Source organism: Vanellus vanellus, assembly GCF_965231255.1.
Source record: "Vanellus vanellus genome assembly, chromosome: 6".
In the NCBI taxonomy this organism is placed as follows: domain Eukaryota; kingdom Metazoa; phylum Chordata; class Aves; order Charadriiformes; family Charadriidae; genus Vanellus; species Vanellus vanellus.
In genome coordinates, this window is record NC_138911.1 from 66,511,448 (window position 1) to 66,626,752 (window position 115,305).

The 115,305-nt window shown below is 41.5% G+C and overlaps 6 protein-coding genes across 13 annotated transcripts; 4 read left to right on the plus strand and 2 right to left on the minus strand.

Moving 5' to 3' along the window:
• Positions 1-14,337: 14,337 nt before the first annotated feature.
• CPSF2 (cleavage and polyadenylation specific factor 2) lies at positions 14,338-26,649 on the minus strand. The gene is made up of 14 exons (XM_082485926.1): positions 26,492-26,649; positions 24,824-24,983; positions 24,627-24,732; positions 23,352-23,481; positions 22,912-23,027; positions 22,178-22,365; positions 21,464-21,754; positions 20,301-20,401; positions 19,759-19,959; positions 18,950-19,102; positions 18,124-18,349; positions 15,939-16,238; positions 14,825-14,959; positions 14,338-14,727 (listed from the first exon to the last, which is right to left on the minus strand). The coding sequence occupies exons 1-14, from the start codon at positions 26,638-26,640 to the stop codon at positions 14,635-14,637; spliced, it is 2,349 nt and encodes a 782-aa protein (XP_082342052.1). The 5' UTR covers positions 26,641-26,649; the 3' UTR covers positions 14,338-14,634.
• An 807-nt stretch (positions 26,650-27,456) lies between these two features.
• Positions 27,457-29,655, plus strand: NDUFB1 (NADH:ubiquinone oxidoreductase subunit B1). 4 transcript variants are annotated; one of them, XM_082485378.1, is made up of 3 exons: positions 27,457-27,519; positions 28,355-28,496; positions 29,332-29,654. In XM_082485378.1, the coding sequence occupies exons 2-3, from the start codon at positions 28,357-28,359 to the stop codon at positions 29,366-29,368; spliced, it is 177 nt and encodes a 58-aa protein (XP_082341504.1). In that variant the 5' UTR covers positions 27,457-27,519; positions 28,355-28,356; the 3' UTR covers positions 29,369-29,654. The 4 variants fall into 4 exon arrangements, with proteins under 4 accessions (XP_082341504.1, XP_082341503.1, XP_082341501.1 ...); XM_082485377.1 differs by having other exon boundaries at positions 27,467-27,519; positions 28,352-28,496; positions 29,332-29,655; XM_082485375.1 differs by having other exon boundaries at positions 27,473-27,529; positions 28,352-28,496; positions 29,332-29,653.
• A 182-nt stretch (positions 29,656-29,837) lies between these two features.
• Positions 29,838-37,429, minus strand: LOC309673572 (interferon regulatory factor 9-like). Of its 3 annotated transcripts, XR_014269325.1 has the most exons (11): positions 37,415-37,429; positions 36,583-36,764; positions 36,229-36,412; positions 35,762-35,871; positions 35,629-35,692; positions 35,436-35,510; positions 34,471-34,872; positions 33,460-33,647; positions 30,890-30,940; positions 30,047-30,265; positions 29,838-29,970 (listed from the first exon to the last, which is right to left on the minus strand). XR_014269325.1 is itself a non-coding variant. In XM_082485374.1 (9 exons), the coding sequence occupies exons 2-9, from the start codon at positions 36,751-36,753 to the stop codon at positions 33,564-33,566; spliced, it is 1,197 nt and encodes a 398-aa protein (XP_082341500.1). In that variant the 5' UTR covers positions 36,754-36,764; positions 37,415-37,429; the 3' UTR covers positions 33,467-33,563. The 3 variants fall into 3 exon arrangements, 2 of the variants coding, with proteins under 2 accessions (XP_082341500.1, XP_082341499.1); XM_082485374.1 differs by lacking the exons at positions 29,838-29,970; positions 30,047-30,265; positions 30,890-30,940 and adding an exon at positions 33,814-33,929 and having other exon boundaries at positions 33,467-33,647; positions 35,762-35,862; XM_082485373.1 differs by lacking the exons at positions 29,838-29,970; positions 30,047-30,265; positions 30,890-30,940 and adding an exon at positions 33,814-33,929 and having other exon boundaries at positions 33,467-33,647.
• A 9,548-nt stretch (positions 37,430-46,977) lies between these two features.
• Positions 46,978-47,910, plus strand: LOC309673910 (fibronectin type III domain-containing protein 11-like; the record flags this gene model as incomplete). Its single annotated transcript, XM_082485792.1, has 1 exon — positions 46,978-47,910. One exon carries the CDS (start codon positions 46,978-46,980, stop codon positions 47,908-47,910), a length of 933 nt encoding a protein of 310 aa, XP_082341918.1.
• A 1,281-nt stretch (positions 47,911-49,191) lies between these two features.
• On the plus strand, positions 49,192-66,374 carry ATXN3 (ataxin 3). The gene is made up of 11 exons (XM_082484806.1): positions 49,192-49,232; positions 52,751-52,915; positions 53,451-53,495; positions 54,758-54,843; positions 55,256-55,322; positions 57,650-57,737; positions 57,990-58,122; positions 59,226-59,401; positions 59,830-59,953; positions 60,701-60,789; positions 61,467-66,374. The coding sequence occupies exons 1-11, from the start codon at positions 49,209-49,211 to the stop codon at positions 61,559-61,561; spliced, it is 1,092 nt and encodes a 363-aa protein (XP_082340932.1). The 5' UTR covers positions 49,192-49,208; the 3' UTR covers positions 61,562-66,374.
• Positions 66,375-68,542: 2,168 nt separating this feature from the next.
• On the plus strand, positions 68,543-102,340 carry TRIP11 (thyroid hormone receptor interactor 11). Of its 3 annotated transcripts, none has more exons than XM_082486005.1 (20): positions 68,543-68,940; positions 71,472-71,548; positions 72,679-72,789; positions 73,946-74,221; positions 75,068-75,136; positions 75,835-76,000; positions 78,691-79,056; positions 79,733-79,773; positions 80,782-80,988; positions 82,069-85,098; positions 88,119-88,259; positions 88,476-88,669; positions 90,224-90,387; positions 90,716-90,819; positions 91,168-91,267; positions 96,065-96,146; positions 96,938-97,052; positions 97,610-97,732; positions 98,738-98,885; positions 100,090-102,340. In XM_082486005.1, exons 1-20 carry the CDS (start codon positions 68,802-68,804, stop codon positions 100,296-100,298), a joined length of 5,862 nt encoding a protein of 1,953 aa, XP_082342131.1. In that variant the 5' UTR covers positions 68,543-68,801; the 3' UTR covers positions 100,299-102,340. The 3 variants fall into 3 exon arrangements, 2 of the variants coding, with proteins under 2 accessions (XP_082342131.1, XP_082342132.1); XM_082486006.1 differs by having other exon boundaries at positions 90,719-90,819; XR_014269358.1 differs by lacking the exons at positions 96,065-96,146; positions 96,938-97,052; positions 97,610-97,732; positions 98,738-98,885; positions 100,090-102,340 and adding an exon at positions 90,897-90,984 and having other exon boundaries at positions 91,168-91,196.
• The last annotated feature ends 12,965 nt before the right edge of the window (positions 102,341-115,305 follow it).

Genomic DNA, 115,305 nt, shown 5'->3' on the forward strand with positions numbered 1-115,305 from the left:
GGGGAAAGGGCTCATGTTGAGTTCTTAAGACTGTTCTTCATCTCCTCTGCATGTTTGGCTCCAGGCACGAGTGGCAGTGAGGTGTCTGCTCTGTCAGAGGCTCTCCCTTTCAACTTACACATCAAACCCAAGTTTAATTCCCTGCTGTGACAGGAGGAATCAGGGACAACAGTTGTACTCTAACCCTACCATAACTCATGCATCTGGGTCCCCAGTGAACAATTCCCGACATAATCACTGTAACGAGTTGTCATAACGTGCTCCATCAGAATGAATATCTGATTTTAAAGTCTTGTGGAAAGAAAAGTAAGTAAAGAAATTAAGCGAGAAAACAGTCCATTTACATGCTAAAAAGAAAATACGCTTGTATCCCGTCACTATAATCACTTTGATCAGGCTAATTTTCATTATACGATATTTTATCTGTGATCATTTTAAGCAGTTATATTTATTCTGCACTATCAAATTGCTGATTTGTGAAGGCCATTTACAAAGGCCATAACTACACCATTCAATACACTCTAAAAATCCAGAGTTTCTCCATACGCCCTACACTAATGCAGGAGTGCCTGTACCTCGCTTGGCACTTGAGTCAGGGCAGGTGAATATTAGGACAGTATATGTCAGAAGATTCGTGGAACTCCTGACATGCTGGGAAGATTTAAAGAGCAGCTAGAAATCACATCTTGTACAACAGCATCTCTTATTCATGCTTTATTTAAGTGAAAGTCAGTCAAGGAAGTAAAGTGTATGTGAAACTCTTCTACTAACTCTTACTTCCCCCATTTCTATCCAAACAAATTTAGTACATATCTCAGAAGGAACTTTGGAGCTGCAAGCATGTCCACATACATTTAGTAAAGTGAAAGAAAACCAAAGTAGATAAAAAACACCAAAACAAACAGAAACGCTCAGTCCAGGCCCTGTTTCTTGGCCTATCTGGCACTTAAAACCCCCTTTACACTTCCACCAACCCGAGGCCACATGAGCCCAGATCATATCCCAAGATAAAAATGAAGTTGAAGAGCTCCAGACTGCAAACGCTAGCTTAAACCGTTTGACACGTACTTCATCCCTGGCCTGCCAACATACAGTGCAGCAGCAGGCAGGCCCTTTCCGTCAATACAACCCACTTGTTTTATTGCTAACCCACCGAAGGTCTGCAGTCCCTGTCCAGTTTGCTGATGTCAAAGCTGACACTCACTCATGCATCTCAGTCACACCCAGCTTTAGTGTCACGGTGGCACATATTCAGTGACTGGCAGCTGACCACACCAGTATTCCCAGCAGCATGGACCATCACCAGCTGTTACCCATACGACTGCAGCCAACTAGTCTTAAAAGCAGTTACCTTGTACCCAAGTCAGAATTTGGACGCAGAACACACACCTCAGCAGAGGTTGGAAAATGCAGCCAAAAAGCTGGTAAATATTTGGCCAGAGGATCCAGCCCTGGCTTCCCAGGTTGGCTAGGCTGAAACATCAACTGCAGTAACAGAGACAAACATCTGTAAAGTCTCATCACATAATTCATCAGAGCACGTAGCTCTGATCAACAGGCAATACTCTACTAGACTCACAATAGCTGAAGCCTAAGCATACATGATACCAAAATGATGGGCTTGTGACCGTATCATGGTATCTAAATTTCTGTTACCTTGCCTGCAAAGTCTGACACCACCTCCCTGGCTAGGATGCCAATACAGGCAATATAGGATGCCCATATAGGCAGAAGGCTGGCAGTGGGCCTTGCCCCTCTCTTCTCCCCCTGACCAGGTGGGATTCTTTTGCTTTCTTCAGCAAACTGCTAGAACTGACATAACTGCTCTGCCATGAGGAAAGGTCAAGGAGGAACTTTGTTCAGGCTGGTGGTGTTCTGTCGCAGCCAGCACCACCTCACTTTGCAGTCTCCCTGGGACAGGCTCTGCCTTTCCAGCCGACAGATTAACACCTCCCACCCCACACAAACGCACTCTCTGCCCCATCCACCGCCCCAGGAAACCATCAGGCCTTTGGCCAACAGGTTTCACAGTAGCATAGCTGGAAAGGGTACAACGATAGCGAAGAGAAGCACCAGTGTCATGAAAGCCACAAGAGATGTGTAGCTCAGTGTATTCCGATGTTGAACAATACAGTAGGCAATGCAATTCTAAAACATCAGTAAGACGCACTGCAATACAAGCATAGGCACACAGAAATGCAAGTGGACCCCTTACATCTGAGGCTGTAAGTACCAGCTGAATTAAAAAAAAAAAAAAAAAAAAAAAGATCTTTCTCTGTCAGAAACCCCACATCTCCCAAAACTTCAGTGCTAACTCTCCACTTCCAGAGCTCTGTTCCAGCTGCTCACCCCAGCCAGCATCTCTCCACGTGCCTCCTCCAGAATGCACAGTGCAGCACTCAGCGCGACGAGAGGAGAGAGAAAGGTCAAAACTGACACCGTAAAGATGATTGTTCCACACACAGTTGCAGCAGACTGTTAGCGTCTGTTCCTGAACGACAAGTTTACCTGTTGCTTTGATGCTAGCTGGCTCATGCCTGCCTAACCATCCACCACCAACCCACCAGCAGTTTGCTTCCAAGAAATTCCACGTAATCTACTTGTCTGGCAAAAAAATCATACACCGCATAAGCCTTTTAAAAGTGTCCATAGCAAAGGGGATGTTTGATGAGGTCTGTACCATTGCTAATCAATCACTAACGGCCGACACCATTTTGGATGTTTACACAAGCCTGTAATTGAACCTCCCACTCACCGCATCAGTCTCAACTAGTCTCACCCCTGGAAAAGTCAAAATATTGAAATAATAGTAAAGTAGAATGGCACTAATAATTCAGCAGTCTTTGGCATGAAATTGGGGGAAATCCTCTTGTGATTTGCTTTGGATTTGTTTATCTGTTCTAGATTTAGGATATATTTTCCCCCCTGCATATTTCCATTTGGTTTAGCATCTATACCAAAACTGGGCTGCTATTGCTATGCAAATTGTTTCATTCAGATTTCTTTTTATAGCTGCTTTTGTTCCAAAGGCTTGCATAACTTGCTAAGGAACTCATGCTTTAAAACTCTACATACTGAAAACAAATTAGCATTTTTGCAGGAGGTTTCAAATATCTGTACAAAGGGGAGTTAAAAACGAAAACACATTAATTACCCTTTTAATTAGGGTATCAGAAGTGAGGCTTTTTAAGTTACTTGAAGATTGTAATGGAGGAGTTTGTTCAGACACAATGCAATTTCAAACACAAAAGTACCATGGGTTCTAATTATGTACTTTCCCCAAAAGAGACTTTATTTTGGGCACAGAGACACACACACACATCCTGCTTTTTCAAAGAAGCTTCTTTAGGACCACACTGTACCATCGACGTCCCGCTTTCCGGCCTGAGGCCAGCACTGGGCTGTGCGCCACAGTGCTGCATGTACCGCAGCACAGGGCCCGACACTGAGGAGATGAACATGGTTATGGTTAGAAGACATCGCACCCAGACACGGCATACGGACAAGTGAGTTGGGTTTGTCTAACAAAGGATTGGTCTTCACTAACATTAGCCACCCCAGTGCTTATTTCTAGGCAACTGCAGAGTTGGTATCACAACTGCCTTTTTTTTTTTTTCCTCTCATTATTTTTTTAAATCAATATGACTTGCTCTGGCAGTCATTTATATTGGGATTTCCTTTCAAACACAGGAAAAGCAGAGAGGAGGTGTTTGCACTGACATTCTTCAGTTACTTCCATCTGCCTGTAGCAAGAAAATGTACTTTTAATCTCTGCACTACAATGCCTTCTGCCATATTCTTTAACGATGCTTCTAGCTGTAACTAGCAAAGAGGATTCTGAAATGAGCTATTTCTACAGCTACTGGATATGATGAAAAGAACTCAAAAAATCTAGAACCTCCTTGATATTTTAGCATAGAGATTCCCCATTATCATGGAGATTCCCCGTTATCATTAGGAATGCAACGTTCCAAAGAGTGTTGGTTTTAACAGTACTGCATATCAAATTTCACCAGAAGTCGAGGAAAACAAGATGTATTTTTTCCTCGGTTGTTTTTCTAGGAGTAAAAGACTTTATGGTTCAAACACTGCATGACAGAGCCTTTATAACTTCTATAGATTCTGTGACTAGATTATTGGGATGTTTGGTCCATGAATTGCACTAGTTTAATCAGACAGCAAGAACAAGCAGCAACGCAGATGCAGACCACTTCCATTAGCCTAATATCCCATTTTTTGACTGAAGAATTCAAATAGAGAACATCTTTGCCTCATCCAGGCATCTGTACATCCCCGAAGAAGAGCAGCTCCTCTCTCAATGAACAGGCAATACGCCACAAGCGTTATGAGACAACCCCCAAGCTTTCTGAGCTACTGAGACTCTACACCCTAATTTAGGCTTGATTTCAGAACTGCCACTTCCACAAGCTGAAAAGCCTAGAAAAGTGGAAACAACAAAGCATTGCCAGTTGAGTAGAAGAGTTCACAGAAAAGACAAAAAGCAGAGCTGCTGAGCCTCCCAAAGGAACCATCCGTTGTATCCATGAGTGAACGGTGACTCCTAAGGGGAAGAAATATACAAAGAACCCAGGAGACCTGGTGCAGAAACCCAGCTGATACCAAGGGAAGATCTCAGGTTCTCATGTTCTGCACCACATCCTCCAGTTTCCATATGCAGCATGGGAACATTAGGTTCTTATTCACCTAAACCATGTAACTGGCGTTAGTATAAACAAGGAACTGCTCTTGCCCCCACACACTGTAGCAGACCAAAGAATGAAAGATTTGTACAGAACCAATGCAGAAAAGAGAAAAAGGCCCTGTGCTTGAGAAGATAGCTATGCTAAAGCAGAGTATTATAAACGTAAATCACAAATAGGGTGAAGCTGATGATCCAGAAAGTAATTCTTGGGCATATTCCACAGAAGTATAATTAGACAACCAAGCAGGAATCTGCCTGTCTTCACCACTTCCTTCTTTTCCCCCTTGTCTTCCCTGAAGCATACCATTTTGTCAGCATAGAGCGATGTCCAACCAGACTAGACGTTAAAGGTGCCTTGCTAGCTAAATCTCAGCTGCTTGCATAGAGCCATAAGCCAGTTACCAACTCCAGGGCTACAAATTTGCCAGGCAATGAAAAAAGAGACCTTGGAGTCAAAGCCAAGCAGTTGACTTGACAGTTTTCAAAATAACGTAAATAATGCTTTACTTCAGCAGTTGTTATCAGTCACACAGAAAAGCTCTGTGCAGTAAGAAGTGTGCCACAATGCTGACAGGAGAGAGGTTTTACACTTGTGCCCACATAAGCAGCAGACTTTCAAAGTGCAATACCCTGTTCAGAGGCTTCCACGCATCTGCTCTTTCAGTGCCACAACAGACAGAAGATATGGCAGAGTAGCTGCGATAAGAAATCAAGTACACATTTCGGAAATTAGTATTGTTTTAAACACAATTTTAGAAAGGTCAGGGAATTAAAGAAGAAAAGGTCAATATCATAATGAAAAGTCACTGAGTCCTAGGAAGATTTTTCAATATTTAAGAGCCCAACTATAAAAACTCCCTTTAATTCCAGATTTCATAGAATTATATTGCATATGATTGAACTATCTAATTAATTATTAAGCCACAGAACAGTATGATCAATACAACGAAACAGAAAGCAGAAGTCAATATCATTTAATCTGACAAGTTACACAAAGCTGTGTATTCAAAACCTCACAGACCAACGCTTTGACCAGTGACAGTGAATGGAGAGCCACATAAATTAGAAGTTTATGAATAGAGAAGAAATAAGAGTCTTGTAACTTCTTGCTGCCAGCTAGTATCAGCTGCTAAGGCATAAGTTGCCAAGAACACCCATGGTTTGCCTTCAGTGCTCTGCTCTGTTTGTATTATCAATCCCAAGGCTCGTTCTAGCTTCTCTTACCGTGAGACTCTGTACAAAATTTAGATTTGTAACCGTGGTGCCCATATCCCTGTCCTTAGCCATAGGCTAAACTATAAACCAAATAAGCCAAACCACCCAGCACAGACCATTTCATAAACCACTTGCAGCCATCAAACCTGCAGACCCTGCTGTGTGATCTGTGAATAACCCTAACTCTCTCTGATGCTGTTCATAATCCAAACCTAACCTTATCCTGGAGGAAAACATACACCATTCTTTTCTTCTGACACAATAGGCTTACAGAGAATGAAAGACCTGCCAGTAAAACTCTGCAGTTCCCCTCCCAGATCTTAAACTCATGCCTAATTCTATGGGGAACAGTTGACAAGACATCCGTAACCCTCTTGAGCAAAGCAGAACAACATCTCCCTAGAAAAGTCATCACAGTTTTAGTTATTTCTCCTTACCTTCCACATTATATAAAGATCTTTCTTCACTCCATCCATACCAACCCAAGAATACCAAGGCGAATCTCCTTCCCCAGTCTCAAGGAGACGGTTAGTTTCTTTAGGCAGCTCAACTTTAAAGAAAAAGCATTCCCCCCCCCGTAGCTAGAAGGGTTATTTTAGAACAATTTCAGAATTGTGAGAGGACACAGTCTGACAAGCCAAGCAAAATTCCATTCACAGATCAAAGAAATAACTGTATAATTTGGAAGCTATTTCTTTCTTATAAAACAATCAGCTGAATAGTCCTGCATAAGTAGGAGTAAAATTACCAGGAGTGTGAAGCACTCAAGTTCTGTACTCTTGGGCATATAACTATTGACTCTTGCATATACAGCTCACAAAATGCAGTCTTTAGCTGTTTTCGAGATCATGTACACATGCATTAGAAAAGTAAGATTCAATCTTGTATTAAAAAAAATAATAATGTAAATTACCCATTTCTGTACATCAGCTTAAAGGCACTCATTTTTATATATAAATAGCAGCAAGGCTACTAGTCAATCTTTCAACGCATTCCCTTGAACACACAGCTGAGGACTTCCTTCGCTATATATTCTAATACCTCAATCACCAATGCAGAGTCTTTTTTTATTTTCTTTTTTTTTAAGCTGTCTTACAGCAAGCTGTCCGCTATGACATAAAACTTGTGCACAGGCGAGATTAAGAAACACATCTTGACTGACCAAAGGCAATGCACAATATGCAGGAAATAAAGTCATTAACGTACAACGGCACGAACATCGTGACTTTATAGCTTATTCATAATAATTGTTAAAACAGTAAGAACAGGCTACACAGAATAAACAAACAGGTGCAGTTTTGCAGGATGAGGCTGTCATGCAGGTATATCACAGCTATTCAGTTCAGAAGGTATGGACTACATTCATGATTTCTATTTTTTCCAGTTTAACATTTCTTTTTCTTTTTCCTTCTCCATACAAGAACCAGAAGAATTTAACATAAGTTAAAATACCAAGAGTCCCCTCCTCCCAACCAATGGAGCGGTAGCCTATGGGCTACTCATATCACACTTTTAAAAGTCGAGAATTAATGAAAACAATGCCCAAAGTAATTAAAATCCTATTTCACACAAGAACAAAAGTAGTATTTTGACACTTCTGGAAGAGACATCAGAACTATGAAAAGTTCTGCTGAAGTTCTATGATAAACATGACGTTAACTATTCAGGTCATCAGTACACAGAAACACAAAAGCTGCACTGAAGAACTGTTGCCATTGTCTCCAAGAGGAAGCAGATTAGGATCATGGTTTGCAATACCAGGGTGTTTTTTGACTGCAACAGAAACTAAATTTAGACCCAGTTACATAAAAAATACTAATAGCCTTAACACTTTTAATCAGTGTAAGAGGTTTAGAGATACATAAATGATTTAAAGTCAGTTGACGAGTTTTATACTGCATTTGCAATATTGTGCATTAGTAAAATCAGGGAGATTATGAAAGAAATACTGAAGCATAATAAAATTACATAAAACACGAAAAGCAGGCTATACCAATTGATTCCAAACTTTGATACCAATAGAAATTTTACCAGAATACATCAAGAACATAACTTATCCATAGATTCCTGCAGCAGGGGAGCTAACCTGCCCAGGCGACGCAACGCAAGTACCTGGTAGGTTCAGAAACCAGGTTGGACTCTTTATAAATGCAGTATTAACTCGCGTGATGCTACAAAGGGCAAGAAATAAAACGCTTACTCTCTTCCTACTGTTGCACACTGCTGATCCGTGACTCGCACAGCAGCATGCAGCAATCTGGCAAGCTCTCAAATGCCAAGTCTGGCACAGTGACGGGCAATATGCTCTGCCAGCTGTGCCACTCCTCAAGAGCTGCAAAATGGAAAAAAAAAAAAAAAATAAAAAAAAAGAATTCCCTGATGTCTTTTAAGGCTAGTTCATTATTATAGCCTGCAGAGCACCTGCCAATAATTTATGAAGTATTGATCACATCACGCTCAGGTGTTTTTCTCCACAGCAGCTACACAAGTTCCCTGAAAACAACACAAGACAGAACAATATTATCCTAATAGAAATAATCACTTGGATAAGCTACAACTGTTGCCCTAGGCACGTGGTAAAACTGCAAAATAGGTGGCAGTGTTCCTGTATGTCCCATCTCCCACTTTTTGATGTGTAATCTACACCATGAAAACATTTTCAGGTTCACATCTTGAAGCATATGCAACAGCCCAGTTAGCTGAATGTGGGTAATCTTTTTTTTTTTCTTTTTTTCTTACTTGAATAGTTCATTGCACAATGTCATCAGAAAGTATTCCTTAAAAGCCTGGTTCTATCACTGCCTACTAGCAGATACAGAAATTAAACGGCTGACAGTCCTACTGAGTTTTAGTGATGACTAAGTTCTATCTATGTTCCATTTTTTTTCCTTCCAAGGCTCTTTCAAAATCCTCTTGTACAATTTTTCTATACAATTTCAGTATTACTGCAGATAAAGACATCTTACCTCCCCCCTTCTGAATTATTTCTGAGAAACACTGGTAGTAACAGCTGAGATGAACACGTATGAAAACGTATCCAGATGGATTTAAAAGAGAGAAAAAAAAAAAAAAAAAAAAAAAAGAGACTAACTTTTGAGCAATTACTGTAAAATATACCTTAAGGCAAGTATTATCACCAGTACCTGGTCAGTCACTTTTGAAGCCAATTCTTCTTTCTAAGAAAATATAGAGATCTGGAGAGGAAGCAGTAGTTTCTTCAGATTAGGTTAACTGCAACGGTTTTACATAAAACCGTGACTTTAAACAAACCCCAACAAAAGGCTCGCTTTCAGCTTCTAAGCTATTAATCATTTTTTCTTCACAGGAACTCATTCTCAGTGATCTCAGCTGGCTCACTCTAGATTAGAGTTCATGTTCCGATTCACACAGCTGCAAAGCGGTCCAGAAAGTGACTGTGCTCTGTGTCACAACATTATGGCTTATGCCACAACTGCTGAGACAACTAAACCAGACCCCTTGCAGACAAGGCAACCGAGTGAAGGGACAACTCTAAGAAGGTAGCCATGAAACCACCAGCTGGAGAAACCCATCACTCCAAGCGTCGTTGCTTACCAACTGTGTTGCTAAGAGTTCATTCTTCATAATTGACACCTAAATATTCCTATAAACTGATTAGCCACAAAGGAAAAAAAAAAGTAATTTTGGTTGTATCTAAAAAAATCCTTTAATACATTGGAGATGGAACAGTTACTTAGATGCAAAAGTTCTGACATTGTTACTTGACATTAAATATTATGCTTTATTTTCTACATCTTAAATACCAGCACGGGCACCATAGCCACTATGTGATGAACTCTTTCCATCGATTTCCCCATGTCATTTTCCCAAGTCAACTTTACAAAAACTGATACCAACCTTGGGCTGAATTGGACAGAAAGTTTGTGGTTTGGGTTTTTTTCTTTTTTAAGGGGAAATTTGCAATGATGGCAATTTTTTAGAACCGTTTGTCAAAAATACCTTTTAGAGAAGTTTTTAGCACTTCAGAAAAACTGCACGGAAAATGGGAAATATTTAAGAAAAGCCTACACAACTGAAATAATGTATTTGCTCGTTATCAAAATTTGTGAATACCAGATTGCAGTTACAAACTATACTTTTTGGCAGATGCTTAGCACATTATCATTCAGCTGTTGAACCCCAGATCCAGCTCGCATCACCTAAGAGGATTACGCAACAACACACAGGTTATTACTGCTTAAATACACCAAACTTGCATCTTCATAACGTTTTGAGTTTCTATGGATCCTTCTTTTCCAGGAAAACAGCTACACGGCTTATTGGAAGTCCTACTCAAAAATGCAGTCTTTTATGGTTTTACTTCCTGTCACAGTGGTAATATAAAACCTATCAAGGAGAGTAAACTTTAAAACCGCACTGCATGAAAAAAATCTAGTTCTCCCCTATCTTTATATCTCCCCTATTTATCAAACTTCCACACTCTACACATACGAAAACATACTTGTCAATTAATAGATATTTTAAATACTACTTCTATATTCCTGTTCTATCACTGTGAGCAAGCATTACTGAGCTGAAAGGAGTGATATACCATTGAACTGCAACCACTCTTCAGAATTTCTCTGCCAGAAACACTAAGACACCTTTTAGAACAAGGTATTAAGAATTCTACTAATGTAATTAATTTAGATCGATCCAAAACAACACGCTCTTTCATCCCTTGATTGACACTGGTCAAGCAGTGTGATGTACACCAACAGTTCACAACATACACTGCTTGTCATGCAGGGAGGGTGCAATTTAAGACCACCCAAAACATTCAATGAAATATTTGCCCTACCGGCAAACTTTGTGGAAGATGTTTTTCTACAAAAGCTTGTGTTATTACAACAGAAGCTTTCAACTTCACTGGAAGGAATAAAAGTACTCATTTTGAAGATGAATACTGCTCACATCAGCTTTGGCTAACTACCTGTTCCGTACTTGCAGGAAACAAGCCACGCAACGGACGCCCATTTGCAAAATAAAGCCAAGTAATGCAAATTTTGATCTTTGTGTCATATCTCTCTTCCGATCAGAGAGTCTCAGAGAAGGTAAGGCTTAAGACTGTTTAAAATATTTTTTTAAATAAATTTCAACAGGCAATTTTAAAGATTCTTTTGATCTAGTTTCATTATCCCATTTTGAAGTACCATCGGTTCCTTATAGTTTTCAGATCAAGACCTAAAATTTTGTTTACTGGATACATTTGACTGCAGGACTATCTTCCCCAGTGCCACCTCTCTAAAACTATGAAAACATCTGTAAAAGCCGTGAAACAGAATATTGTGCAGTGTTCAGATCCCTGAAGTAAGATTTCTTTTGCCAAAATCTCCGAAAATTTTAGTGGTTTAAGTGCTTTACCCAAGCAATGCACTCCCCTTTCCTAACTGAAATATTAATACCATGACATATTATCAAAGAAATCTTGATTCTGCACAATGTGTTTTAGGGTAACAACCCTCTAGAACAATTGTTTAGCTTGCAAGTGTGGTAGGGTGCCTCTTTGCTTGTTCAGTCCAAACGAATAGTGTTTAACCGCAATTAAAAGCTAGTACGGGCAGAGGAGAACTCCTACTTTTCCAGGCAAGTTTTGCCAGCAAATAGATCCTCAAACGCTCTCACGAGACTGTTACTCTGACTGAATGCAGGGCGTACCACCTTTCCATTGACAGCATATTTTGAGAAGTGGATAAGGTTAAGTCTAAATCTTGTTCAGGGAAGGAGAAGAAAGATTTTCAGCTTCACCTCACCTCCAGTACATGCCGTCAAAGTGAAATGATTAAAAATGAGACTGTCACCCACACAAAGTTATTTAACTCCAGGGTAAAGCTATGTTTAGACAATGGGAACAGCTTAACAATTATTTCTAAAATTACTTTTTTTATTGTTACAGAGTTCTGTTCAACATTCCCTTAATCTTTTGAAATATGTCTTCATGTTCTACTACATAGGCACAGGAAGAAGAGAACACAACAGCTAGGATTTACCCACAAATACTATAGACTTTGGGGATGGGGGAAGGCAAGTTTCTGCCTTTCCTATGTCTCCACACAGCCTTGGCTCTTCTTAGCTGGGGAACCTCAATTATCCAAGACCCTGGGAAGGAAATATTTTTAAATGGTTAGTAAGTACCAAAACTAGGTTTCACTTGAAGTTAATATTCTTGCCCTCAAGAGCAATAGAGCAAAGAGTAAGAAAAAGTACACCTTATCAAATTTTTACTGTTATTGAAGAAAACACAGAAGTCGCAACATACAGCTTACAGTCCATGGCAGCACTGACATTTTGTGGAGATAAGGGGAAGTTTCTATCTGAACAGAAAGATTCACAAGAACCAGATTAGTAACTCTGACAATTACACATAGCAGTTCAATAATTGTTTCAATTTTGCTTGTTCCACACTGCTTACAAGTAATGAATGCAGAGCGGAGGAGCACGTCTGCCCCCCAGTGCAGCAGCAGCCTGTGCTACATTTAGTATGGATGTCCTGTACCCCCCTTCAGCCCTCTCACCACCAAAATTGCTCACAAACCCAGTTTTCCCCAGCTGGGTGATGACTAATATCACCTTACCCATCAGCTTTCTAGGCGTGATTTCAAGCCACACTCATGCTGAATAGACTAAAAAAGAAAGTTCGCTGTTTTGCTCAAACTTGAGCCTTTTCCTTAGTGATAGCATTAACTGCAGTTCTCCTCTTTACCAGAACACGCAGGAACTTAATGACTGGTAACACTAAACTTTTGTTAAACTTAGATGAATTTGAATCAACAGGGTAAAAAAAAAAAAAAAAACAAAAAAAACACCCACTAAAAAAACTGACAGAAAGGCTTATGATCATACTGTCTTGTCTTTAACCCTTTCTTAAAAACAACACTATTTTTAATTTGATTTCCTAAGGGTTTTTTTCTTTATTAGTACATTCCATGCAGGCATATGTGATCTCTGCCCACCCTAAGCCCTCCAGTTAAAAGTCCTAAGGCAAATACGATTATGTACAAAGTAACTCTCTTTATAAAAGTTCATTAGTATTGCAACAATAATAATACAATAGTATTCACCAACAAGCATCCAGTAACATATAGATTTACACAGCATTCCTACAAAACAGCTACAAAACCAGAGCATTTCTATGAACTTCTCACTGTCAATATAATGGAAAATAAACATTTTTCTACACTGTTGGAAAAAAAAAAAAAAAAAGCATTGAGCCATTCAGTCATTCCTAGCCAAGATTTTTTGTGTAACAAAATACATTCTCACTCAGCATTAAATTTTCAAGTTTTTTACATTTTTAGTATACAGTTCTAGCAGGTGATTTGTTTTTATTATTTTTGGGTGGGTTTTAAATTATTATTTTAAACAGAATAAGTAGTCTGTAGGTCAGATAGTTTTCTATCTGTCAAGAATGAATTGCAAAGTAAATTATCTTTCCATTGATAGCCCACAGGGCTATTTTTTGCCACTTTTTCAAAAGGTTTTACTTAAGCATACATGCAGAGAGCACATATTACATTGCTGTTGGATGTGAAAACAAGCAAGCAACCCACTGCGGAAGCTGGTGGCTCACAAGTGGAGAGGGGAAAACAGGATTAAATAAACTCTCAAGAGGCCATTTGTTTGCATAAGTTCATTTCTGAGAAATTAAGGCGTCCAATTCCTAGCATCAGGAGCTACAGTAAGTCCCACTGTCAACTAGAATGAAAAATGGTATAGAACATGCAACTAGAATGAAACATGGCACAAATGCATTAAAAACATCACATGAACTCAGATTTCAAGATAAAGGATCTTCCTGAACTTGGCTCACAGCACTCTGAACATAGAGCAGTGCATGTATTAAAATCAGAACTCAGAAAGGATTTTATAGTTGGCAGAATTTTGCAAAAGCTAGAAGTTACAAATTCTATGAGTTTGTACAGAAGTTACTCTGAAGCACACAATTACTAGATTTTAAATTGCCTGAGAATATTATCCAGTCTTCTTAGAGTACCATTCCAAAGTAATTTTTTGATCCTGAAGATTAATACTTTATATAGAACATGAAATGCTGTTCTGGAACAAATCAGGAAGATGGAGCAGATACAATATTAAGATGCAGCTAGATTAACACTGGGGAAAGTTTAGGTAGTCTAGCTTTAAATGGGCTATTAAAAACGTACTTTAACTAACCTCCTTTGAAAAAAAAAAAAAAAAAAAAGAAAAAAAAAGAGACTCAAGACTGTCCTCTAAATTGAAGTTATTAAAAAAAAAGGCAAAGGAAAAAACAAACCAAAAACCACCACACAAAACTCAAAAAGAACAAAACCAAAAGAAACCCACAGTTTCCTATCTAATCTGACTTTAGAACAGAAGAATGACTTTTATATACTTTGTACTCTTTGGCAGGGCATCTATGAAACCAAAACATGTCCTGACAAATTGAACCTTTCCTGAGAAGGGTTCATAGTCATAAACTCATTTAAAATGTGTTATGTGGGAGACAGCAAGTCACAGCAGTTTGAAAGTCAACAATGTGGAATGTACCAACAGATTTATGAAGAATGACAGTAACAGTTATTTACATGTTCAGGGTAGTTAATTGTTCTTTATGCATTAGGTTTCCCCTGTATAAATTAGAAAACTACAAAAAGTCAAAATTGGGAGAAGTCCCCATTGTCTTTAAAAGTTCAAGTAAAAACATCTTTGCAGCACTTTCCTTAGACAATAGCGTATTGCTCGTACAAAAGGTCTCTTATCCTATAGAAGTCTTGACAGAGACAGCCTTCCAATCCAATGCGCCCTGTTTCAGTCTGAAACAAAAGACAAATTTATTATGTTTACACGAATGAGAAATTTAACTTTCATTTAGAATATTATTTACCAAAGAGTTTAAGACAGAACACTTACCCTGCGAACAGCCACCAGATTGTTGCACACAAGCACTCCTCCTACAAATTCAGCTTGTATACCTTCTCGCAAGAGAACTTGCTTGAAGTCAGACAGTCTTGGCTCATTCATAAACACAGACTGATGTCCAAGAACCTTTAAATAACACACACAATTTTAATATTTTTGCTACTTAATACCTTCCATTTTTCCAAAGATCTCATCATCATTGTGTTGGCAGTAGTGTGGCCTAGACTACTACACTCTTCTATAAATGAGAAGATTGGTTATATTTCTGTTCACCTGCAGCAAGACATTCCCAGGATAGGAAGTCCTGAGAAGTCATCTGACAAGTAAAGGAAAAATTTCCTTCTTTGCTGACATATTAATGACAAATGGAAATCTGCCATTGAAGATCCTTCTTCCAAGCCATGTTATGCCAGGGACAGAGCTACAGTAAGCTGTACTGCTGATCAGCACATACTTCTGTGACAGTTGCCATGAATCTGAACAGACTTTATCGAGTTGTTGCCACACTTACCTTGCACCCAGAACAGACTACATTTAGGACTGTGCAACAGTATCTTTAAAAGCAATTCTAAGATTAGAAGGCAGTGTAATCATTCAATGAAAAGATAATACCTACTCACATGCAAAGTATAAAGAGTAAAGATAAATTTATAGAAAATATTAATTTAATGAACTCTCAAATCATTACTATAGAAGCAGATGTATGAGTTTCAAAGATTTGTATCTCAAGTATATGAAGTATCTTCCACAGCATCAACGAAACAATAAAATCCAAGAGTGACTAAACGCCAACTAATTTACAAATCTGCAAGTACTAACTACAAATATGAAACGTGCTAATTAAAATCTTATATTCATAAATAGATGGCACTGTATGCTAGGCACTGTTAATGGATGCAAGAGATAATCCTTGCTGAAAAGCATAAAATCTGAACAAAGAACAGTACCAGGTTTAACAAAGAGAAACCCAAACACGAAAATCAAGTTTCAGTTACGCTTTCATTTGAGTAAGATCATGGTATCAACCTCTAAGCACTAGAAAACCACAAATGAATACAGAGCTCTTTTTTCAAAAAAGAAGTCCAGGTCAGCATAATTTCTGTACCTCATGAGGTGGCAGAGGTTCCAAAGTAGGAATGATCTCACTCTCTTCACACATCTCCTTGTCATCGTCACCAAAGAGGCTTTTCATGGCCTTCTGTTGTGCAATGACACTGGAGTCTGAGGAAGGCATATCCACTTGCATCTCTAAGTCTTCATCTTCCCTCAGCTCTCCCTCTTCCAAAATAACTCCGGTATCCACTTTCGAAACCCGCATGTCCAGAACACCATCTATCCAAGCCAACTCAGCATCCTTGGCTTTACAGAACTGAAGGGAGCTGACAAGAGAATCTTTTAACCTGACCTGAGTTGCACAAAAATAAAAGTACTATTAGTTCAATGGAAAAACACAGAGAGTTCTTACTTCAAGCTTTAAAAATTAACAGTTTTCCTGTCACTGTCTCTCCAGACAGGTTTGACTCATACTTTTTTGAAGAGGGAAAGGAGGGAATTGGTATCACTGTTCTATACTTTCAGAGCATAATTTGTATAACCTTCACGTCACCACTAAAAAGGCAGCAGAGATCAATACCTTTTTTGTCTTGGTTTAAATAAAAAAAAAGAATCTATACGACTGCAAACTTGAGTTAAGCTTACAGCGAGAGCAATCAATTCCTTTTAAAACACCAGAAACCTTTTTTGCAGCCAAGTAGTTCTTTAGTTGGCCTTAGTAACTTTAAGTAAAGTTTCTACAGATAAATTTAGGTTACTGAACAGCAGTTCTAAATTTCAACCCTCCAAAAGAATTATAATTAAGATTTTATTTTAAGAAGGGATGTTGTAAATATCAGATTTTAAAGTGACCAAAACATTACCTTACCCTGATTCCTCTGGTGCGCTATTCTGAAAGGCTGTTACCCACATGAGATTGCTCATGATCCCCACAGCGCAATCGAGGCTGTGACTGTACGAAGGATACTGCAGCTAATTATCCACCTGCACAGTCTACTCAAAGGCATTGGGATTCTGATGCCCCACCCACATCTACTATTTACTAATTCAATGTTTCCAGTGTACTTCATCTGTTCAGAAAGCTTCAAACAGGAAAAACAAACTAAAGCTATGCATAAGACTGAATTTCCCCCTTATATAAAGCTGAAATAAAATACGAAGCAACTACAATTTTATTCAGTTAAGTATTTTGTGAAAAATCACAATTGTGAAATTTCTTACACACTAGCAATCCTCACAGCTTAAAAAAAAAAAAAAGAACCAAAAAACCCAACAACCAACAAACCAAACACAGAAAACACCACTGTTTTAAGGCTGTCAGAACTGGATAATTCTGAATAACTGGAACTTTCCACTTCATGCAAGGCAACAGATTTTTCTCTGAAAAGAAGCAGAAGTATCTTTTTCCACAATTCTACTGATGTTTTTCTATTAACTTTAAAAGGACAGAAGGAATAAAGGACTAACGTCTAAAATGCATGTGAGAGACTTTCCTCTAAACAACTTCAAAAGTTTAATTGGTACCATACACAGTTGTCAAATACTTCACACAAATTATCCAAGTTTTCTTACTCAGAGCTTAACCATGAAAATTAAATGCAATATATTAACACAGTGCAACACACTGTCATAACCTCACTTTCCAAGAACCATCACATTAACTTTTTTTTGGAGGGGTAGGGATGTCATTTATTTAAAATTTATTTGCTCCTAACTTTACATGTTCATTCTTAGGTACTATTTAGATAGAAAGGAATTTTTTTCTCTTTGCTCTCTAAGGCTCCCCTTCAGATTCTGAAAAGAATCCTGAATTGCAAGTAGTGTACAGATTCCAAAAAGAATCCTTAATTGCAAGTAGTGTACAGATTCCAAAAAGAATCCTTAATTGCAAGTAGTGTACAGTGGTACTAAATATAGGCATTATAAATCTATTAAGACTTGAGTAAAATGAACTGATGTTCCCATGGACATGAACTTTGCCTTTTGCACTACAGCTAAAAACACACTGATTTCCTGTTTAAGCTTTTAAACACTCCTTATGAATAATAAGCACAAAGAGAATGCTTACCTAGAAGACAGAAAAACACTACCAATGTCTTAATCACACAAACCCAAGTGTACATGTAGGCAGTATCGTCCCTCCTCTCCCCAAGAACGAAGGGCCAAATTAGAGTCTGCCAATACAGCTCTACGACAGTTCACAGCAGTTACACAACTAACAAATTCCAGTGCCTTACCTGGTAAATGTGAGTTTCACTGGTTGCATCTACAGTTTCATGCAGTTTTGGCACGTAAACTTTAATATCTTTTCCACCAAAAGCTCTGCAACATTCTGCAAGGTCCTGACTGGCCTCAGGTGGTCCATGGATAATGACTAGTTGCCTTGGTTTCATTTGGTTAATAATTTTTTTAATTGAGTCCCCATCAGAGCGTCCTTCATAGTCAATGTACGTAACTCTGGCTCTAGTTTGAATTAAAAACCCAAGAATACTTTTTTTAGTTTAAAAGATTAAAGCTCTGAATGCTCCAAAATATTTCATTTAAAAATGAAAGATATTTTGAAATTATTCTACATCAGCAAAAGCTGTCAGCACAAGGTATATTATGGATCAGTAAAACACAGAATTGTCAAATATCAGCATGTGTCTGTATTTAACACTGTAAGTACCCTAAATTCACTTACAGTTATCTGAAACGTGAGATAAGCACATTTGAATAAGTTCTTCTTTTAACAAAATATATATACATTTGAGTACCTATGTTAATATACTATTGTATCATTTGTTCTTCCTCTTTCACTTGTCTCCATTAGACAAGAAACAAACTGTGAATTTCTTAAGAGTGGAGAACCATAGGACTCTGTACTGTGCTCCCAGAAAGACTAGTAAAAAACTAACTTAGCTTGGGGAAAAAAACAAAAAACAAACAAACAAAAAAAAAACCACAAAAAGCAAGCCCTTTCCTGCTTCCTTAATTCCAAGCTAGCCTTTTACGCAATTTGCACTGTACCCATGCCACCATTCTAGCAGAACTGACAAGAATAAGAACAACAAAGCCACTCACTTAATTTCCATGGATTCTGTTGCAGAAATACATTTGGTAGGAACGTCTGATAAATCCTGGTCCATAGGCTCTTCTCCGTTTGTCAAACCAGATTCTAATTTGCTTTTTTCTTCTTCCGTTGCTTGAAGTTCTGGAACTAGAAAATCCTCAGGTCTAAAGAATAAAAGGCATTTTGCTTTTAATAGTCTTAGAGTAAAACCAAAGCACTACATAATACAAAAACAAACAATGCTGACTATTACTACTGAGTTGTTATGGACAACAATTTTATTACACTTGCCTTAAATATCTCCATATTTGAAGAGAGCTCATTTGGAAAATATCGCCTTCCTATCTTAAAGAAGAACTCTGATATCTTGGGAAATACTAGCAAACTGAGGTTTTCTGGCACATATTCCTCATGCAAATAGGATAAGTACCACTAGATTTTTCTAGGATGAATAATGTTCTTTCCCCTCATTATAAATTTATCAAAATTATGCGTCATTGAAAGCAGAAAAAAAAGTCAGGTTAAAAAAAAAAAAATCTTCTATCTCATAATATAAAAGAAAAAAAACAAAAGCCTGGAATGGAAACACATCCTAAGAGGTGTGAACACAGGCCAATGATCAGCACTCTGCAGCTTCAATCCTATCATAAGCTTCCCGTGAGACTCAGCGCAGACTGTCCTAACTGTTCAAAGGTTACTGCGGTTGGAAGAGTATATAGCAGTGCTGCAAAAGAGACAAAGTTATTGTTTTTATTTTATTACTTCTATTTTTTAATTATTTCATAGCTATTACATGTTAGTATGCATTACCACCACATACTTTATAATCTCGCCATATTCATCCCATTTAATTCTTTCTTCAGGGGCTGGAAACATTGGATAAGATTTCTTTGCCTGTTTGAAGAAGCTTCCTTTCCGACTACCTTCACCTTTCATCATCAAATCATGTTTGGTCTTATGTACAGTTGGCTGATCAATATCCTCTTCAGCATCGCTCTCATCACTGGAATCGATATCTGCCCTGAAATGACATTCAAAAAAAAACTAGCACTTTTTTTCCTTCAGGTTTAATATTACATAAACACACCAACTGGAAAATAACAGTTGACATAAACTGCCCTTGACCTTGGTTAATGTTATGTATCATCTGAGAAAGCGCTCACAGTCAAATGACAGATGAAACAGGTCTATCATAACAGCAGATTAAAGACAATCATTCCTGATTCCCCAGTGCCCTCAGACAAGTCAGTCAAAACTATGGTTTTCATTTATCCCTGTAAATGGCTGAAGCAGCAGAATGATCACACAGACATCTCAACTCTGACCGTAATAGCGGAATGCAGGAACAGCCAATACACTTACTCTTTAGACTGTTCTAGCTTCTTAGCTGCTTCTTTCTTTAGTTTCTCCTTTTCTAGATATTCTTCAAGTTCTTTTCCTTCCAGCTTGACACGTTTTCTCAACTGCAGATAAAATTAATATTACTGTGAGTAGCTGACATGATTTTAATACTTTTCCTAAACACTGCTGACAAGAATATTTGTATTTAAGTACCAAGGGCCAAGCACAACTTGCATGTCACGTATAAGACAAAATTATGCAAACACGTGGCACCTTGGCATGCCAACATCATGACAACGTTATCAATTAGTAGTCTATTTTAATAGAAAAGCATTTCTAAAAGTATTAAAATCAATTAGCTTTACAAACATTTCTTAAAACATCTTCATGAAATATCTCTCCAATAAGTGAATGCAAATACTCTGAAATGAGCAGAGTCACTACCATCAAACCAGAAGAACCTGGCAAAATCAAGCTAGCAGCCAAAACAATGGTAACTTTTGTTTCTTGTTTTCTGAACATCAAATTTGAGTATAGGTCACTTTGAATAATACTGAATTCTAGTAATAGTCTAATACTGTAAGTCAGTGCTTCCGATCCAATCTAAAACTAAAATAAAGCTGCATCATCAGGACTGAATTGTCACTGTGATCCCATAAATTAACAATGTTTACTAGAGAGAAGTAGACACAGGTATATACATTGTTGAAAATACTGTGAAAGCATGAATAACCATTAATTGTGTTCTAATTACTAGCTTTCGCTTATCTTTCTAATTCTAGTGGGATATATTACACTAATCTGACTCGATCCTCCCCTCATCTCAAACCAGAGTATTTTCCAGCAAGAATAACCCATTCTATACTGTGATCTGTACGTTTTCTAACATAAACACAAAGGAAAATGTTGTCTAAAGATAAGTATTTAAAAGCAACGTCGTGCTTGTCTCTATGGAGTATTAATTTTGCCACACCACCAAAAAGTATTTTGTAGTTCCTAATAATAGATCTATTTTTATGTAAGTTTATCCACAATTGGTTAAATATGCAACATACTGATTTCAGATCTCCCTTTTCCACTAGAAGCGTTTTCAGCAGATCAAAAAGGAACAAAAGTGAACTTGGTTTCATGTTCCCCCAGATGGCCCACAATAAAAAACTTTGAGATACACAGACAACTCTTACCTCAATATCTATAACTTTTTCAGAAGGATTATCAATCAGGAATCGTGCTAATGTTCCAGGCGTAGTGCGGTAAGTTAAGATTATAGAGTTTTTGGAATCCTGGCACCATTGAATGAAAAGATCTCTAGAAAACCCACACTCCAAGTCAGGTTGACTGGCAAGGACAACTTTTGGACTAGGCACTCGAGCCAGATCAGACAGACTATGACATAAGGAGAGATGGCGGAACTGGAAAGGATTGTTTCTCTTGTCTTCAAAGCACCTCATCAACTTGTCACTCATCCATTCAACCTAAAATATGTAATAAGAAAAAGTTATTTATAAGAATACAAGTTCTACAATTATCTACGAACCTGACATGAAGTACAGGATGCAATATGCACGTGATTACATCAATGCTTCTCAGCAAGTGTAGAAATAATGCTGAATGTACACAACATAGAAAGAAGTACTTTAAGTCCTCTTTTTTAACAGCTATAAACTCTGCTAACAAGTCTTGTGATAAAACCAGAAATCAGTATCAAGAAACATGCCCATAGCCGTGACTGGACTCTGTGTTACTTAATCAAAAGATGTGAGACACAAACACACACTATGGAATAAGGACAACACCCAGTGTGTAGCCATTTTTTACTCTTAAAAAGAAAAACAAAATGCTTTTGCACACATGTTCCATTGCCCTCTTCATAACTGCATTTTAAAATCAAAACAAACCTGTGATTTAGAGAACTCCACTACATTGTAGCTGACATTATTCAAAAGTGCTAGAGAGTAGACTCCTAATCCCGCATCTTTTGTTCTCCAGATCTGATCGAGAAGTTGAGCAAGTTCCAGAACTCTGCCTGCTGTATCCACAGCTATTAATACGTTTCCATCACCTCGTAATGTCTCCAAAACATTAGCTAAGAAGAATTAAAAACAAACAAACAAAAAAAACTACTTACACTTTGAACCAAAATTAGAATCTTTATGGCTTGGTTTTTTGTTACATCACACTAGCAATCATAGTCAAAAGCAACTTGAACACAGAAATAAACAAAACTTCAAAAGAGATCCAAAACTGCATTTCCACCAAAATTAAAGGGAGCAGGAGTTTTCTTGGTAGCTCTGAAATCGTCACTGTTTTGATACTACTTTTCCTTTTTTTATTAAAAAACAACCAGTAAAATGGAGTTTAAAGAAAGATGTGCTGAGGAAGGTCATTTAAAAATCCCTTAAGAAGAGAGTAATTGATACTGGGTAAAATACACTATTTTCAAATATGGTTCATCGTTTTCATGGAAGTGTTTAACCCACAGGGTCAGTACCATCAGGAGACTAATTCAAAATTTTTTAAATTTTAATAAAGGTTCTTTGTTTGGATGCTGATGAATTTCTCACTGAAAAACAATTTACAGTGGCTAATAAGTCACATCACTGCTATTTTCAAGCCCAAACAGAATACATACTCAGTAGCTGTTCATCCCTTTGCTTCCTCCTGGGTTGTACGTAAGTAGCATTAAATGAATCTGTAATAAGCAATGAAGGCCTGCTCAACATTTCCAAGGAGCATCCATTCAGATGGCTGTGGAAAAAAGGCAAAATCTCACTTTTTTGTATTTCTGTTTTATGAGGAAAATAAGACAGCTAGCTTCCAGATGTTTGCATGTACAGAAATCAAACTACTCAGTAGCTGAACGTTTCCTGCTTCAAACTTACAAATAAATAAATCTGAGTGGAATGAAGAAACCCAGAGCTAATGCTTGTTTCAAATGGATTAATCTGAATGCAAGTGAAATTAGTGGTCATCTTAGAGCTGGAAAGGCACCGCTACTTCCATACGTGTTTAGCACACACTAGATGCACACCTAACATGTCTAAGAAATATATATTGCTGTGTTGAACTTACATCTCCCTCTTGTGGTTGAAATCAACTGCATAAACAATTTCTTCCTCTCCATCCTTGACAATCTTCCAAATTGTGCCTCCTATCATGTGGCCAGCTGGCAATGGTGTGATTGACAAACCATGTCCTTTGCCTACAAAAGTTTTCAGTATTTTAGGTACATTCTGTGCATTAAAATCCATTACTCTGAATAAAAGACAGTCATTTTAAACAACCAAATGGCAACTGGAGAAAAAAGTCAAATGAAGTATGAAAAATCAGTAACACATCTGTCCTTCCCATCTAACCAGTAACTTCAAACTTTTTTGCAATTCACTTCTATTTTGCCTCCAGAAAAAGCAACTAAAGCGAGGATCATTTCTTCCCTCCACCTCCCACTGGTTCTCAGAGGCACTGCAGAGCTGCTGTAATGGCTTTAGTAATAATTAAAACATACATTATCTTCTTAGATGTATCCGTCAAGTCTTGTCAAATCACTTCTATTAAATATGAAAAAAGTAGTGTGTTTTTAAAAAGTTGTTCACTAAAATTACTTATAAACTGTAAAAGTTGGCAGCAGAAACATAGCCTTGCTACAACTATCTTGAAAAAGGGTCAGCAGCCTTTCAAGGATGGCATCCCATTTCTATATTCCAAATTACAGGGTAAGTATTTTGGCAAGCAGCATTCAGGAACTGGGAGATGCTGCATCTTGGAGACAAGCTGCGGGTGGTCAGCTTATATGCGTCTTTGTTTACAAACAGGATTTCCATTTCATTCTGATCTTTAAATTCAAAAAGAGTGAAAAGCTGCTGATTCTCCGGATGCCACAGTTCCTAGCAATAAGCTATACTGAGCATCATTCAGAGACATTAATGGCCTCTTTATTAAATCATCCACATGCCGTAACTTAATCTCTGTAACTTATTCCTCCTCTAGAAAGCCTTCCTTTGCGTTACTGGTTACTGAAGAGTTCTGAGGTATCTACCACTAGACATGAGCAAATGCTTTTGAGACACAAGCAAATTCCAAGAAAAGTTACAAAAACTACAAAAGAGAAACAAATACCTAAATATACTTTAGCATGACCTCCTCTTCATTAAGTGGAAATTCTACCTGTTTCCACATATACAATTACTGAGGCACACATTCAGCGGATATAGACTGGGCTACTGAATGCAGCCTTGCAAAATGCACGTTTCAAAACTTACTCCCTTTAAAAAAAAAGGTTACTTTAACTCATAACGACTCTGTTGCCTTTCACTAAGTCATTTATTGAAAGTTTGGTGATGACTTTACCTTTCAAGTTCACAATCTGAGAAAACTTCAGCTGTTGTATCTTATCAAAGGCTGCATCTACATCATCCAATGTAAAGAGTGTGAAATCTTCAGTATTATGGCGGGACTGAAACAAATAACAAGTATCGAGCATTCAAGAACCTGAGCACTCTACCATATCAAAGACCTTGCGTATGAAAGTATCAACTTAAATATACCTGGTAGAGATCATACATAAACATCTGTCCCATTTTATATACAGGAATAGTTGCATAAATGGCACAGTTCAATCCCATTTTTCCAACTGCATATGGAAGAGCACCAAGGTGTAGAGGGTCAGGATGAGAAAGAAGAACAGCATCAACTTGGTGTACATGTCTGCAAAAAAAGGGACAACAGAAGTTGATGAAAAGAGTTCTGTATGGTATTATACGCTCCCTATTATGGCTCTTTTGAGAATATATACACAGTCTAAATGCCAAACAAGAAAACCTAAATCCTTCCAGGTTTAGAACAAAGTTTTAAAAATCATAATTAAAAGTAACAGATATTTCCAAACAGTCAAGTACTTAAAAATGCACGTGACCTCTGCAAACATAATTTCAAGGTCTGGAAGACACAAGTTTTACATTGTTCTTGATTAGAAAGACCTTAATATATACTGGGACACCAGTAGGTACATTAACTGAGAGGCCAAAAAAATTATCAGTGCAGATATGCTATAAATTGTTTATACATCTAAAAACCTAAAACAGACTACAACTTTTCCTCTGATGAGAAAGATCAAGTAACAGGACCAAAGACACAACAATCTTTAAAATGATAAGGATCAAATCAAAATATATTTCTTTAAAAACAGAAAAGGTCAAATGCCTCATTTAAGAATAGTGGCATATAAATTTTAGGGGGTCTATTCATTTTAGAAACAGAAATTTTTTTTCTTGCAAAGCATTCCATAAAATAAGAATACAGACTAAGAACTTACTACCCATCATAATTGAAAAACTTGAGGGCATAAAATACATGCAACAATTGAAAATACAAGCTGGGCTGAAAGTTTTTTGTTCCCTCACATAGTAACTGGGGCACACACATTCTTCTTGATGGCTGTTATAAAAAAGAGGATTTTTATCTAATTGCTTCTCAGATAAAACACTCGTAAAATTTTATAAACTATCCTTAGTTCATAATAATCCTCGGCTAAAAGACTTCAAACACTACAAGTGTGTCAATGTTAGAAAAGTGAATCTATAAAAACAGCATCACAAAGTTTAGTTTCTTTCAGGAATTTCCATATTTCAGTCCTAACCTTGTAATCAACACTTGCATCAGCAAAGCTCCTTGCTGCAAACCTGCAGAAGTTCAAGATTAAACTCTAGGCAAGTTTATTTCTTCACAGGGCTGGAATAACTAACAGAAGCTGTTTTCCTGACTGACAGTCCATTCAACTTGAAACAAGAGGCAAGAGTTGAACCACTTCATATTCAGCCTACATATGCCAAGGATTCTTCCATTTACAACTTAGTTAACCATTCTAAATTAGTTTAGAGCCAAGGTCAGTCTCCCACAAACTCTGCTTTGTGTCATGTTTATGAAAAAAAAAAAAAAAAAAAAAACAAAACATCCAAGCCAAAACAGAGAACACTTTGAGAATTACAGTTAATAGACGTCACCCATTAGACTCACAAGAAAGAACCCAAGTTTTTACCAGAAATCTTTCAGCAGCATAATTCTCTTCAGATAAAACACACTTCAAACAACAACAAAAAAGAACAACTTTGGATTTAACATCACCGTACACATACCATTGCAAGGTATTTTGAAAACTTTCAGAAAAGGACAAGACCTATTAAAAAACCCCACGACTTATGCACTGAACTACTTACTTCCTCAGAGAATCAATAATATCCATAGAAAAGTTTTCATCCCAGCCACAGTCCAAAAGAAAACGAAATTCATCTACTTGTAACAAATAGCAAAGGGCAGACTCCTCCTGCACCCCTGAGAGCGTAGTCAACTTGATAATCGATGTCATTTTCCTCTCCAAGTGTTTAATCTCCAAAACCACTAATCTAGATGGGGGAAGAAAAGGTTTCATTGACTAATCCAAAAGAACAGTCTATTTATTTCAATTTAAATTCATACATTTCTGAGAATATGCAGGATAAGAGTTGTGAATACTGCTCAATGCAGCTACTGGGTATCAATTAAGTCTCAGATATTAACTTTTGGTGGATGTAGGTCTTTCGTTATTAGAAAGAGGGGTTTTTAACAATAAAGCAAAAGGAATCACGCGGAGCGGCTCCACCGGGGCCGGCCGGGGACACCGGAACACGGCGCCACCGGGGCCGCGGCTCCTCAGGCCCGGCGGCTGCCCGGGGCGGGGCCGGGAGGGGGGGTAAGCCCAGCACCGGGCGGGCCGGGGGCAGCGCACAGAGCGCCCTGCCGGGCCCCGCTGCCGAGACAGCGGCCCGGCCGTGATGGGGGTGAGCCTCGCGGCCGGGCCGGGCCCGGCCCGGCCCCTTCCACTCCTCAGAGGAAGAGGAGGAAGGGAAAGGCGGGCTCGGCTCGGCGGGCCCGGCTCCCCGCGGGAAGGAGCGCGGCTTTCAGCAGCGAGTGCTGGGGCCGGCCCGCCGCGCTGCCCCCCGAGCCGCCGCCGCTACCTGCCTCAAGGCCTCCCTCAGGGCCTGCGGGGAGCGCGGCAGCCGCCGCCGCAGCCCGGTGCTGCGCCCTCCGCCATCTCGGGGGAGGCGGGGAGAAGGAGGAGGGAGGGTGAAAGGGCAACGGGCGGCACCACCGCCGGAGGCGGGGGGAGCGCCCTTCTCCCCCGCTCCCTGCGCGGCCGGTGGGCTCTCCCGGCCTGCTGGCGCCGCCCGCTGCCCTTGGTGTGGCCGCTGCGCGGGGCCTAGCGGCGGTGAGGAACGGTAACGGAGCGGCGGGGGCAGGGACGGGGGGGGCCTTTCCGCGGTACCGGCCTTCCCCGGGAGCGGTCCCTCAGCCCCGGTGCGCTGCGGGCACGGGCGGGTGCTCCGGCGGGCCCGGGGCAGCGTTTCTCCGCGCCCGGCGGAGCCGGCAGGGCCCCGTTGTGCGTCAGCGCCGTGAGCGCCGGCCTGAGCCCTGGGCAGCGGCCTGGGTGGCCGTGGGGCACCCGTGGGTGGCGTGGGGTGTCCCAGTGATACCCGTGGGTGACCCGTGGTGGCCGTGGGGCCACCTACAGGGGACATGAGATGTCCCTGTGAGCCCTGGAGCCCCCATGGGTGACATAGGGTGTCTGTAGGGCACCCACGGGTGATGCGAGGCAGCCTTGGATGACCCACGGGTCATATGGGGCAGCTGTAGGACACCCATGGGTGACATGGGGCATCCCTGGGCGACCTGTGGGTGACAAGGGGTGGCCACAGGTGACAAGTGGCTGCGAGGGACCCAGGGGCAGTATCATCAGAGTTACTTACGTGGGTAAATTACTCTGGAACACTCACATTGAGCTGTGTCACCAGGGGGGTCGTAGAAGAGATGTTGTACTTCTCTGCCAGCCTGGGTTCCCGGGGCCAGGAGTTGGTCAGGACAGATTTGAGAGCCACAGCACCCTGTGAGCTCATTGTGTCCCATGGAGGGGTCTGATGGCCCTCCGGGTTGTTAGGCTGCTGTGGGATCTGAGTGGGATTAGAGGCTGCAGCAGTTCCCGTGTAGAGATGTGTCAGGATTTATCAGATCCTAACTCTGCAGTGTCCCACTGTTCCTGCCAGCAGCCATGGTGAACTTCGCCCAAGCTGTGCGTGATCACTGGATCCACATCCTTGTTCCCTTGGGATTCGTGATTGGATGCTACTTGGACAGGCGGAATGATGAGAAGCTGTCGGCCTTCAGGAACAAGAGCCTGCTGTATCAGAGGTCAGGATGCTCAGCTGCTCAGCAAAGCACTTTGCGGCTCTCTAAGAGTCTTAAGTATTAAAAATTAGTGATGCTGTCAAAATATTAAAGGGAAGAAAGCCTTAAAACCTCCAGGCAGCGTAGACAAAGAGTTGAGGTCACCAGTGCCTCCCAAAAGCTGGGGCTTCAGGAGCTGCCCCCCTCGGGAGCAAGAGGGTCATTAACTGCCAATAAGCTCTGTGTCTGGGAGCCGTCATTTTGTCTCTCTGTAAAACTTCAGCAGGAAACACGGGGCTTGAATTTCAATTTTCAGCTTTTCGGTGGATTATAGCAAACTTCTGTCTTAAAACGACCACAGCACTTTTTAACTAAATACTTCTATAAATTTGTGTCATTTAAAAATAATAACCAAGTTTTTTGAAATTAATGTTTATGTCGGCAGCCACTGTATCTTCCCTGAGGGGTATGATTATAAACACTGACCCCTTTGGGCTCGCAGCTGACCTCTCAGGGAGGGTTTAGATGACAGCGTGTTGCCTCATCTGTGCTAGGTCTCCTAATTCTATATTAGCCCATAGGGTTAACAAAACAGTGGAAAAAAAATCACGCTGCACAGCATGGACTAATTAGTAGTAGGTAGTTAAGGTCTCAGTCCACTTGAAGCTTTGGAAATAAAAGAGGAAACTTCTCAGTATTGAAAGACTTTTAACTGACAATGATCGCAAGGAAAGTTAAATTTATGCATAACTCTAAAAATTAAGGTATTCTAGAGTAATTAATTACATTCATTAGTAATTATTCCTCAAAAAATATCCTAATTTTAGTCTCTCTCCTCCGTTTTTTCCTTTCCCTGCAGAGAGCTGAAGCCCGGTGAAGAAGTTACATGGAGATAAAGGCTGCTGCTGAGGCAGAAAATATTTTTGTTCAATTCGTCATCTTCTCTCAGACACTGGAGGAATGGGGTGGTGGGGTTTATCTCCAGAGAATATGTAAAGCTACAGGAAAGGACACCTGCAATTCGTCAGGGCTAGTTTAATTTCCAATCTTATTTTTCGGAAGATGTAATTACACGACCAGTAAGTGTCCAGAAATTCCATTAGTCCCTAAGCATTGAGAAACTCCTGTCCCCAGAAGTCGCGCTCTGGAGGGGGAGGAAGAGCTGTGTAATAAACACAAACTATGCAAAAATCACTGATGTTGTTCTTGATCTGTGGGTTTGGGGTTCGTGTGTGTGTGTGTGTAGCTAATCGACGAACCCGCCTTCAAAAGAACACTTCACACAGACCCAGAATGGAGCCAACAGTGGTTTCTGTCCCTGCGCCAGCACCTAGTGGAGGTCAGTGCTCCATCACGACAGCTTGTTCTGGTCACTTGCGTGATGCTGAGATGGCCAGCACTGCAGCTGCTTCTTGGAGCATCAGCAAAGACGCTGCTTGCTTTCGCGTTCCCTCAGGTAGGATGATTTCAGTATTTCATGTCTGTGATAAGCACCATCCTGTGGAGACACAAAGTAAAGCAGAGAGGAGCTTTTGCTTAATCTGGGCCTCAGGAGGCTTCTAACTGACCCTCACCCATGGAGGACGTGAAGGCCCCGGCAAAGGAGCTGGAGACAAAGAACAGCCAGCAGGTGGTGGGTCTCAGCACTGGGGGTAGGGACGGTCCAGGCTGCTGGGCTCCAGGAGCGTGCTGAAGCACCGGCGTCTGGCTTCCCTGGTAGCAGCCAGCAGGTGTTGTAACAGGACAGAGCTTCCACTGGGGAGCTGAAGGACCTGAAGGCAGTGGTGATGAGGCTGGAGAGGAGAACAGTCTGTGTTCAAAATTCAGTCCTGAGCTCCAACACCCCCTCCACCCCACCCAAGTAACCAGTGCTCCCCCTGCCCCCAAGCACCCACACTGGAGGCAGCAGCTGGCCCTCCACCTCAGTCAGCAGCTTCTGCACCATCACCTCCGGCAGCTTCTCCTGCACCAGCACCCCACATCGATCTGGGACAGCCCCACAACTGCCCCCCACGCAGTGGGGCAGAGCCCCCAACCCCTCCTGCTGTGGGTCAGCCCCCTCCCCGCATGGGACACCCCCTGCCAGGGGTCAGCTTCCTTCAGCCCCCCACTATGGGGCAGCCCCCCACAATACCTGAGGCTGAGGAGCTCCCCTGTCCATGGGCCAGGCCCCCACTATAGTGTGTGTCCCCCCCCAAACCCAATGGCTACGTGGCAGCCCCCCTGCTATGGGGCGGCATCCCTCATACTATGGGCCAGGCCCACCTCAAGGACCAACAGTATGATGGGCTCAGGCTCCCACAGGGTGATGCTTTTGGTGGTCACCATCAGGGGAACCCTGGGGAAGGAGCGGTGTCAGGGGGGCCCTCACAGCTGGCCTTCCACCACCAACCCCACAACTGGGGAGCAGAGCTCACCTGCAGGGGCGAGACCTCGGCAGGAGGGAGCTCCTCCAGCAGCTGCTACACCTGGAGGGGAAATGGGGGGAGACTTGGAGGTCCTGGGGGATGTTGGAGGGCTCCATGGGGCAGAGTTGTGGAGCAGAGGGGGCGCTGTGGTGCTGGACACCCCTGGGCCCATGTCCTGGTTTGAGGTAAAACAGAACCAGTTTTGTTCAGTAACTTTGCTTCTTAGCTGGGCTGCTTCTAACTCCTGAAATTAACAGCATATTGTGCACTGTTTGCTCTCAGAGTGATAAGACCTGATGTTTATAGCTGATGCCCAGGGGTGGTATGCGGAGAGGCTCGGGGTTAGACTCACTGCTCTAACACCCAAGGGCAGCCAGCTTTGTTATTTGCCCCGTTGGAGGGTCAGAAGCAGAAAAGCATAGTGGGGTCCCACCTGCAGGGAGGAGCGGACAGGACAGGTGACCCAAAACTGACCAACAGAGTATTCCATCCCATCTTCCTCATGCTCAGTATAAAAGCTGAGGGATCAAAGGCTCAGCTCTCTTCCTTCAATGGCCGACCTCTAAGGAGAACTCTGTTCGTCTGCATGTGATCCTGACCCTGAATGCAGATCTGGAATCCAGTTCCTGTCCACCACTGAGTCCAGTCTGGCACCAGTGCCAGTGCCAGCCGGTGACGTGATCATCATCCTGGGAGCTTCATATGGTTTTGTAGATATTTCATTACTTTCTTTTCATTTTATGATTAATATTTCATTCAAGTAGTTTAGTTCCTTCTCAGAAGTCTCTTTTTCCCTCCTCTGCCTCTCTTTGAAGAGGGGTGGGGGGAACATCTGTCAGTGCCATTTGGGGTGCCCCACAGCCCCAGTCACCAGTTGGGCCCAAACCACGACAGACTTATTGGCACCGAACGTGGGGCACGAGCCCAAACCATGACAGCCCATCACCCTGAAGAAGGGCTCAGGGACTAGCCCCAGCACTGCCACCAGCTGTGTCCTGAGGGGCAAGGAGGGGGGCTATGGGGCAATTCTGGGGGGCAGGTTTGGGGGGCTGTGGAGTGCTGTTGGGCAGTGTTGGAGGACTACGGGACATTTGGGGGGGGGGGTACATGATACTGTGGAGCAATTTTGGAGGCTATAGGGAACAGTAAGGCAGTATCAGGAAGATACAGTGTACTGTGAGCCAATTTTGGGGGGGCTATAGGGCACCGTGGGACAGTATCAGGGGGCTGTGGGGCCCTTTTGGGATGCTAAGGGCAATTTCAGGGGGCTAGGATGTTCTGTGGGACAGTTTGGCAGGACTATGGGGCAGTGTTGGGGGTCTATGGGGTACTTTTGGGTGGCTACGGGGCAGTTTGGAGGGGCTATGAGGTGCCGTGGGATCACTCACCGCGGGGGGCGGCTGAAGTCGATGTTTGGAGGGGGGCGCACCGTGGCCGTTGCAGCCGCCCCCAGATCTGCACTGCCTCCTCTGGGGCGGGGCAGGGGGGAGGAAACACATCCCCAAAACACCTTGTGAGGATCCACATCAGCCCCCAGACTCTCACACTCCTCCATAACCTCCTATATTCCCCCACAAGCGCCCCGCGGACCCGCGCCCGCTCCAGCTGCTGCAGCGCCGCCAGGTACAGTGCAGCGGGGGGCGGGGCCTCGCCGAGGGGGCGGAGCTTTCCATCCCCCTTGGCCAATCACGAGCTGGGGAAGAGACACGCGGGGGCGGGGCCACAGCAGCGTCTATAGAGCCCGTTAACCCCCAAACGCCACAAAATCCTGGAAAACGGCCTCAAATCCGGCACCTCCCAACTTTAAACGTATTAATTTATTAAAGTAACAGGCTTTAAGAGCCGCCTTTTGCCCTAAATCCACCCCAACAACTCCCGCCCCAAAACGCAACCCCCAAACTTCAAATTTGCTCAACTAAAATCAATAAGCTCAAGGCTTTAAAATCCCAAACCTGAAAACAGCCCAAATAATGTCTAACAATTACCGGTTACTAATTAACCCCGCCCACCAGCAGCTAATTAGGCCTCGCTGCCCCCTAATTGATGCCCGACCCCGCCCTGCCCCAGCAATTAACTCCACTCACCCCCCTACTCCCCCTTAAATAATTTAAACCACCGTTTCTCTCCACCAGCTCTCGGAGGCGGGAAGCTGCGGGGTCCCGGGGCGCTACTAGTCCGCTAATGCAGCGCAGTCAGTCAGCGCCAGCGCTGAGGGGTGCGCGGAACAACCCCTCCCGTCGCCGACCGCTTCCCTGAACCCGTGTGCCTCGCGCCTTGCTGTTTATATCCTCATCCGTCCCGCCCTCTGGCCAATAGGAGAGCTGCTCGCCTCAGCGCCACTGGCCAACCAGCGCCTAGCTGCTGGTGGTGAACCAGGGCGAGGGAAGGTGCAACCCCTATGGAAAGCTGCGACCAATCAACGCCTTCCTCTTTCCCCCGGGGGCAGCCGCGCGGCGCTGAGCCAATGGGAGGCCTTCCCGCTTTGTGCAGCCGCCGAATCAGAGGATGCTGTCGCTTTCCCACCCTTTCACTTCAGTGTGAGGGCGCGGTGGCAAGATGGCGGCTTCCCAGAGACTCACAGCGGTTGGGATGCAGCTTTATTGTCACCAGACACGCAGCCCCACGGAAATGGGTGAGGCCTGTGGGCGGTTGTGGGGCTGGAGGCACTGGGGGGGGGGGGGGCTCAGGCTTGTGTGAGGGGGGCGTAAGGGGGTCCCACGGCAGCAGGGGTGCCATTGAGGAGTTGCTGGGCGAAGGCTTGTTCGAGCTGGGGGAAAAGAGGGGGGCAGTGAGGGGCTGCACCACATCTGTGTTCCCCACAAATCTGTCCCCAATCTTGCCACACAGCCTTCCCCACATATACTCAGACTGTGCCCCACCCCCTGCCCCACAGATACCCCACATCCACCTCCCGCCCAACAGCTACCCCTCACCTGCACGACAAGGGTGCGATTGTGGGGGCCATCATGGGGGCCCAGCTCCTGCCCCACGGCCAGTGTCACCCAGTGTTCAGGGCGGGGGCCCAGCCCGGCATGGTGCCGCCCCACCTCTGGGGATGGGAAGGGGGAGCATCAGAGGGGCATGTGGGGCAGAGCCTATGGGGGAGCTATGGGGTACCTATGGGGCAGGTATGGGGTGCCTGTAGGGCAGGTACATGGCTGCTATGGAGCAGTTAGGGGGTACCTATGGAGCTGCTATGGGGCAGGTACAGGGCACTTATGCAGCAAATACAGGGCTGCTATAGGTTACCCACAGGGCAGAAAGGGGATATCTGCGGGGCAGGTATAGGGCACTTATGGCGTCAGTATGAGGTAGTTGTAGGGTATTTATGGGGCAGTTACGGAGCCACTATGGGGAACTTATGGGGTATCTATAATGCAGTTGCAGAGTACCTATGGAGCAATGATATGGCATTTATGGGGCATGTATGGAGCAGTTATGAGGCCGGTATGGGGCAGTTAGGGGGCACTTATGGAGCAGATACAGGACTGCTATGCGGCAGTTACAGGGTACCTATGGGGAACCTATGGAGCAGTTATGGGGTACCTGTGGGGCAGCTATAGGTCACTTATGGGTCTGTGGTCACTCACCCTCCCGGAAGCGCTGTGCGTCAAAGGCCTGCACCAGCTCCCCCTCCTGCAGGAGCCCTCCGTCTGCCGTAGGGCCAGCGTGTGGGGCACGACAGTGCACCCCCAGCCCCCCAGGCCGGCGCCGCAGGAAGAGCCCCCGCCGGGCGCTGGCCACCAGCAGCCCTGGCCGAAGCCCTGCCAGCAGCTGCCCCACAGTAGGGGGTGTCCCACCAGTCCCTGGCCCCACGGCTTGGGGGGGCAGCGCCTCCGGGGGGGGCAGCAGCAGCAGGCGGGGCAGTATCCCAGGGCGGGAGGTGGCCCCTGGGGGCGCGGGGGGGCCCAGCAGGTAGTCACCAGGGGGCAGCCAGCCCTGCCAGGCCAGCTCCCCCCCTAACCACAGCCGCAGGCCCAGGCATGACCCCCCTGTGGTGGGGAGGGAGGGGTTGGGGGGGGGCAGGGTGGGGACATGCCCCCTCAGCAGGGGACCTGCTCCCCCTCCCCCCCCCGTGGTGGTGGTGGTGGTGGTGGTGGTGGTGGTGGTGGTGCTCTGCTCACCTGGGGAGGGGTGTGGCTTGGGAGGGTTAGGGCGGGGTCACATTGGTGGAGCCAGGGATGGGGTGGGGTGGGGTCTGGGGGTGTGGCCAGGACTTTGGGGAGGAGCTAGTGTATAGCTGAGGGTGGGGCCACATGAGGGGCAGGGATGGGGGTGGAGCCACTGGGGCTGAGTGGGGCACAATGGGGGTGGAGTCAGGGCTGGGGGCGGGGCCAGGGCTGGGCAGGGCTGGGCAGGGTCACAGTAAGCACCTGTGCCAGGGCTGGGGGCAAAGCCATGATGGGGCCGGGAGTGGGGTCACAGTTGGGGCCATGGCCAGCACTAGGGTGGAGTCAGGGCTGGGGGTGGGGCCTGCATGAGGGCAGGGTCAGGTCTTGGGGACCAGCTGGTGATTGGGCAGGAGGTGGGGCTTAGCACCCAGGGTGGAGCTTACCCTGTGCTGGTGGGAGGGGCTCAGCGCTGTCCACCCTGATGCCCAATTTCAGAGGGGCTGGGGGCGGTGCTTCACCTGTAGGAACAGGGTCAGACACAGTGGCCCCACCCCCAGTTCCTCCCTCTACTGCCCCCAGCCCTCTAACCGTCCCCCTGTTGTCTTCCCCCACCCCCCAAGTCACCCCATCTCTCACAGGGTTCCTTGGCGTCCAGGCAGGGCTCCTCAGATGGCACCTCACTGGGGCTAGACAGTGGCTCCTGGGGGTGGGAGCAGCCATGGGTGGGCTGCTCCACACCCCCTATAACTGCCCCACCCCCCCCACTTACCGGGATGCCATGGGGCTGGGGGTCTCCACTATCCCGCTCTGTGGGGCTCAGTCCTGCCTCCTTCTGGGGCTGCCAGCCTCCGCGCTTCAGTGGCTGCCTGCCTGTGGGACCTGGACACTTGGGTCCCCTCCCCACACACACTGCCACCCAGATGTGGGTTCCCTCTCCCCTCCCCACCACCACCACCCTCCCAAGCCCAGGTCACCTGGTGCCCCCCAGATATTGGTCACCCCCTAGAATGTGGGACCACCCCCAAACCCAGTTCCCCGACACCTGATGCTCCCGACATACAGGTCACCACCAAACCCCAGGTCCATCCCCCACATACACATGGTGCCCCCTGGATATGCGTCCCTCTCACCCCTGTCCCCCCCACTTCCAGTGTTCCTTTCCCATTGGTTCCCCTGACATTTGGGTGCTCCTCCCCCCTCCCCCCCCCGGTCCATCCCCTGTCCATTTCCCCCCACCTGGCTTTTGGGGAGGTGGCAAGAGCTGATAGACTTTGTATGGCCGGGGCCCCTCCAGGCGGGAGCGCTCAGGCACCTCCTGTAACTCGGAGCTCTTGTTGAGGGCACAGCGCAGCCGTGTCTTGCAGCTGGCGGGGTCTGGCCGCACCCCAGGGCGGAGCCGCCCCTTGAACTCCGCCCATGCCTGTCACACCCACAGGGGGACATGTGATGACGACACACGACGGTGACAACACACGATGGCGATGATGCACAACAGCAACATGTGAAGGCAGATCACAGGGACAGAGGTGAGGGGATGGGGTCTCATCCCACCAACCCCTAGGTCCCACCCCAAGACCCTGCCCATGTCACCTGGCAGAGGGCGGTGCAGGCCCCGCCCCTGGCCCCGCCCTTGCCGGCATGCTGCCAGGGGATGCGGATGGCGGTGTGCTCGGCGTCATCCCACACCAGCCCAGGGAAGTGGCCACTCTCCACCTGCGCCACCAACCAGGGCCGCAGCTTCCGCCCGCTGCCCTGCGCCATCCTGGGGAATGCTGTCACCAGGGGACAGGGGGACATCAACGTCATGAGGACACCAGGTCTGTGGGGACTTGGGGACATGGTCTGTGGGGACATGGACCATGGGGACATGGACAGCAGGACCACAGGGACAGCAGGTCTGTGTGGACATGGTGACAGGGACGTTGGGACCATGGTGACTTGGTGACATCAACATCAGGACCATGGGAACACCAGGACCGTGGTGACAGGGACACTGAGACTGTGGGGACATGGGGACAGGGACACCAGGTCCACAGTGACATGGATACTGAGACCCACAGGGGTGTGGGGACAGGGACAGCAGGATCATGGGGACGTGGGGATTGGGGCTCCAGGCCTGTGGGGATGGGGACATTGGGACCATGGGCATATGGAGATGGGGACACTAGGTCTGTGAGAACATGGGGGCAAGGGACATGAACACCAGGACCTGGTGCTAGGGACACTAGGTCTGTGGGGATGTGGGGAAAAGGGACATGGACACCAGGTCTGTGAGGACATGGGGATGTGGATGTCAGGACCCTGGGGACATGGACACCAGGTCTGTGAGGACATGGGCCATGAGGACCTGGGGACATCGACAGCAGGACCGTGGGGACAGGGACCGTGGGGACCCGCAGGGATGGGGGCGCTTGCCACTCACCTCCGCGCCGCCGCTTCCGCGAAATCACGTGATGCCGCCCCGCCTTGTCTCCGCCTCCTTAAACCCCGCCCCCCCTCGCCCCGCCCCCAACGCGCACACACGGTAGGGAGGGGCCGTCCCCGCCTTTATTGCTCCCGCCCCCGCGGCGGGAGGCGTGGTAAGCGGCCTCTCACGCTCTAGCAGGCAGCTCAGGCGCAGTCCGTACTCCTTGCACTCTGGGCCGGCGCGGGGCGGCCTCCCGCCCAGCAGGGGGCGCACGGCGGCGGCGGGCAGCTTGGCCGGCGTGTAGAGGAGCGCCGGGTCCAGGCGGTGCTCGTTGATCAGCTGCACCAAGTACTTGGTGTAGCGCCCCCTGCCGGCTGGGAGGTCAGCCTGGCCGTTTTCTCTCTCCCCCTCGGGACCCCCAAATACCCCCCATGGACCTCATAGAGAGCCTTAAATGCCCCATAGGGACCCTAAACGCTCCTCAGAGACCCCCAGGTGCCCTGTGTGGATTCCAAATATTCCTCTAAGAATCCTTAAATACTGTGCACGGACCCCAGGGCCCCCCAAGTCCCCAACAAGGATCCCCAGGTATTCCCCTGGAGACTCCTAACTACCATGGGGTGCCCCACAGTGACCCCCAAGTGCCCCATGGTAGCAAAGTGCCCCATAGTGACCCCAAGCTGCCTCACAGGGACGAGCAACTGCCCCATAGTGACCCAGAGCAACCCTCAAGTGCCCCACAGAGGCTCACAGCTGCCCCACAGGGAGCAGCAACTGCCTCATAGAACCCCCCAGCTGCTCCCCCCAGTGCCCCCAAACCACCCCAGTGCCTTCCCTGCCCCCCCAAGACTCCCACGCAACAGGCCCCATAGCTGCTCTATGATGCACCTGGAGGAGGCGCTGGAGATGAGGAGCTCCCAGTCACACAGGTATAAGAGGCGTTTGCAGGCGTGGTGGCTGTGGAGGGACCCCCACAGGGGACAGATCCCTGCAGGGCAGTGCTGTGGCATTGTCAGCCCCAGGGGGACCCCTGCAGGGGGGAACCCCATCCAATAAGGACCCTCATAGAGTCCCTTCTGCCCAATAGGGACCCCGTAGAGACCTCCCCACACCCAATGGCCCCCCATAGAGACCTACAGCCACCCCATGAGGAACCCCAGGGACACCCAGCACCCAATAGCATTTCCAAAGCCTGATTTTTAGGGCCTCAAACCCTATTCTTAAGGCTCAAACCCTTCTTTTTTAGAGTCCAAGCTGCATTTTTAGTTTCCAAAGTCTCGTTTTCAGGCTCCCAAGTGGGACTTCTAGGATCCAGCCAGTCATTCTTAGGGTCCAAGCTGCATCTTGAGTGCCCAGACCCTTATTTTTAGGGTCCAAACCCCTCTTTTAGGTACCAAATCCCTCATTTTTAGAGACCAAAGCTTTGCTTCAAGGGTTGAACACCACCTTTTTAGCATCCAAACCCTCACTCTTATGGCCACGTTTAGGCTCCAAAGCCTCATTTTTGTGGCCCAAAAGCTCTGCTTCAGTTTGAAAAGTCTCCTTTTTAGAGTCCAAAGCCACATTTTTAGTTTCCAAAGTCTCGTTTTCAGGCTCCAAAGTGGCATTTTTAGGATCCAGCCAGTCATTCTTAGGGTCCAAGCTGCATCTTGAGTGCCCAAGCCCTCATTTTTAGGGTCCAGACCTCTCTTTTGGGTCCAAAATCCCTCAGTTTTAGAGGCCAAAGCTTTGCTTCTAGGGTTGAAAGCCACCTTTTTAGGTTGACAAGGGGACATTGCAGATAGGTCAGGTGTGGGAACCTGGCTTGTGCAGGTGCTTCTGATGTCACTTATAGAACAGTTCCTGATTGGACAGGTGCAGGAATCTGGCTTGTGCAGGTGTTTATGTCACTGCCATCTTCGTACCTGATAGGGCAGGTATGGGAACATGGCTTGGGTAGGTGCTTGTGATGTCACTAGTGGTGGGAATTTTGATTGAGCATTGATGGAACCTGGTCATGATGTCACACCTGGTGGTGTAGTTAATATGGCAGATGCGGGAATGAGGCTTATGCTGCTGGTTTGTTGTCACTGGTGGCTGTGTAGCTCATGTGGCAGGTGCAGGAACCTGGCTTGTGCAGGTGTTTATGTCACTGCTGGCTTTGTACCTCATAGGGCTGGTGTGGGAGCCTGGCTCATGCATGTGCCTGTGATGTCACAGGTGGCTGATGAGGTGATAGCGCAGGCATGGGAACCTGGCTTTTGCAAGCGCTTGTGGTGTCACTTATGGCACAGTTCCTGACCAGGCAGGCAAGGGAACCAGGCTTGCGGTCAAAAAATTAGAAGTCAAAATGGACTATTTGTTCAGAACTGCGCGAAGGCAACCATGTATCAAACCAGCAACAGTGGCAGACAAAACCAAGTGCAGCTCAAGCAAATATGAACCACATTGCAGACCTTGTCCCACAAAATCTGTTTTGTTGCATTTCCTAAAGGTGTTTTCATGTATTGAAAGTTAAATTCTTTCTTTGTGAATTGTCACTTTAGTAGCTGAGTGGCACTGAGGTATTCGTGGGAGACCTCGGAGAAATTCATTCCACAGGTCTGTGCTATGAATTCTTCACAGCTGAACATTTTTTAAAGAGAGAATTCTTCCCAAAGTGGCAGATTAATTTTTCAAAAGATAGAATCACAGATGCAAACTGCTTTGTGGTGGAATTGTTTTATTCTTCATAAACTGAGTTTTAAAAGAACAAACAAAAAAAGCAGCATATTGTAGACCTGTATGTTGCTTACATAGTCATCAGAGGTACAAGACTTTCTGAAGAACCACAAAAATGTTCAGAACGTGAATGTTCTTGAAAGCACTGAAGAATAAATAATTACAGCTAAATGTGGATCTCAAGGTGATTTTCTCTTTGTAGCACGGCTTATGTTTTGCACCCTAAATATTGGAGAGCAGCTAAGACTGGGCCTCGTGAAATTTCTCACTTGAAATAGGTTGGGTGACTGCCACCATTACTTCTGACAGTAAATGATGTTACATTTGATAACAGATAACAGCAACTGTTTTCTTGCTTCAGAAAGTATTTGACTGGTGAAGTACTTACTGTCAGTAAGAACTAGCTCCACTAGGATTTACATGGCATTCCCCATTTATTAAAATAGCTCAGGGCTACACACAGAGGTTTAAATTAAAGTAGTTCTCAAATAAATTACCGGAACCATTGCTTCAGTAACAATGTAGATCTTCCATCCACCAAGGTGTGCAGCTTAATGAATCATCTAGCTCAGGCTAGGTGATCGAATCGCCCTCATTCTTAATGTGTGGGGTTTTTTTTTTGGTGTGGCATAAAGCATCCCTTATTCCGTACAAAACAGAAGCCTCCAACAAGTCCACAGAACACACCTGTCATTCTCAGTTTTTTCCTAATTGATGTTTTCATTCTGCCTTTAAACATAAACTTTTGTCATCAAAGATGAACACCTGTGTATCAAAGTCTCACACAATTTTATAAAGCACTTGTTTTTAAATTGTCCATAGGCATTGTCCATGGCTCCTAGGCAGTGACAGGATCGGCTTGAAGCCAAGAGGAAGCTGCCAGAACAAGTCTAAACTAAGATCATTGTTGTTTTTCCAGGCACCACAACTTGACCCTTGGAGAAGGCGCTGAAGCCCAAGGGAAACAGAGCATTTCGATGATGAAGCTGGGAAAAACATGGAAGAGACCATTATCGGGAGGCATGGTGGGCCAGAGAAATCAAGAACCTGAAGAAAACATGCGCAGGAGACAAGAGAACATGCCTGACTCTCCAAGAACTGCCCATGAACACTGCATCAGGAAGTGTAGGAAAGTAATGGAAGATTGGCGAGGAGTAAACACGCTCAATTGACTCACACCTAGGGTGTCGGAAAACACGTATATCACACTAATTGTTGTTTAGTCTTGTGTACTCCACAAGTAGAACACCTGCGCTTAGATAACATAGGCCTGTGATGGACTCAGAGGCACCTGATGGAACATGCCTGAGATTCCTGCCCTGCTGTCAGAGAAGATCAAAGCACAGTGGAAGACTGTGCCTGCTGGGATCCCTGATACACAGGTGAGAACAGCAGGTTTGAACTTTTTCTCTCTCGCTAGCAAGGACTGTCTGGCTAACAAGGACTCTCTCTAGCAAGGGCTGAGCTCAGCAGTGCCTGTGTTCCTGCTTGCATGCCTCTGCCCGGGTACTGCTTCAGAGATTCCAAGGTTTGTGAGGTATCGAGATTAAATTTACTCTTTGCATTTCATCTGTGATTCTGTGGTGGTTCCTGCGTCCTGCCTGTGTTGGCTCACACAGGAAGAGTGCACGCTCTGACACTGAGGAGCGGGAGAAGCTGCATGGAAGCCACCCAGCCAGTCAGTCTCCCTGCACTCACAGTGGGGAAGGGCAGAAGCCCAGTGGCCATCAGCTGGCACATGGCAGTGGAAACCAGTTGGCCAAAGCAGCTCTGACAGGTCTGCACAGCGTCTCTTGCAGCAGGTGGAGAGGACCTGAGCCTTCCTTTGCTGGAGGAGGAGGAGGGAGCCTTCCTCCCATTTTCTGGGCATTAGCATAGTTTCTAAATATTGGTCAAACCAAGCCCCCAGTTCTTTCCTCCCAAAGCCAAAGAGAGACAAAGTGGAGCAGGAGGCTGCTGAAAGCAGAAGCACACAAGCTCTGTCTGAGTGCTGGGAACGTTGCAAGCCCCGGCCACTTACAGTCTGACATAAGCTGGAAGGTCAGAAGGCAAGGAGGCAGGAAGATTTTATCCCGTCTTTTGCAGCTGCCTTCATCCCTCCTTGGGAGTGGCGGCATACCAGCTGGTTGTTGCAGATCGATAAGTAAGCCGCTTTTCCCCAGCTCACTGAGACCACATCAAAGCGATGCCCTGGCTCCCAGCTGTACACACGCAGTGAATCCTGGATGCCACTCCGCAAGCAGCAGCCATCTGGGTTGAAGGGGACACACTGGGGAGGAAAGCAGGAGTAGCCTACTGTGAGGGATACTGTGCACGCCCCTGCTCCCAGACCTCACAGATGCTGTTTGCACTTTGTGCCTTTGATTTGTCCAGCCCTGTGGTGCCACAGTGAAGTTTGGGGTTCACCTCAGCCAGTGATCTTGGGCAGCACTGGGTTTTGGGGGCCTTCTGGCTTGACTGCGGCCAATGCTGTTTGGTTTTGTTGCTGAGCCTGGGGGTAGCCAGCACACAGTGTCCATCCATCAGCAAAGCCCCACGGCAGTGGGACGGGGATGGGGAGACCCTTGATGGGGCTGTGCTACAGCATCCAAGCTGGTTGTTCCACCTGGGATAACAGTGTCCATCCACGCTCTGCCAGCCCAGCCAGGGAAAATGCTGGGCTTGGCCACGGGCTGGCCCTAGTTGGGATGTGCCAGCACAGAGAGGCGAGGCATTGTTCCCAGCATCTCCAGTTGTTAAAATGAATTTGCACCTGGACTCTGACCTTTTGGAGTCTTGTTTCCACAAAACTCATGAAAACTGCTTACTCTTCCCAAATCCAGGCCAAGTCCCATGCGGGACAGGCCAAGCTAACGGCCCCAGCATTCCTGGTATTCTTCCCCAGCTGGGCTACATGTGCCACTCACCAGCTGTCCTCTTCGCTGGGATGGTGGGACACACACAAGCACTTCCTCCTGGTGTATCTGCCCCGGCTGCAGTTTCCTCCCAGGGACACCCGGGGGATGGTCCTGGCTCCTCTGTGGACCCTTCCAGCACAGTGGGGCAATGCCACCCGGATCTTCCGAAGAGATGCTCCCAAATGTTTTGGTGGAAGGGGTTGTGAGGACAGGGAGGAGCCTTTCCAGGAGTAGGAACAGCAAGATGATGGTGGCAATAGTGTTAGTCTTGAAATCTGCCCTCCTTAAAGAAAAATCTTGTCATCAGTGCAAAACTGAACTTTACAGGGATGGGGTTGGCAAAGATCATCTGGCCCTGCGTGCTCATCTTCGAGCTTTCTCCAGTCCCTGTGCTGGCCCCATGGCAGCTCCCAACCCCCACGGGGGATGCCTGGCCTGTGCCCTGCCTGGACGGGCCACACTCTTCCCCCCAGCACCCCTCCAGTGTCTGGGTGAGGCAGCAGCTCGGTGTCCTTTGCCCCGGGGGGCAGCCGAGGCCCTACTGCCTGTGGCCGGGCCCGGCTCTGTGGGGTAAGGAAATGTTGTTACTGCAGACTGAGGACTGTCAGGGCTGAGGTCAGCGTTTCCTTTAAAAAAAAAAAAAATATTTAAAACCCTGTTTTTTTAAAACAACGCTTCCTCAGCATTTCAGTGAACCTGCATTGGGAGAAACGGAGCAGCTGGGTGCCAGCACAGCTCTTCACCACGGCCACCGTGCAGAGTGCCACTAGCATGACCTCAAGGCTTCCCAGGATGGAGCCAGCTTTTATGCTCAGTGCTTCACTTGCTACACCTTGAGCTGAGGTACCATTTACCATTTTCTGCTGTCCTGCCTTAACTACTTTATCTTTCTCTGCAGACACCCTTGGCTCAAGGCCGTGTCCCCACAGTTTGCTGCTGAGGTCCAGGCTCTGCAGAGGGAAGAGAGCTCTAAACCAGCCCACAGTGAAGCAGCTCAGGTGAGCTCCTTGGCCTTGGAGCTAGGGCTCATAAAACGCTGAGGCCACTGCTCACTGAGCAGAGGTGAAACGTGCTGGAGGAGCAATGGGAATGTCTTGCACAGGGAAGCAAAGCTTTGGAAATCATATTTTGGATGCCCCAATGATCACAAACCCTGTGGTTCTCAGCATACAGTCCTTTTGTCAGCTTAGCACTCCCACAGCCCCATCACAACAGCTAGGGCATAAGATGGGAGTGAAATAAAATGTGCCTGTTAAAGTGTAAGCACAGAGCCTTCGGCCCCTCTGCTCTTATTCTCCAGCCTGATGGGTAACAACCCGGGGACAGAGCCTTACCATACCTTGAATTGTGTGACACCCAGCCCAGGATCACACCAACCCCTCAGCCTGTGCCCAGCACTGGGAGATGTATCACATTGTGACTACAGCAGCCAGGCATTGTGTGCTGGTGCGCTGTAAGCAACCTGCGCCACTGCTCTCGGTATAAAAACAGATGCTGCTAATTAAGCAGGTGGAGGAGAGCACAGCTGCAGTCCTCTTCCCACTCATGTAGCTGTCTGCCCTCAGGGCCAGCCTGGTGTCACTGAACCCACAGGCACCTCAGGTACCACCTTTCCCCAAGGACTGGAGGGCAAAGGGGAGGGCAGCTGAGCAGATTACAGAGATTTAGGGAGGGGAAGGTAAAAACAATTTTGGGGGCTACAACCCTGTAAACAATTGGGGTACATACCCACAAACCACTGCAAGGTGAAAAGCAGGGGCTCAGGGGAGATGTCAGTGGTTGCCAGGGGCTCAGTTCCCCCAGGCATGGCTGGGTGGTGGAAACCGATGGCAGGGAGAGGGAACAGCACTCACGTCTGCCCAAGTCACTGGAGCCTTGTCCCTGTGCGGTTTGTCCATGGCTCCTCAGGCCTGGGCAGTGGTGAGGGCAGGCAGGGACTCCTGGCACTGGCCCTGCACGCCACACTGTGTTACCATGGCTGGCCTAGGGCCAGTGGACAGAGCTCCCTGGGGCCTGGCGAGGTGGGTCGGGGCTCGGTGGGGCAGGGTAAGGCAGGCTGGAGGGCCAGGGCTTGTCCCCCAGCCCGGGGCAGCATGAGGAGGCCGTTGCCCTGGGATGAGGGGCTGGGTTTGAGCTACAGGGAAGGCATTGGGGTGGCTCCAGCTCCCCTGGGTGTCCCCTTTAATCCCCTCCAAGCCCTGGCCGGTGGAGCCCAGGGCCATGCAGCCCCCTGCTTGGACAAACAAAGCCTCCCAGGCTGCAAACACAGCAGCTACTGGGAAAACAGCCATTCCTGGCAAGAAAAAAAGGGATATAAAAACAGAAAGGGAAACAAGCACAATCACAGCTCTGTCTGTGGGCAAACAGGCTGCTCTGGAGAGTCACATTGCTCTGCAAGCAGGGTAATGTGCTCTCCCTGTTGCACTGCATATGGGGATGCCAAGAGCTGGCACTGCTTTGGCTTAGGGGTTGGTTTTTTTTGTGGAAAGAGAAAAATGAAAGGGAAACAGCTTGTTTTTTAACTTGACAGCTCCCTTGGAAAAAAAGACGCTGCAAATGAGTTACAGTATAAATTGCAGTGCAGCTAGGGGCCAGACATCTGAAAGGTTTGCAAATACTTGTAATTCCTACAAGGAAGTGTTATTAGTTCTGTTATGTATTTAGGGAAAATGAGGCTAAGAAAAATTGCTTTGTCAACTAGATACCACCATCTAGCATCTGCAAGACATGTAAGAATTAAAATATCCCAGTTAGATATTACAAGAACTTAAATAATTACATCCAGAAAATTACATTGATTGACGAAAGTTACCTGTTGCTACATCGTATCATCACAGTCTGACTGGGGTCACAAAATCTTACTTTCAGAATTCAATATTTATTTATTTTTCAAATCAAGTGTGTTCAGCCTGTGAAGGCCACATTCTCAATGTCAAGCTGGGTTCTCATTGCAATATCTCCTACAACAGGGACACAGGCATTTATTTAGCTGATTTCTGTTTATGATACATAAGCTGTGTGAGCCACAGGTACTTCAGCTGAAGCACTACAGAGAAACACCTTCCATCTTGGCTCAGCGGGCACCACCAACCAGCGCACAGCTTTGTCAGGCAATGAAACAGCTAAGACTAAGACAGAGAGCAGATATGGTGTTGCAAAGGTCCACTACCTAAACACCTTCTTCCCAGCAAACCATTACCTGTTCACAGATGCTTTACTTATGTTTCATCCTCTTAACGGTACTTTGTTTATGAAGTAGCAGAATTCTTCTGTAAGAAAGCAAGTAGACATTGTGGGTGGAGGTGATGATATCAGGTGATGATGACTGCCAATCTGCTCTCAAAGGTAGAGGTGCAAGGAAAACCACTCGCATTCCTCTTGAAAGCTGTTGTGAGGCACCACTCAGTGTATCGCATGGTTCTGCCTGCAGCTTAGCAGCTCACTTGGGGGGCTGAGGGTTAGTGCGAATTACCAAGGTGATTGTGTAGCTGTAGGAACTGGCTCAGAAGATGGGTCTCAAACCTCAACAGCCTGGCAGATTACAAAGAGAAAAATAGACTTCTCCAGCGATGTTGAAGAATGGAAAGAAATTGCTTACAGGAGTACAAAGACATCTAATTGGAATGAAACAGAAGATAATGTGACAGGGAGAAATTTTGGCAGAGTGTATCAGAGAATAATTCCTGACAGTGAATCTATTAAGCAGAGGTAAAACCTCTCAAGGGGAGGTAGCAGGAGACCAGTTGGTTGGAATATATAAAAGTAAGACTATAGGAAACATTAGAAACCATACAATTATAAAGGAAGATTCCTCTGGAACTACACCTATTCTAACAGTTCTTTCCCATCTATAAATTTGTAAGCTAAGCTTTATAACTAGGGGAGAAGAGGCATAGTCACGATTATACTCCCTCACAGCTACTTTACCTTTGGTTCTTAATGTTATTGTTGTTGTTTACCCAGCAACTGAGTTTTGGAATCATGGCTGTGATTTCGAATGAATTTGAAACCCATTCAGAGAGTACTGTGCACAACAGAGAAGATGACAATGTCAGCTGGGAGCAGTACTTGAAAAGGAGAAACCTTGTTCTGCAGTTCCTGCACTCCGACCTGAACCTCAACCACCTCCAGCACCATCGGAACAAAGTTGAGCTTTTGAAGAAGTGTTGCTTTTACTTGGAGATTGAGCCCAAACATGTGAACGTGGCAGACCACAACCACGAGATGCATCACATTGACATCTTGGAACTAATAGACCCCATCCAATGGGAGAGAATGAAGAAGGTGGGAAAACGTCAGACTGAAATCCAGCTGTCGCTTTTAACCGAGCTGTTAGAACAGCTGGAACAAGGCCGGGAGGAGCTGAGCTGTTGCATAGAGACCTGTGACATGATAACTTTCCTCTCTGAGTGGGACATGATTATGCAGAGACTGTCCAAGCTCTCCAAGTTTATGAAAACTCTCCTTCCCTTGCAAGTGCCAGGAAAGCTCTATGTCAAGTGCCGTTTGGTGTCACATGCAGATCTTGTGTCTATACTCCCCAACATTAAGCTTTCTCTCTGTACAAAGATGCCACTGATTTTTGATCGAAGAGAATCATTTGCATACAAGGACTGGGCCAAGCTCAAGTGGTCTAGTGAAAATCAAGAGTCACCCCTTGAACAATGTCAACTGCACATTAAGTTACTGACAAATGAGAATCAGGCAGAATTGGGATATGGTAGGCTTCAGCCAGTCAGCTCCAACACATGTGTAGTCCAGGACCTGCAGCCTGGCAGATCATACGAATTCACAATTAGAAGATCACACACTCGCACATTTGTCTTTGCAGACTGGCATGACAGCATTAGATTGAAGACAAAACCTGACGCTGTTGAAGATGCGGACAGCAGTGCTTGGGTACCAGAAGGATAAGGTGGCACCCAAGAACATTTTTCTCATTTTATCCATTTAAAAAAATGAATGAGAAAAATAAAACCTTATTTTTAAACATTTTGTGTAGAACTGAACTCATTCTGTTTTCAACAGCAGTTTTACAAGCGCCTTCCCAAGTCATTCCAGGTTAACAGTAACACATTCCGAATTTCTCACACAGAAAAACATCCTTAAGCAGCGTTTAGGACTCAACACTCATTTCCCACTGCCAGAACTCACAGGTGGGAGCAGCTAGAGGCGGGCAGTCTTGCAGGACACCTCGGATGCAAAGCATAGGAGATAGAAGCATCTTCCATCACCCAGTGCTTTCCATCCACCAAAAGATGCACAGGGCCAGCTTCTTGCAATGGTGTTGGTTTGGGATTTTTACCCCAAGTTATTTTTTTCCCCACATCCTTTCTCCAAAACACCTGAACTGAATCCTGAGCTCTTCAAATCACTCACCCTAACTTACCTCTGGTTCCTCTCACCCTCTGCAGCCTGTGCCTTCTTGGTACCTAAGGATGATTTCATGCTCACCCCTCTACAGTGCGTGAAAAGATTACTCTGATTGAAGAAACAACAACAAACCAACCACCCCCCTAAGCCCCCACAACAAACAGGGAACGTCCATACAACCAATATGTAGAAAACAATCTTTTCTGCCATGTACTACAGTTAATGGTCGTTTGCTTTTTTTACCATTTGGTTCAGTCCAAATATAGCTGTCCCCACACAGATTCTAGTCAAACCATCACATAAGCAGACCTTTTAGTTCTAAAAATTACTATTTAAATAAACTCAAATCATTCTTATGATCTTTATTCTGTATCACTACTCATCGTCCCTCCACAATCCCCAGAGTCGCCCAGCACAACACCCTTCCTTTTGCATCTCCAGCAATTCTGGACATTGAGCCATTGACCACTACCCCCTGGATGTGACCATCCAATCAATCCGTCATCCACCGAACGCTCCACCCACCAGATCCACACCTGTCCAATTCAGAGAGAAGGATGTTGAGGGGGACTGTGCCAAAGGCCTCAGAGAGGTCCAAACAGGCGACATCCGTAGCTCTGCCCTTGCCCACTGAGGTGACATCTTGAACGTTTTCAACCACCCGGGGTTCCTGTCCAGGTGCTGAACTGACCGTACCCCCGGCAGAGGGCAGCACGAACCAGGCTCAGGGCGCCGCAGAGCCCCGCGCGGATTGGCTGCAGAGGGCCATCCAACAAGGGGAGGTTTGATTGGTTGGAGAGGTCACGTGAGGCGGAGGCCCCTGGCCCTTCACAATAAACATGGAGTCGATCTTCCACGAGCGGGTGAGTGAGTAGTTAGTGGAGGTTGTGCTCCCAACCGGTATTGCGCTATCGGCTGATCGTCCGGGCCGGGGGCTCTCGGGGGTGGCGGGCGGGTCTACTGACCCCGGGGCAGCCCCGGCTGGGCCGCTTAGCTTGGGCCTGGCCTGGCCTGGCCCGGCCCGCGTCGCCTCCCAGCACCCCTCCGGCGCCCGGGCGAGGCAGCGGCTCGGTGTCCTCTGCCCCGGGAGGAGCAGGGGCCCTTCAGCCTGTGGCCCGGTCCGGCGGGGACAGAAGATGTTGTCATCGGAGATCACGGGGTCAGGGCTGAGCTCGGCGTCCCCTCCCGCGCGGTGGCTGCTCTTCTCCGGCCTTTAGAGCTCGATGAGGGGAAGGTGGCGGCTGTTCGCTGAGGGAGGCGGGTGGCGGTGAGCGGCGGCAGGCAGGGCTGTGCCTGCGTCCTCCACCCAGTCCGGCTTGTCCCGGGCTGTGCGACCAGCAGGGAGAGGGGAGAGCTGTTCAGGAAATGGGGTTCGTGTGCTGCGCTTCTGTGTGCTCAACAGTGTCTTCTGTTTAGGAGCACAAATGCTTCCATGAGCTGCTGTGATTTGTCCAGGTTCCCAAATACCAGATACTTCTGCTTTAATGCTCTTCAAATATAGTTGTCTTTTTTTTCACGTGCTTTGACAATGTTTCTGCACCTTTATTGTGTCAAGATTAACACTATTTTTTATACACTTGACATGCATAATTATTGGTTGACATGGCAAATAAAGTAAGATAGCTGTATGATCTTCTTAAAAAGAAAAAATAATTTAGTTTTCTGACATCCATAGAACCTGAGGAGTGTTCTTTCAAACTAGGTTTGCGGGTAGCAAAACTTGGCAAGCACTATGGTGTTAAACATCTGCTGCTCAGAGGATGTGTTGGATTTCAGCCCTTATGGCCTCTGCTACAGTGACCTTGAGTTCCAGTCTGGATTGGAAAATGAGTTCAAAAACAAGTATATCTTTCTCTTGCCTGGCCTATCCCATAATGAAATTATAACTTTTTTTATTCATAAGTTACTTTCTAGTTTAATAACAAAACTCTGCTGAAAATGAAGTGACAGAGCACAATACATTCAAAGTTATAAGCTGATTGTAACTTGTAGTTGCTACAGGTGTTGGTGGGGGGCGGGCACAGTCTTGGGTGCCTCACATGTGAAACATAACTGCTCCCTGGGAAGTTAGTTACGCGGTTATGAAGTTACACCTCAACACCTGTTTTAAATTGGAGTACCAAATATTTTTATTGTGTTATTCTAGGGAAATTTTAACTAAACCTTTGCTTTAAGGGGTATTTTTTTTTTCTCCTCATCCAGTGCACTGTCTCAGCTTCTGTCAAAATATTTGAAGTGCTGCATGTATGTGCACACCCTCCACTTGAACCTGCACCCCTCAGGTTTTCCAATAAAAAGGCATGAAGAACATGTTGTGTTAATTTTCCTTTACAAATACCAAAGACCTAAACAATGTGGCATTTTTAACAGGGGAGTAACAGTTACAGAAAGTAGGACTTAAGCATGAGGCTTAAGGAACCCCTGTCTCAGAAATTGGACCTTTCTTTGATAAGATACAAGTGGTTGAAATTACTGAAAGCAGGGCAGCAGTTTATATCGGGATAGGTTTCAACAAGGGCATTTCAGATTATGGAAGTTAATGTCTGTTTAAAATCTGTAAGATCAGTTTTCTCTTCAGCATTTTGCCTTAATATGTACAAGTTCTGCATATGAAAATTAATGTTTATTAATTTAAGATAAAACTGTACAAATACAGAAAGGTCCTTTTAGTGAAATTAAGATTTAAGCCTGTAATACAACTAATTTTCAAAGTTTTTTTAGTAGCTCTGTTTCTAAATAGGTTTTCTGTAATTCTGGTGGAGGAACTTGTGATTCTTGAGCAGGTTCTTCTGTTACAATTTTATCACATGACCAGCAGCAGGGATGTCTCCCAAAGAGATGGGAGCTGGTGTTTAGTCTTGAGTTCCTTGTTGTGGGAAGGCCATGAGCTGGAGCAAGTTTTTGGATTCCATTGGACCCTGGCTGGGCAGCCGGTGTAGCTTTAATAGTTCATTGCTCAACTGAGTGATGAAGCCCTAGGAAGATTCTGTCATCTGGGGTAAGGGGAGCTTTCCAGGTTCCTGCTGTAAGGGAGATCATGGGAGATCTCTGCATATGATTTGTATGAGGCTTTCGTGGAAGGTTAAAGAATATTCCTTCAAGGCGTGCTCTTGTATGCTTTCTTTCTGTGGGTTTGATGGGAGGGAGGGGTGTTCTTTATTTTTGTTGAGGGCTTTTAGTTTTGTTTTGAATGGAATGCATGCACATTAGAGTTCTTAAGATAACTAAAAATGAGGCCTGACTAAACCAAGAGAAGCACGGGATTTTAAAACTGATGTTAATCTTGTTTTGCACTTGTAGTTTATCTATTTGTAAAGAAGGGTCGCTTTTCATGGGAAGCTATAATTTCATTGTTTGAGGTTTTGGTTTTGGGTTTTTTAACAAGGTAGTATTTTATCTGCACTTATGAGAATGATGGAGCCTGACATGCATTCATTCAGACTAGGTATTTTTGAATTTCTGCTACAAAATCATGACTGGCATTTCTAAACTCATGTTTAACTTGGCTTGACAGTCTAAAAATGTTGTATTGCATTTCTATTATCTCCAATATGCTGGATATGTAACAAAGTATCTGAAGTGTTTTCCATTTAAATAGTTTATCACCAGAAATATTTTCATTGTTTAATATGCTGACTTTAATATGTTTTTTCTTGCCACCTCATCATTGTCATCAAGATTTTAGAACCAGTAGTATTAGCTGCTTTTACCTAGTTCCTATACATACATTTCATGTGGAAAATGAGCTTTACTGCTCTTCTAGCTCCTAATCACTTTCTGGGCAGTAAACAAATTGGTTATAACCTGAACTGGGTGAGTAACCTGAGATGAAGGAAATGAATTCTGTAGATGTATAGTTTTAAATCTTTCCAGAGCCCTAACAGTCTGCTTGTCTTCAGCCACATGTGGAGAGCAGATTGCTGACAGCCACACCTGGCAGAAGAAAAGTTAAAAACGAACGAGAGCATCTGTTGCAGAAGACGTTTGTTACTGGGAAGCAGAGATCTGAACTGTTTCATTTTCATGTGGTGGTAATTTTTGGAAGAGGACGGAATCCATTGTCCTGGTGGCTGCAGAGTCCTTGTGGTCCTTCTCTGATTTGGTCAGGCCCCTGGCAAATTTTACAGTGTTTTCAAAAATAACGTTTTTAGATGAAATTTATTTCCTTTGAGGAAATAGAGTGGTTCGCGTGTTTGATGGGAGGATTGTATTCTGGAGCTTGCAGTGTAATAGAGCCGAAGAATATGAGGCATTCTGGGTGAGTGGGGAGGGCAGGAAGTTTGCCAGAGTGAAATGGTTTAGTCGTTTTACAGAGTAAAACATTAACATGACTTTTTTGTTGTTGTCTTTGTTTTGTTTTTTTTTCCTCTTCCAATGTCAGCAAGAAGGCTCATTGTGTGCTCAGCACTGTCTGAATAATTTGCTACAAGGGGAATATTTTAGTCCTGTTGAGTTATCCTCTATCGCACAGCAGTTGGATGAGGAAGAAAGAATGAGAATGGCAGAGGGAGGAGTGTCTAGTGAAGAATATAGAACATTTTTACAGGTAAAATCTTCTTAATTTGAGGTTGCTTGATATTTGCCTGAAATCTAATATTGTGTAGCACAGACCTGCTATACGTGCATAGCTAGAGAATGTTAACTTCCTAGTGCTCAAACTTAAGTTTATAGGTTTTTTTTCATTCATGGATCTTAAATTGGGGATTTTCAAATGTTACTAGTACAGCTTTACAGTAATTCTACAAAAAGCTACATTTTTTTCATCTTACAGGTAGGAAGGTCAGGTATCGCGAGGAGGATGATCAGCAATTTGCCCTTTGTTTTTGTAAGCCAGTGGCAGAGATGGGAACAGAAGTTCCTGTGCCTGTCTGTCTTTTAAGCGTTGAATATCTCTAATTTCAAGGTTTGCATTTTTAATGGAGAAGCTTATTTGGGCATTGTAATCAGCCTTATAGACTAGGACATATTGAGTTGTTGCTTTAAGCATGTGCAGTTATGTTATTTTCAAAACTGAATTATTTCTGACCTTTTATGCTTACACCCTTTTTCCCTTTTCTCCCTCCTAACCTCACACTGAGCAGCAGCCTTCTGTAAATATGGATGATAGTGGATTCTTCTCAATTCAAGTAAGCATGGTTCTATACTGACAGAATTTTTTTATTTATGCAATATATATTCTCTTATAAAATTTAAATGGCATCGAGCTTTTTCGTCTACTTTCCAGTTTATAGGCTTAATGGGATTAAGTGCGGGACTTAGAGTTTTCCATTAAGAGCAGTGACTTGCACTTGTTCAGTTCATTGGCCCTTAAACACATAGGAGAAGCATGGACTCCTGAACTGGGAAGTGACACCTGCTGGCAATAAGCTTGATTTCAAAGTTGCTTCTTATAGGCACTCCAGGTATAGACCTTGGCTCCCATGGACTACAGGTGGAAAATATCTGCATTCCAGTTTTTATAACACACTCCAGACACTTTAGAGCTGTCTTTTTCTTTTTTTTTTTAAAGGACCATAAAAGAAAAGTAATTAATCAGAAATACTTAAACCAGAACAACAACAAAAAAGGTATTGCACACCAAATTGGGGCTTGTTTCTAGACTAGAGCTGTAGGCAATGCTTTGTACATTTGGCTGTCTCCTGAGCTTTCAGAGGTGCTTGTCAGTGTTCCAGAATCCCTCGAGAGCCTCTCTTCCTTATGGCAGGACAGGGCTGGTTTTCTATTCAGTGAAAAACCATTACAAGTTTGGCATTTCTTGTTTTCTTGATTGGGCTGCTTCAATATTGAAGCTGGAAAAAAATAAATGCTTCCTCATATATTCTACTTTTTTTTGTCCTGTCATTGCTTTGCTCACTTGCTACATAGTTGGCTCACTGAAAGGGAGATGAATTGTTAATTTAAAATTTCTTGCAGCATTATTTCAGATAGCTTTAAAGAGTTACAGTAAAAGAGTTTGTGCTAATGTACCCAACTGATCCTGTGACAATCCAGTGGTGCAGAATTTCCAATAGTTACTGTGGGGAAGGATGACGTTGTACTTGGGGGGGGAGGGAGGGCAGAGCAGTACATTGAGAGTGGATAGATGACAACTTATAAAGTATCTGTGGGAGGTGAAGTTACAGCTTTCTCTGGGGGAGTAAGCATATTAACACATCTCAGTTAAATCCCAGTTTTGTTACTTCTTCTTAGATAGAGTATGTGTGTTATGTTTGCATGTGGATTCATGACAGTTGTGTTTTGAATAATGTGATTTCTAGGTTTCCTTGCAATGTTTTGAAATCTTAAGTCTTATGAAAACAATGTAATTGTTTCTAGCAGCTAAGATGGTTGTGTTGCTTAAATTTAGATTTGCCTGGTTTGACTCACGAAAAGTGCTATTTTTTGACAGGTTATAAGCAATGCCTTGAAAGTTTGGGGTTTAGAACTAATCCTCTTCAACAGCCCAGAATATCAGAGGCTTGGGATCGACCCTATGTAAGACTTTTTTTTCTTAGCACCCTGCTTTCATTTTACAGAAAAATAGTACTCTTAATCTATGATGTAAATCTTCCTTTAAAATTACTGTTTGAAGCTCTGTTGCATTCTGATGTTTTTATTATCCCCTCTGTCTTTAATTTTTTCCTTTTGGGGGTGTTTATCAGCATCTGTCCTCTGTGCCTTTATGATATCTCAGTATCTGTGGTATCACAGGTATATGGAGATTTCAGTAACATTCACAACTTATTAAATGTTATAAAAGCAGTATGAGTACTCTGTAACATCAACGATTGTATTTCTGAAATTTTATAAGTTTACATTGGTGGTAAAAAAGAACTTAAAACATTAATATACACTCCAATATTAGAATATTTAATTTTTTCTGTACCTTTTGTTTTTCTTTTTACAGAAATGAAAAATCATTTATTTGTAATTATAAGGAACACTGGTTTACAGTTCGAAAGTTAGGAAAACAGGTGACATTGTCTTTTTTTTATTTAAAAATTTAATTCAGAATGGGGGTGGAAAAGTGGTTGCGAGTAGACCATGTGTTGGCCTTTTGCAAGCTTTTGCTGCAATTTGCTTTAATAGTATCCCATATTAAAAAAAAAAAAAAAGTAAACGTTTGTTATCACAAAAATGCCACATAGCATTTTATGAATTTTAGCCTGGGGAAAGACCCTAGGATCAGTTCCCCAGTGAACCTGTCTAGGGAGCTACAGCTCTGGTATGGTCTCTGTGATGTCTTAAGCTCTTTTCTATTTTTCTGCATAAAAAATAGCAGAAAAAAGTTACGGGGCGAGGGGGGGAGGGGGTTGGGGAGGAGGAGGGAGTCCTAGACAAGGATTAGGATCCCTATAGAATGCAGACTTATTTTAATGCACTAAATTATTGACATTGTAAAAATAATTTTGCTCATTTAAATGGACAGTAGGTATAAAGTTCAAATTTCAAATGTATTCATGGTATTTAAGAGTATCTGTCAGGATAAGGTTGGGGAAAGAAGAATCACAACTTTGCACCATTTTAGAAAACTTTCTGAAACAGTTGTATTATTAGAAGGAAATAATTATTAAAGGTAAGGGATGGCCATACAAGTATTTGATCCATATATAATAACTCAAGTCACATCCATGTCCGTTGTAACACCAATGCAGTGTTTTATTCAGTAGCCAATCATTGTTCTGGATCATGCTGCATTAGCTTTTATGAGATGGTTCGGTGTTTGTTTTTTTCGGTCATAGAAAATGTTAATGAAATAAGTTTTTAGATTCTACAGTAGTAGATGGGAGTCTATTTACCCATTTGGTTCATTTTGCAAATGGTGGCTACATATGTTGTCATCCAGGTTAAAAAAAAAAAATAAACTCACCTGCGAGTAAACAAATTTAACTCCACTGTTTTGCTTTAGTTTAAAAGCATGGGTAATGTTTACAGGCAATTTTTGTATATTTAGTATCAAAAAGGCTGAATGGTCTCTTAAAAGTACGGGAATGTTCCTTATCTATATAACCATGTTGTGTGGACTTTTGTGAGATAAAACATTTTGGGCTAGAATGCTAAGTTGGATGAGGGATGTCTTTCGCTTGTACATGTGGCCAGACAATACTAGGTGTCTGTTATCTAGAGAGAGATGAGAAAAGGTAGACTAAACAGGTTGCATTAGGTTTGACCTGCTTCTCTTCTGTTACCATTAAAGCAAAACTAGTTTACCAAACTCCTCTTCCATGTTCCCTTTTAAAAGTTCATCTGTAATCTACCTATCATATTTGTTTACGTAATTTTTAAATTCCCCACTCCTACACTGTTGGTGGTCTTACCCTTTCCTAGTGGCAAAGGGTGTTAAAAGGTGACAAATTAAGTGACTGAATGAAAGAGAGAATGGTCGATAGTCACTTACCTATATTCCAGGTGAATTATAGTATGGGCCTGACTGCAAGCGTATGACTGCATATATGGAAGCTTGGGTAGATAACTGTGTTTTTGTGAGAATGGAGATAGAATTCTCCTTCTACTATCTGAAATGGTGCTTCCTGGTTAAAATTTAATAATATTGAATGAGAATTTGTCAGATTGTTTGCAATATGTATGGGGTTTTAAAGGTAGAATATTTTGTCATCCATGTTGAATATATTTCCTCTGAGAAGAAGTATTATAAATGACTAATTGTCGTCTTCAGGGAACTAGAAATGGCCTGTGTGTATTTATCTCAAGTGTCTCCTATTGTAATATTATGCTGTACTATCAGCATGTTAAATTTGAGTTAATTTTTCTTAATTTTTAAAATTAAAAATTAGCTCGGAGAGAAGTAAACAATAGTTTTAGCATCACCAGCTATTAAAGGCAGTATGTTTAATGAAAGCATTTCATGGAAAGAATTAAACTTCTGCTTCCTGTATCTATTAATTTCTTAAGATCCAGCATTAACTTATGAAGGATTTCTTCCTTCATTAGTCTCTGAACAGATTTTAAACTAGGATTAATCAGAATTTTAGAATGATGTCTGAAATAAATCAAAACGTAATGGTAGAAGAATTATGTTTGCCTGGTGCCAGTGTTCAGTAATGGGAGAGAGCATGCAGTCATTGCCCTGCTTCAGATCTCCTGTTAGCTGAAGAGTATTTGAAGGGTGACCTTTAGCAGCATAGGTATTGTGCTTCAAAAGACTTTTAATTTGATAATTTATTTTACTAGATTTATTCGGATATTCCATCATAGAAAATAACCACAATGTACAGAAATGGATTACCGAGTAATCTTTATGCTAATTTGTTCTCTCAAACCTTTTTTTTCTTAATTACAGTGGTTTAACTTGAACTCTCTCTTGATGGGTCCAGAACTAATATCAGATACATATCTTGCACTTTTCTTGGCTCAATTACAACAGGAAGGTAATAGTAACTTGCAGATGTTAAATCTCATTAATTAAAAGTAGGTAATAATCATTATTTATTAGAACTTATGTATTCAGTTAACTACCCTTAGTTTTATGATTGAAATAGTGAAATAACCCAAGTCCTTATAATGAAAGGTAGAGCCTTGCATTGTAATAAATTGCACATCATTGTGTTCCATATAGTGTGCATTTTAGAGTGTCTATGCACACACCTTAATGCTGTAGACTTACGATTTATTTTTCTCAGGTTATTCCATATTTGTAGTAAAAGGTGACCTGCCAGACTGTGAGGCTGATCAGCTATTGCAGATGATTCGGGTACAGCAGATGCAGAGACCAAAACTAATTGGAGAAGAGACAGCACAGACAAGAGATCAGAGGTAAGGTAAATAGAGATTTCACTTTAATGATGTTCAGTGTGATTGGTTTCCATGATTAAAGCTTACATGGCAACAACCCCCTTAAGATGTAATTAGAAGCACTTTTAGTGCAATATGCTCACTACTGTTGCACACAGTAAATGCAAGTTGATAGAGTACAAATGGTGTATTTTTAAGCGTGCAAAAAATACCTTAATAAGGATTCAATCATTCCATGTGCATAAGTGTTGTATAGTGCAGATTTTTAACTTCATGATTATGATATTTTTCCAATTAGAGTAAAATTGATTAGCAAACCTTACCAACCTATGGTTACTAGTAACCAATCTATAACTAAGACTGGCTTGTGCATTCTGTCATAAGTAGAACCGAACGAGAAACCCGTATCTGAATTTCACATCATATAAACCATACAGCCTTCGCTTTTGGAATAATTTCATTATAAATGTGGTGCTGCTATGTTGTGATGCATACTGCTAATACAAAGCATCCTTGAAAGCATATCAAGTACTACTTCTGCAATAATTTTATCACATTCTCGTAGTGAAAAAATTGCATACTGATAAAAAGGCTTAAGGCTTTTCAGATTATTATTATTTCTTCCACTTTGTAAAGATAAATTGCTGTTGTAAATTAACAGAATAAAACCAAATGACTTGGCAGTAACATAGAAAGTGCGTATAGTTTATGGAGGATCTGTTGCTGTAGTGTGGTCATGAAAGCTTCCTAAGAAGGAGACCACATGCACTATTTTCTGTTGGTGTAACTGTTTAAATAGCAATAAGTTTGAATAACATGTATTATTGCTTTTTGTAGCCTTACTGTTTTTGAAGTTTTTATTATCGAACGGATTTTTTCAAGATGTGCTTGGGTTTAGAGTTGCAGTATTTTCATTTTTACAGCTCTGCCTACAGCTCTTTTGTGCTTTTTTCCTGTAGAAATGAAAATACTTGTTTATATAACAGATTTTCACAATAGAAATGTTTTTTTCCAAAGTTAAAAAAAGTAGAGTTCAATCAGCAGAAAATATTTACTTTAAATCTCACAATAACAGTTGTTATCATTTCTGTCTGAATTCTGCCATAAACATATCGATTTCACAGGCTACCCAGAAGTGATGTGGACCAAGCAATAGAAGTTAACCATCCTTTCGATGGAACAGGCATGTTAGATGAAGATGAAGAGAATTTTCAGAGAGCCCTGGCTCTAAGTAGGCAGGAAATTGATATGGAAGATGAAGAAGCAGATCTTCGCAGAGCCATTCAACTCAGCATGCAAGGTGCAGTGCTCGTCCAAATTTCTCTTACTGTGTTTGTGTTGCTTATGCTTTAGGCAGCCACTGAAATTGGCCTCAGTCAGCCACTTTCTCCAGCATGCATCAAGCTCTCTGAAAAGACTGGCTTTGAGACACAGGACAATCCAGAATGCCCTGTAGCTATCTCCTTCCTGTTTTTTGAAAAGCTGCACCTTTTGGGTTAGCATAGATGATTAGGAAGCAAGAACAAATTGGCAAAGGGTGGCAGGAGGGAAGGGAAACAGTCCTAAGCTGAGGAGGAAAGAGAATATTATGTGAAGTTAGCCTAGGTGCTTATTTCTCCAGCAAGTCTCTTTCTTCCTCTCAAGTTTGAAGACATTTTCTTAAGCTATATTTCATTTACTAACTTCATTTTATTGTAATTAGTAGGATGTGGCATGTTCTGGTTTTAGGTAGTCGTCGAAGTCAGTTTTCGGACTCATTACCACAGAATGTTCCTCAGTCGCCTCACACGAGTCAGACAGACTCCCTTTCTTCAGAAGAACTGCGAAGGAGAAGACAAGCATATTTTGAAAAGTAAAGTAGTTGATAGAAAACTGCATGTGGAAGTACATGGCATATTTTTCAGTGCTTTTTGGGGCATGGATGGGTTTCTGACTGAGGTCCAGCTTAACTTTATCTCTTAACGTGTTTTCCTAACAGTACCTGAACTTTGCTATTCCCAGGTGGTTCCTATGAAGAAACCTGTAAATAACAGGGCATCTGCTAGTAATGTAACATCAGCCTTGTGAAGAGAGAAAACATACATGTTCTAGAAGCATTTTAAATGAAATCCTGTAAATTTCTGTAATTACCTTTCTGAAGAAAAGCATTCTTTCTCTAAGACTTTGCTTCTGGTAATGGTGCCTCTAATGTGCATCACATGAAAGTGTTCTATGATATTTTATGTTGCTGTTCTGGAGTACGTTCTTAATACATAGTTGAGGTATTGTTGTGGCTTTTCCTTATCTCTGTCTCCTAGTGATGGAGGAAATAAAGACCAGGGAGAAATGCTATGGATTGGATGAGTTAGACTTTGCGTGAGAGAATGAGAGTGCAGAACATCTGAATTCTGGGAAAATAGTTGTGTGGCTTGGAATATAATGTTGGGAAGACAGATATCTGAAGGTTAGCAGGGTGAAACGATTGAAGAGATTTTAGGTGTAGGGGTCTTATTGTACCCAACAGTTTCTACTTCTCACTCTTGGCCTTCCTTAGAATGAAATAGCCTTGATACAGGTCTGATACTGATGTTAATCTCTTATAAATTTATAACGCTTTCAGGCAGCAACAGCAGCTACAGCAGCAAGATCGGACCCCAAACCTACATGATAAGGCAGCTCTAAGCTCAAGCACTCCAGAAGCTGACCCAGGTATTGTTTTTCAAATTTACTTCCAACACTGAAATATTTATGTCTCTTCTAGCTTTGGGTCGTACTCTGTTTCCTAACTTCCCCTTGTGTGCCTACTCCCTCGCTCCAGCAGCTGTTCAGACTGTGTATCACAGCCATCACTCTCTCTGGCAGCAAAGCAAAGGATCACTTTCTTGAAAAGCCTGTTCTGCTTTGAATGTCAATATCCTGTTTCAAAGCGAAGAGCGTTCCTATTAGACCATCTGAGTTCTGTCTTTGCTTTTTGTCGTTTTGTTTGGGTCACGCATTACAAACTGTAATCTTCAGGATTTGTGCCAACAGTTTTTCTAGATGACTTTTAAAGTTGTATGACAATGTAATAAACTCAAAGTAATATCTGACAAAACTACTGGAACCAGTTTTCAGTAGAACATAAGTGTGTGTAGGCCTTACCAGTATTAAGTATTGGTGATCCAAAACTAATGTGTGTTACTTGTTACAAACTGACCACTGTGGATAGAAAGCTAAGCGCAAAATGTTCAATGAATTAAAAAAAGCAACAACAAAAAAACCCAAACCTGTTTTGGGGGTGGGGTGGAAACGTGGGTGTGGACAAAAGGAACAAAGAAAGCCTTTAACTACAGTTGACAACTACCTCTGTGCGTTAATTACAACTTGTATGCATTTATTTTCTTTAGGAGGTGATATGAGTGAAGAAGACATGCTTCAAGCAGCCATGAATATGTCTCTGGAATCTGTTAGAAACCACTTGAATACAGAAGAGGAGAAATGATAAAACTTCTTTTTCCCTCTTACTGTCAAAACACTAAGTCTCCATTATAATTTTACTGTGTGGACGTTGCACAAGCAGGGTTCATTTCAGAGTTCTGGAAGCAGGAATGAAAGGGGGGCTGGAGGTCAGAGTTTAGAGGGAATCTGCAAATACAAAAAAGATTGCACTAATTTAGAAAACTGTAGCACTCCCACTACAGAACATGTGTTCCCAAGAGTAGCTGTATTAAAATTACTTAAGCTATTCACATGAACAAAGTTAGACATGTGTAGCAGCTGTAACTTGCATTTAAAAAGCAACTTTATATTGTTTTGAAGAATTCTATAGAAAACACAAAAGGTGTCGAAACCCAGCATCAGCTGATTTCCTTCAGTACTAATGGAAAATTAGATACAAGTAGTAAGTTGGTGCTCGTGAATGACGAAGTCCTATATAAGAAATCACTTAAAATGGGAAAAAGAATTAAATTCTGTTTATCTTAGATAATTTATTTTGTGGTTGTTTATTCTGAGTGACTTAATGTCAACTTTTCGATCCTGCTGTCCACTTTTGAAATGACCCATTCTGCAGGAATCCATAATTTTCATACTTTGCAATTAAAGAGAAGCTTTTCAGTGTATTGTTGATAATGAAGTTACTCCTGTGTCTTTCAGTGACTTCTGACCTTCTAACTTTCTGGTTTCACTTTCAGTTCCAACTGTAAAATTTTCAGATCCATGTTTAAAGTAGGATTTTTGCATTACCCTATTGTCTTTTGGCAGATAACTTGCCTTCTTTGGTTTGGTTGTTTTATTTGGTTTTGTTTTCTTATGCTCTTTCTAGTTATGCCGCTGTCTTTACTATAAAAGTAGCATAGAATCAGTTGAGTTAAACAGGTTTTCTTTTCTACCTCCTCTGGAGTCTTTTTCTTCTTCAAGCTCAACCCTTCATTCTCTCGCCTTTCAGTATGGGAGCGCTGTAACTGAGTCTAGGAGAGAGGAGGAGGGGATTCAGGTGCCATAAAGTCAGTGCCACACACAAAAGGTGCATTCCTGCAGTCTGAAATGACCCCTGCGCAAGTAGCTCTTTTAAGAATGAATATTTATGTCTGTGTGGATATTATTTCTGAAATGCTTTTTATGAGTGTCTGTCAGAATGTTGCAGCTTTTTCAGGAATGGCCTTTATTCACGCACCTTACAATTTTTTATCATGCTGTTTCTGATCCTGAGAAAAATCGGGGAGCAAAGTATGTGAGAGAGCTTATTTTATAGGTTGTTAAGACATCTGCTTTGATATTGGGGATGAATGTGTAACAGGGTGACCAAACCTGACTTTCAACTTCAGTGCAACAATTGAGATGATTCATTTTCCTAAATGGTGCTTGAAATACACATTCTGTTTACATATAAATTAAATGGGGAATATGTTGTAGATAGAGTATGTAAGCTGTAGTCCACTTAATGCATTAACAGTTAGCACAGGCATTCTGAAAATCTTTTGAAGATAACCCCAAATTTATCAAACTATTCTAAATTTATATCATTACACAATAGTAACATTTTATTAAAATTAGTATGAAATGAATGGTAGCTAGATCGAAATATACATTCAGCATCAAGTAGTACTGTACGTGAAAGGGCTCTCACCTGCCAGTAAAGATTTGTTTACAGCAATGGTTTCTTGATAGCTTAGGATATTATTATATTATACATAATTGGACTAAATTCTGTTTTCCTTAACCTGTGTGCTGTATTTCCACCAATGTCACCAGAACCACTGGTATGTCTAAGACTATATGGATTTTGACATGAGACAGCACTACTTTTAAAAACTGATTTTAAATTTTGTCTCCTTAAAATAATCCCATTATGGACATTATAATTAATATCTGTAATGTCTCAAATTAATACAGCTAAACAATGGCTTTAAAAGTCCATGTGTGTATATGCCATTTTGAAATGCTGTTATTTTTCGGGTTGTAAATTTCTGCTTTCAGTTTAAAACTTATATGAAACCGAAAACAGGAAAGGAATCTGTAAAGCACTGAATTATTTCTCTGCTTGTCTGTAAATTATCCACAGCTTTAATTTCCCTTCTTTTGTTGTGCCATAAACTGATTCTGAAATAAGACTCTCCTTTTTATAAATAGGTTTAGGCTGGCAATTTGATACCAGTACTTGGAACTTGGACTTTTTATCCTCTGTTATAAGAATATAATAAAAATGTATTGTTTCTATAGCTATATAGTGTAGCAGCCCTATATTTAAAAATAAATAAATCTAAGCCCCTTGAATTGCATTAATGGTAACCCATGACAATTACATGTTTTCATAATCACTAAAGCATGGAGGTTTGCATCTGAACTTTCATGTCACTTCGTAAGTTACTTCATCACCCAAGTGTTCTAATATGTGAGGAATATACAGGAACAGTGCCTGAAAAGCATTACAGGGCTAACAGTATTCTTTTCTGTGTAGAAACATCAGCATTCTACAAATACCAATTTGATTTTCAGAGGAATGTCAAGGTTAATGAAGTAGGTGTACCAGTCTAGTCAAGCAGTTAAGAGGTAGCAATTTAAGCTATGTATGTTAATTGCACCAAAGGAAAAGAGTAATACTAATTGCTTGCAGTACTTATTTTATAACCCAGACCTAAAGTTCAGAATGTGTGGACTTGCCAAGAAGCTGTCAATAAAAAGCCGATCTCATTTTTTCGTGTGCATTCTTTCAGCGATCAACAGTTCTCAACGTGGCTGAACTATGTTCATAAGGCGTTTACTAATTGAGAGCCTATTTCTGGTGTTATCTCTTCTGTCAAGCTGACGGGTTTTTTCCCCACGTCGTAGCTTCAGGCCAAAGTCCATTGTGAAGGAGCAGAAATGGATTATTTTTTTTAATTACAGTATGATATTTAAGGGAATTTCAGACTTCAACAAAGTTTTACAGTCTTCCTCACAGTGAACAGTCCATGTGATGTAATTTGTGGTTTTCCGCCTATAGAAATCAAAGGGGGGGGGGAATGAGTGATACTTACATTAAATATCTTCCAAAATTAGTTCTGTAAGTATAATTCTGTAAACTGCTTTCATGGTCTTGTAATGAGGGCAGGAGGAAGAAGTGGTGTAATGCAGTCATGCTTCAATGCAATTCCTGTTAGGCACAGCAGGTATAAATATGAGCTACTCAAATGCTCACATTTTCCCAGGCTTGACACTAATCTGATACAATACTGGCTTATTCTCCAACATTTGGGCTCCTTGTTCCCTTCAGACAACTTGAGCAAGTTTAAATGTAATTTTCAGCTAATGTACTCTTATTTATTTTTCATACTTAATTACTTTGCAGTCTACTTAAAACTAACCAATACAAAGTTAAATCTCCAATGTGTTTTAATGTTGGACGATTGCTTCTATTACAAATCTGTAAAATGGCAGGAAGTTTAAAATAGCTTCTGCATTTGCCTGCTAAACAATTCTATTTCTGTATCTCAGACAAATATTGTCATTTGTGAGTTGCTTTGTTTTATTACAAAACTGGCAGTTAGGCTTTTAAAAATATGTGTTACAGTTCTAAAATGTCTGTGAAATTTTCTAGAATTTAGTTAGTTTCAAACATAATGATGAAAATGTACAAATGGTGGCCTTTGTACTAGAAATATTATGGGGAACAGGATTGGAGAACTCTAGAACTCAGAGTTATAAAGAATCATTAATTGTACAATTCATGTTACCAGCACATACTTTTAAAGGAATTGGGAAAAAAAGAGTCCAAGGAAAAGCAAAATTGATGTGGAAACTTTTCTAAAGGGTGTAGATATAAAACACACAACTCCTGGGAAATCTTCATAGTTACTCACAAATCATTTAAAAAAAAAAAAAAAAAAGGGTGGGGGGTCTAATGGGTAATACATATATACCCCTTCCCCACATACACAATCAGTTGTTCAAGTAAGAACAATACTTTATATTAATACATTTGAACTGGCCTAGTCCAAAAATTCAATTCGTTAGTTTCAAATTATTTGTTTGCGTTGTATCCAAGTTTGCATCTTAAGCATGAGCTGTTTTGCAATAAACTTTTTTAACCTGTATACACTCATTTTGCCTTATTTGCATTTCAGACATGGAGGGAATGCTTTAGTATTTAACCTGCCATGGTCACCTCCTTCCCCAATTACAGTTCATCAGGATGTTAAAGTATATGTGACTTTTCAACTGCTTTTACCAAACGAAAATATTTTTCTTTTATTTTCTTTAAGAAAAGCAAATAATTGTTACTACAATTAATTTTTTTCAACCCCCCCAGTATAGCCACTGTGAATTCAGGAGGGGAAACTTAAAGGGTTTGAACAGAAAGGGATGTAATATTTAAATACTACTGTGAGAAAAAAAATGGGAGAAAAACCTTGATATTGTCTTTAAAGCATGCAAGCATTGACAAAATTTTATCTTTTGCTACATGAAACCCCATGTGTACAAAACGGTGTAGAGTTAGGGTTTTGTAAGGGAATAATGTGTTTTTTTTTCATCTCTTGCCTAATTGTTGTGTATTTTTTAAATCATTTTCGGTATTAGATTTTTCATCTTGAGACTCTGCTTTCAATATCATGTCTTTGGCTCTGGATTCCTATACAATTTTTGTCTCTATTTTGTGTATATAAAGCATATAATACTGAGATTAAAAAAAGGAAAGGTGAAATGCTTTGTCAATGTTTTGACTGAAAAATGGTAGTGCTGTTTGGTATTTTGAAAATGCTCTCCAAATAGGCACGAATATATATGGTTGTATTTGATATAACTGTTTTTTAAATAAATATGATTATAGCTTCTAATGTTTCTCTCTTGACTGGAGTATTTACAGATGCGCTTTCCCTTATATGTGGATTGGGCACAGAATCATCGACCATTAAAATCTCAACTTTGATACCAATGGGCTTTGCAGCAGAAGTTGTGTATTTACATTAGCAGTGGGGTAATTTTCTGTTGCTCAAAACTGATGTTTTGTCATCTCTGATGTCTTTTCATCTGTTGATATTCCGAAATTTATGTAAAGTCATTCCCCTTAGGAAGAAAGTTGGTGCTGACTATAGTTATGCTACATCTTTAAAAATTGTATGCTTTCCAATTTTAAAATAAGCAAATGTTTGCTGTTTTGCTACCAGGATACGCGTCCTTTTTGTGGCACAACACTGTTTTGTTAGCTTAGTGAATCCACAGAGTATGCTGGATGATTTCTGTGGACCTTTATCAACAAGAGATGAAGCCAGTCAGCTAAAAAATGTGTTGCAATGCTAAATAGTTAGTTTCTAGTTTTTCAAGAGCAGTACTTTATTGACGTTTTGCCTTACTTGGCATTATAAAATGAACCACAACAGGAGGCATTTTTATCATCTCTAAATCTTTTTTAAAAGTCTGGAGTCTCTGATCCTATTTGAAAAATAATAAGACAGTTTCCAATAAACATTCCAATCACTACTGGAAAAGATGACACATCTTTTATCTCCTGTAGAGCCAGGATCTTGTAATCTCATAGACTGTGACAAAAACAGCTCTAAAGTAGTTGTGATGATAAAATCCGTCGTCGGATGAGTAAGCCGTTCATTTTCTAGCCCGAGGAACAGTTGTGAAGCAGTTTTGGATATGGGCTGGGAAGGTAGGATCTTCTGGAGCTGCAAGGGGAATAGGACGTTATTAATTGTTCAAAATAGGGTTAGGAGAGCTTATAGTGATGTCAGATAAAGCTCATGTCCCCAGGAAAATGTCGCTGACTGGATGATGCAGAAGTCCTGGGAATTTCAAGTAACTGGGAAACTGAAGGAAAGACATGGAGGAAGGATGAATCACACAAAAGAGTCTCAGCTCCTCACTAAAAATGTTAAGATTTCACCGGTGAAATGCTCTTTCTCCTCAGCTTCATTTTACCATTGAGGTCATGCTTTAATTATCAATCTTTTTACGTAGTTATTGAGGCTAGCAATGAGCTAGCTGCCCTGTATTTTATTTCTGTTGTTGGCAATTTTTTGTATCAGTATCACTGTTACTGTTTTAATACTGCATTTTCTGTAGCAGTGCAGTACTCCTTGAAGTCCCCCGTCATTTTAATTTTTAATTTAATTTGATCATAGAATCATAGAATGGTTTAGGTTGGAAAGAACCTTGAACATCATTGAGTTCCAACCCCCCTGCCGTAGGCAAAAAGCAAAAAGAACTTTGACTCGGCCCCATGTTGGTGTTTTGGATGGAAATCCAACCAAGCCTGCAGGTGTGTTCTAGATTTCTTCCCTGATTGCAATAAAATGTCCATGCTAATGAATCAATGACCACGAGCATGAATCAATTTCCGTGTTTAAATTTACTTGTTAACATGACTACACTTGGGAAACGGTGTCTTTCAAACCCGCACAGTACATAAAGCAGCATGAAGAATGCCTATGTTTATATACCAAGCTGGTATTCACACCAGTACAAATTACATGTAATATTAAAACATAAAATAAACGTCAAAACACAAGTCTAAAATCTACGAGCCTTTACCCAATTTAAAAATAGTCAATTTGTTCCCATATATGCACGAGCACGTGCGTGTCAAGCAAAAACGAACCACCCGATGTAATTTTCAGGTTTTTGTGAATGCAACAGGATAAAACCCGTCTGAGGTACCTCAGAGGAACACCTGCCCCCCCAGCAGAAGGGGCCCGGTGTTTCAGGAACATGCCTCATTTGTAAAAACACATACTCGAGCACAAGACCTCTCTATTCCTGTAGCAGTTGGACGCGGTGTTTCGTTAGTGGCGGATGCCCCGGGTAGGTGTATGTTACCGGGCTGGGGTTCCCCCCCTGCCCCAGCCCGCTCCCGCCGCCGGTGGCCACCATCACCCGCCGGCCCCGCTCCCCACCCCCACCTCCCCCGCCACTATCCCGGCATCCTCCGCGGCCGCGCACACGTCACAGCGGCCGCGGGGGCGCTCTAGCCGGCTGCCGGCGGTGTTTCGCCAGGGGGTGTCATGGCGACCGTCGAGGTGGCAGAGGCTGGAGCCGCCGGGAGGAGCCGCTGAGCCGAGCCGAGCTGGGCCGTGCCGTGCCGTGCCGTGCCGTGCCGTGCCGTGCCGTGCCGTGCGGTGCCGGGGGAATGCGGGCGGAGGGGTGGCCGGGACCGGTCTGCTGAGCCCGCAGCAGGAGCCTCGGTCCTCCCTAGCCAGGAGAAGGGAGGAAGCGGCTGAGCAAGGGTCGGAGCCCTGTGAGCGGCGGCGGCGGCGGCGATGGCGTCGTGGTTGGGCGGGCTGGGCTCGGGGATAGGCCAGTCCCTGGGGCAGGTGGGGGGCAGCCTGTCTTCGCTCACCGGCCAGATCTCCAGCTTCACCAAGGACATCCTGCTGGAGGGCGCCGAGGAAGTGGGCGGTAAGGGGGAGCCGCGGCGCCGGGCCGGCGGGCTGGGAGGGGCGGGGGGTGGGGGGGGAGTTGCTCGTCGGGGCTACCTCCGACCAGTGCGTACCTGCTGGGAGAGGCCTGGTGTCCGGAGGGAGCCCTTCCTCCGGCTGCCGGCTTCCTCAGGGCTGCCGCGGCCGGCCGTGAGGGCGGGGAGCCGAGCGGTGCTGCTCAACCCAGGCTTGGTGCCTTTCGGGAGAGCTGCTGGCCTTGTTCTTGTTTCTGTGCCGCCTCTCTGACCTGGAGAATAATTCTATTGCCAGGCTATAATAGCAAAGGTAAACCCCTTCTAGGTTTATTATTCGGAAGTTTCTGAATTGCGTGAAGCGTTGTGTTGATCAGTAGTGAAAGCACACAAACAACGCTCTTCTTCCATCCTGTTTGCTTAGTTTATCTAAAATCCCGTTTGATCAGCTGCTTTTAGAGTGGTTTCCTAAAACCGCGGAGTAGTATCAGTACAGAGGCGCTTTTTTTTTTTGCCACGGGTGTGTTCTAAGTGTGTGACGTGTCACACAGGCAAAGGCCCAGTGTTTCCAATGTTGTTGTTTATATTTTAGTTGGGCCCAGAGAAACCTGTCGAGTTCTACCATTCTCCTACAGCCAAGTAGGAGAACATGGCCCTTATTTTATAGGGATTAGAAGCTAGGATGATTTATATTTAAAACAAAAAGTTTCAACAAAAAAGCTGAGACATTAAGATAGTCAATAAAGTAAGTAAATTTATTCTAGACTATCATCTTTTCTTTATATTTTAAATATGCCTCTTTGTTTACAGTTTTTGAATAAAACTTTGATTTTTCTAGTAAAGCAGTTGTGTAACATGGCAATAAATATCAAGAGGTTAATACCACTAGTATTGTTTACCTTCTTGAAACTAACCTCTTCAAAAAAATCAGCTTCCTCAAAACAGTGTTAAGAATAGCAACCACAAAGAACAGCTAAGACTTCAGAATACTCAAATGTGAAATCAAACAATTCTACTTTGTTTGCAACTTCACAACTGTAAAGCATTATGAAAATATTGTATAAAACTTGTTGGCAACCTGATATTACTGGTCTCATATGGATGGGTTTTTTGGTATACGGGTAAAATGCTCGGAAGAGAGGAACTTATTCTGATAACTGCAAAGTTATTGTTTTTTTCACTTTTCTGAAAGACTTGCTTAGAATTGTTTTAAATTCCCAAATCCATATTAGTTTAGTTTGGAAACTTATTTTATGCTGTTAAACTGTATAGTCATCTAGTGCATTTGTTTTGCCTTTTTAAAAACTCAGTTGAGATTCTGAATCACACGTTTTTGCTTTAGTTTGTGCAAGAGAGATGTGCTGATGTTCAGTAGCTACTTGTAGGTGTAGTTGACTGCTAGATATTGCTGTGAACAACTTCTGTTTTCTAAAAATGTCAAAGTAGTACATTTTTGTGGGTTACTAGCTTTGAGAGTGTAAAAACTAGTGGCATCTAAGTACTCTTCTGTAAAGACCTTTAAATACTATGTGGTCTAAAGAGTGCTTTTTAAACAGTTCCTTTTTTTTTTTAATTTCCTAGTTTTCTAATGTTTCCTAATTTTAACACTGTCCCTTACATTCAGTGCTCTGACTGCCATCTGAACTGAAGATGGTGTTTGTGGATTGGAGACTTTAACGTCTTCAGTGTAGCGATTTGCATGAGTAGATTGTTGCCTCTGCAGCATTTGAGCTGCGTCAGTTTTAAACAGTACATTGAAATGATGAAATACAGTATTTACTTGAAAATTGTATTTATTTCAAATTTTGAAAAATTGTCAAGATTGCTGTATAGCCAGTTCAGGATAATTTCTGATTAATAAAAGGAATTGTGGTATTTCTAGCTATTAAAAGTGGGACTTTGGAGAAGTAAACAGCGTATTTGAGGAAGGTTGATCATTAAAGGAAGAGTATCGAGGAACAGAATTATGTGTTTTTGTATTAGATAAACTGGTACGGTAGATGGTGTCACCTTTGTAAATGAAAGGGACTCTTGTGGGGGTTGGTGTTTTGTTGTGTGCATTATTTTGTGGGTTTTGTTGGGTTTGGGTCTTTTTTTTTTTCTGAAAATTTAGTGACTGTTGTGTGTACTTTATGGAACTAATTATTGTTTTGAAACTTCACATGAGATTACTGAGAAACACACAACTGTCATGTAAGGGGCAAAGTCCTAAATGAAAAACAGGTTCAGTGACATGAAATAATCAAGCAAAAGCTTTTCATTTCCCTTAATTTAAAGCTTGAATCCATACTCTTTTGTTAGTTTTGTGATCTGACTTAAAGCTTGGATAAGAGAGAACTAAATTATGTTCAGAAAGACTCTCTAGTCTGAAAAATAATTCTGACAGTGTTCTGATAAAAGCAGTTTTTGATATTTACCTGGGAATGAAGATGGAGACAGGCTAAAGTAAGATACTTATTAATAACGTTAGTCTTAACTGATGTCTGCTTAACAGATTAAAAATAGTTTAATAAAAATGAAAATTTTCACTTTCTTTCAGATGCGGCAACAGAACTCCATGTGTCCAATTCTAGACTCAGAGAAATAGAAAGTATTAATGCAGCACAAAAGTTTGAAGTAAGACATTTTGGAACACTACCATAATTAAAAGCAATAAATAACATTTGTTTCTTGTAATGGTGAAATACTGCAAGTTGTTTGTTCCTGGGTGAATCTAGAAACAAGGGTGACGGTGATGTTAGAGTGTGGCTCTTTTTTTGGAGACAAGCCGCCATCACAGATAGGGGGGTACATTTGTTTATTGGAGTATGCATGTGGTACAAGTTTTCATCTTTTGCTAACTGCAGCATCCTGTGACTGTTCCTACTTATCTTGTGGACTTGGGCTGCAACAATAGACTTGGCTCTGAAAAGCTTGCAAATGCAAAAATCTTTTAAGTTTTCATAAGTTTTAGCTGATAAAGAGTTAAAATTGGTTTATAGCGTTTCTTATAGGACCATAAATAAAAGGCGATCTAGAATGCCCAGTTATGCTGGACAGCATGTCTTTAGCAGCAAGTTTCAACATATAGAGTGTGTGTGTTCCCTGATGCAATTCTGTCTGTGTTGCCCTGCTATACAGTCATTTTGACGAAGCTATGCATGCTTGTGCTCTTCCAAAACTGCTTAGAAATCCCATGTGCCCTTGTGGAAAGTGACTTAGTGTACTTTTACAAAGTATTGGTCTTGCAACTTTATGTATGGCTGTAACCAACAACTTCCATGTATGTCTTCACCCCCAAGAACACCAGGAAGTTAACGTAGTATTTTGGGGAAGTAACTGTTCCTGCTTGTCCTTTTTCTAGACTTGTGCCATCTGGTATTGGCCAATTTCAGAGCAAGAATACTGGACTGTATGGGTATTAGCTCCAGTTTGTACTCTGTGGCTGTTCTTCAATTCCACCTGCGGATCATGCTAAGATGTAGTTCAGCCCTGAATTTTTCTTCTTGGTATTTACTTCTGGTCACCACAAACCTTTTTCTGAAATTGAGCTGGAGTCCATGCCATATAAAAATGGAGAACTTGGACATGAATGTGGTTTTTGGGCCCACATTTGGAAGTTACTGTCACTTTGTGTTTTGAGTGAAATAACATGAGAAATCTGTGCAATTTAATTGATTTTTTTTTACTGTTCAGCAGACTTATGTGTTTCTAATTCTGTAAGAACTGTTTTGAATTTATCAACATTCATTTCTCATTTTTGCTAGAACGAGAGACTGAAAAAAGTTTGTAGTGATTTAGAAGAAAAGCATGAAGCAGCAGAGCTTCAAATAAAGCAGTTATCTATAGAGTACCGAAATCAGCTTCAACAGAAAGAGGTAGGATACAGTAAAATATTTGAGTAAGTATGTTCAATAAACATATATATGTTTTGCTGTTTAATCTCTTTGTTATAGTATCTGTGCTGTTTTAGTGGGAGTATTGGTCAGTTATGCTTTCTTGGTTTGTTAATATAGATGCTGAGAGACTAAGACATATAGTTCGTTGCATCATGTAATAGAAGCAGAGCTGCCAGGAAATAGTTGAGCCAAGAGAAAACTCTCTGGGAATGTCATGCATATGACAGAATTTCTGTTGTTTCTGGAATTGCTGTAAGAAAGGACAGTTAAACTGCTTTGTATTTGTGATTCAGTTATCTTTAAGGAGGGCAACAGGAGGAAATTCTCATTTGAAGCAGTTATATTGTCTGTGGATATCATAATTATTTATCTTAATGTATACAATTAAAGGGAGCAGAACTAGCTTTCATAATTTAAGAAGTGTCCCTTTGTAATGGAAACACCAGGTTTATAACTTATTGTGTAACATGCGATTTCATAGCCTTTTGAATGAAAAAAGTTGCCAACGTGTCTAGAACTACACAAAAGGAGTTTTATTTCTGCTTTATTTGTAAATGCGTGTGGGAGCTAAAGGAAGCAGAATTTCGAGATGTATAGAATTCTGCTTATTAAATACAATGACAGAATTGTTATGAGAAAATTGCATGCAGCTAATGTCAGTTTATTGTAAATAAGTAAATTTTCAATACATTGAGTTGTTAAGCATAGAAGAAAACAAATGTAATATAAGTAACTGGGGGAGCATTATATTGCTTAATTTTCATATCTGAATACTCTCTTGAAACATTTAAGTTTTTTGTACAACCTGTTAGGCTGAATCTTGCTTATAGTACTTGGGTACCTTGGCAGCTGAAAAAATCAGCCAATGCTTTTAGTGAAGATTTAGGTAACTGAAAACTATTAAAACTTTTAATAGGTGTCCTTGCCTGAGATACTTTGTAAAACATCATCTAAGACTGCTTTTCTCTCTTAGGTCAGTGTGTGGGGTTTTTTCATTTTCTTTTTAGTGAAAGTGATCAGTAATTTGTTCTGGGGGGAGTTCTTTGGTTGGTTCACGTTTCATAAGGCCACAGGGGGTAGAGTGTATTTTGGTATTCTTCTTATTGAAACAATGAATTGTATTCTGTATATTCAGGTGGAAATCAGCCATCTAAAAGCTAGACAGAATGCACTACAGGAACAACTGCAGAAAGTACAGACGGCTGCTCAGTCAGCACAGTTAGGAGCTGGTGTTTTGCAACCAGCCACTACATCAGCTTCCTATGTTCCAGTGGTCAGACATTCCTCAGGTTTTGAAGGAGATGACATGGATTTTGGAGATGTAATCTGGTCGCAACAAGAAATAAACAGATTGTCCAATGACGTTTCTAGGCTTGAATCTGAGGTGGACCACTGGAAGCAAATTGCGCTGGTGAGTGGTTCCCCTCTATCTTACCCTCCCCTCTTCCCTCCAAATGAGTGTTTTCATCGCATTTGCTGGTTTTGGAGTGGGTCTTTTGAAAGTTCATGCTGTACAGATTCTGGAAGCAGCATGATTTGATGGAAAAACTGAAACCTAATGATCTTTTAGTCATTTTCTTGCTGTCACGTGACTAGGAACACATTCAGTGACTAACTTCCAAATGCTTTTTGTGATGCTTTTATGCGTGATTTGTTAAGCTGCAAAAAGGGTTTCATAAACATTTGCCTAGAATACTACTTCAGCGTTTCATTTTTGTGCAGCCTTTCAAAAAATACTTTTCTCTTTTCTGGCTGTGATATTGATTATTTATTGACAGCACAATACTGTTCAAAGTGATAGCTGGATACTTAGATACTGTTTTTACTTACTCTTATCTCAGTCCTTGATATGTCAGTTGTAATTCATGGCCTGCTGAGACAAGAAAGAATATAATCTTTTAGCTGTTGTTGATGTGAGTCATCATTTTTCAAGCTGTAGCCTGATTTCAGAGGTACGCTTTTCCCATATGGAAATATGTGAGTAGAATTAAGCAACCTTGTCTTATTAGGTGCAGTAACACCCTCCACCCTCCACTTTTACACATTTGTATGTAATAATTTTTAAAAAATCCATGGAAAATTAAAATGTTTCCATTAAAATGTCTTTTTCTTGATCAAAATTACTGTGGGTTTGCATTTTGCTTGACATTATCTTTGTTGTTTTCTACTTTTAAGTATCAATAGAGGAAGCACTTACATGAAAAATAGATGTATATATGACAATTTTCACATGGATATGTGATTTTTCTTTTCTCAGTCTTCCAAAGTGCAAGGGACAAATGATGCTGAACAAAGTGAAATATGCAAACTGCAAAATATTGTTAAGGTAAGATGGCAATTTTGACAACTTGTCTTCTCTTATGTTTTCTTCTTGATGGTTTTGCATATGGTCACGTGACTTGTGTAGTTAAAATATTTACAACGCTAGCACTTACATTTTCTCTATTAAAAATGCATGTGGGCATCTCGTACTGCTGACTGAAATGTTGCTGTGCTATATTTATTTAAAAACAGTCAGTTATTCTGAGAAAGGGTATTTATATGGTTTGATGAATGTAGTACGTAAGATTAAAATAATGACATTAGTATTTATGAGGGCAAATCACTTTTAGGAGCTGTTGATGACTTATGAGAATGAATTTTAGATACACAATAATTTCTTCTCCCTTCTCAGAAACATCTTGCCTTTTTTCACTGACAATGCAGAATGCGGATTTGCCGGTCATCCTTGAAAGTTACTAGAAACATGTCCTAGTGTATCCACTTCTTATGAAAGAGTTGTAATCTCTCTACGTTGGTTTAATATTTGCTGTTGTGTAGAGCATATTGTTTGTGTAAACATATTTTTAAAAGGAATGTCTTTTAACACGTTTGAAAAAAATCCAAGCCAGCAAAAGCCAAGAAACTTTACTTCTCCTCTGAGGAATCCTTTAATTTTACTAGGGAAATTTTTTTTCTTTCTTTTGTATTTTTTATTTTTTAAGCGTCTGTACTGTATACCATTCTGTTTCTCTGATATTTTAGGAGCTGAAACAGAATTTAAGTCAAGAGATAGATGAACATCAACACGAACTTTCAGTATTGCAGGATGCACACAGACAAAAGCTAGTAGAGATAAGTCGTCGACACCGAGAAGAGCTGAGTGAATACGAAGAGCGAATTGAAGAACTTGAGAATCAGTTACAGCAAGGTCTTTATTACCACATGCTTTCTTTTTTATTTCATGTACTTTTGATTAAAGCATCAAATATGTATGTAACAGTGTAATAGATACCAAATACATGATGTTTAGGAATTTGAATTTCAACTTCAATTCAGCTTCGTGTTTAAGACGTGCATGTCCTAGTATCTCATATTCACTGTGGTTGGCTTGAACACTGGAATTACAGCATTTCATCTTCTGACATACATCAGTCTAGAGGGTCATTTTCTACAGATATCAAATGTTGTGCTCTAAAATCTACACTTCCTATTTTTTTAACTAACACTGAAGATTGTTGTGGACGAGACACACAAAGTTGAAGATGAGAAAATATCAGCACAAAAATAATTTTGGTGAGAAGTACTATATGCCAGTTGAGTTACTTGGCAGAAGCTCAAAGATTGCTGTAAGGACCACACCTTAGTCTGTGGCTGAGTGGCAGAGCTCAGAGGGTTGTGATCAGTGTCACAGGGTCTGGTAGGAGGCCTGTAACTAGTGGTGTTCCCCAGGCGTCAGTACTGGGTCCAGTCTTGTTCAACATATTCATCAACGACCTGCATGAGGGGGCAGAGTGTACCCTCGGCAAGTTTGCTGATGACACAGCACAGGGAGGAGCGGCTGACACGTCAGAAGGCTGTGGCCACCATTCAGTGAGACCTGTCCAGGCTGGAGAGCCTGCGTGGAGAGGAACCTAATGAAGTTCAACGAGGGCAAGTGTAGGTTCCTGCAGCTCAGGAGGAACAACCCCATGCATTGGTACAGCTTAGGGGCTGACCTGCTGGAGAGCAGCTCTGCAGAGAGGGACCTGGGAGTCCTGGTGGACAAGTTGATCATGATCTGACAATGTGCCCTTGTGGCCAAAAGGCCAATGGTATCCTGGGATGCATTAAAAAGAGCGTGGCCAGGGGGTTGAGGGAGGTCATCCTCCCCCTCTACTGTGCCCTAGTGAGGTCACATCTGTAGTACCGTGTCCAGTTCTGGGCTCCACAGTTCAAGAAAGACAAGGAACTACTGGAGAGAGTCCAGCAGAGGCTACGAAGGTGATCAAGGGACTGCAACATCTCTGATGAGGAAAGTCTGAGAGACCTGGGGCTGTTCAGCCTGGAGAAGAGAAGACTGAGAGTGGATCTCAACAATACTTACCAGTATCTAAGGGGCGGATGTCAAGAGGATGGGGCCAGACTCTTCAGTGGTGCCCAGCGACAGGACAAGTGGCAACGGGCACAAACTGGAACGCAGGAAATTCTGTCTGAACACGAGGAAAAACATCTTTACTTTGAGGATGTCAGAGCGCTGGAACAGACTGCCCGGAGAGGTTGTGGAGTGTCTTCTGGAGATATTCAAAACCTGCCTGGATGCATTCCTGTCCTACGTGCTCTAGCTGAACCTGCTTTGGCAGAGTGGGGGATTTGGACTAGATGATCTCTGAAGGTCTCTTCCAAGCCTTACTGTTCTGTGATCCTGTGTAGGAGAAGCTCAGCAGTTCTCACAAGGAGCTTGTATTGTAGGTGTTTCATATTCTGTAAAAATAGTTATGTCAGTTGGATTTCCTTTAGGGGCTTCTTTGCATAAATAGATAAGATTTGCCTGTAAACCTCTATTTTATTATCTGTTAAAACTTGGACTTCTAACGAGTGTATATTCTCCTTTTGGAAAGATAGATCCGTTTTCTTGGAAAGAAGGGAAATAATTTCACACCCTCCTACTTTCTAAGGGAAACTTTGATAGGGAATTTATTTCTTAAAATCAGATGCCTGTTAAGATGTAATCAGTCTTTTACTGCACATGCGGTATATACTGCACATATGTACACACAGCAGAATTTAATGAAGTCAAAGACAGGGATCCCTTATCTTTTGCATTCCAAGTTATCTGTAAAGTAAATACTTCTCAAAGCTTTTGAAGAATTAGAGTATTTTATATTTTTATTTTGTTGGTTCTGTTTTACAACATAATACAGACTGGGGTGGGGGGAAGTGTTTGAGCTTATACTGAAATGAATTCACGAGCAGTGTGCTTTCATTAAACTTTTTTCTGTACATTTTTGAGTACACACTTTTATGCTCTGTAACTTACCTGGAAATTACATTGTGAGGGTCATACAGAACTAACAATATCATGCTAGTATGGTGGATCTGTAAAAACATCAGTTCTGCAAAATGAGATCTGTAGGTGAAAAACTTTGTGCATCATTTAGTAAATTATGTACTAATTTGTAGAAAACTGTTCTTAAACCATTCAGCAAACATTTGAAATGTACTTAATTAAATTATTGACGGGGATTTTGCATCAGGCTGAATTAGATGGGGTTTGGTAAATTATTGTTAGAAAATTGAGGGATTCCAAATCCTGATAAACTACCCTGTCATCTCCCTCCTAAGAGAGAGTAGGATCAAGTATATTTTAATTAAATTATGAACAATGTATGTCTTGCAACACTTACCTTTTGAACTAAGTCTGTGTAAGTATTTGGAAAGCTGCTGATCAAACCAGTAATATGTATAGCACTGCTCTAAATGTTAATTCTATTTAAGTAAGCTTTCTGTTGATGATGATTGTGTCTTTGGTTTAGACTATCTTCCTCTGTCAGAAGAAAGGGTGGAAGAGGAGACTTTTAAACAAAAGATCTACAGTGCTGGCTCTGGTTAATATTGCAAACCATCTGTTTTGCTTTTTAGGTGGTGTGAGTGCTGATGCCATGGATGACTCTAAAATTAGTGAACAGAAAAAAAATGTTCAGAGTGTAGAAGGAGGAAAAGTAGAAGAGTTGCAGGTTGTAAAGGACCTAGAGGATGAAATAAGAAAATTAAATCACAAACTGTCTTCTGCCAAAGAAGAAAACAAAATTCTTCTGAAAGAGCAAGAATTGGCAAAGGTAGAAAAAATCCAAATAACACAAGAATATGAAAATCTTAAGTCTGACTTTAGTGTGCTTCAGAATTCTGTTGCAGAGCAAGATGTTCTCCTGAAAGAACAGGAGAAGAAGCTCCAATCAAAGACTTCACTACCAGAAGATGTTGTCAGACTACAGCAAGCGCTGTTAGGTACAAAGATGATGATTTTTATTTTTATTTTTTTTATTATTATTTTTAGTATACCTTCACAGGTATATGTGAATGCTTAGAATTTATTTTAAGAATTTGGAACCGAATATGAGAATAGGTACCTTTTAAAAAGTTCCTGGTTTAGAAAAGGGTTGTCCATTGAGGTAAGGCTAAGCAGATAAAAAGACATAAGTGGGACTAGCGTGATTATCATAGGGGTTTCTGATTACGTAAGTAATAATTTCTGCCAACTGTTTAGTAAGTTTTTCTTTCTTTAAAAGTAAGTAAGCCTCAATAGAAGTTATTTGTTTAAATTCTGAAAGTACACTTTTTGTGTGTAAAGGCAGTCTCTTGCTAATACCTTCTTCAAGAAACACTGCAACATATCAGTTTAAGAAGTGTATCTGTATGTAGAATATCTTCTAATATTGCATAACTGCTACTTAGTACCAAAGTCCTCCTAATGTGGACATGGTTGTAAAAGTAATGCTGTACTTTGTGGTGGTGATTGATGGTGCATTTGAATCTTTTCCAGCATTGATGCTTATCGTCACAAAATACTGTGAAACTATTCTCTTCTGAGCAGCAGAGTTCTGTTGGGTCAAGGTGGGAGAATGACTTGTTTTTATTGTTTGGAAATTATTAAAAATACGTGGTTTTTTGTTTTCCTTTATAGAAGCAGAAAATGAAATAGCAAGACTTTCAAGTTTAAATCAGGTAAAAAGCAATTTCTAAATTAAGCCAACATAAAAGTTCGTAACAATAGTTACTGATGGAAGACACATGTCCTGGCACTGTACCTTATTTGGACCATTCACATTTCTACATCAAGGAAATAATTGAAGATTAATTCTCTAATTACATGTGGAATTGATAGAAACGATAGATTTTGACTTGTGAAACTCCACAGCGTACTCTGTTAAAGAAAACTAGTGGAGTTCCACCTATCCCATTGCTACTTAGGCTGCTGTAACATGCATTTTTGAAGTATTAATCCATTCTGTAAAATTTGCTATTTTTCACCTCTTCTACTTTGGCATGTTCCAGTTTTGACACTATTATCAGTTGTAAACTATCTCTCTTCTTCCATGTAGTACTCTAATAATACTACATTCCATCTTGCTGATGAAGTTAAGCAGTGGAAGATGCAGTTTCTCTGGAACACACCTTTAGTTTTTGGCAAGGGTTGACTTAGTCCTTTATAGACTCAGGCTTGAGAGATTTGGCTTAGTTTACTTTGAATCCAGTAGTCTTTTCAAGTGGGTTCTTCTGTGTTTTTTGCATGCATTCAAGGGTTCCCGTGGCGTTTTTCATAAGTATGTTATTCAGGTGTCCTTGATTAAAATTTCTAATCTCACCAGGCAGCATACTACGTGGTTAGGGTATCTCTTGGAGGTATAATAGTTTATTCCAGCTGTGGATCCATACCTCAGAGGTGGATGTAACTTTGTGTGTCAGACCATGGCTTTTTGTGCTATGTTTGTAAATTGCAGTCCTAAACTTAGTGATGAAAAAATAAATGTTATGTATGAGTGGTAGAGACAAATACTTCATAACGAAGAATTTTTAACTGGGATAGTATTCATGTCGGCCTAGAGATTCTAACATAAAAATGCATGCTTTGCTTTTAATTGTTAAGGGGGAAAAAGAAACCATTTCAAATCTAAACAGCTTATAAATTTCATCAAGATAAAGTCTAATATTTAGATTTTTTTTTAATTTAAGGAGGGACTTGAGAAGGAACTGAAAAGTGCACAACATAAAAATGAGAATATTCTTTCTGCATATACTGGGGATCAGAATTCAGAATTAAATCAGTTAAGACAAGATTTGGAAAGGAAAGAACGTGAATTAAATGAAAGCATTGCTGAAAGAGAAACATTAATAGCGGAGCTGGAAGAACTAGATAAGCAGAATCAAGAAGCTACTCAGGTAATAAATATTGCAACTAATTATTGAACTGCTAAAATAAATGTTTAGATTTGTGTGTCTGTGTGTTTAAGTTGATCATTGAACGTAGATAGAGGGAAATACAAGTTATCCTCTGAGGCTTAAAAAGAATATTGAGAGCAGTGTTTCTCCATATCTGCTGTCTCAATGCACAATTCTGAAGTGCAGGAAACCCACTTGTTACGGACAAAGTAATAATATGGCAAGTCAGCTATCCGTAAGGGATGATAGCTTTCTGAAGTCCAGTTAAATACTACTTGATTTTTCTGTGCAAGTCTTGACTGGTTTTATCCTGCTAATATTTTGACCTTTGTCTTATGATGGTGTATATATAACGTGAATTATTTTTTAAAAAACTCTTTTCTTTTCCTTTCATTATTTTTAATTATGTGAATAATTCAGTTACTTTATTACAAGTTCTTAATAATATCATTTGTGGAGCAATAAAGGTAAATGTAATACATGTAATCAAAATGGAATGGTACCTTTTTGTCACTGTTCTGATATATTTGACCTGTAAACATATTGTTGCAAGCCGTGTGTTTTCAATATTGGTTTACCTTATGGAATTGAACATTTTTTAAAGTGTTTTCCTATGAAATGAATCCCAGCAAGTGTGTTTAAAAATAAGCTCAAACAAGAAATTGAAAACACAATATATAGATATGAATTCACTTCTGTAATTTGTTATTTTAAATTTAGCGTCTTCCTATTTTTATGTAATGGGTGTTTGCCACACACCTTTTCCAACTGCCCTGACAAATTTGGACAGTTCTTTCTTAGGTAGTTCTCTTTTTGTTCCTTGATTTAGGTAGTTAGAGTTCTTTTGGGGGAGATGGTGTTCTTGTTTTTAGTGATATGGAATCTATCTTTATTTGATATTTGGTTTTAATTAATTTAGCATTGACTAGTTGATACTACTTGTGAACTTATGTTGGCAACTAGGAACATTTTTGTTTCCTCTCTTTTTTTTTTTTTATTGTTCAGAGGATAAAAATGAATGAAATACATAGTTGGGCTGGTTCTCCTCTCCTAATGAAGTCTTATTTGTGTTTATTTCAGCATATGATTACACTGAAAGAGCAGCTGTCAAAACAACACACAGAAACCGATAGTATCATCAAGCAGCTGAAATTTGACATAGATTTTGAAAGAAAGAAAGTATCAGAATTAGAAACTGAGAAGATGGAAACTATTAAGGAGTTAAATATTCAGAAAGAAAAATTAAGCCAGTGTTCATATGCACTTAATGATTTACATATAAGTAAGCAGCAGCTTCAAGATAATATTAAAGATCTTCAGGAACAATTAAGGAAAGCCCAGGACTGTAATTTGCATAATAAAAAAGAAATTGGAGAATTGCAGCAGAAATTAAAAGAAAGAGAGGAGGAACTTTCTGTATCCTTGAGCAAGTTAACAGAAAAAAGTAATCAGGAATCTAACTACACTTGTCAAGATCTGATTCTGAAAGAAAGAGAAGTAGAAATTGCAAAACTACAGAATGATATTTCAGAAAACAAACAACTAAATGAAGACTTAGAGAAATCTCTGTCTGGTCTCAGAACAGAAAATGGAAACCTGATAGCAACCATTGAAGAACTAAAACAGGAGTTAAGTGATGCCATTTCTGAGAAAAATAAAGTTTGCTTGGAAAAAGACACTGTTATGGAGGCTTTGAAAATGGAAAAAAGACAGCTAGAGAGCGAATTAAGCCAGACAGAAAAGAGACTTTTGGAGCAAGCACATAAGTATAAGCAAACTATTGAGGAATTATCAAATGCACGTAGTATGGATACCACTGCATTGCAGCTTGAACATGAGCGCCTGGTTAAACTCAACCAAGAGAAAGACTTTAGGATTGCTGAACTCACAAGGAGCATTGAGCAGATGGAAATTGACCATCAAGAAACAAAAGAGATGTTGACTACTAGCTTAGGAGGACAAAAGCAGTTGACAGAACTCATAAAAGAAAAAGAGGTATTTATCGAAAAATTTAAAGACCAAGCTTTACAGGTGAAGCAGGAGCTTGAGGAATATATGAAAGCTTCAAAAAAGCAGGATGTCTTAAAACAGAACTTGGAGGAAAAAGACAGAAGTCTCGCAATCATGAAGGAAGAAAATAATCATTTGAAAGAAGAAATTGAACGCCTTAAAGATCAGCAAAGTAGATCTACGCATGTGGTTGAGCCTAAAACTCTAGATATAATTATTGAACTTGAAAGTGAGGTAACGCAGTTAAAAGTGATGAAGAATAATCTGGAAGAAGAAATAGAAGTTCACAAAAAAACAATAGAAGATCAGAATCAAACAACAGTGCAACTTCAGCAGTCTTTGCAGGAGCAAAGGAAGGAAATAGATGAGTCTAAATTTCTGTGTGAGCAAATGAATGTCACTCACGAAAGACTTTCTTTAGAGAAAGATGAGGAAATTAAAAATTTGCAGAAAACAATTGAACAAATTAAAACTCAGTTGCACAAAGAAAGACAGATTATTCAGACTGATTCTTCTGATCTTTTTCAGGAAACCAAAGTTCAAACTCTTAATGGAGAAAATGGAAATGAAAAACATGACTTATCTAAAGCTGAAATTGAAAGACTGGTAAAAGGTATCAAAGAACGGGAGATGGAGATTAAGCTTCTAAATGAAAAGAATGTTTCTCTAAGTCAGCAAATTGATCAGTTGTCTAAGGATGAAGTTGGCAAGCTTATTCGGATCATTCAAGAGAAGGATTTAGAAATACAAGCTCTCAACGCTAGAGTTTCCTCAAGTTCCTATAGGCAGGATGTTCTTTGTCTTCAGCAGCAGCTGCAAGCTTATGTTGTGGAAAGAGAACAAGTACTAGCAGTTCTAAGTGAAAAAACAAGAGAAAACAGTCAGTTAAAAACAGATTATCGTAATATCTTGGATATGGTTGCTGCTAAAGAAGCAGCTTTGGTAAGGTTGCAAGAGGAGAATCAAAAGTTATCTAATAGATCTGAAAACAGCAGTCAAGACATGTCTAGAGAAACTATTCAGAATTTATCCCGTATCATTCGAGAAAAAGACATTGAAATAGATGCTCTAAGTCAAAAATGCCAAACCTTATTGACTGTCCTGCAGACATCAAGTACAGGTAGTGATAATGGGTCAGGAGGTGTTAACAGTAACCAGTTTGAGAAACTTCTACAAGAACGTGATAAACTAAAACAGCAAGTAAAGAAGATGGAAGAGTGGAAGCAACAGGTAATAACCACGGTTCAGAACATGCAGCATGAGTCAGCTCACCTCCAAGAAGAGTTACACAAGCTTCAAGCACAAATTTCGGTTGACAGCGATAGTAATTCAAAGTTGCAGGTAGATTATAATGGCTTGATTCAGAGTTACGAAGAGAATGAGAAAAAGCTGAGAAGTTTTAGTCAGGAATTAGCACAAGTTCAACACAGCATAGGACAGCTTCATAACACCAAGGATCTTCTCCTGAGTAAACTTGATTTGGTAACACCGCCTGTAGCAACAGCTTCTACTGTTTCACAGCTTTCAGGCGTTCAATGCAGCGCTCCTGAAGTACTCAGTGATGAGTCTAAACTCCTTCAAAAGGAGTTGGAACAACTGAAAAAAAAGTTGCTAGAAAAAGATTCAACTATTAGGACTCTTCAGGAAAACAATCAACGGTTGTCTGATTCTGTGGCTACAGCATCAGAGATGGAAAGAAAGAGTCAAGAAGGGACTGAGTCAGAGATGAGGCAGATCAAAGAAAAACATGATGTCTTACAGAAATCGCTTAGGGAGAAAGACATATTAATTAAATCTAAAAGTGATCAGTTACTTTCTGTGAGTGAAAATCTTAGTAACAAAGAAAATGAAAATGAGCTTTTGAAGCAAGCTGTGACTAATCTTAAGGAAAGAATTGTAATTTTAGAAATGGATATTCGAAAACTGAAAGAAGAAAATGAAAAAATAGTTGCAAGGAGTAGGGAAAAAGAATCAGAATTCCGAGCACTTCAGGAGACTAATATGCAATTTTCAATGATGCTGAAAGAGAAGGAGTTTGAGTCTCACTCAATGAAGGAAAAAGCTCTTGCTTTTGAAAAGCTGTTAAAAGAAAAAGAACAGGTATGTGCATTCATATTTATGAATATCTTTTAAAATTAGTCATGTGGTAATGCATTTTTGTGTATGTGTAGCCATCAGGTGTTTGCCTGAAATGCGCTTGTGACTCCTTACTGCATTACACTACAACAAAAATCCTGCCCCTGCAAAGTTAAGAAATTAAGTTAGCAGGTGAGTGGTTTACAATGTTGTCTGCTAATTGTGCTGCCATAAACTACGTTTTTCATTTATTTGGAAATTGCTAATTACTGAACAGCCGCTTAAAATTTTGGTTTGGCCCTGTTGTTTATTAAGTGCCCTATACTATTTTTGCTGTATGGTGCTCAAACTTCTGCAGAGGAGGTGGCCAGCAGGACTACTTTTCCAATGTGCTTTCCTCTAGTGTTTTTCATTCTAATGTGATTGCTTCACAACAACCCTGTGAGATGAATGGGTTTATGTATCTTGCTTTTACGGCTGGAGAAACTCCAAAAAAAAATAGAAAAGATTGGAGAAGCTAAATTAATTGTTGCTTCTCTACAATTTGACATATGGAAAAATTGATACTTTTTTCAAAGCATATGTTCCGAGAAAAGTTGCAGTGGCTTATTAATTATTGTGTATGTGATTTGAAGAAGAATCTTTTTTAAAAGTGAAAGAACTATGTTGCATCGTTGATCTATTGGTCAACAGCATGTTGTATGAACTGCTGCTGCTAGAGTTAACAAAGTAATGTGTGAATTTACAAGATGTAAATTCATGTAATGGGTATTTTTGGGCTGCAGACTTTCACTGACTGGTGGCTTAGGCTTTCAGTTTCACAAGCATGGAACATTTGTCTGGATGTTTTTCTTGCACAAATCGGAGAAGCTCCTTTTACACGCTTTGTGTTCACTGTGGAGAACTGTGTGTGTGTCAGAAGATAACACAACATAAAAAGAGAAGGTTTGCCTACAGGTTTATGATTCTACTGCAAAAGGGATTTTACTATATTCAGTTTGATTAATAACAACAAATAATTGAAGCTTGTAAGTATTAGTGATAAAGACTGGTTTACTTTTATCCAACACATTCAATAAAAGTAACTGCTTTCAAAATGACATATGAGGCAAGTTAAAGAGAATGCTGAAAAGTTTCAAATAACTGAAAATGCATTCACATGTATGTGTGAATTCTCTGTAACTGACATACTCTTCTCCTTTATATGCTGATGCAAAGCTGTAGTAAATGGCATGTAGTAGGAACATTATTCATAGAATCATAGAGAATCATAGAATTGTCTAGGTTGGAAGAGACCCTTGGGATCATCGAGTCCAACCATCTACCCTACTCTACAAAGATCTTCCCTACACCATATCCCCCAACACCACATCTAAATGTCTCTTAAACACATCCAGGGATGGTGACTCAACCACCTCTCTGGGCAGACTATTCCAATGCCCGACCACTCTTTCTGTGAAAAATTCTTCCCTAATGTTCAGTCTAAATCTACCCTGTTGGAGCTTGAAGCCATTCCCTCTTGTTCTGTCATTAATTACCTGTGAGAAGAGACCAGCACCAACCTCTCTACAGTGTCCTTTCAAATAGTTGTAGAGAGTGATGAGGTCTCCCCTCAGTCTCCTCCTCCTCCTCAAACTAAACAGTCCCAGCTCCTTCAACTGCTCTTCATGTGATTTGTCTGCTAGGCCCTTCACCAGCTTCGTTGCCCTCCTCTGCACTCGCTCCAGCACCTCAATATCTCTCTTGTATTGAGGCGCCCAAAACTGGACACAATACTCGAGGTGTGGCCTCACCAGTGCTGAGTACAGGGGCACAATCACCTCCCTACTTCTGCTGGCCACGCTATTTCTAATATAAGCCAGGATGCTGTTGGCTTTCTTGGCCACCTGGGCACACTGCCTGCTCATATTCAGCCGCTGGTCAATTAGAATCCCCAGGTCTCTTTCTGCCAGGCAGCTTTCCAGCCACCCCTCCCCAAGCCTGTAGCGCTGCATGGGGTTATTGTGGCCCAAGTGCAGAACCTGGCACTTGCCCTTGTTGAAACTCATACCATTGATGTTGGCCCAATGATCCAATCTATCCAAGTCCCTCTCTAGAGCTTCCCTATCCTCCTGGGAATCAACACTCCTGCTTAACTTGGTGTCATCTGCAAACTCACTGATGATGGACCCTATGTCCTTATCGAGATCATCAATAAAGACGTTAAACAGAAATGGTCCCAACACTGAGCCCTGAGGCACACCACTTGTGACCGGCCGCCAGCTGGATTTAAATCCATTGAGCACCACTCTTTGGGACCTTCCAGTCAGCCAGTGCTTGATCCAGCGGATCGTATGCTCATCCAGGATGTGCAAAGCCAGTTTTTCCATGAGAATTGTATGGGGGACAGTATCGAATGCTTTTTGAAAGTCCAGGTATACAATATCAACAGCCTTTCCCTCGTCCAATATTCTGGTTATCTGGTTATCCAATTATTCTGGTTATTCATTGAAATTTGATATAGGAAAACATGATGGACACTGCTGGGATTCATTGAAGGGTAATCTTTGGGAGTGAGGTCACCTTATGGTTTGCTTTTAAAGATTTCTTCATGTGTTTAGTCATCTGAAGTTCAGACAGGTTGACATACCGAGGCTGATGCTTTACATGTGCGTGGCCTGATAAATGGGTATCACGGAGAACAGATTCCAAACACTGGGGGAAAAGTGAAATTTTCAAGTATACAAGTGTCTGAGACACTATGTACATAGTACATATCTCTCATTTAAAGATAAGTAGGTATCTGTTCACAGCAGTCAATTAATACCATCCATCTGTAGTGTCTTCTAGCAGTACGTTTTACTTCGTCTTGTAACATGTGAGTGAGTAACTTAAACATTCAGGGAAAATATTATTTTCTTCTATGCTGCAGGGCCATGAGTGCCCTGTCTCTTTCCTTGTTATATCAAGTATTCTCTTTGCGGTCTAAAGCGTATGGCAAAGACTATGTCTCCTTAGGTAAAATTATTTGCCACTTTTGAATTGCTTGTTTGTGTCTTCAACAGGGGAAGACGGGAGAATTGAATCAACTGTTAAATGAAGTTAAATCAATGCAGGAAAAGGCTGTTACTTTTCAGCAAGAGAGAGACCAAGTCATGGTAGCACTCAAACAGAAGCAAATGGAGAGCAGTGCCCTGCAGAGTGAGGTACACCACCAAATAATTTACAGTTGCAAGAAGTAAAAAAGATAAGAAATTGCATCTGTAATATTTTCTGGATTATTTCTGGTAGCAATCACTTGTAAGAAACGCTCATAAAAATCAATAGACATGCAATGTGCTTCAATGGACATGTTTTATGTTTACTTAAATTATTTTTATGCAAGGTGATAGTACAAGCAACTTGCGGTGTGTTCTACACAGATACAGCATTTGCGTGAGAAAGAGCAGCGCCTCAACCAGGAGCTGGAGAGGTTACGCAATCACCTCTTAGAAATGGAGGACTCCTACACACGAGAAGCTTTAGCTGCAGAAGACAGAGAGGTCAAGCTAAGAAAGAAGGTTTTGGTTTTGGAAGAAAAACTTGTTTCCTCATCTACTGCAGTGGAGAATGCCAGGTAGTCTTTTTATTTATACTGCAGTGGCATTGGCTGTGTTTACATGTGGCTGTATTTATATACTTTGCAGTTAGCTAGACTAGTACTGATGGCTTTATTTTACAGAGTTACCATTCTAGAACATGCTCAGCACTTGAGAAAACAAAAAGATACAACCTTTTCTTACTCTAAATCAGGAAGGTGATTTGAAATATACTTGGCTACTGTTGAGAAATTCAGAAGGTTTTTGTCCTTTTAGTAGCAACTATTGAAATCTCGTATCTTTGATAGTGCTTAGAATTAGAAACAACAAAAATCCCTCAACCCATTGATTTAGTTGTCTATCAAATCAAAAAAGATGGACTTAACTTACTTCTAAGTCGAGGCTTCATTCAGTTTGAAAGATTTTATACACTTCAATGCACAGATGTGACTGTCAAGCTTTGTGAATTGCTTTTGATACAAGTACACATCCTTACTTTATACCTGATACCATGGAAAGTACATACTGCTGTAAGCTTTTTTTCTTTTTAGTGTATAGATATAAAGCAAGATGCATTGAAGTTCTCATGGGTGGCAGAATCTGGGATGCTAGAGCCAATTGTGGTTTTTTATTTATTTTCCATAATCATATCTTTCAGCCAGAACAATGAAAATCTGGATATTAAAATTACTCAATGCCTATCTTGACTGCTTTAATAGTGTTTTATTTAAAGGCATGTTGGTTACTTTGGGCAAAATAATTCTTGTTTCATCTTATTACAGTTGTCCAAATGAACAGGTATTTTAATTGAAAAATATGTATGTAGCTGCAGTCTTTCTTTTTTCTTTAAGTGCCAAGGATGGATTCTGCTCTTAATGTTTTCAATAAAGAAATTTCTGAGTTGAGTGGAATTTGTTGTGAAAAATTGTGGAGAAAGTGGAGGAGTTGGGAGAAGGTTGTGTAAAAACTGTTCATCAGAATGTTTCATAATTCTTCATCAAACTTGTCAAATACCTTTCAAGAAATACTGCCTGTTTCCCACCTGATATGCACTCTTTAAAAAGACTGTCATAGGAGTAAATCAGGTTCATAATATTTTTGCGTAATAGGAAGTTAAATGGGGTGTTTGCTGGTCAGTATGGAGCAAACTATACTGAGTTCTTGGAGACTGACTTTAAAAGTAAAAATTGGTAGAAATGTATTGATTCGTGTAGTAATTAAAGCAGACAATTAGCAAGGTAGGGATTTTTTTTTTTTTTGGTAAAATAATGAACAACAAAGGTTAGGTTATTGGTTACAATAATGAACAACGAAGGTTAGTTTTTTCTTTTTCTAATGCACTTCAAACAAAAGTAGGTTGAGGGTTTTGATTGTCAAAATTTTAATACGGGACTTATTTAAAATCTGTTGTTAGGTAGGTTTTTTGTTGTTTCGTTTTGGGTGTTTTTAAGAGGAATCAGGGAAAAAAACCTGCCTTAATTGTATAAATTGAGCTGAAAAATTAAAGGTAGGCTATTTTTGCTGGCATTTCGTTTTCTTTGTGATGACTTCTGTTATTGTCTTCATAAATAATGTATTTTATTTTCATTAAGCCATCAAGCTAGTCTGCAAGTTGAATCTTTGCAAGAACAATTAAACCTGGTTTCCAAGCAGAGAGATGAAACTGTGCTACAGCTCACCATCTCACAGGACCAAGTGAAGCAGTATGCATTGTCACTGGCCAACCTGCAGATGGTACTAGAGCAATTCCAACAGGGTAAGTTTTGTCAAGAAATAGCCAAGATTGCAACAAGCGTTTTTCAGCTGGGATAGTTACCATGTTTTGTTGCTTTTTAAATATTGGTTACTTGGTTTCCTTTTTGATAGCTTGAATCTGTTGACTTTTAAAAAAACTTACAAAAACAGTTCTGACTCTGTGAAAACTGATGTTCAATATCCCATTTATGAAACTTGAATTCCACTTCTACCTCATGAAGCCCATATATGATAATACTGAAGTTTTGCAATTGTATACCCAAAAAAAGTGTTGTGTTGTGAATCAAGTTTGTTGTTTTTTTTTTCATTTTGTATTTTTAACCCTTTAGAAGAAAAAGCTATGTATTCAACGGAGCTGGAGAAACACCAAAAACAGGCTGCAGAATGGAGGAGAAAAGTAGAAAACTTAGAAGAAAAAGTTGTATCACTGCAGGTGGGCTGCATAATGAAATTGAACCCTATGAAACTGACTGCTAATTCTTGACTGATTTTTTGTTTGTTTGTTTTTAGTTGCTGTGTTAAGCGTTACTGTCTAAGAATACATCAAGTTATCTGATTATTCTCTCTTCCCTGGAAGAGAGAGGGGCACTAAAAGAAGGTCAGCAAAGTAGCATTCTTCTGCTGACCATCCATTTTCTGAGGATGTTCACAATCCAGTTATTCTAAAGAACAAGTGAATGAAGTCTCTGCGTCTGTTATGTTTGATCTGTGTTGTGTAAGCATAATTGTGATAGTGAACTCCCTTGCTTCTCTTTTTGTCCCTTTCCTGCCCTCTATTCAGGAAAGTTTAGGAGAGGCAAATGCTGCACTGGATGCAGCATCAAGGCTTACTGAGCAGCTTGACATCAAAGAGGAGCAGATTGAAGAACTTAAGAAAGAAGGTAACTACATTTTTTTTTTTTTTTTAATTTCTGCTTAAAACATTCCAAGCAGCTGAGGAAGCAATGTAGTATTCCTAGAAACTTACCAAAATTTATCTGCTATGAGGAAAAGAGTAATTCTGTGCCACCTTTGAGAACTTCCTTGTTTATAAAGCAAACTTGAAAAAGTACATTTACCTTCTGTTAGGGATCTTTCTCAAAGGAAAGGCCTGTAGTAATTGGTTTGTTGTTTTTTTTCCCCTGTAAATACCAAGCCCTTGATTGAGCTCTGTGTCTTTTTGAAAAGTTTGTGAAATACCAAACGTTGTCAGATTTTTCCCAAATAACTACCTACCATATTTGGGGTTTTTTGTCTTCATCTGTCTTCTCCTCCTCCACTTTCCCAATTGAGTCCTACTTTCTCTTTCCTTCTTTATTTCTGTGGGTCACCATCTTTTCGTCTTACTGCAGCATCCTCTGTTATGGTCAGGCTTTCACCGAGCACATGGGATAAATCTAAAATCACAGGAAAACTTGTGATTGATCCCTAATGTGGCTCTAAAAAGGGAGCTTGAAGAGCAGAGGTTTGCTCACTCTCTGTGGTTACTTAACAGCTCTTACCTTCTGGTTTGTTTTTTTCCCTGAAGCCTGTGGGAAATTTTTGGGTGAGTGCCTTTAATTAAGGCTTGCTGTGGGAAGACCTGTGACATCATCTCTGCTGGATGCAGTGGTAACTCTTGCTCTGAACACCTGTAACTAATTATTGCTGTTCATTTTTAATTTATAATTTGTCTTACTCTTGAAATAATTAGTATTTTCTTAAAGCACACTTGCTTATGATCAGATCGGTGTGAAGAGACACTTGAAAGCTTTAACAATTTCAGCAAGAACTCTACAAAAAAAGTTACGATTTTTCTACTATGCAATTGAATGTGTACTTATTTAAATTCAGTTGTGTCTAAGTGCAATATGGCATCCAAATAGGCATCATAGGAGTGCTCCTTGAGTTCACATATGAATTTTACAAGCTAAATTAAATTTCAAGCTGCTACATGAATGTACAACTATATACTGATCTATTTTTCAGTTCACTGTCTCACTACAAACACAGCAAAAGTTTTCAAACACCCTGGGTTGAAATTAACTTTGGCATAGGCAAATTTGGCACTCTCAAACAGGGAGCTCTTCATTACTGGTTAATTTTGATTGCATACCTTTGCATATGAAAGCGGGAGGGGTTTGAACTTTGAGAGAAAACTGGATCTCAGTATTTTATCAAGCTATGTTGTATTGGCAAGTGATTTACTTGTTAAAAAAATTGAAAAGAAACTTGCATAAAGGAAACAGCACTTTAATGTTGTTGTAGAATAAATCATTTTTATTGAAAAAAAGAGACCACTCCATTTTCTCTATTTACACAAGAAAACATATAATGTCTTGTTGAAAATTGGCCAAATACATTCCCAGACACAGTTTTGTTGGCCAAATCTTTTGAAGGATTTCTTTATGGATTTTTTTGGCAGGAGAAGTGATTTAAATGGAAAAGTATAAGATGTACCAGATGCAGTTTTCTGGATTGCCATAAATGGTTAACAAATTATTGGAGACTGTTGTAAATGTCTGGTTTACACAGTCGATGCTGAATTTTGGCTCAGGTCTCTTTTGTTATTCAGTCTTTTCATATACACAAAGTACATGTTTAAGTTCTTTTCAACTGTAAGATTCTATTTTAGAAGGAAATATTCCATTTAAAAAAATACTTAGTGATAGAGTTGCGTAGTCAGTGCGGATGGAATATAGCTGTGTAGCTGTCCTTAAAAGTTGGTCCTCTTTGATATAAAATCTTTTGCCAGTTAAAAAAAGAAAACAGTAACATTTCATTTAAATTATTAATACATTTGTTTTAGCATCATGTGAATGAAAATTGAAAAGGAAATCTGGGATTGTCTTGCTTTGTAGAGCAATAGCAACAGCATGAGATTTATTTAAAACTTGTTTTCAGACGCTGTTTATTTTTTTGTGGGAGACCCAAATAACAACTCAACTTCCATGTCTGCTACTAAAACTGTTATTGTTCCATATTTATATTGCAAATGTTTTCCTTCAAGTATTGGGGTCCTATTTAACCACATTTGCAAAGTAGCATAACTTTAAGTAAGTTTAAACCTTGAAACCATGGATTAATTCTCCTGTGCTTCACCCAGGTGTTTTGAGAGAGGAGTGCTGTAAAGCAGTCACATTGTTGGAATGGATTTCAGTGCATATGGATGTAGTTGTTACAAGATATATTGTTGTATAATATATATAATTTTGTTTGTTTTTTAAGTTACTTTGAATAAGGAACTTAATCCTTATGTTCCATGAATAAGAACTTTCTCAGCATGACACTAGTTAGTTTGTTCTACTCTGTACTCTCTAAAATTCATATCTGAGAAGTAAAATGTTTATATAAAGATGTGGAGTATTTGAACAGGACATATTAGGTTGTCTCCGTTTCACAGCCTAGCTCTTTGATGTGTATAGACCTAAATTCTGTGCGGGTTCTCATGGAGTTATTGGTGTTAATTGAGAACTGCGTTGTGTCACCGTAGTTGTGGCATGCATTTATTAAAGATTGAAAGTCATATGGAAACTAGAGTGGAATGTTTTTCATGCATCCCAGATGATTTGAAGGGTATAAAAATTTATAAAAGTCACTTTTGTTGTAAAGATGTTGAGGCTTTTTAGAAATTAACTACAAGATAGATACTGGAAAAAAATGTATGTTTTGTAGGTTTTGTTTTGTTTTTTAAATAGAGTGTTTTTAATTAGCATGAGCTCAAGAAGTGTAAAAATGGTAGGGAAATTAAGTTGATCGGTAGTTTTTCTGTAGGATTTGAAGATAAGTATTCAACCTTGTAGAGGGAGAGGGGAAGAAGCTCATCATTTCTGCTTATGTAGCTGTAGGGTAGAGCTGCTCTTCACATGGACAGTCCATGTTATAATATATTTGTCAAGATTTTGTGTGTGATTAAGACTTACTTGTACTTTTATTAGGAAAAATGTAACTTCAAAAACAGTGCCTTGCAGAACCCCAATCAGGTGAAAAATTATTTTTTTGCTGTCTGGAGGTGAAGCCATTTCTAATTTATCTTCTAACAGTTCTTTGTACCTTGTAATTATTTGTTTTCTTGTCTGAGAATGTTTTTCAGCCAGTATTTTTAAATCTGGTGTTTGGGGATTTAAGTGAGATAAGTTTTTCTAGCACTTTTTACTATGTGTTTTTTCTACAAACTTGTGTAGACCTGAACATCAGATAATTTTATCCAATTTCTAGTGTATCCGCGTTTTCATAAAGAGAAAACTTTGTGTCTTGTTTCCTTAGAGTCAGAATATTGTAAAATAGTTATGGCAAGTGAAACTTCTAGGAGATGTTTTTTTCTTTATTATGAGCTTTATTTTTATCAGTTTTGTGGAAGGTCAGAGGAAACCCGAGTTTACAGAATACACCCAATTATCCTAATCACTCTGTGTCAGTATTTGAGCTAACAAGTAATTTGTGTTAGTGGAATTTAGAATTGTAGAGAAGTTGATGCTGTGAAATTATTGGGAAAGACTGAATGTAACAGTATTGTGCCATGTTTTTTTGAGCTACTACATTTATATCTCCCTCATTAAACACTCTGATGTTGTGAGGCTCAAGTAGACAAATCATTAAGAGCAGGAATTCCAGAAAGCTGAAAAGTTATAGTACTAGTGAATGCAGAATCTTAACTCCTCTCCTACTCTTCCAATAGTTCCTGGTTTGGGTTTGCGGAGAGGAAAAATCGGGTCATTTGTGTAGGCCGAGAATGTCATTATCGGTGTTGTGATATCCTAGATGAACCGATCTCATTGCAGCCAGTATCAGAACTTAGTCTGCATGCAAAAAAAGGCAGAAAATCAGTGTAGTGGCTCCTAGCATGCTCCTAGGCAGACTCATATTAATTAGCTTATAATACTGGCCTATTTACTTAATTTGCAGGCCATGATGCCTGACTGAAAGTGTTTGCCGTTTTCCTCTCTGTTTTGTTTTTGGTTCATGGTAGCGGTGACATTGCATCTCTGCCATTTTTAGCTGAATGTTTGTATTCCCAAAAAAAGGGGGAGTCTCGCATAAATCTCTGGAGAGCCTCTCTTGCCAGTATACCGAATTGTAAAGCACAGCACTGGTTCCGAGGTGCACTGGTGTGTCCCAGCATGCTGTTTCAAAAGCTCACATCAGTTAACAGGAGCAGAAAAGGTCCTAACAGAAGAAACCCACAACAAGTTACTGATGTTGCTCTGCCAGCCGGTAATTCTCCCGGGAGACTGGAGAACTCCTTAGTACTCCAAGACTTTAGTGACCTGATAGTAGAGCATGCAGGATAGCTGGGTTTAGGAAATATTTGAGGTTAAGTACTGAGATCAAAAGACCTGATGTCAACATGCCATTTGGTCAGATTATGGAAAAGATTTGCCACCTCAGGACTATAGACTTTGATCAAGAGTTTCTTTCCAGTTCTGTATTATCTAGGTGGAACAGAGCGGTCCATTAGACCACCTACAATTGATTTATTTCTCTGTGTTCCTGTACTTTAGCATTGAGTATTGCTCTGGAAATTTTAGCTTACGATTTCAAATAATAACCACTTAAATTGTCACTTTTTTTAAATAAAAAAATCAAGCTGATTTTGGTGTGGTTTTTTTTAAAGCAACATAATATTAACATTTTTATTTTAAAACATGTATTAATGAGTTTTGCAGCAAAGTTTTGAAGTTTAAATTTTTATTTATTTGCTGTGACATAACATTTTATAGGTGAGATCAGAAGAGAAATGTTAGAAGATGTACAAAATAAACTAATGAATCTTATGAACAGCACAGAAGGAAAAGTGGACAAGTAAGTCTTTGATGAAGGATTTGGTATACATTTTGGGGTTTTATTCCTCACGGTGCATAGATATGTTGCTAACACAGTTGCAAGACTAATGCAGAACTGGGCTTCTGTATGTGATCTTGTAATTATACTTTGATTATTTTGACTATTATTTTTATTAATTTTTCAGTTGCTTGGTGGTTGTAAATAGCAATTTTTGATTAATAAAACCAATGTGTATGTAAATCTGGATTACTGATGTATTTCTTAAGTAGAAGTGCACTTCAATAGCATAAACTCTGCAAATGGAGATAAAAGTTCTTAATGAATGTCTGCTATAATGTCTGAGGTGTGAACAGCAAGCCCTTTCATGTAGCTAGTGTTACCTGGATGCTATGTAAATCTCTCTTCCTCATTCTTGAAATGGGGATAGGCAAATGGGTTCCCCTGTCCCCTTCCTTGCATCTTGATTTGGGGCTGCTCGTAAGTATCTGTTTAAATGCTCTCCTGAGCCAAGATCTTAGAATAAACATTTTCCCTGATTATAATACTTACATCAAAACTTGTTCATGTACTTGTTTCACCTACTACATGCAATGTATCTAATACTGTCCAAATTGACAGTTACTGTATAAGAAATGTTTTAACTTGTATGGGAAGGAAATTGGTGAGGTACCCTTTTAGTGCCATGTATTAGATTTGTTTATTTGGGTTATTGTAAATTAGCCAAGAGTATGAGGAATAAATGCATCAATATTACAGTATCAACTGTCACCTAAGAGCAGATTGTGTAACAAGCTTCCTTTGTTCTGCAGGCTCCTGATGAGAAATCTCTTTGTTGGACATTTTCATACTCCAAAAAATAAACGTCCTGAAGTGTTAAGGTTAATGGGAAGTATCTTGGGAGTAAAAAAGGAAGAACTTGATCAGGTAATACTTTGCAGAAAACTAGACTTCCTTTTTTTATTTGCAGTATCCTTACCTAAAAATAGAACAACTTGCTGCTAAACTAAATGTGACTGTGCCTACATTTCTTGTGGGGAAAGTATGTTTTTTGTTCTCTCATCTGAATTCATTTTTATGCGGGACATGCTGATCGTAATGGAATCTTTTGATAACGTTATTTTAATAGAATGGATCTCATTTTGCTGAGGAATGCTAATGCAGAAAGGAAGGGTTTTAACTTTGTGCTGTTGTGTATAATAGCTGTAATATATCAGTTACAGAAAAGTAAGCCAGTTCTATACGTACTGCTAGGTATTGTGAAGAATATGGGGCTTATATTTTTAAATAAAGATCCAGGTTTTTAGACTGCCAGACTTCAGGAGGCAGAGAATAAGGTTTTAACAGTAATTAAAGTTTTTATTTATCTGTAGGATTTCCTCATAGTTATGGTGAATAACTATAATGAGCACAATGTTGCAGTTTCTTTTATCTGCCGCTTTATTTTTTTGTTTTCCTAACTTTTTTTTTTTAATACTTTCTAGTTATTATCTGAAGAGCAAAGAGGAGTAACGAGATGGGTGACTGGCTGGCTTGGTGGAGGAGCTGGGTCAAAGAGTGTCCCTAGTACACCTTTGAGGCCAACTCATCAGAACATTTTTAATAGTGTAAGAATTAATTGTGCATTCTCTTATGTTTGAGGGGAAAAATGGGGCAGTTGCATATTAATGGTGATGTTTGGTTTGTCAGTATATTGAGCTTCATTTACTGATGCTACTGTATCTTTCATTATTTGTTTGTTTTGTGCAACTGCTTTGGAATAAGGGCTTTTTTTTCTGCACTAAATAAGTATTTAGGCATAGATGAAAATTATAAAATACTAAGTGTTGGACTAATACAGAAATCCAGTTGCTGTTCCACTGGTTCCTGGAGTCACTGACTTACAGTACGGACTTTATCTTGCAAACTGGCAGTGCTGGAGGTTAAATGCATGTGAAAGTCTGGAATTCTGCAATACTCAACAGTATAGAAGACCATGACATTGTATTTTGATGGCTGTGTTACCCTATGTCCTTTAAATTTCATTTGAAAAGCTTTCTCAGCTGCTGCAGCATTAACTACAAATGTAAAAGAGGAAAATCAATGCTTTTGTATGTATAGTACAGGCTTTATTAAGCAAAATTTTATCTTGTGATGCTACTGACACCTCAGTTATTCCGTGCTGCCTTTATTCAAGACTTTTTGTCAAATAAAGCAAGCAGTGGGTTTTAAGAGAAATGTTTTAAGTTTTATGTGTTTCTGGAGGAGTGATTTGCTTGAGCCTGGACACAGGAAATACTATGATGTCAGCAGCAGTGTGGGATTCTTGAGACAATTGGCTTAAATCAGTAATGGAACCATGGTGGCAGTATGTGTGTTATCTTTAGAGTTTATCAATTTCACATAAGTACCACTAACTGAGACAACAAAAAACTGTGTATTTTGAAAATAAATTTCATCATCACTCACTAAGGACTACTTAGTACCAATTACTAAGTACTTACTAATAAGTAGCGGTACAAAATTCTTTGGCGGCTGTTGACAGCTTTTTGTTTTATATATGTATGTATTTTTAACTTACATACTTTTCAACACAACATCAGTGAAATATAGTAACTGGTAACCTCTTGTAGTCTTTTTCAGAATTGTTTGTGAAATTCCTCGAAACAGAATCTTGCCCAAGCCTTCCTCCACCCAAGCTCTCTGTTCATGATATGAAACCTCTGGGAGCAGCAGGAGCTAGTAAAACTAGCAGTATTCCATCCAACAGACAAATGCAAGGTAATATGTGAAGGAAAATTTGAATCTTTACACAGAACATAAATAACTAAAGGTCAAATTTTCAAGGGGACATCAGTGATTCTGTACTTCCTCAGTTGTGAACTATGAATTTGATTTTTATCAGCCCCTCCAATTTCTTACTTTCTCTTCTTTTTTTTTTTTTTTTCTCCTTCCCCCACCCTTCCTTCCCACTGCTTCTGTCCCCACTTCCTAAAATCTCAATGCAGAAGATTAGAGGGACCAAATTCCCTTTGAAATGGAACGGCTTTAACAGCACCTGTTAGAGCCAAACGGATGCTGTGCAGACATCTCCCTATGGTATATCCCCTTGTCTGGAGGAAGTAAATTGTTGGTTCCTTTTATCCATTCAGGAGCTAAATTGCTGGCTTGTAAATCTGGACACTTGTTATGTATATATCCCCTTAATTGTTTAGGTACTTTAAGTTTTTTGTTCCTAGAAATAAACCATATGGTAGCAGTTTTTAAGTGCTGGACACAAATGTCAGTATAATATCTACACAGAAATGTGTTTATGAGAATTAGGATGTTTTTGTGATCAAAGACCTTTTTAAAACAAAAAAATCTGAATAAAATCACCTATCCAAACAGTTAGTATGATCTGGAAACATCAGTTTAATTCTGCATTACGCTTGGTGTAGGAACCTTGAGAACAGGTAATGTCTGGAGCTGAGTGAGGATTTGATGGAGGAAGGTGGGGAGTCGATTGTTAGATTTAAAAAAATAGTGTATTAATACTTTATTAAAACAAAATATTGTTAGAATTTAACTAATGAGCGAACTTTTAAGTTTTGTCACAAGACTAAATCGTGACCCACTGTCCGTGATGTTTATTTACAGGGGTTTTCTTGGGACTCTCTCCTGGGGGAGCTGTGCCAGTGCACCATGGGGTGGGAAACCTGCCTGTGTGCCGCGTTGTAGGGTACACAAAGGGCCCTTGAGCCTTTGCATTGGGCTGGAGTCAACGCGACAGATTTTTCATGTCTGACAGTGCGTGTGTGAAGCGTACCTTGGCAAAGGGTGTTCACGTTGCCTGTGACAGAGACATACAGATTTTTCATGTTGTAAAAGTAATAGGCAATTTTAGAACTTGTTTGTGAACAAATGCTGTAAAATTGGGTAGACTTACGAATGCTTTCTAACAAAGTGGTATGGGGCGGGGGTTGCTTTGTTTTTTACATTTCAGATTCTGCAGTCTCGGGAATGAGCAGAAGACCAGATGCAAATCCATTTTTAGCACCTCGATCTGCAGCAGTGCCTCTCATAACACCTGCTAGTAGTTCTGGACATCTGCTTATGAAACCGATTTCTGATGCGTTGCCTACTTTTACACCACTGCCCGTGTCCCCTGATGCCAGTGCTGGTGCTGTACTAAAAGACCTCCTGAAACAATAGATGATCTTGTATCAATATGATGATAGTAGCACTTTAAGGAAAATGAGAACACTATGCTGTATATAATTTACCACAATGAGGCCTTCTGTAAAAAGTCATGTACTTGTTTGCAATTGTACCTTGCTTTTCTTTTAATTATGAACTAACCAGTGCTTCAGAAATTCTAATAGCGGTGTGAGTAACTGCCTTCTTTTATAGCAGGCATTCATTTCGGGTGTGGGTTAAATCTTAAACTGAGAAAAAAAAAAAAAGCTAGATTGTCACAAGACAAATAGAAGGATTTTTAAACGTTAGTTATACTCTGAGTTGTTTCAGTCATGCGTAGACAGCATTAACTCTCTGGTGTTGAGATCCATTTTTCCATTAAAATGATCTGCCACTGGTAGTGGGCCTCCAAGAACCAGAATCTAAAAAAAAAATATAAATTGAAAACATCGATTTTGGCTGGAGATTTTTTTTGAGGTGTTCAAATGACACAAGCTCCAAAGAATAAAATGGTGAGCATATAGGAGTGTGATTATTGAGCACCTGCAGCCTTCCACACAGAATATATGACATTTACTTAATGTACAATACGACATGTATCTCTTATTTACAGGATTGGTCACATGCGGGGGCAGTTTGAGGCATATTAATCTCTTTTTGCACAATGATTTGAATTTCCCCCCTCCCGCCAATGAATAGCTGCTTTCACCAGTCAAACCCGTCAGCACCAAGGAGTTAACCGTGGAAGCCAGTGCTTCGTTTTCTAGAGGTGTCCATGTGATGAAGAGTGGGTAATTTAGCAAAAGATAGGTTCACATATATAAAGACACTGCTCTAAGATGATGTATATTTGAGACTTTTTATCATGCAGGATTTTGTAGATCCAAGTATAAGCTTGAAACTTGAACACATGTATAGAATTTAAAGGGAAGAAGATGCTTACTTATCTCAAACGTGTAAATAGGTCTTTGTAAGACCAAGGCCAACGTCAGTTATTCTGTAAATTTTGCTGTGATAACTTGTACACTGTGTTTGGCAGGTAAAGAATGAAGTTGCATACTAAAGAATAGAACTCATCTTCATAGTGAATCTGAGATAGAACATCTTCAGTTTAAAATGCGTAATTCCTAAATCTTTTTATATGCCATTCCTTGTTTAGTCAGTGTTAAGATAACTGTTGTGAAAGTTCTATATTAGAACTGTCAACCTTTACCTCCCATTTTCATTAAGATCCTGCATTAAATTGTAAGAGTTATATTTAAATAAAATTAAATACTGAAACTTGTACAGAATCAACCAAAATAACGCAAGAAATCTTTGCGTTTATTTATGTAGAGGTCAAATAGTGAATTTCTTTTGTTGCCTTGAAATCTAGCAAAGTTTTCTTAATTATTGTATTTACCTTAAGAACTGCTTAAATCCCTTTTCTCCAGTATGTTAATGTTTCATGGAAGACTTATGCAAATTTGGAAGTGGATTGACCATATTGAATTTTTAGTTTCAATTTTTTATTCCATTGTAGACAAGGTAATTAATTTGGAAGTTTAATTGCTTAAAGGATAGGGGCCACACATAGTATACCAAAGTAAATTCTGCATTACGTAATAAATGTAATGAGAATTTGAAATTACCTCGGCTGAGAACATTTCAGTGTGGTACTTCAAATGTACGTCTTCATTTAAACTGGACTGGAATAGATACCTTTTTCTATAACAAATATAAAGAAAACTGAAATCAGATGGCTTCTGTGCAGTCTCTCTTGTTCTTGTCACGTCTGTTTAAGGATATGTAGCTGCTTCAGGATAAAATCGCCTTTTGGAGAGCCAAAGCAGAAGGGAATGTTTAGTTTTTAAAATGTATGTGACTTAACATATTGTAAGTTACAACTGGACTCATGCTGCTCACTGTCCTCTGAACATACTAAGTGAGCAGATCTTAACTTTTTTCATGCGATTTTTTTCTTTAATTGCAGAGAACTTAGTATGTACATGTTTCTCTTCCAGGAAGCTTTATAAATGGCAATAAATAAAACGTGGTTAGACCATTTGTTTCTTCATGCTGTAAGTCAGCTCCATTTCTACAATAAGCTATGAGTTTGAGGAGGGAAATCTAAAACCAAGCAAAGGTGTCGAAGAACTTCAGACTTCCTCATTAAGCTGCTTCAGAGAGAAGAAAATCCTCTGCAGGAGAGATGTAAGAGGCTGCAGTCCTGAAGTCTTAGGAGGTGTGTTGAACTATGGAGAAAATCCCTGTGGCTTGGCGGATTCTGTCCTAGGGCGTATTCCCCAACTACATTGGTGGGGTTTGTTGCTTTGTTAGAAATCAAATGTGCTCTGTGTTCCTGGCAGTACTTTCCCACCGAAAAATGTAGAACAACTTCATTGCCTCCTTTCTCTCTTTTTTTGACTGTTTCACAGACTATTATAAACCTTCAGGATTTGTTTTTATTGAAAGATTAGCGGATATAGTTTTTCCTCTAATTTTTCTTCTGTGTTTACTTTGTGCTTGATGACTGTTTCGTATATATTTACCTTACCATTTTCCCACATGTAAGTATGTGACTCATGTAGCCTATCCTGTTAATTGTGTGGGTCTTTCGCACAGCGGTGGGTGGGGGGTGGAAATTCTCTGTGGAATTTATGAGCAGGTGCAGTAGTTGAAAATTCTTGCTCTTAATTTAACTTAATTGTTGTCTTTCACCTTGCTTTTGCAAGAAAAAAAAAAAAAGAGTATGGTACTCCTAGTTTTGGTCTGACGAGCTGTCAGTTATGTTTAGTGGTCAGGTAACGGAATTCTAGTAAGGAATTAATTTTGCAAATATGATGTAAGGGGGGAAAAATAAGGGTTAGGATTTTCTGTTCTCTGCCTTAGACTTGTATTTTTGCTGTTCTTTGCTCATCATGCGTTCTGTGCAGAGAGAAGGAAGTAACTGGTTGATCTTTCTAATTGTTACTGTAAAAGAATGCACAATATTTTTTTTTTTAATTAAACTCTTCTGCATTAAACCAGTTAACCGCTGCCATACAGCCATATCATCTGTCACAATGTAGTGACCAGTGTAGAAAGAATTTTTAACCAAATGTCAGTTCCCAGCCTGTGTTTTATTACTGCTTCTTAGTGATGTTCTTCACCCGTTTTGCATAAATAGTTACTAATAAGGCAGGCTGCCTGGAATATATATCGCAGCGACTGACAGATAAAGCAGAAGAGGCAGAATGGAAGATGCTTGCTTTGTAAGTATTTCACATTATCACATACCTCATGAAAGCTTTGCAATTTTAAGCCTCGAGGTCTTCTTACTGCAGGTTTTGAGGACTTTATTGCCACATTATCATAATAAAGTTCCAGAACAATTTTGTCAACCTGTTTAATCAGACATGCTTGTAAACTTGGTGTCGCATCCTCCCAAACGCTCCCAGTTTGGGAGCAGATTTAACTAGAATAAAATTCTTCTTTTGTCACCGACTTGAAGAAAAAAGTACAAACGTGTTTCATATGGAGACATTCGTATACTGTGGAAATAGGAGGGATTGCAGCTTCATGCATTCTTTCAAATCAAAGAAATCTTTGATTTATCTAGACGTTCAAACCAAAGTAATCTTTGTGTCAACATACTTTGTCAATGTTTAAAAGTGTACATAAAATACATATATATACACACATATCGTAGCAGTAAGGCATGAGGAATTAAAAACATTGTATGTATTTGATTTATTTTGGCTCATTTTTTCCCCTTCCAGTAAATTTAATAGTTTGTTGCCTTGAGTACTTGTCTTTTGGGTGGAAAACTCCTAATTAGCCTAAACCACGACATTAGCTTTCTTAGAAAATAATATATAAGAATTACCAGCCTACAATTTTTGTTCTGTTGTGTTGCGCCATTATATACTGCTGAACTTACTTGCAGCCCCACAAAGCTTAAATCTGGAAACCAGTTTTCAATAAAAAATGAAGGAATAGACGGTGGCTGACATCTTATTTAAAGGAAAAAGTAATTTGTACGTGGCACGTTGTTTATGGCACTAGCAACGCTGAGTCTTGGACTATCGTATTCGTCCCAAGCTTATAGAAGAGTATGGCATTCTGAATTGCAGTGTCTGAAAGCATCATCTCTCCAACTCTGAAATACACCTTTGTAGCACGTGGTCATTAGAGCCTCTTATCGGCATAAGTGCGCAAGAAACGTGCCTGATGTTTGCCGGTTGTGTTAGATCTGTTGAAAGGCTTATTCAGACAAATTTGTTCCAAATTGGGAGTTCGGCCGTGCTGCTGAAACTCTCAAACATTTTGCCAAGCAGAAGGAAATTGTATCAAGTGATTAAAGGCTTATTTTTCTTGTAGGAAATAACAATTGGAAGACAACTTAATTTTTTTCATACCTTAAAAGGGGCATTTATCATTCAGTACATGCCCATATTAAGTAGTTTGGGATCATCCTGTGCCGCCTTCTTGAGCTTGTGGCATTGCAGGTTAAATCTTATTTCTTTTTAAATGGTCACAGATGTTATACATCATCCTTGAGCGCTGATAGTGAATGAATCTTCCTCTACTCTTGTGTTAGGATAGCCGTTAAAGAGCTTCTCGCAGATTAGATTTTAAAATCAGTATTGCTTGCACTCAAGTTTCTGGCGGTCTGTGCCAAACTGCCTTTGAGAAGGTTAACCTCTTTTGGTCTGTGATGGTCGGCTAGTAAATATTCCTACGAATATCCGCAGTAATGCTAAAAGCATTTCCCAGGCCTCTTAAGCAGGCTGAAAATGCCCCTTTTTTTCTGTTTGTAGCCGTTTTGATTTGAGTTCTTTTACGCCTTGGGTTGGGGGTTTTGGGGTTGTTCTCATTGGGAACCATACACAAATGCGTCCCCCTTTGAGGAACCGTGAGCAGGTCCCCGCCTACTCCTGGTTCCGCCTATGTGGAACGCTATGCCCAGAAAGAAATTGCCCCTCTCTTTAAGTCTGCTTTCTGCTAATTATATTTCATTCCTGTTACCGCAGCAATATTTTCTTCCAGTGGGAATGTACGCTATTTAGAGTTCCTCCTATAACTACAAACTCTTGCTCGTGGCGTGGTACCACAGCTGAGATGGCTCCTGTGGTTGCAGAAGCTGAGCGTGGATGCTACTGGATCACCCACTAGAGATCAGAACGTCTTTCCAATGTTTGCATGTAGCCGTGGAGTCCGCAGCTGAAAAAGAGAGTGATGTCTCAGATTGCTCAGAGGGAGATGCAGATTCACATCAAGTCAAAAGATCAAGGTAAAAAAAGAGGGGGGGTGGGACATCACCAGTGACACTCTCTTGCCGTATGTCTGTTGTCATTTATTAGGTGGAGTAGAAAAATAGGGCAGTCAAGAAAAACATATGAATGTGGTAGCGTGGTCCCAGAAGACTTCTTTTTGTGTGAAGTGAGAATAGATTAGTCTGATAAATTTGGTACGCTTACACGTTGATCAAATTTAACATAGATTACCCTGACAAATTTAAAACTGTTCATTATGCTCATAAGATGAAAGAATAATTCCAATTTTAAAGGCACGGTGCCTTTGGTAGGGATTGGAGCTTTGCCACGTTTACAAAAAAGGTCAAACTTGACATCTTCTCAAATTTGCTGAATACACAAATGAGGGGACTTCCCAGCGAAGGTTATGCCTTCAAGACCATTCAGCCACAGCCCAGCGGAGCTGACAGCAGCCCGGGTCATCGCGTTTTCAGTAGACGCTTCTGGTCGCCGATGGTACCGGCTGCACAAAGCTCTGTAGCTGTGTCCCATTTTGCGGGAATTTTGCCCTAAATTGATAAAGAAAAATATGACTGCAGCTGCTTGTTCGACACCAGAAGCTGTGACCTGGGCTTTGTTTCCTTATCTGAGCTGACGGAGAAGGATCCCCTGGATCTGTGTGTTTTGATTTCTACTGGGCGAGGCAATATGCCGTTGTCTGAAGTGACTGGCAGACTTTGCATCATACCGCACGTAGCTGGTCTTCCTCAAACCAGCAGCCTGCTGGCATGTATTAGGAGTACAAACGTCTTACCCTTTGAATTACGTAGATATGAGCGTAAACATATTTTTTTTATTATTATTATTATTTTTATTTTTTGCTACAATCCTAAAACCTGTACAAGCTCATGGAGTGGCTGTAATGCCCCGTCAGCTGGAAGAGACCCTGGAAGGACACTTGGGTGTGCGCAGGAGTCCTCAAGTATCTACCGCTAGCGTGGTGTCTTTTAACGAAGTCCAGTTTTGCTTTGGGAAGACCCAGCCTGTCTTGGGACTTACACCCCCTGCTCTGAAGCAACATAGCAGGAATACATTCCCAAATTCTCTCAGGTATTTTTATGGTTAACAGGCAAGTGCATGCAGTCAGTGACACCAGAGGAGTTACTGCGTGTTTCACGAAGGTGTGAGAACGAGTCAAACTGGCAAACGAGTGGGACAACAGGTTTGTTGACTGAAGACATGTCAATGCCCAATAGTGACATGCAGCTGTAGCGTTCACAGGGGGCATGTATTATTGCGTAAGTTAAACTTTAACCTCGTCTGCTGAAAAAAAAGGAGATTGTGGGTACTTCCCGCAAGCGGATGAGAAGATGGAATGCGTTTGCCAGCACCCACACTCCTTTACTCAAGTCTAACTAAAATGTGCCTCTGGCAGCAGAAAATTTGAAGGTGAGTTTTTTCTGAAGAAAAGGGTGTTCTTCACCACCAAGACTAGAAAATGTCTTTCTGAATGTACTCTTCCATTCATGAGTGTCCTGACTAACCCTAAAATAACTAATATTGTTCAGTGTATGCAATGGGAGAGTTGTCTTCCCGCAACTTCCCACAACAGTTACTCTTTTTTTTTTTTTTTTAATATTTGTATTTCTTGTGTGTCTTGCACCAAAACCTTCTCGGTTTCACTGTTGTCAGTGCATTTACTCCTGCTGAAGTGTGAGCCAGGCTGTGGTCTTCTGTTTCTCCCCAGAGGAATGCAGCTGGAGACTCCGTAACGTGTTTTCTAACAGCCCTGATGATATGCCCTCGGCTTTGGGAAGACCCTTCTCGTTACCAAGAATGTGGTGTTGCGGTTTAGTCTCAATACCTCACGCGGCCGCTGAACTTGTCAGCACCGGAGAGTTTTGTCTGTGTGTCCGGTGGGAATTGTAAGAATGAATGAAACTGTATGCAGCGTCTGCCCCCTGGGAATAGACCAGAAATCATACTTCCCCATGGCTCAGTCTAGTTTTCAATGCTTGCAATTAACCATTTGTTTTAATGAGAGAACTGTTTTAATGAGAGAACCATTTAAAAAAGGGTTAGTCTGTGAAAAAAGATAGTAGTATTTGAGTTACAGTCAACCATTATTAGAGAGTTTTGTCAATGATTGAACAGAGTTCAGAAGCCGTATGGCACGTGGCATTGCAACGAGCACTGCCTGACTCCCCAGCGATGGTATCGGGGAAACAAACTACTTAAGCCAATTTTTTGCGTTTGTTAACAAAGTGAGCAAGTCTGACTCCTGCTGTACCAACAACCTCCAACGTTGTTCTGTCTCCCTCAGCGTAAAGGAAACCTAACTCTGTCTGGACACGGTCGGAATATCCACCGGTATCATCAAGATGAGGGGCATCTGGCAGTACTTCTGGGTAATTAACACTAAGGTTTTCATCTGCAGTGTCAGATGGTGCCTGTGGTAAGTTACCCCCGTGAAGTTCAGGATGGTCGTGCAAGATGGGTTGAATGGCAGCATGGGCAACTTCGGGGCACGGACCAAAGAGTTTTTACGGATCTGAGGCAGTGTCCTGGTTCCGGCAAGGATGGGGTTAATTTCCAAGGAGCCGGCAGGGGAGGCACGTATTCCATACCACGTGACCCATGCCCCGCTATAAAAGGAGCTAGCCGGGGCGGGGGAGTCAGTCGCCACTCGGGGGCGGGTCGCGGCGGTGCGGGTCCGGTCGGTGCGCTTCGCGGCGGTACTGTAATCGCGTTCTTGTATTCCTTTACCGGTGTTATTGTTTTTCTTTCTTTCTTTTCTTTCTTTTTCCCTTTGTCTGTTCTGCTAAATTATAATATTTCAACCCACGAGTTTTGCCCTTTTCTGCTGATTTTTCCCACGGCTGTGGGAGTCGAGCGAGCGGCTGCGTGGTTCTCTGTTGCTGGCTGAGGCCAAACCACGACAGTCCTTTTTGGCGCCCAACGTGGGGCCCGAAGGGTTGTAATAACAACAGATCTGACCAGAGCTTGTTAAAACGGATTTCTTATATGTATTTCTCCTATTAGTTAAATAGTTGCCGGTTACAATGTTGCTTCGTTTGTTTACATGGCTGTGTTATGTAAATTCTTATATGCTGTATGTACTCCCTGTGATGCTGTTTGTTATCTCAGGGAGAGGGATCAGGACTATAATTTTGCTGTCCTGTGCAATATCAGCTTATGATATGGTAACATCACTATTCAAGTGGCTTTGTTGGGGTTTCTATGTAGTATTGCTGTCCTGTCCATACCTTGGTTCCCGTCTCTCAGAAGTTATCAATAATCACACCCAATCTATGGGAGAAACAGGGGGAGATACTTTCCCCAGCTCTTTTGCCTCCTTTTTCTCCTTTGGGCCAGGTGTAACACCTCTTGAGAATTTTGAATATCCTTGGGATGCTCAAACCAGCGTGTTCCTATTGCTATGTCTCCTGAATGTTTTTCAAGTCTTTTTTAGGGTAAAAAAGCTGTTTAAGACTACCACTCAGAAATCTGTCCCAAGGCCAGATAGTCAGGGGTGGCATGGGATGTGGGAGAACATGGGCAGATATCTAGAGAACTTCTCACCTCCAATGGTTTGGGACTTCACCCTTGAACAACTACAGGACCCTGATAAAGTAATAGAATATTTCAAAGGAAAATGCTGTGGCTATTCCAGAGAGGCACAACTTATGGCACTGTGTTGGGCCCTGGCCAGTATCTACCAAACACTGCTTAGTACTATGCAGGACCCTCAGGGGAAAGCCAGACCAGCAGACAAGGAGGCTACTCCAACCCCGGTGGCAGACAAGGAGCCTACTCCAACTCCGGTGGCAGACAATGAGGCTACTCTAACTCCAGTGGCAGGCACTGTGGCTACTCAAACCCTGGTGACAGGCAATGCAGCCACTCAAACCCCAGTGGCAGGCACTGCAGCTGAACTGGACAACCAACCTGTGCCAGTATCAGTTGCTCCTATACAGAAGAAGAAATACACCAAGAAATCAGTTCGCATAGTAAAGGATGATGATGAACCAGGGCCACTGAGGAACATCAAAACAACCAGCAGGTAGATCAGGCTGCTAAAATTGAAGTGGCTGAGGTGGATCTGGACTGGCAACGTAAGGGTGAACTATTCATAGCTCGGTGGGCCCACGATGCCTCAGGCCATCAAGGAAGAGATGCAACATATAGATGGGCTCGTGACCGAGGGGTGGACTTGACCATGGACACTATTGCACAGGTTATCCACGAATGTGAAACGTGTGCTGCCATTAAGCAAGCCAAGCGGTTAAAGCCTCTTTGGTACGGAGGACGATGGCTAAAATATAAATATGGGGAGGCCTGGCAGATTGATTATATCACACTCCCACAAACTCGCCAAGGCAAGCGCCACGTGCTCACAATGGTGGAAGCAACCACTGGATGGCTGGAAACATACCCTGTGCCCCATGCCACCGCCCGTAACACTATTCTGGGCCTTGAAAAGCAAATCCTATGGCGACATGGCACCCCAGAAAGAATTGAGTCGGACAACGGGACTCACTTCCGAAACAGCCTCATAGACACCTGGGCCAAAGAGCATGGCATTGAGTGGGTATATCATATTCCTTATCACGCACCAGCCTCGGGTAAGATAGAACGATATAATGGACTGCTAAAGACTACCCTGAGAGCCATGGGGGGTGGGACCTTCAAACATTGGGATACTCATTTAGCAAAAGCCACCTGGTTAGTTAACACTAGGGGATCTGCCAATCGAGCTGGCCCTGCCCAATCAAAACTTCCACGTACAGTAGAAGGGGATAAAGTCCCTGTAGTGCATATGAAGAATATGTTAGGAAAGACAGTCTGGGTTAGCCCTGCCTCAGGCAAAGGCAAACCCATCCGTGGGATTGCTTTTGCACAAGGACCCGGGTGCACTTGGTGGGTGATGCGAGAGGATGGGGAGGTCCGATGTGTACCTTATGGGGATTTGATTTTGGGTGAGAATAGCCAGTGAATAATTTTATGATGTAATAAAAACTGATCTCAGTATCTGGCGCCTAGCAATTTTCCTTGAGATCGACATCTTCAACCTGTGGACCGTGGGCATGGACTGTATTGCATTCCCCAGTCACGAGCTTCAAATACAGCACCCACCAGTTCAGCACTACACATCATCTTATGTGCCCTGAGAGACTGTTCTCACTGCTGGAGCCTACCGTCATGGACTACATGAGCTTAATGGACATTTTTAAGGGATGGCTCATAGACTATGGGAACTGAAAGATCTGGGCATGACATAGATGGTATGGAATAAGGGGTGGATAATGTCCTGGTTCCGGCAAGGATGGGGTTAATTTCCAAGGAGCCGGCAGGGGAGGCACGTATTCCATACCACGTGACCCATGCCCCGCTATAAAAGGAGCTAGCCGGGGCGGGGGAGTCAGTCGCCACTCGGGGGCGGGTCGCGGCGGTGCGGGTCCGGTCGGTGCGCTTCGCGGCGGTACTGTAATCGCGTTCTTGTATTCCTTTACCGGTGTTATTGTTTTTCTTTCTTTCTTTTCTTTCTTTTTCCCTTTGTCTGTTCTGCTAAATTATAATATTTCAACCCACGAGTTTTGCCCTTTTCTGCTGATTTTTCCCACGGCTGTGGGAGTCGTGCGAGCGGCTGCGTGGTTCTCTGTTGCTGGCTGAGGCCAAACCACGACAGGCAGCTAGGAAGTATTTCTTTTATATCATTATGAAATAGTAACTGTTAGCCATCACTGGAGCACAGCCACTGTGTATCTAATGTTTGGTGATGGGATAATTAATAGCCCAAGAGGTTGGGGAAAAGAAGCACAGAACACAGTCAAATCGGTGTGTTTTATCGTTCGGCAGCTTTCTGTGAAGGCGATTCTGTCAGGCGAGGAGAGTTGGATGATTGATCTCGACCCAGTAAAAGCAGAGCGGTGGTAGCTCCTGCCTGCCTGGAGTGGGAAGCAGTGCTAAATGCAGCCCTCTGGGAACTGGAAGCCGAGAGTTATGATGCTTTAAATCTCAGCTTTTGTAAATTAGGGAGTAGGGAGCTAAGTGCACGCGGAGGTTTTGAGAACTTGACCTTTGGACACTGCCCAGAGAGACAGTCTGGGGGAGCGATGCTGCAGCCGCCCGTGCTGGGTGTGGCGGAGGCAACTGGAATTATACGACTAAATAAAGGTACCCTGATTTATGCAACTTAGGTAACCTTAATCCATGGGGTTCCTGAACAGTAAGTATTAATATTAGCAATAAAAATATATTTAGCTTAAGCAAGAAAGTGGCAGCGGGATGTAAAAAGGCCGACAGCAAGAGGTGGTAGCAGTTCTGAACAAGTAAGGTGAGTTGGATAAAAATATTAGTTCCTAAATGGGAACACGGATAAAAGATGAGAGCTGCAAACATTTATTTCTCAGAAGAATTACTAATGGGCGTGAGGATCATCCTGATCATTTTCAGGTGCAGGTGTCTTAGATATATGTGTGTATATATATTTGCGCATATATATATATATATATATATAAAAAATATGCGTATATATATTTTATATACACATAAAGGGCCTATCACCATATTGATAAACATTCTTTGGAACCCTTCCTGGACATCAGAATGGAAATGAAGGATTCAGCTTCAGTTGCGGGGGGGGGGGGAGGACAACCATGTGAAATGTTGGTTGTAAAATTAACCTGTATGCAAAAATATTTTCTCCATCTCCTGCGATTTTCTCTATTGTTCCAAAGTATTAAGGTACTTGAGCAAAGATTTTGTTTGTAATAAAAGGGTGTTTTCAGAATTACAAGCAAGTCACTGAATTGATTTCGATTCATCCATATGTTTCGATTTCCATGCCCTAGCAGGGATCCAACGCTAAATTGTACCAGGAGTGAAAATATAGCGAAGGAAGCGGCGTGAATGGCAGAGTGGAGCACTGAAAAACAGGCATCAAAACTGAAACTTCTTCTGGAAATAGAATTGGAAAATATTTAGACTGCACTTTGCTCTGTGTGCTTAAGTAGTGGGCGCCAATAAAAATGCAGGCAAACAGAAGACTGCCTTATTTCTGACAATAGGAGCAGGAACAGATGGGTTTAACAGTTTTCAGCTAACTTAGAGGAGCCTTATTACGAAACTACAACAATTTGAGGAGAACAGGATTCTAAAGAAAACTGAATGAGTCATAACTAGACTTGCCAGATCTGTCTGGACCCAAGCTCTGGACGCCTGCTGGCTGCAGCGTACGCTGGATCAAGGACCCGCAGAGTGCCACCTGCAGGCGAAGGTCTTGTAGGTGGTACCTCTGTCTTTACCGGGCCATCGACAGAAGGACAAGTGCGGGGTGCTGCCCAGAACTTGGACTGGGGTGCAGGGAGCCCTCAGCCCTCTGGCTGCAACGGTCTTCTCCTGAACTCGATCCGTGGCTCCATCTTCCTTGGACTGGTACTTTTCCTAGTCAGATGCTTTGCAGGCGACCTGGAGCCCATGCTGCCCTGGCCAAATGGGACCGGTAAATCTCATTCCACAAAAGAAAAGATTTCTGTTAGAAACTAAAATGGGAACTGATCAAAACCCAAAGGGCCAACCTTCCAGTTCTGGAGGTATAACCAAAACTCTGGCGAGAGGCCAAACAGATTGAACTGAGCCGGTAACTCACAGGAATAAGGTGACGCGTATGTTGTCACAGTGATGTGGTCTTGACTTTGCGCTTGGCACTGAGCTCCACAATTGCCCACGGTACTGACGCATCTACAACTGTTACTGAAAATAGAGTGCAGAGGAGAGTAGATGGCTTGGTGCTGAGAAGTTCCCCTTCAAAAAGCAGTTGGATTTACCTTCTTGGGTCCTTACCCCCCGCCACCATCAGTCTTCTAAAGGTATCTCGGCAGACCTCCCAATGGCATGTTCCAGTGCCAAGACCCCTGGGAGTGTTAACCGCACCCAACTCAGCCTCGGTGCCCATTCATCGTCCTTTTTCTTGGGCCGCCAAGGGTGGCTACAAAGACTGTAGGCGAAGTCTTCGACTTAGAAAGAACCAGCAACTATTATACCCAAATTCTCAAGTTTTTGCTGGGAAAATTTCCTGTTTGCTGTTTACAGGTGCCAGTTAGGAGCTGGCTAGAGCCAGTTGCAGTTGCGTGGAGTAACACAGGAAATGTAAAAATAAATCCGTTTACCACAGATCAGAGCTCGTGTTTTGAGATACGTAATCATTAAGGATAACTGCCAAGAAAATCTATGCCTAAAAGTTCAGGATGAAGTCCCCTGTCCTGTGCTACTGATTTGCCTCATCATCAGGGTTTTACTGTTCTATATTTTATTAAGTGTTATCTGAAAACCTATTAAATACAGTTTCTTATTTGGTACCTTCTGTTCTTCTAGTACTAAGGCAATTCTGTGAGAGGTTCCACTTCTGGTAAATAACTCAGCTGTTATATACCTTCACATTTAATTCGGTTACAACACTTAATTTCTAAATGTCAAGTGAGTTCTGATGAATTGTTACTCTTCATTTTCTTGATTTGTTCTACAGCCTCTTCTGCTGGCATTTCAAGTTTAGACCTTTTTTCTTTTTTACTACTTTTTTTTTTTTTTAATTCTGCTATGGGAACCTCTTAAAGATTCTCTAGCAAATGCAGATGAAGAAGAATCACTTAACTTTCTCCTGTGATTTTATCTTTTCTAAGCACTATTTTTATACCTGTTCATCTGTTGGCTTTGCAGACTGTGTGGCAAGTTTTCCTGCTCTTGGTGTGTCTGAAGAAGGATTTATTATTAGCTTTTATGCCTCTTATGATTTGTTTCTCAAACTTTCTTGGCATGCTTTTCTGTTTTTTTCTTTTACATTTAACCTGCCAGAGCTTTTGTTCCTTTCTATTCTTTTCATCTGGCACAACTTCGGCTACTGGAATTTCGCTCTGAAGCGGTGGACAAAATGGGGACCGGTTGCTTTATCAGGATCCAGGTAGGGACTCCGTTAGTGGTACAGGTGCCCCCGGTGGGAGAAGGGTCCGGTTCCACTGACTCTTCTCATGGTTGCTTGAGGTTCTGGTCCTCCCCAGCACCCAAACGAATGCGTACGGCAGCACTACCCCACCGGAGCGCATCCCCTGCCCAATGCAACTCCTACCTATAGTGCTCTCAACCGCTCCCTTCCCGCCCCCCTCGTTGCCGCAGAGCGGTGACTAATGAGTCTGACAACCGATAGACAGCATGTGCCATTTCTATCCCCCTGTTTCACAGCCAATTTATTTCCAAACAGCACGGTTAACTTACCAAACCCCCAAAGTAAACAGGTGAATTTTGGAATGGTGCAATCCCTGCTATGGGAATAAATAATTTAAGTGTAGTAGTTTTCAGATTGAGGAAAAGTTTATAAACATCTTCTGAGGTTAGAAAAGCAGTTGAGTAAGTACAAACCAGTCAAAATTATCCCTCTCCTCATATGGAAACTTTCTGCCACTCCTATATTTGACCGCCATATAACCCTGGAAATAATAAGGAAAAGATCCAAAAACATGGGCATCTTTGCTGATTGTTTTATTGGACAAAAGAAACCAGAAGTCTTTGCTTATATGTGCACCTATAAAAGTGAAACATGTTTAAAAAGGGAATGTTTTCCACCACTTGGAAAGAGAGAAGCTCTGGAAGAGAGGGCTGATGTCAAATATTTTTCTACTCTGGATTCATCAGCAGGGTTCTGGCAGGTGCCCTTACAAAAATAGTGCACATATTTGTGAACATTTGAACATCCCCGTGGAGAGATGGCATTTCCACAGACTTGTTTGGGTTTGCTTAAAACCTGAAGTGTT

What these genes read in the sequence shown, in the direction of transcription:
- NDUFB1 (XM_082485378.1), top strand. Translation starts at nt 28,357, where the DNA reads ATGGTGAACTTCGCCCAAGCTGTGCGTGATCACTGGATCCACATCCTT. An exon ending in AAGAGCCTGCTGTATCAGAG is followed by an intron (nt 28,497 to 29,331) that starts GTCAGGATGCTC and finishes CTTTCCCTGCAG; the next exon opens with AGAGCTGAAGCCCGGTGAAG.
- CPSF2 (XM_082485926.1), bottom strand. Translation starts at nt 26,640, where the DNA reads ATGACATCGATTATCAAGTTGACTACGCTCTCAGGGGTGCAGGAGGAG. An exon ending in ATTATTGATTCTCTGAGGAA is followed by an intron (nt 24,984 to 26,491) that starts GTAAGTAGTTCA and finishes CTTTTTTTGCAG; the next exon opens with ACATGTACACCAAGTTGATG. An exon ending in GTGAAACTCACATTTACCAG is followed by an intron (nt 16,239 to 18,123) that starts GTAAGGCACTGG and finishes TGTGCAACTCAG; the next exon opens with GTCAGGTTAAAAGATTCTCT.
- TRIP11 (XM_082486005.1), top strand. Translation starts at nt 68,802, where the DNA reads ATGGCGTCGTGGTTGGGCGGGCTGGGCTCGGGGATAGGCCAGTCCCTG. An exon ending in AACTGCAAAATATTGTTAAG is followed by an intron (nt 75,137 to 75,834) that starts GTAAGATGGCAA and finishes CTGATATTTTAG; the next exon opens with GAGCTGAAACAGAATTTAAG. An exon ending in AGAATCAAGAAGCTACTCAG is followed by an intron (nt 80,989 to 82,068) that starts GTAATAAATATT and finishes TGTTTATTTCAG; the next exon opens with CATATGATTACACTGAAAGA.
- LOC309673572 (XM_082485373.1), bottom strand. Translation starts at nt 36,753, where the DNA reads ATGGCGCAGGGCAGCGGGCGGAAGCTGCGGCCCTGGTTGGTGGCGCAG. An exon ending in CCTGCACCGCCCTCTGCCAG is followed by an intron (nt 36,413 to 36,582) that starts GTGACATGGGCA and finishes TGGGTGTGACAG; the next exon opens with GCATGGGCGGAGTTCAAGGG. An exon ending in GCCACCTCCCCAAAAGCCAG is followed by an intron (nt 35,872 to 36,228) that starts GTGGGGGGAAAT and finishes CCAAGTGTCCAG; the next exon opens with GTCCCACAGGCAGGCAGCCA.
- ATXN3 (XM_082484806.1), top strand. Translation starts at nt 49,209, where the DNA reads ATGGAGTCGATCTTCCACGAGCGG. An exon ending in AATATAGAACATTTTTACAG is followed by an intron (nt 52,916 to 53,450) that starts GTAAAATCTTCT and finishes CACACTGAGCAG; the next exon opens with CAGCCTTCTGTAAATATGGA. An exon ending in AGGCTTGGGATCGACCCTAT is followed by an intron (nt 54,844 to 55,255) that starts GTAAGACTTTTT and finishes TTCTTTTTACAG; the next exon opens with AAATGAAAAATCATTTATTT.